Source organism: Hemibagrus wyckioides, linkage group LG07, assembly GCF_019097595.1.
Source record: "Hemibagrus wyckioides isolate EC202008001 linkage group LG07, SWU_Hwy_1.0, whole genome shotgun sequence".
In the NCBI taxonomy this organism is placed as follows: Eukaryota; Metazoa; Chordata; class Actinopteri; order Siluriformes; family Bagridae; genus Hemibagrus; species Hemibagrus wyckioides.
Window position 1 is genome coordinate 9,123,775 of NC_080716.1, and position 143,552 is coordinate 9,267,326.

The 143,552-nt window shown below is 40.9% G+C and overlaps 7 protein-coding genes across 26 annotated transcripts; all 7 read right to left on the minus strand.

Annotated features, from left to right (window-relative positions):
* Positions 1–682: 682 nt before the first annotated feature.
* On the minus strand, positions 683–12,468 carry ubtfl (upstream binding transcription factor, like). 8 transcript variants are annotated; one of them, XM_058394789.1, is made up of 20 exons: positions 12,287–12,468; positions 10,039–10,127; positions 9,469–9,650; positions 9,208–9,291; positions 8,881–9,036; positions 8,694–8,758; positions 8,492–8,612; positions 8,304–8,414; positions 8,103–8,230; positions 5,778–5,919; positions 5,590–5,631; positions 5,364–5,477; positions 5,093–5,248; positions 4,632–4,760; positions 4,183–4,268; positions 3,879–4,068; positions 3,720–3,767; positions 2,611–2,742; positions 2,232–2,354; positions 683–1,304 (listed from the first exon to the last, which is right to left on the minus strand). In XM_058394789.1, exons 2-20 carry the CDS (start codon positions 10,094–10,096, stop codon positions 1,215–1,217), a joined length of 2,157 nt encoding a protein of 718 aa, XP_058250772.1. In that variant the 5' UTR covers positions 10,097–10,127; positions 12,287–12,468; the 3' UTR covers positions 683–1,214. The 8 variants fall into 8 exon arrangements, with proteins under 8 accessions (XP_058250772.1, XP_058250774.1, XP_058250776.1 ...); XM_058394791.1 differs by having other exon boundaries at positions 4,650–4,760; positions 10,039–10,151; XM_058394793.1 differs by having other exon boundaries at positions 2,232–2,351; positions 2,677–2,742; positions 10,039–10,151.
* A 2,729-nt stretch (positions 12,469–15,197) lies between these two features.
* Positions 15,198–52,788, minus strand: slc4a2a (solute carrier family 4 member 2a). 5 transcript variants are annotated; one of them, XM_058394765.1, is made up of 24 exons: positions 52,631–52,776; positions 43,677–43,740; positions 40,346–40,495; positions 32,802–32,970; positions 32,273–32,532; positions 32,042–32,181; positions 30,709–30,929; positions 29,892–30,028; positions 28,063–28,243; positions 27,824–27,959; positions 26,812–27,013; positions 26,634–26,736; positions 25,886–26,070; positions 25,344–25,560; positions 24,840–25,043; positions 24,517–24,665; positions 23,629–23,823; positions 22,747–22,962; positions 21,108–21,197; positions 20,759–20,925; positions 19,783–20,036; positions 18,855–19,024; positions 18,557–18,730; positions 15,198–17,206 (listed from the first exon to the last, which is right to left on the minus strand). In XM_058394765.1, the coding sequence occupies exons 3-24, from the start codon at positions 40,403–40,405 to the stop codon at positions 17,126–17,128; spliced, it is 3,711 nt and encodes a 1,236-aa protein (XP_058250748.1). In that variant the 5' UTR covers positions 40,406–40,495; positions 43,677–43,740; positions 52,631–52,776; the 3' UTR covers positions 15,198–17,125. The 5 variants fall into 5 exon arrangements, with proteins under 5 accessions (XP_058250748.1, XP_058250750.1, XP_058250749.1 ...); XM_058394767.1 differs by lacking the exon at positions 52,631–52,776 and adding an exon at positions 51,023–51,478; XM_058394766.1 differs by lacking the exon at positions 43,677–43,740 and having other exon boundaries at positions 52,631–52,788.
* A 5,438-nt stretch (positions 52,789–58,226) lies between these two features.
* ttc19 (tetratricopeptide repeat domain 19) lies at positions 58,227–71,955 on the minus strand. Of its 2 annotated transcripts, none has more exons than XM_058395967.1 (10): positions 71,687–71,955; positions 70,042–70,127; positions 69,242–69,352; positions 69,086–69,124; positions 68,924–68,980; positions 67,343–67,404; positions 66,209–66,303; positions 64,118–64,275; positions 61,443–61,605; positions 58,227–60,231 (listed from the first exon to the last, which is right to left on the minus strand). In XM_058395967.1, the coding sequence occupies exons 1-10, from the start codon at positions 71,934–71,936 to the stop codon at positions 60,065–60,067; spliced, it is 1,188 nt and encodes a 395-aa protein (XP_058251950.1). In that variant the 5' UTR covers positions 71,937–71,955; the 3' UTR covers positions 58,227–60,064. The 2 variants fall into 2 exon arrangements, with proteins under 2 accessions (XP_058251950.1, XP_058251951.1); XM_058395968.1 differs by having other exon boundaries at positions 58,228–60,231; positions 64,118–64,272.
* Positions 71,956–76,911: 4,956 nt separating this feature from the next.
* abcf2a (ATP-binding cassette, sub-family F (GCN20), member 2a) lies at positions 76,912–83,787 on the minus strand. Of its 2 annotated transcripts, none has more exons than XM_058395767.1 (15): positions 83,659–83,787; positions 82,493–82,678; positions 81,513–81,725; positions 80,770–80,952; positions 80,349–80,520; positions 79,998–80,093; positions 79,642–79,744; positions 79,451–79,546; positions 79,234–79,353; positions 79,029–79,118; positions 78,508–78,618; positions 78,361–78,423; positions 78,096–78,224; positions 77,491–77,694; positions 76,912–77,378 (listed from the first exon to the last, which is right to left on the minus strand). In XM_058395767.1, the coding sequence occupies exons 2-15, from the start codon at positions 82,632–82,634 to the stop codon at positions 77,271–77,273; spliced, it is 1,830 nt and encodes a 609-aa protein (XP_058251750.1). In that variant the 5' UTR covers positions 82,635–82,678; positions 83,659–83,787; the 3' UTR covers positions 76,912–77,270. The 2 variants fall into 2 exon arrangements, with proteins under 2 accessions (XP_058251750.1, XP_058251751.1); XM_058395768.1 differs by lacking the exon at positions 83,659–83,787 and adding an exon at positions 83,215–83,353.
* Positions 83,788–84,741: 954 nt separating this feature from the next.
* Positions 84,742–112,379, minus strand: smarcd3a (SWI/SNF related, matrix associated, actin dependent regulator of chromatin, subfamily d, member 3a). Of its 4 annotated transcripts, none has more exons than XM_058393913.1 (14): positions 112,051–112,379; positions 101,483–101,670; positions 100,063–100,152; positions 97,877–97,919; positions 96,981–97,103; positions 95,840–95,962; positions 95,258–95,353; positions 92,242–92,343; positions 90,959–91,120; positions 89,126–89,223; positions 88,917–89,052; positions 88,342–88,464; positions 87,850–87,951; positions 84,742–86,618 (listed from the first exon to the last, which is right to left on the minus strand). In XM_058393913.1, exons 1-14 carry the CDS (start codon positions 112,060–112,062, stop codon positions 86,565–86,567), a joined length of 1,452 nt encoding a protein of 483 aa, XP_058249896.1. In that variant the 5' UTR covers positions 112,063–112,379; the 3' UTR covers positions 84,742–86,564. The 4 variants fall into 4 exon arrangements, with proteins under 4 accessions (XP_058249896.1, XP_058249894.1, XP_058249895.1 ...); XM_058393911.1 differs by lacking the exon at positions 112,051–112,379 and adding an exon at positions 107,860–108,122; XM_058393912.1 differs by lacking the exon at positions 112,051–112,379 and adding an exon at positions 102,141–102,846.
* Positions 112,380–113,916: 1,537 nt separating this feature from the next.
* Positions 113,917–118,654, minus strand: tmub1 (transmembrane and ubiquitin-like domain containing 1). Of its 2 annotated transcripts, none has more exons than XM_058393915.1 (3): positions 118,512–118,654; positions 116,124–116,680; positions 113,917–114,798 (listed from the first exon to the last, which is right to left on the minus strand). In XM_058393915.1, exons 2-3 carry the CDS (start codon positions 116,633–116,635, stop codon positions 114,447–114,449), a joined length of 864 nt encoding a protein of 287 aa, XP_058249898.1. In that variant the 5' UTR covers positions 116,636–116,680; positions 118,512–118,654; the 3' UTR covers positions 113,917–114,446. The 2 variants fall into 2 exon arrangements, with proteins under 2 accessions (XP_058249898.1, XP_058249899.1); XM_058393916.1 differs by lacking the exon at positions 118,512–118,654 and adding an exon at positions 118,323–118,426.
* A 3,610-nt stretch (positions 118,655–122,264) lies between these two features.
* fastk (Fas-activated serine/threonine kinase) lies at positions 122,265–135,026 on the minus strand. 3 transcript variants are annotated; one of them, XM_058393910.1, is made up of 11 exons: positions 134,401–135,026; positions 133,480–133,544; positions 132,249–133,080; positions 130,336–130,809; positions 129,925–130,073; positions 129,340–129,556; positions 128,195–128,354; positions 126,547–126,638; positions 125,780–126,425; positions 124,593–124,707; positions 122,265–124,517 (listed from the first exon to the last, which is right to left on the minus strand). In XM_058393910.1, exons 3-11 carry the CDS (start codon positions 133,036–133,038, stop codon positions 124,431–124,433), a joined length of 2,730 nt encoding a protein of 909 aa, XP_058249893.1. In that variant the 5' UTR covers positions 133,039–133,080; positions 133,480–133,544; positions 134,401–135,026; the 3' UTR covers positions 122,265–124,430. The 3 variants fall into 3 exon arrangements, with proteins under 3 accessions (XP_058249893.1, XP_058249892.1, XP_058249891.1); XM_058393909.1 differs by having other exon boundaries at positions 133,465–133,544; XM_058393908.1 differs by lacking the exon at positions 133,480–133,544.
* Positions 135,027–143,552: the final 8,526 nt, after the last annotated feature.

The following is a 143,552-nucleotide window of genomic DNA, read 5'->3' on the forward strand; positions in this document are numbered from 1 at the left end:
CATAACATTATGACAACCTGCCTAATATTGTATTGGTCCCCACCTTTTGCTGCCAAAACAGCCCTGACCTGTCGAGGCAGGGACTCCACTAAATCCCTGAAGGTGTGCTGTGGTATCTGGTACCAAGATGTTAGCAGCGGATCCTTTAAGTCCTCTGAGCTTACAGGACTTAAAGGATACTTTTAATAGATACTGACCACTGTAGACTTGGAACACCCCACAAGAGCTGCAGTTTTGGAGATGCTCTGATCCAGACGTCGAGCCATCACACACACACATACACACACAAATTCATACATAACGTGATTTAGAATAGCCAGTCAACCAACTGGAATGTTTTTGGAATATTGGCGTAAACCAGAGAACTTGGATTAAGTCTACGCAGACATGGACAGTAACTTTAGCTCTGGATCAAGCTGGGCACCTTCGAGCTTTGAAGTAGCAATGCTCCTGCTATGCCAGCTTCCTTGCTATGCTTAATGTCTTTGGATTCATTTGATTTAGCCTTGCCTCTGTGGTAAGGAATATAACACAATACATTATAACTATCCAATATAAAGTGTGGAACATTTACTACACAGGCACATGCAGGTTTTGCTGAAAGAGAGAGTAACATGAACATGTACACACCATTCATTACTGTTTGTTTGTTTTTACCATTTTAAGACAACACACTAGAGAGTAAAAGAGGAAAAAAGTGCAATTTATTTTGGAGAATTTGTCCAAAGACTGAACAAACAAGACCAGACTAGCTTAATATAGCTCTCTGAGCTTTAATGAACTGGTGGACGAAGGCGTACAAACCCAGACGGCTTGGGGTCCACTCTCTATAACCTCTGTTATAAAAGACCGTCTCTCCCACTGTCCACCTCAGACCACTGTTAACATTTCCAAAAAAATAAAATAAAAAAAGAACGAGCAACACAACTTTTAATAACACCTATATAAAGGCAATAAAAATTGCTTCAATAAACACACAAGTAACAGCTCGTTAATAAGAGGTTGTCCAGTTGACTTTAAGCCCATAAATTGGACATATAGAGAAAGAGAAGAGCGGTCACTCTTCTGAGTCCTGCGTCCCTCACTGAGGAGAGACAGACGCATTAGCGTGTGCTGTGTGCTCACAGCTACTCGGCCCCTCCCCTATGGTCAGGAAGGGATGTTGCTGGGGGGCGTGTCCTGCACAGCCCCCTCCCTTTGAGAGGGCGGGGTCATTAGTCTGAATCAGAATCACTGCTGTCCTCCGAGGAGCTGCTCGAGCCATCTGATTGGTCATCATCTTCTTCCTCATCATCCTCGTCATTCTGTAAAACGTGCAGGAAATTGTGTATGGCTAAGGCCAGGACAAGTACAGTGAATGTTTCAAGTAAAATTCAAGCATAATTGGCTTTTCTCCCAAGTATAAATATATATATACACATTTTAATATTTAAAAAAAAATACATTTTAATAATTTAAATATCAGTGACCCTGGAAAAAAAAATTGACATTGAAAGGAAAAGGAAATGAGCAAATTTCTGGAAAGACCTGAATAATATAACAGTTCCTCAAAACACCGCTAGCTAGATAGTCATGATGCTACTTGTCAGTTTGTAATTTATATTAATATCTATCTATAATATTATATTAATATCTATCTTTTAAGCTGCATTTGGCCATTACTCTCCTCACCTGTATATTTAATTTTGTAGTCTTTTTTTTACTGAACAGATAAACCTAAAACTGCTTTTTGGTTTTTACATTAGTCACTCCTATATCAAGCAGACTCGTTTTACACTGCATGCTCTAGGAGCTTACAATACATACAAGAATACATGCATAAATATTTATTAAAATATATATAACTATTTATATAACAGACATTTACACAAAGTTCAACCAAACCTCAAAACTTCACAAATCCAACATTTTAAAGCATTCCTGAGTCTGACCAAGCATTTTGATTTTTATCTACAGTTATCTAAACTAGTTATCAATAGTTTTTTTTCTTTAAAGTTGATTTAATATTAATCAACTGGGTCCTTAATCTTATCCGCAGGAGTCATTAATCTTATCTGCAACGGGCCCGTGTAGCTGCAGGCTTTCATTCCAACTAAGCAGGAGCCAGTCCTGATAATGACTGAAGGCAAAGAAAGATTAAACTCATGGAATCGGTTGTTTGCTCCTGACCGGTTGGAATGAAGACCCCTGAAGTTTTAATCCTCACTTCAAGTGTAGGACTATATCCCCACCTCATCATCTTCGTCATCTTCCTCATCTTCACTATCTGTGGAGGCGGATGACTCGTCATCTTCGTCCTCCGAGTCTGTTGAGTTTGTCTTATCGTCCTCTTCCTCTGAGTCTGAGGTGTCCTGCTGGAAACCACAGAGTCACACTTCTCTCTAATAAGCAGTTATTCTCCTCCTTCTGCATAACATCCATGTTTAAGGTTTTTTTTTTTTAAGGGCATACATTTTGCCATAGCCTTCACTATACTTTAAGAGCACTTGCTTTCTGTTAATGAAACTAATACATTTCTCAACACTATTTCCCTGACGCTGTGGCCTGAGTGGCCCATTGGATTTTTTTTTGACTGTGTTGGGCGAGTGGCCCTGAGAAAGCGGGCGTTACCTTGACCCGGTACGCCATGGAACGTTTGCCCCCCCCGGCCCCCAGCGCTGCAGCTCGGGCACCTACCGCCTTCCCCTTGGTGACACGCACTTTGGCTCCGGGACCTCGCGCCTTTGACGTGCTCCGCCGTTTCTGTGGACACACAGACAGGGGAGAGGAGGGGGGAGGGAGGGGAAGACGAGGAAAGAGAGCAACATGGGGGGAAAAAAAAAAACAAAAAACAAAAAAACACAAAAAAAAAAAACAAGAAAAAAAATAGTTCAAGCTCAAAGCAACAATTAGTAGCTCTGCAAAGCAGCCCATAGAACCATTACTGTCTCAAGTCAGGTTAGTTCCAGCTCACAAGTATACATAGTACTGATTTTAAAAAAAAGTTAATAGCTATTTATAAGATTACAATTCTACAAAACAGTCTATTCTTAGTCTTATACAACACTAAGCTGCTAGCAGCAAAAATAATTTGCCATGCATTGCACTGAAATCCATGCACATTTTTAAAACGTGTATAGCCAACACATTCAGTCCTCAGGGACCCCTGAGTAATCCGCATGTTTATTGTGTTTCAACTCCGAACACACCTGAGCTAGGAAACAGGGGCCGGGGAATGGTAATGGTGGCACAGGTGTGGCACTTTCATTCCTATTAATTCATTCATTTCTCAAATCTGAATCAATAGCGGAGCTGATTTTTTTTTAAAACTAACATATAACAAACAAACCAAACACAAAAATAAATGTCTGAGAGATGTGTAAGACCATGGAGGGAAAAAATTGGTCAGAAATATAGATAAGGAAAAAGGTGCATGAATCTTTTACAGATGTGCAAAGTCACAAAATTATCCAAGCATGTAGAACATCATTTTACAAGCCAAAATACATGTTATGTTTCCTGCAGTGGGTGTAATGAACCACACTGTTGCTGAGGGTTTGCAGATTAGATGCTGCATTTGTAAAAGACGGAGCTGAAGTGAGACGTGGACGGAATGGGGCTCCCTGAGGACTAAATCAGCATGGCTTCTAAAATGACCCACAACAAGTTGCACAATATGGAAGATGTTAATAAGCCAGAGTAAAATACTAATAATGAAATGGCTGAACTGAGACACTCACTGTAGAAGAGAACTCTTTGTACACGGCCCGCTCCTGAGGAGAGAGAGACTGAGAGAGAAAGCAAAAGAGAAAACAGGATCACTGACATCTGCACTTCACTGCTACAAACTGACTTCTGTCGCAGTGTGGGCAAAATGTAATGCGGCACTCGGTGTGTACCTTCACCCAGGCATCCAACTCTGCTTTGTACTCAAGTTGCTGCTCCTCCACCTGCTTCTTGTACTTGTCCTTCTGGCTCTGACTGAGCTTGTGCCAGCGCTTGCCGATCTCCACCATGCGCTCTTTGAGGCTGAAGTGATTGAGCTCGCCATTTGTGAGCAGCTCCTGGGAAAACATCTGATAGCCACTCCTGCATCAAAAGGAGAGAAGAAAGAAGGAGGAGAAGGTCAGATGACGAAGTGAACAGTTCCTCCATAATGGGAAGATCTCAGAGAAGGTATTGGCGTGCAGATTCGTCACTCACACAGGAGGTTTCTTGGGCTCTCCGTCAAACTTTGGCTTCCTCTGACCTTGGCCTGATGGCACCGTCCTCATCTCGACCAGCTCTCTCTGTAAATAAAGCAAAGCAGGATTTCAGGTTGCTTCAGGCATGTTAACTTAATAAAATAAAATTTAATACCAAAGACTACTTTGCAATATCACTGAATGAAAAAATGTCAGATATGTGGAAATCATGAATAGAGTTGACTGGGTATTGAAGGCAGCACAACAACCAAGTCACATTTATATCCAGCGCAATGCAAATACCACATGGGAATAAAGAAACAACAGCTAGAGTTGTGATAGCAGCACCCACTGTTTCACCTCTCCCCTGCTTTACTCTGCGGAAGATCAAGGTTAGGAGATGACCAACATTTTGACATTTCTTCAGTATGGATGAGAAGACAGTGGTCAAAACGTTTGGTCACTGACCACAGTCCGGTACTGAACCTCGTATCGCTTCTGGTCCTCGGCTGCTTTCTTGATCCAGGGGATCTTCTCCTTCTTCTCCATGCTCTTCCAAGTAGCCTCCATGGTGCTCTGAGCTTTCTTCCTGTCATTCTGCAAGGAAATACACTTTTGCATATAAAACAACTGGCTTGTCCATTTGGGCTTTTACATATAAAGGGCATTATCATGGGTAGAGGTATGCAAGTGTCCCGTGTTTAAAGCTACAGAAATAATAAAAAATGAAAAGGGAAATAGAAAAAAACTACAGATAAAGACAGGAGATGAACTGATGAAAATGGATGAATTTTAGTGAAAAACTAAGAGCTATTTCTTTTCAAAGAAAACTTTCACAAAACCGTCATGATAGTATGCATATTCTTTACTGACCGTCAGCACTTTTATCCTTTGTCTGAAACACTCTGAGTAAAGTGAGTTATTCTCACCCTGTATTTGGCCAGGTAGTCACCGATCACGCTCTGTTGCCACATCTCCTCTGCCGTTTTGGGCGTCTCAGGAAGTTGCGCCTTCTTCTTCCCGTCTTTCTTTTCCTTTGGCAGTCCATGGACCCACTGGTCTAACTCAGAGTCTCGACCCCGGTCCTATACCCCAGGGACGTCATCAGATTAAAGTGTCTAAGGCGATCGATGTGTCTAATATGCAATTCAGAAGAGCTACCCATGATGAATAAGTTTGGCAGAGTAGGGTTAACCCTACCTTGGCTGACGGGGATTTAGTGACAAAAGGGCTGCCTGCCCCCACATTGCTCAGCTTGGTGCCTCCCAGCTTCTCCTCCGTCAGGACTCGATCCCTTTCCTCTTCGGGTAGAGTCTGTAGTGAGATGAACCCCCCAAAGAATGCACACAGGCTGCTTAAGAATTAAACTGTTCAATATCTCTGAAGTGCATTGTTCTATCTGTAAAAACAACACTTGAATCCCTACCTCAAGAAACCTCTGGAGGTCAATCTCGTACTGCTTCTTTTTCTGTCGAGGCAAAAAAAGTAGGAGAATTGTGTGAAGTGGTTAGACCAGGACCGCTCAGTTCACGAGTACAGAAGACAGGCTATAACAGTCATCTTTATTATTAGTGGATCAATTTTTCACTGGCGGTCATTGCATGTACAGCTTACCTGTTCACATCGCTTCTGGTACATATCCTTCTCTTTCTGGGTCATCATTTTCCACTGCTTGCTGCACAGCACCATTCTCTCTGTGCTCGGGACGTCCTTCATGTTTACCATCAGCTCGGCGCAGTATAAAGAATATCCATTCCTGCAGAACAAAAGCTGATCACTGTCCCTGCAGGTCACGTTCCTTAGCAACCCGTTCTGCTTAATATGTTCAGATTTCACATTCCAAATGGATACGATTTCAAGTTCTTGTAGTTGCAAGTTCTATCTGATGTTATTTGCCATATTTAATGGATGAAAATGGATATACACTATATTGCCAAAAGTTTTTGGACATCTGCCTTTACATACACGAGTGCCATATGGATTTGTTCCGACATTTGTAGCTATAACAACTCTTCTGGGAAGGCTTTCCACAAGGTGTAGGAGTGTGTTTATGGGAATTTTTGACCATTCCTCTAGAAGCGCATTAGTGAGATCAGGCACTGATGTTGGACGAGAAGGTCTGGCTCACAGTCTCCACGCTAATTCTTCCCAAAGGTGTTCTATGAGGTTGAGCTCAGTTCCTCCACACCAAACTCACTCATCCATGTCTTTATGGAGCTTGCTTTGTGCACTGGTGTGCAGTCATGTTGGAACAGGAAGCGATCACCCCCAAACTGTTCCCACAAAGTCCCAAAATGTCTTGGTATGCTGAAGCATTAAGATTTCCTTTCACTGGAATTAATGGGCCAAACCTAACCACTGAAAAACAACAGCTCAAAGATTTGGAGGGATGTCCCAAAACTTTTGTCAATATAGTGTATGTGAATAAGCTTTTCATCAACAAAACAAATACAAAATATTAATAATATGAACGATAAAATGTCTATCTGCATTAGTTGTAGTGAGGCTCAAAATATTATACATCAAAAGATGAAGTTACAGAATTGCTAGGGAGATCCCTATAAATGATCACGTTTTATAGAAAAGTGGCTTCGTAAGATCAGGGAGATTTTATTACTGGGTGTCATCGCAATTTATTAATTGAAATATTCTTGCAAAAAAAGATTTATTGATGTATTCTGCCAATAGAACCAATAAAACATTTATTTAAAAAAATATAAATAACTATAGTTTTGATTGTAAATCATGGCTTGTGCTCCCTCTACAGGCTTAATATTTAGTTTGGAGAAACCTGTTGCTCCTCCAAGATCTGTAACAAAATGGGGATTTTGCCTCTTTTACATTTGATGGCTCTAAACATCAGTTTTTTACTGCTTCTAAACATAGTAGAGTTAAAAAAAACTTTATCATAATAAAGATTTATTACAGACAGCAGCGAGAACAGAGCAAAACTGAGCGTTACAGATAGCACTTTCAGTGTTTTCTGTCTAGTTTATATCTCAATGGACTACATGGAGTGGAGCTGTATCTCCAACCTATGAGAGGAAAATTGTCCAAAGGGACAATTTTATTATATTTCTTTAAAGGTGTTTTTGTATTGGGACAATACCACAGCATGATAAAAGCTTCAAAGACAGGACGTCTGTTGTTGTGAGTACACGATCACCTCCTTAGTCCAAATAATCAATGGAGGCTGGTTGAGACACGGCACAGAAGATATGCACAAACATATCTCATGCATAATCGCTTGCACCAGTGCTCAGCAACTCTATTATTAAAACCTTAGAAATAGTCAATCATTTAGTAAGAATATTGACTTTAAACACTAAAATCTGTTCAAGTCAATCCTGCCTAATACAGACGAGTGAAAATGTTTGGACATTGTGAGAACTGACTTGGTTTATAATCAGTCATGTATAGTTTTTCTCCTTATCCAAACAAAGATAAGCCTATATTTATTATTCCTGCAGTAAACCATGGAACTCTGCTTAATTTTCAGTTCAGATATAGTTTCTTTTTCTTTTGGCTTCTTGTTCCTTGTAAATTCTAGTTTGGTAGACACAACATTAACACCTAAACCTATATGCAAGTATAATATGAAGTAAAAACCTCTTTTCTCCATGTCTTAGTACAGTGTCAGTGTTTTTATAAATGTTTGTTTTTTCCACTGATGAGGGACAGCGTAATTCCATTCCACTTGGACTCCCTGCCTCGTGTCTGGATTGAAACTGTTGTGCCGCTCACGACTCACGTATATTTGTATTTAATGTCGACATTAATAGAAATCTGTCCCTCTACGCTAATCAGACACTGGTTCCCTCCTCTACACACGCACTTAAGGCCTTCCAAGCGAGTACACTTTTCAAATCTGCAGAAAATAGTGACATTAGCAGACATCAAGGTTGGGACATGTTCTTTAAGCTAGCAGACAACACCTACGGTGGTGGTTTAGTGGGCCGTCCATCAAATTTGTCCTTGAGCTGCCGCTCGGCTTTGGTCAGGACGGACTTGACGTGTTCTTCGGAGTTTGCGTCGGGGTGTGCTTCGTGGTACGCCCTCATGCTGTCCTGAAAGGCAAATACAGAAACATGCAAGCAGTTCTACTTCAATAACTTCGATCTTTATTGTGGTGTAAAGTACCTCGTAGTTCTTCTGCAGCTCCAGTGCTTTGCTGATCCATTTCAGTCGCTTTTTGTCCGAGAGCTGAGACCACTGACGCCGTAAAGCTTCTTTCAGTTCCTTTTGGCTTACCTAGGAATAAGAAACAACAGGGTTATATTCTGGTTATATAACTATTTCATAAAACGAGAACACTTAAACATACCCACCTCTGGGTGAAGCTTCATAAAGGTTTTCTTTTCATGGTTGTACCACAGCTGCTGAGGGGTTTTGGGCTTCTCTGGGAGGTCTGACTTCTTCCGTTCTTCTATCAGCTCGGGATGGTCTTCTCTAACAAAAAACACGTGTGTTGGTTTAAGAGAAGGCTTTTAAAACACTGTTATTTCAAAAGCGAGAGAAGGGGGCACTTACTTGAACCGTGCCATGTTTTTCTCAAAGGACTCCTTCTCCCTCTGGAATTCCTGAATGTATTTAAGCTAAACAGAGGAGCATATCTTTACAACACAATGCAAAACAAAAAGAAAAGCAACATTAACATACCAAGTGCTTTACAAAACTGAAAAACAAATCCAGTCATGTGTTCCTTCGGTGCACTCACCTTTTTCTTTTCGGGGAGCTCTTTGTATTTTTTGGAGAGGATCTTCGTTAGATCCAGGTTGCTCATCTCTGGATGGATTTTTGCATACTTGGCTCTTTTCTCCATAAAGAAACGAAAGTAGGGTGTGAGGGGCTTCTTCGGGAAGTCTGGATGTGTCTGTGGAGAAGGTCAAATAAACGAGTTGTACTAGGAAACAATTTGCATTCAATACACTGTAATGAGATTGTGAGGGAAGTCATCTTGACAACTCTTAGCATTTTGTTGGGAATCTTGGTGAAAAGCATCAAAACCTGTAATAACATACAGTATTTAGTACAATAACATTACCTTTAGTTTCTTTCCTTTATACGGGTTCTTCACATACTCTATTGCGTCGACAATGAGCTCCGTCATTGTCCTGTACTTCCGAACCTACGAGGAAAAAACGATTTTGTCACAACTCTGTGCTGAAGCTATCATATAAACATAGAAAAATGTTCTGTAAAACATTTGGGAACATTTATGCTGATTAAATATCTTTAAAAAACATTTCTTAACCAGTCTTTACCATTCTACACACACACACACTCGTCTGGTTAGTTGGCTCACCTCTGTGGAAACCTTCTGCCATTTCTGCTTACACATATCCCCGGTAAAGTTTCCAAAGCCCACTTTCTCCCAGTCAAAATGAGACTCTGTGGTCTTGTATTTCAAAGAGTCTGCATCAGGCAACAGACTCCTGATCCTCTCTAGCAGTGTCAGACAGTCCTCCTTACTCCACACATCACCATCTAACACAATCACACACAACAGAATATTAATATGTACTTGCTGTGTTCACAAGGAAGTTTTCCCCCCCAACAAAACAGTTTCCTCATAATGACTCTTATGTATTAAAGCTGGTTTGTGGGTAGACATAGCATACAGAGGCACACAGAGAGACTGTATCAAGAAGAAAACGATTTCTACGTAGCATAATTTGGGTCTCAGAAGTCTATAAATCACACAGATTTGCATGTATTTGTTTGGCAGTTGTGTTATTCAAACAGACTTAAAAACGGACAGAATGCGGTCTAGGTCAACAGTGTCAAAGTACCTCAAGACTACAAAATCTGACAAAAGGACATGGGCAAGGACAGGGTAGTTGCAGTAAAAGCACAGAGATTGCGGCATGCCTACCTGGTTCTAGTTTGATTCGCCCAGTCTGGGTGCCAGCCACGCTGCTGCTGCCATTCATGACTACACAGTCAAGGTGGCTCTGACCCGACCTGCAGGAATACAAACCCTCAAACCTGAGTGCAAAGAAACATAACAAATCATTATAAAACATGCAAGTGGTTAAAACTGCCACATTACACTAAAGACATGTTACACTTCACACCAAACTCCCATACCCTGTACCAGTTTCGTGTGGGTTTCCAAAAAAATGGCAGACTGGCCATGTTAAATTTATCCCTAGGTGGGTGTGTGTGTGTGCATGATGCCCTGTGACAGACTCCCAACCTTCCAAGAATACCTCTATGATCCTGAGTGCTTACTGAAGATGATGAATTCATAGAGATATTTTCTTTACACAGAAGCTGAATGAGCTCCAGCTGTTTGTTCCTGTGCCCTGTGTAAGTGTTATTAATTTGACCATTCGTGTTTTGTCCTTGTAAATGTCTACAATCATGCCAATTTCGTGAACTGGTGTGTTAAAACATGACATGGTTTAGATGATACACTGGGCACGGAGCATCAGAGGTCCAGCCTCCGGGTCAGATGATGTCCGATGGGAGTCTGCATGTATCTGGTGTAAAGAAAGTATCTGGTGCAGGAGGATGGAGCGCGCGCGCACACACACACACACACACACACACCACAACTTATGGACGAGTGGAAAAGCACCATCTTGGACGTATTTTAAAATCGTGCTTCTGGGAAACCTACATAAAAACATCTACAAAGCCTGGTGGAGAAAATGACTGAGGCGCAACGTCTCGGGTTGGATTCGTGGATTTTAACCCATAAACTCTAAGACTCTTTTTTAGCTGATTTTAAAAAGCCAACATTTTTGGAAACTATTTTTGGGCAAACAACGTCCATAGTTATACTGAGGAGCGAGGAATGACCCAGTCATGGTGGTGCGACTTCTCTACCTGGTGTCGGGAAGAGACAGCAGGCTACTTTAGCTATCTGTTTAACCCTAGTTTGGTTGCTAAAAATGCAGTAAATTATACTAAACATTCAAAAGTTTGGACATTTTGTCCGACATGTTGGCGTTTTTTGACGAAAAACTCAACAGCTTTTTATATTTTTTTTTTCCAATAATAAAGCAGGCTAGCTAGCACTAGCTAGCTCGGGCGAAGTTATGCCTGTTAAGTTGCACCTTATTTCCAAACAGTACAATTGCTAGTCAGGTTTCTGATGTTAATCCAGTTTATATGCATTACCAAAAAATGAGTACAGTTGCGAATATTTGTAGTTTAGTTCGGGTTGGTCAGGGCCCGTGTTCCCACCCGCCCTCCGCGAGCAGTGGCGCCGCGTTCCCCGGTGTCCTGGTGTCTCATTCCGCCTGCACAAGCTGAACCGAGCCAAAACACCTCAGATCCCAGGCGGAACCTTTTCATCCATTAACACCAACACTCTGATTATTATTAAGAATTATTCGCGTTTACGTTTCGAAAAACAGCCCAAACTATTCTCAGCAAGTCCGATAAAGTGAAATGTTAAAAATTGAAGTCACAACATCGCAAGCGGCCGTTTTAAAGGATTTTTTCTCATGTTCATCGTGTCCGAAGCCGCTTCTCCGCAGTGGAAGGATCCATATCAGGATCCATTTTATATATATATATATATATATATATATATGCTCTTCATTTCGTGCGGCGGTACCGACCATTGTCTGCACTCGAGCCCAGTAATGGCGCCGTGATTCCGGGAGGAGTCAGTACACAGCTTCCGCTGGCAACAACGCCTCGGGTAGCCCGCAGAAAACGCCACAAATATTTCTTTACACCAACAAGAATATCGAAAACAAATAATCCACGACTGTTCACACACCTTTATGTTTCCTTGCGCGTGCTGCATCTGCTGTAGTAGTATTAGGAGTAGCAACGCGCGCAACATTAAGAAAATAAACCGATTTTGTGGAGGGAAAAAACAACAACAAAAAAAAAACAAAAATGGATTTAATGATTTACAAATGTGGGTCAAATTAAAAACATATGTGAACATATGGTGTTTTTTTAGAATGACTCCTAAAGCCAGGCTTCGATAAATCCCAATATATAGTGTTATATTTATAATAAACCGAGTGCGAGCGGGCCCTTGAGCCTTTCTTCGCCCCGGAGTCTTCACTGCAGAGCCGCCATGAATGTTACAAAGACTCGGGGACGCGCCGTCTAAAAATGGGAGAAAACAGCACGAAAATCATCGAATGACTCACCTTTTTTTACAACACTTATTGCCAGATCCTCTTTGCAATCGATATGCCGTTCGACTTATGTGCAGTTAATGTTTATTAAGTATAATATGCGTCGATTTTTTTTAGCCGTAAACCCCGGGGAGTCAAGTCGAAACGGATCCGACAAAAGGAGCGTCTCGTTCGGTATGAAACTCCGCCCAGCGCCGCAGGGGGAGGAACTCTGGGGAAAAAACATACGAGGCAGAAAGGCGGACTTTGAGACTTTGAGAAAATATAAATTGTGCTTTGATTTTTACACAATTGGTTTTTTTTCCAAGCGCAGGTAGTAAATGTTTAATGTTTATTTACGTTTTTAGCTTCTTGCACATACACCAGACTTCCACTTTACTGCTAACTGTAGCTGCACCACACACACACAGCAGACTGTGTTTAATATTCTGAACTCTTTTCGAATGGGATTGATTTTATTGCACAAAACAAGTCGGTAATTATCCAAGCCTGACATCAGTATTACTCTTTTATTCGTCTTCAGGAACTAACCCGAGTCTCTGAGCCCAGTTCCATATAAACAGCGGATATAGTGAAGGTGAAGTGTTAGCTGAGCTCGTGCGCTGCGCGTGCTGATAGTGAAGGTAAAGTGAGTGTTCGCTGAGCTCGTGCGCTCAAAACAAGCATCCATTAACGTGTTAAATCCATGTCGGTGTGTAATTCCTTGGTTTTTAGAGGACATGCGTGTGGCTCGCAGAGTGTGTGTGCCGTTAATGTGGTGGTGTGAAGCGCTGAGGAAGAAGAGGATGTGGAGACGCCATGGACCAGCACCGGAGCCAAACATCCCCGAGCATGAAGCATCAGAGCTCCGTCCCAAAATACACTCTCTCTCTCCTGCTAAAGTCTTGTTCTGATGTGCTCGCTGCCACCATGATGACCACCGTCTCATCTCTGACTTCAATCACATCAGGCAAAAAAAAGAAAAAAAGTCACTTTAAGTGAAGAAGCTACTGAACTATCACTTCGAGCATCAGTGACTTCCAGCTCAGCCCTGACCCCCCACACACACCCCCTGTTCTGCACGCGCTCTAGCCGCTCTTCTCCTCACACACCTGACTCCCTTATCAGTTAACTAACTGACCACATGTCACGTGACCTTCCCGTCGACGTGGAAGGAGACCCTGCATAAGTTCTTACTACCAACACTTGGAACCACTAGCAAAAAAATAACTAGCAGTCTTTAAGTATTAAACCCAATATAACACATGAAATGCATCATCTGCAACTATAACTCTCATTAAGTGGGGCAATATTTATTATTCTTCACGTGAGCAACGGCCCATCGGACGTCCATCAAAATAAAAGTCTGTGTGTGTGTGTGAGACCCACTGAATCTCGCCAAGTGTGGATCATTGTAAGGGGAATTTAATTATGTAGTACAGATCGGTTTGTTCAGTTTAATCAAGTACAGTGAAGTATATTGAGTGTGTCCTAAATTTAGTGTTGCTTGTGTTTTGTTTTTAAATTGGGGCTTTTATTTTGTTGGGATTTCGATATTGTGGTCAAGCGATGCTAGAGTCACACTTCTCATCAACATTATAAACAGCTATAAAAGCTAGCTGTAGAAGAAACAAGAATGTTTGTGGTGTTTAATGAAGACTGTTTGTGTATTAAGGACCTTCACAAGACAATCTTTGCGAAGATTACTACTACCGCTTACAATAATAATAATAATAATAATAATAATAATAAAGCAGTGTGGTCACAGCTAAATATTAAAGCACGGTTCATAGTCATTCAATAAGGAGGTCAAATCTAAGCTGCTGTAACACAAGAAATTCCCTCATGGGATCAATAAAGTATATCTATTTCCACTAAATTGCCAAAAGTTTTGGGACGTCTACCTTTACATACGCAAATGTAATATGGAGTTGTTCCACCCTTTGCAGCTATAACAGCTTCAACTCTTCTGGGAAGGCTTTCCACAAGGTTTAGGAGTGTGTTTATGGGAATTTTTGACCATTCCTCTAGAAGCACATTTGTGAGGTCAGGCACTGATGCTGGACGAGAAGGCCTGGCTCTCAGTCTCCGCTCTAATTCATCCCAAAGGTGTTCTATCAGGTTGAGGTCAGGACTCTGTGCAGGACAGTGAAGTTCCTCCACACCAAACTCTCTCATCCATGTCTTTATGGACCTTGCTTTTTGCACTGGTATGCAGCCAGGCAAGTACCGTCCTCTTGGCAACTGCCAAACCCAGACTTGTCCATCGGCTTGCCAGACAGAGAAGCATGATTGGTCCCTCCAGACAACACCTCTCCAATGCTCTGGAGTCCAGTGGCAGCGTGCATTTCATCACTGCATCTGATGCTTTGCATTGATGTATGGCTTGGATGTATGTATGTATATGCTTGGCCATGAAAACCCATTCCATGAAGCTCTCTGCACACTGGTCTTGAGCTAATCTGAAGGCCACAGGAAGTTTGGAGTCTATTCTAGTCTGTAGCTATTGACTCTGCAGAAAGATGGATGGTGACTTCTGTGCACTGTGCTCCTCAGCATGCGCCGACCCCCCTCTGTGATTTTACGTGGCCTACCACGTCGTGGCCGAGTTGCTGTTGTTCCCAATTGCTTCCACTTTGTTATATTACAACTAACAGTTGACCGTGGAATATTTAGTACTGAGGAAATTTCATGAATAGGCTTATTGCACAGGTGGCAACCTATCACGGTACAACGCTTGAATTCGCTGAGCTCCTGAGAGAAACCCGGTCCTTCACAAAGGTTTGTAGAAGCAGTCTGCATGCCTAGATGCTGGATCCTATACACCTGTGGCCATGGAAGTGATTGGAACACCCAAAACTTTCAGCAATATAACCTATCTACCTATCTACCTATTTATCTATCTATCTATCAAAGAGTAAATGCAATACAATAACAGCACATATGGGTAGAAATGTTGAGTTGCTTTATTGAGTCTGCACTGTGCATAAACACAGAGGACTTTCTGCTTTCACACAGTCACATCATGGTCAAATCACACCTCTTCACCATCATTCACACTAACAAACACGGTCACTTCTGCTTTACGATTTCTCATCAAGCAAAAGCAACTACACAGTTTCATCCGGCCCGCTTTACAGCAATATCGTATTAAAAGGCACTACATCATAAGCTCAAGTGATTGTAACACAAGTGTTTTTGGCAAGAGCAAATGGAAAAGTACAGTTCCATACATAAGTACAATAGCATTTTGTTCAAGATTTTGAGAAGAAAAAAAAAAACAAAACAAAAAAAAAATCAGTTTGAGTGTTATAGTTGGAATGTAAGACAGATTGCACTTGTAACAATTAACCCATCTTTTTGTCCATTACATGTTTAAAAGAATTATGAACTCACTGACAGACAAAGTAGAAAAATATAATTAGGCCCCAAAAACAACAAAACATGCAGAAATGTTCAAGATTTCAGCTTTATACTGCATCTTTGGATATTAAACTATTTTTTTTTTTAATAATGAAATCAGACTAAAATAAACAGGCACAATGTTAAAAACTATTGTGTAGACACGAACGTTTGAATCAGACGCCTATCTTTAGATTAAAACCTGAAATAGTTTTAAGATGTGGCTCATCATTGCCAGCCTATACCACAGAACCCTTTAAAAATGTAATTCATTGACCTACCTGGCAATGCTGAGTACCATCATCCTTTATCACTTTCAGTTATAGTGCTAAACTACTACAGCTTTAATGTGAAACGATTAAAAATATATTCAGTAGCCACGTATTTCAGAATGAAGCAGATTTAGTCACACAATAACGGAAGATACACACTTAGCGTCGAATTTTTCCTATTTAGGGAACGGATAAACTCCCTACAGCAATAGCGCAGCTTTTTATACACTGGTCTCTTGATACTTATTTGGCTTTAAATATATAACGATATATAGAACGATAAACACTAGTTACATACATAACCGCAGTTCTGTCATCACCAGACAACCGCCAGGGACGGCAAACATCACCCGGATGTGCGTGTGTGTGCGTATACATGCTGAGAACTGACAATATGTGATATAGTATTTGCAATAAGGAATTTATTCGATTAGTGCTGGTTCCAAATGAACGGCAACCGTACTGAACTAGCGTGTTGTATCACTCTTGCTGAGTCTCACAAAAAGATATCCAGGTGATATTCAGCACCTCTGGTTGGTTAGTGCATGTGAGTCGGTGTATGTAACTAAAAAAAAAAAAAAGAAAAGAAAAGTTGCATATTTTTCGCAATAGATCTGAAATATACAGTCATTAAAGAACACTGAGTTTCGTGAAAACAACCGCTTTCTTTTCAGTGCTGGTCCGAAGGGAAAAAAAACAAAAAAACAAACCTTGCCAACAGTTCTACTACGTAAATATTTCCAGATGTTTGAAGTGTTTCAGCCTACATCAGATTTCACCCTGGTTTCAGTACGATGACAAATCAATAACAAAAACAAAAGCGTTATGATTGGTCATAAAGTGCTCCATGTGGGGGAGGAAGGTGAGGGGTTGTTTGTGTGTGTGTGTGGGAGGGGGATTGTCACGTTTCACACTTACTACACAAATATACACCTGGGTGTTAGTACACACTAAACCTTGTGGATAAACAACTATATACTGACAACCGTTAAATACTCAAATATAGTTTTACTAAATCAGTTAAAATTCCAGATGGTCACAAAGTGATAAAATGCTTCTATAGGCATGACGGTCATGGAACAGAACTACAGTGACTTTAAATAGTCACTGACTGGTGATAAAGGTGATGGGTTGAAAAGTCTATAGGATTGTGTGATTCCACTCATTCGTTCAGGTTCGGGTCAGTCGGGGGCGGCGGTCACACCGGCACGTGCATCTCTGTATACTCGTCTTGTCCTTCCCTCATGTTGAAGGTGGGCTCTGCGTCGTCCGCGTCAAGCTGTGAAACACGCACATGATGAGGACACAGGCACAGTGAAACGTACAACATTAAAGCCAGTAGACTAGTGTTCTAACAATGTTGTGAATGTGTGACTTTATACCAAGTAAAGCAAATAAATTGTCCCGTTGTTTAGACAGGTATCTTATTTGACTATTTTATAAACAATAACATTAATAATAACCAAAGTGACTGTATATACCACTCGTGCCATTGGGAGTCTTCTGTGACTATACTCTAAGGCATAATAAGAAACCAGTTCTTTACCGCAGCCTTATTTAGGTACAGTTGTGGGACGGGCGATTAAGGCTATGGGTTCTGGCCGTAGCACAACCAAGCTGCCACTGTTGGACCCTTAACCCTCTTTGCTCCAAGGTTGCTATATCACAGCTGACCCTGTGCTCTGACCCCAACTTCTTAACAAGCTAGGATATGTGAAGAAAACCGTTTCACTGTGCTGTAATGGGCATGTGACAAATAAAGGCTGCTTCTTTCTATTTACATTTATGGCATTTGGCAGATGCCCTTAGTGTTTTGAGGTGCGAGGGTATTGGTCCGGATTTGTCTTTGTAGGCAGGCATCAGGGTGTTAAATCTGATGTGGGAAGCTACAGGAAGCAGGGTGGTGTGGGAGAAGTTAGGAATGTTGAAAACAAGTCACGCAGCTGCATTTTAGATCATTTACAGAGGTTGAATGGCCCTCAGATGCAGACCTGCCAGGAGCGAGTTGTAGTCCAGTCTCGAATTGACAAGAGACTGTACAAACACCTGAGTGACGGGAGTGGATAGAAAGAGACAAATATTTCTGATACTGCACACTATTAACTAGGATGATGAACACATCCTGCTTGTCTTGTGCATTGAAAGAAACTCTGCTGGTGGAGGAAGGCAGAGTTAGAGCAGGACAATGTAGAGGAAGAGAAGGGAAAGAGGGTGTTGAAGTGTTTGGGTGTCTCCACAGCTGTGCTGTATGGCTTCCTGGCTCTTTTGAGTCCATTCTCCGTGCTTTATTATGTGGACACTTTTGTGTCTATTTACAAATAAACACAATTAGGAACCACAACTGGTGCTGCTGCAAATGTTCACTCTGTGTTCTCATTAATATTCAAATCCCTTCTAAAACAGTGTTAAAGTGTTAAAGACCACAACAATGCCACAAGTGCGCTACCAGGAGCACCTTCTATATCAGTGTAGAAGACAAAACGGCCAGTAAATGTAGGTGCTGGGACATTGTACTTAATAAATAGGCAAAGGTGTGTATACTATACATCAGAGCTGACTTCTAATGGATCCTTTTACAGAATAGCTCTGATCAACATGTCATAATGCAAATATTATGAGAAACACTCACACACTGCATCTCTCGCTGGGTGAAGATCCTCGGCAGCAGGAACCTCCTGATGGGCACGGTGAGGATAAGGACGAAGGGAAAAGCTAATGAAGCCTGGGTAGACATGACGGCCCAGAGTCCAGCCAAACATACCACCTGGATGCCTGTGTAAAGGTGCATGCGTAGAGTGCGTACCTGAAACAGACAGGTTAAAGGTTAAGGTGATGCTCGGGCATGACTTGTTTATAGAACAGCTGGGTTACAGCTTCCTGCGAGATACTTATTACATAGTGGCACTACATTAGAAGAGCTGACTGACCTTCCGCACATACATATGGTCCGGGTGATATTTGGGAGGCATCAGCAGCAGCATCATACGCTCGGTCAGCTGGATGCCGTTGAGGGACATAACCCCCATGTAGAGGAAAATACCGAACAGAACGGCGATGGGGATCTTCCTTAACACGTCCCCAATCACAATGGAAAGACCTGAGGAGAGACAGACAGTTAAGAGAAAGAGCAATTGCAAACAGAGATTGATGTGAAACAAAAATACAGTAAAATATATATTACGTAGTAAAACACAGGCTTGTGGTCACATGACCATAACACACACGTGCATGTTGAACATCCCGTTCCTTTACTGTTGTAATAAACTCCCCTCTTCTGGAAAGGCTTTCCACTAGATTTTGAAGGGTGGCTGTGAGGATGTGTGTTCATACAGCTGCAGGAGCAACAGGCAGAGAGATCAGACAGTGATGTTGGGCAAGGAGGCTTTGGCAAATCAGATCTTCATGGCTTGCACTGTGCACACCGTCATGCTGGAACAAGTTCGGGCCTCTTCGTTCCAGTGAAGAGAAACATCACACAAAGACATTCTGTACAACAGTTTGAGGAAGGTCCACATATGGGTGTGATTATCAGATGTCCACAAGCATTTAGCCATATTTGGTGTATTTAGTACATCTAAAAACCTTGTCATTTCTAAAACAGCTCTGTTTTCCATCTTCCCCACATGTTCCAGTATCACACAGAAGGCACCTCTATCCAGAGGTGTCCAATCTTATCCGAAAAGAGCTGAGGTGTGGGTTCAGGATTTAATTTCATCCAAGCACAAACCACACCTGAGTCTACTGAAATCAACTCAAGATCAGCTAATTAAACAGGTAGAATCAGGTATGGCTCCTGCTTGCCTGGAATGAAACGCAAAGTTATCTGTGGAGCTTGTGTCTGTGTGCAAAACTCACCAACGAGAACTGCTACCAGAAGTCCAGTCACCCTCTGCTCCTTTACTTCCTGGATGCGTGGTTTATCGCCAGGTGCCACAGCCTTACTCATGACAGTGAGGGCATTTGCGTGGGTCACGGAGCGTACGGTTGCAGCAGCCAGCCAGGGCAGACCAAACAGCGCCGAGATCCCACCCACGGCTACGATGATCAACAGGTCTAAATGAAAGCCAGACCCCTTCACCAGCATCCTCTCCTTCTTACTCACGATAAGACTGAAAAAAAAGGAGTAAAAATCTTTTAACAATTTTCTCACATACTTATGACACGACCATACAAATCAAACGCATGAACAAAAGATGGAGATCATGCGGAAAAGTACTGAGTATCATCAAGACCCTGGTGAAACTCACGCTGTAGACACGTGCATCATCACAATGCAGCGCAAACGCATCATGTAAACAGGCAAAAATGCAAAACATCAGCAAGTTCAAACAGAAAAAAAGTGCTAAAAGGTGCAGATTCAGGAGCAGGGAGTGAGAATGAGATCAAGGAAGAATTTCACCTTTAAGTCAATGTAAATTTAAAATTAATTTTTAACAAGTAAATACTTTTTAAAATAAAATATCTTAAATAAATAGCTAGAGATTCAAGTACTTTTACCATGTTCCATTCACCTTGTGCACATGGTCAAGACTTCATGCTCAATTGGATTGTTTACTGTACTGTAATAATCTCCACTGAAGGTCATTCAGGATGATCACTGACTAACCAAAGCAAGCCAAAAGCAACTTAAGTACCATTTTCTCTTAATTTAAATTCCAGCCTGCTAGCTGACATGCTCCTCCCATTGCAGAAAAGCCCTAACATGTAAGGGTTAGTGATTAGCGTCGCCCTGACTGATGGAAGAAATCGATTCGGCTGTTAAAATTCTAACTCCGTCCAAATTTCCTAAGCAAATGTGCATCAAGGAATGTGTCAGATCCTGTTGGCTCACGTGGTGATCTGTGTCTCCATGAAGATGAGGATGAAAACGAGCAGGGCAGGCAGAATGCTGGCAGCCATCATCCAGATCGGGAACTGACCGTCAGAGCCCAGTGGGTTGATCACCCAGCCCCGTTTCTTTGGACTGGTCACGCTGAAGCCGTCCGGAACGCTCAGCTTCTGTAGAGGACAAGGACGAGCGCTAAAAGTCAGAGCTGGTGGAGGTGAGTTTAGCTCACCTAATGTAGCTGTATCTACTAATATACTAACAAAACTTTAACCTTCTCTTAATCCGTTATGATATGAAGTGTATGTAAGATATAGGACAATAAAATGCTCTGCTATTCTTTTCAACAGCTCACCTGCGTGAAGGTGTCTTTGATGCTATAATCCACCAAAACCATGATGAAGATAGCGATGGGAACACCAAAATCTCCAATCACCCTGCGGAGCTGCACCACAACAGAACATGGATTTAGATGCACTTTCACACCATAATTGTAAACCAGCTCATTATAAAAATATAGCAAGGTGTAAAGCAGGACGGTCCAGAGTCCAGCACAGTTTGGTGGTTTTCCTGCTCAAACACACATGATAACTAACCCTGGAAACTGCTCAGCTGAATCATAGTGGTTAAGATGTTGGACTACTGATCTGAAGATTTTGAGTCTACCAAGCTGCCACTGCTGGGCCCTCAAGCATGGCCCTTAACCCTCAATTGCTCAGATGTATAAAACGAGATAGAATGCAAGGCTCTCTGGATAAGGGTGTCTGGCTAAAGCCATAAATGTAGGTGTCACCATTTTTCACAATTTGGTCCTTCTGACAAGTGCCACCCACTCTCCAGCTCTGCCCAGTCACATGGCAACTACCAAACAGGACGCTTGAAGGCTCCTCAGAGACGGGTGAAGCCACTGCATCACAGGGCACATTTTTGCCACATGAGCTCACAGACACACACAACTGCTTAGTTGTGCTCTGACAGGAGACAGAGTAAAGCCATTCCTTCACACCAGAACGCTCGGGCAGTTTTGCTTTCTGGGACCTAGTAAGACTTTTAAAAGGAGTGCCACATGGCAAACATCTATCAATTCAATTCAAATTTATTTGTATAGCGCTTTTAACAATGGACATTGTCTCAAAGCAGCTTTACAGACATATAAAAACATAGAAAAAATAATAAAGTTTAAAGTTACTGTTTTATCCCTAGTAAGCAAGGAAGAAACCTTGAGAGGAACCAGACTCAGAAGGGAACCTCATCCTCATTTGGGTGACACTGGACAGTAAATAATGCAAAGTTCTTTCTGCAACAACAACCAAAAGCTCTTGAGGAACTAGTAGGTCAGTCTAGAGTTCATTACAGACTTAGCACGAATTCCTTCCTGTCACAACCTATCCTATTCCCATCAGGACTGAACAGTACACGTGTTGTTTCAACCCAAACATTGCAGCAAGTAAAGGTGAAGAAGCAAAGCTCTGCAACTCACCCACTTTAATACCACTGAAGAGGCCTGGAAGTTTGTGAATAAAGAACTAAACTGTCTTCCTGAAGACATAATAAGCTTGTAATGCTTCCTCGACCTGGATTTTCCACAGCATATATATCAGTTCACTAAAACTGCACACATCTGCAGTTCGGTCATAAATATTCATCCTGTATTCATATCAGCCCTACTGCATCTTTATTCATATGCAAAATTTTGTATATATTTTTTCCTCCTTTCCTGCCATGAAATCTATTTTATAATCATTTCTATTTCATTTTATTTTCAGGACACATTTTTATTTTCTGTGATTGTGTGTGAGACTAATAAAATTTCAATTGGAATTTCTTAAAAACAGATGTCAGAGGCTGTAGAAGTCTGGGTCTTGCTTTCAACTATAACTACACAAGCACAATCTTTCTCTGTGAATCAGCTCTCTATCCCTTCCTCCTTCTTAAATGTCTCATTCCTACAAACACTAAAAGAAAAAAAAAAAAGTGTAGTATTAAATTCTTACACTGCCAGGGAAGAAGGCACTGTTCTTAAACTTGCGCAGGTAAAAGGCAATGAAGAAGGTTCCTGACATGAGCACCAGGGACAGAAGGGCTGTATTGGGCTGGTTCAGTACATTCACAGGCATGTCTCGAGTTGTGCTGGAGTTGCCCGATTTCTCTAGTGTAGTGTCATTTTCTGCTGTGCTGTTGCAAGGGGTGAGAGGATGGTCTCTGAAGATCTGAAAAACAGATTAGTGAGAAGGTTGTTGATAAGGGTGCTTCAATATCCATTCATGAACAAAACAAAACTGCGTTTATCTGTAGGACTTATCGAACACCAGTTAACCTTCACAAACATTTCCTCAACTCCTCTCGTTTATGGTTTACACAGGTACTGTGATGCCTGAAAAGATTAAGGCCCACTGGAAAGAGAGTCATGAATATATAGTCAAGATTATTGGGAAAAACTTGCCCCATGTCTGAGATCTCCTGAATTGTTGTTGTAAACTTCGATAGTGTTGATTAAGTGTGTACTGAATTTTTCTGGCTAAAAAAAGTACAATAAAAATGGCCTGTTGTCTTCTTAGGTACCATCTGTCAAAATGTGGATGAGTCAGACTGCTACTCATCTGACATTCTGTGGAATTTATCATCTGACATTTTCTGGCACATTTACTCTGTGGGACTTTTTTATTCTGTGCTCTGTTGTACCTTTAATTAAAAATTTGTTTAAAAAAATAAAAAATATATATAAATAAATAAATTAATTAATTAAATCTAGATGAATGGATTAAATGAATAAATAGATAGATAATTTAATAGATAGATAGATAGATAGATAGATAATTAAATAAATAATTCTGGATATAGTTTACTCTCACACACACAAAAAAAGAGAATTTTACCTTGGCAAGCTTTGAAAACGTCTCATAGATGAAGATGAGGGAGATGAGAAAGGAGAAGATCTCCTGCGTGAAACGGGAAACGAAACGCACCAGGAAGCTTCCCTCAAAGGCCACCATGACCACCACGATAATCACCAACCAAAACCCGATCCACACCCGTCCTGTCAGGTACTCCATTCCGTAGGACGTGCAAAACTGTCACAAGTATATATGGATTAAAAGGGAAACACTCCCCAGGATAGATTTCCCAGGTTTTCTGGATGTTTCACAGTAATTTATTAATGTGCTGCTCTGTAAATCTCTAACATTTAGTTAATTACTGTTAATAGTAACTTACATTAACTAACACTAGCTAACTAAATTCCCAACCTTTAACCAAGAAAAGCCAAAGAATTCAAGATTCTATACTGTAAATAAACTAAAATTTGAAAATAGGATGAATAGAAATAATAATAAAACGTAATAGAAGGTGATGTGCAATATGTTACATGTAGTAGCGTGAAGTGCGGTTATATTACATGTAGTAACAGTAGAGAATGTGCAAGCATTACAGAGTATAAAGTGATGGAGTGAAAGTGCGGGTGAGTTATAACATGTAGTAACTGTACAAGTGCAGTGTGCAGAATGATAGTGGAGGAAATGAGCCTTTATTGAATCCTAAGGGATCTCTAAGATGGATATGTCCATGTTGAGGAGCCTGACGGCCTGAAGGGATGAAGCTCCTCCTGACTCTGGAAATCTTTAGGTCACCCCCTCAACCTGAAATTCCTACTCATTTTAACTGTAATATTCAAAACTATGACTGCAAGGCAAAAACTTCATATACAATGCTGCTTTTAGTACGTTTGAGAATGACCTAGAAAGCTGATAGCAACAACAAATACTTACAGAATAGAACGCTTCTTCAAACACTAGCAAAGGTCCAGAAAAGCCAACCACTAGAAGCGGCTGAGCTCCAAGCAGACAAAACAAAATCCCCTGGACTGCAGTGGCAACGATTAACTCAGACACACCCATCAAGCCCTCAGTTTTATCACCTGCAGGGGGTTGTACGGAAAACAAGTTAACTCATTAAGCATAACACTTACTCATGGTGACACATTATTACAGTTTCAGCATTAAGGCTCAATCAGAAACAAAGATAATGGTGTCTATAACAAAGGCAATTCTTGAGCAAGTGAATGAAGGAATAATCCCAGGCATCAACTGACCCAACAATCCTCCGAAGGTAATAGCAGGAGAGAGGGCAGCAAAGTAAATGAATATGATAGCAGCCATGCACTGAGGGTTGAGGGCATCCTTAAAGTCACTGAGGTATTTGGGGTAACGGTTGCGTGCGTCTCGTATGGCCCCACCGAACGGGCGTCCCGTCCTCCTCAGGGGGTCATCTACGGGTTTATCCGGGGGCAAAAGAGCTGCAAAAAAAAAAAAAAAAGAAAAAAAAAAGACGACAAACTAATGAGGCATAAAGATGATTACACATGTATACAAGGTCAAATGAATAATATTAGACCAAAGAGAGATTGTTTCTGTCATTAAGTATAATCATTAAGCAGGTTTCTGTTATTAAATAAAATAAAATAAAAATTCTTTGCATGTGTGAGAGAGAGAGGGAGAGAGAAATTCTGACTGCCTGCTCAGTTCCCTGACTTCTATACTGAGGATCTGATTGAGACATAGCCTGTGTGGCTGGTTCTTGCATGTACATGTCATACCCTCATCCTCTGGCCTCTTGGGTTCCTTGGCCTGTAATTTGACCTCTTGCTCGTGTCTCTTGCGCAACATCTCTCGCTGGAACCGAGCCACGGAGTACAGCAGCTCGTCGCCTCCTACCTCAGACGGAGGAAGCACGATGCTGCAGTCCAGAAAGCTGTTAATGGCTGTGAGCAGATCACTGCGCTCATCTGCTGAATATGCAGCCTCGTGAAATTGCTGTCAACACACAAGTGTAGATGGGTTGCTTAAATATATTTAAATGATAAATATATTCAGGAAAAAAATATAAACTGCAACATGACCCATGTGTTTAGTGAAACCAATATAAACACACTGTGGAATGAGAACAGTGCATGTCCACCCTGGACGTATTTACACACATTTTAGAAATAATGTGAACCAAAATCCTGTCTTCTCAAAATGATTAAGACATAAATTTTTTGGTCTTGTTTTTAAACTGCACTTTCACCGTCTGAGCCAAATTCCAAAAGATTTGTTTCCGGGCAGATGAAGTCAGTCACCCGCATGCTCTTCAGCTTACTTTGTCAGACATCAGGGTGGATATGGAGCGGCCGATCTGATGGTAGTCCATGTTAGCGATGGGTGGGCCGAGGAGGACGAACAGGAAGCGCACCGGTATCGGCACCTCCAGCACAGACTCCAGCAGCACTGCCTCCTGCAGACGCACAAAAGCCATGGACGGCTGGTCCAGGAAGTCCACCCGACCTGTGGAGGGTCACATAACATTCAGCCCGTGTTAGATAAAATCATTTCAATTCAATACAACCTCCCTAATCCACCCCATTACAGATGTTTCATTCCCGGGGTTGCCACTTGGGCCACTCTTTATAGTGGTTATAATTTATATTGCTTATATTCTGTTTTTTAAACATCTTGATTTATTCTATTTTGCTGCACATTTGTTTAACAACACAGAAAAAGCCACAGGAAAGCCTTCAGGGTGGAGGACTTGTAGCTCCTCAGTAACGTAAAAGTGTTATTTGTATTCATAAACCTGAAGACAAATTTAAAAAGGAGGCTGGTTTTACTATGCTATGCTATAACCTAAGTGAGAACTGGTGTATGGATGTTCCTCAATGGTAAATGTAACTGTAAATGGAAAAAACCCTACGTGTATTTGTTTAATAAATGACAAACCATAAGAGAATCACTTCAGGATGTTATTGGAATATAAAGAGGTTCAGGTTGGTAACAGGAACTCTCTTCATGTCACCGCGTCATTGTATGTTAATGACACGTGTCATACATTTCTCATTAAAGTCACTCACCCACGAGTACGACGGTGGCCTCTGCGTTTTCTGGGATCTTCTCCAGGAGCTTGAGCTCATGCCTGGATTTGGATTTGTGCAAGCCTAGCACTAGAGTATCTTTCTGCAGAGGCAAAGAGGATCAGTTATAATGCAGAAACACACACACATACACACACACACAGAGACAGGACTATACCTCTCGCTGTAGATCGTTCTTGTCGATATCAGTACAGTGGTGGGAGTCTAATTCGGTGTTTCCTGCTATGAGCGGGTCAGCGGCGGTAGGTTCTGGAGGGGCGACGTGGTTGTTGCTATGGTGATGAGGCATCAGTGAGGTGAGGCTGGCTGCAGAGATGTTTCTGTGGAATGAACTATGCTCCTTCCCATCGCTCGGGTGACTGAAATGAGAGAAGAGTTTCGTTCGTGCCTTGTAGCAAACTCCTGAAACCTTCACATGGTCATCTAAAGGGTTCCTGGGTTCTACTATAAATATTCATAAAATCCTCAGACGAAAATGTGTGTCCAGTTTGAAAAATTGCAAGCTTTTCCGAATATTCATATTTCTGTGATTACAAAATTCTGACATCCTAGAGGGATGGTTTGCAGTGTATTACTTCTTGGATTTTAAACGTATCTGTTTTACTATTTAGACACAGGTCCATTATGCTACTGACCAGCCTAAATGACCAGCACTTTTCAGCCATCTTTAGTCTTGAGTTTTTCAAGTAATTAATCCTTGCATGTTGTCTAGGTGGTAAGTCTCAACTGACTCCTAGATTTATGTATTTATGAATACAGTAATGATTTGTAAAGCCTTACATAATGTCTAGAGACAAAGACACAAACTTTGTCTTATATAAAAAAAACTTTAATAATAATAATGATCATCATCATCACACTTTCAGTAGCTATGACTTGTCCACTATATGACTTCAATAATATGGCTATAATGAGACTAGTGATGTTTATCAAATACATTTAGCTATTTCTAATTAGAATTTTTTTTTTTAAATAACAGGCAGGTTGACTGAGAACTATGATCCATGGTTCTATTTCTCTTAATACCTCAGTGAACTACATAATCATTCCCTTCAAATGATGGTGACTTTCCAGTGGGATTTTTTTTTTTTACATCCTAGCTCAGAAAATCCAAAAAGGGAACTGTCCAGAGAACCATTTCTGGACCCTTTGTGTGTGTGTGTCCTGACCTGTGTTTCAGCAGCAGTGCTCGGAGCACGTTGGCTCTGTCTTCTGCTCGGATCTGGTCGGAGATGATCATCTGCTCCACCACCTGATGTGCGATGCCAGGCAGTGTCCTCTGGTCCAGGTCCAGCAGCACGACACCTGCCCGTATACACGACTCTCATGATCTCAGTTCAATCTATTTGATGCTCACTGTGACCAGTCCACAGCAAGCATGCAGAAAAGTGTGCGTGTGTATGTTCACCATGTGAGATGGTCCTACGCAGCTCCAGCAGGCTGCGGAATGACAGTGAGGCGACGTGTGGTTTTCCCCAGCGGTCCGTTTCCTCCTCCACGTCCTCCTCAAACTTGATCCAGCGAGCCGTCTCTCTCCACTGCATCTCCTGATTCTTATCCATCACCAGCTCGTTCAGCTCCACGAACACCTGAGAGCAAACACACACACAATTCACACTTAAATGCTGACCGAATTATTACACATATAAACATACGTATAAAAGTTGTTTGCTTAAGTGCCATTTGATCCCAAACACAACAGAACCAATAAACACACAGTACACACATGCACATACTGTAGAGAGTCAAGAACAGATCACAGCTTTGCTTTAACCAGTTAAGTCCTTATACCCGTCCTTTAGTACAGCGCAGCATCTCATTGTCAGACCTTAAGACCAAAGGTTTACGACAATTTAGAGATGACAATCGGCCTACAAGGCATGTCTTTGGACTAGGGGAGAAAATAAGAGTACCCAGGGGAAACCCCTAAAGCACAGGGAGAACATGCACGCACGTGCACACACACACACTTTGAGTGTGTATTTTCAAATCTTGAATAAAATCACACACCTAGCTCACATCTTAACTGAGAATCGAACCCACAACACTGGTGTTTTACACATTCATTCATTACCACGGTGTTATTCTACCATGCAAGTGTTAATTTTTCACGTTTTAATCGGCTGAACCTTAGTTATACTGTATTTCCCATCAGCATCCTCATGAGATTTCACATGGAACCGGTTTATTGTTATTTGTTGAGAAATCTAATATTTCTATTTAAACTCAACGTTGTTTAAAATCTGACTGACCACAAATCTCATCAGACCAGGCCACCTTCTTTCATTGCTCCGTGATCCAGTTCTGATGTTCACATGCCCATTGTTGCACAGAGGTCAGCATGGGCGCCCTGACTGGTCTGCAGCTATGCAGATCCATACGCAACAAACTGTGATGCACTGTGTTTTCTGGCACCTTTCTATCAGAACCAGTATTAACTTCTTCAGCAGTTTGAGCAACAGTAGCTCGTCTGTTGGATCGGATCACACGGTCCAGCCTTCACTCCCCACGTGCATCAATGAGCCTTGGCCGCCCATGACCCTGTTGCCGGTTCACCACTGTTCCTTCCTTGGACCACTTTTGATAGATACTGACCAATGCAGACAGGGAACACCCCACAAGAGCTGCAGTTTTGGAGATGCTCTGATCCAGTGGTCTAGCCATCACAATTTGGCCCTTGTCAAACTCGCTCAAATCCTTACACTTGTCCATTTTTCCTGCTTCTAACACATCAACTTTGAGGACAAAATGTTCACTTGCTGCCTGATATATCCCACCCACTAACAGGTGCCATGATGAGATCATCAGTGTTACTCACTTCACCTGTCAGTGTTCATAATGTTATGCCTGTGTATATACATATTTAAGAATTACAGTTGTTTTGGGGAATTGTATAGTCATAAACGTACTATGAGTGTCATCTTAAAACACACAAACACAGGTAACACAAGCTGTGATGTTAGAAGTGAGTTTGCAAAACTAAACATGCGCAAGCCGAAGCAAAACCATTTGCGTCCCAAACCTGATGCTGCTGGACTGCGTGAGCCTTTCTGTAGTCTGCAGCGTGACGCAACAACCTCCTCTGATTTAAAAGAAACAAACAGCAGGCCAAGTAAACTAAAGTCTCCACACCTCCAGCAGTGTGCTACCTCACTCTCACTACAGCACAAAGAGTTGAGGAAAAAGCCTGCCTCTTTGTTTTACTTCCTCAATGCTAATTACAGGAGCGAGACTCACCTCGTGCGGGGTTCTGTCCAGCTTGCGGCTGCGGCCGCACGGCTCTTTGTGATCCTTGCTGATGTGAACCACTTGCCCTTTGCTGCACTTCCTGACCAGGTGACGTCGCACGCCTGGGACATCTTCAAACCGGTGACCTGAAAGAGCCAGAGTGAGTAATAACAATACAACATGACTGTGCCTGTGAAAGGTTAAATGAATAATTTATACCAGTGGTTAGGTTATGGTGATGAGATTAGCTATAAAGCGATATGCCACAGCTCTGAAAGTGTTCATGCATCTTATCTAAACTCTTACATCATTCTTCTGACGTACAAAAAAAAGCTAAAACCACGCCTCAGACTATCTTCAGAGTCAAAGTGAACTATTGTTCATGTCCCTGGTCTGGAGCACTCTCATTCTCTCTCCCTCTCACACACACACACACACACACACACACACAGACACACACACACAGAGAGAAACAATACAAATGTGACAGAAGTGTGTACAATTGGCGTGGGTAGATTCGCATGCTTACAAATTACCCAGATTCCTGAATCGCTGCCAGAGATGGTCAGATAAATTGAAAACATTGTCATTTATTCACTGACCAAATTAAAAAAAATAAAAATACAAGGCCGCAGATCAAACAAGCTTTTGTGTTAATTACAAAGACAGGTCAGATGGCAACAAGAAAACAGCAGCTGTCTCTGAGAATGGCCGAGCTGTTTGTGATCATGTCCACGTGGCCTGCGCTCACACAGAAGAGTCTGTTCCTGTTGCATGTGTATTCACCTGGTGCTTTGATCTACCTCACACACACACACACACTTACTCTTCATGCCATCCAAGTCGGCGGTGGCTAACATCTGTGCCTCGCTCTCATCAGTTGGCATGCGTTGGTAGTGAGCCAGCTCGGTGGCGGTCACATCTCCTGTGCGCCGGCGCTCTTGCAGGTCGTAGCTGCGAGCCAACCTGGAGCTGGCATCAGGAGACATGAGCGGAGGAACAGACGTTGTCCTGCCGTTGGCCTGGACGTGCACTGCGTCGCTGAAGCTGCAGAGGACAACCATACAGAGGCTTACTATTTGGAAACACTACATGTAAAGGTGAATTTGAACGAGGCAGGAGGCCAGAGCCTGCAGATGGAGGCGAGTGCAGGACCTCGACCCCGCCCGCTTCTGCGGCTGTTTTTGTTTTTCCGCGCCCACAAAATTTTCTAATGAGCTTCACTGATCATAGAAATGTTTTGCATAAACAAATAAGCCATGTCAATACTATGCGTCTCTTTTTAATAAACCGGTTACAGACTAACTCGTGCTGGGGATCGAACCCGAGCGTGGAGAAAACAGGCCAAGTGAAAGCACTTTGGAGTGGGAAAAGCGAGATGTTGCCTTTCTTAAAAAATGAATAGCGGTCATTATTAAGGCATCTTTGAACGTTTTTTTGGTTTTCTGTGTGTTTAGTATATAACAGAGATATGTTGAGTGCATCAGGTCTGATCTGACCCTTCTTAATCATGGTTTCATATTCTGTCGATACTTTGAACTTATATAACATACATTTTCATAGAATTACAGAATATAGCATTGAGTCAGCTTTTGCACTCGATCTTCGTACATGGTAGCTTTATGCTAGCCTTGTAAATGATCTATATAATCTACATGTTTGTCTGTAAACATTTTTTGCATGTTTTTGCCAATATAAATCGATACCTGATGTACATATAATGTATAATGTATATATAACTGGGACATTTACACCAGCCTTTTCTGTTTTTGGTTACACAGGAATGAAAGGAAAGCTTTGGAATAGGAAATATAGTTTAAAAAAATAAAAATCCCAGTCAGCCATGTTGAATTGTTTATTTTTTTGAAATCATCCGGTAGAAGCTGTTTTTGTATATATTTCAATTCATTTGTGCCAAAAGCACAAATCTGGAGTCTGGTTTCACAGATGTTGGCACAACAAGCCTGAATTGTTTTTTGGGATATGTTAAGCCACACCCACTCACATGGGATTAAACACATCCCGTCCCCCCACAACCTTGCCATTGGATCGTGAGAGAGCTCAGTCCCAAAGCACACTTCTAGCAATGGAGATCAGCTTGAGTGTTTATCATGAATAATTGTGTGTGTGTGTGTGTGTGTGCGTGCGTGTTGACTCACTCAGTTGTAGTGGCGTCCTCAGGGCTAGTGCTGCTCTTGTGTAGGGCTGACTCGGGGACGATAGAGAGCAGGCGAGCTGAAGTACCCAGGTTATTTTTGACCACAGCAGTGCCATTGGAGTCTTCATCACACACAAAGAACTGTGAAGGAAACACAAGGAGAGAGTCACAGATAGTCAGGATTGTATCTATGAGTGTGTAAGTGTGTGTGTGTGTTTGTATGCGTGTGTACCTGCACCGGCTCTGCCTGAGAGTCCTGATCGTTCTCAGATGTAGGTGTGGTGATGTTTCCGTCTCCATCCTGTGGGCTACAGTGGTCCTCGTCTACTTCCTCCTCTTGCTCATCCTCCTCTATAGTGGGAGCTCCACCGCTGCTGGCTGAGCCCCGCCTCCTCCCGCTCTTCCTTTTGCGCCCGCTCTTCTTCCCCCGGCTCTCGGATGGCAGCCGTTTGGATAGTGGGTGGTGGATATGCAGGGGTAAGTGGCGATGGCCTGAAAATAAAAAACATAACGTTTTTCATGTGGCTCAAGTAAATAATAACGTTGAACAAAATGACACAGATAGGATTAACACAAAACAATATTTTACAACAAATATCTTGTTTCTAATGGCTTTATAGCTAAAAGGTTGGGTTTGAAATAAAAAAATAAATGCATGAGGTGAAGAGGGAGAGACTGATTTCATCCATGTCAGAAAACTGATGATATCATGAGGAGATGGAGGAGGAGGAGGAGGTGTTGGTTTGTGTCAGTGCTCTTACCTTCTAAATCCTCCTGGTTGAAGGTGCGGTGCTGCTCATCAGGTAGGCGCTGTGCTGGGGAAAGGATCTGTTGAAAGCGCTGCACTCCTAGAGTCTTGTTCAGGTCGCCGTCATCTTCGTCGTCGATGTCGTCACCGTGCCGTCGTGGAGAAAGAGGCACGGCAGCCGGCTGAGGAGAGAGTAGAGATGAGCAGAGCGACACTTCAGACTGAGCTTCCATCCAGATCACGCTGCTTTTTCCTGCACTTTCTATTCAAGACCCAGACGCATTCGGATGCATGAAACTAAAATACAACTGAAATACACAGGTGTAATAGCCAGAACCTGAGTCTAGAGGGAGACAAAATGTCCACTTGAATCAAAATTCCAACAATTCTTTAACAGCATGAAAGCATTTCAAGAAGAAAAACACATCTGTGCAACTGTATACATCCAGAAAAAATGTGCAAGTTCCTTCACATAGCTGTATTTCTCTGCACAGATGAAGCTCACTCTTAAAATGGCTCTCTGTGTGAAGATACTTCACACGTTATTTTAGGAACTCAGGAGCTCCTTAAAGCTGCCTTCTCTGACAGTCCAGACAGAGCGTGACTCAGCACACTGACTGAATATTTTAGGAATGCTTGCGCAGAGGACAGAGAGGCGGTCACGACGCTTGCATCGATTTACCTTGAAGCACAGAAAAGAGCAGAGTGTGGAGTAAAAGCTGTCTTTACTTTTAAGGCATTCGGGGTTTCGCTCTGGATGCACTTTCATTGATGATATCAATTCATTAGCTAGCTGTGAACGAATCCTTAAATGATGCTTTAAATGATGTAGGAAGTGCCTCCAATCACTCTTCTAGACCTTGATATTTGACGACGTGTGATAAAACATTCTGTTTCCTCTGTGACGGCTGCTCGTGATAAAAAGATGAGAGGGATAAAATTTAATACCAAGCAGTAACTTGACAAGAAAACTATTACAGCTGAGCAATGCTCACAAGGTCTCATCGTCTTAATAATAACAACAACGATGTAGGGCAAACTGTTTTACACACACACACACACACACACACACACACACACACACAGAGGCAGATAGACTGTTGCTTTCCTAATGCCCTGCTATGTTCACGCCATGTTCCCTACAAAAACACAAACATGATAAATCAGAAACCCTTTCTCAAACCAAAAGTCATCAGGCCTTTGTGTCATTTCTATTGTCTATCCTCGGATTGGACGTTGTGTGCTTAGTCTATCTACTTTTTAGTTTCTCCTCCAAAAGACATTCTGGGGGTGGGGACTAGTTCAAGTAATTGCTCTAATTCATTTTATCCACATGCACCTTTTCAATCACTGCTGACACAATGGGCTGAAAAATCTCAGAGCTTTTTACTGTCTCGGAGCGTTTTACTGGGGCGGTGGTAGCTCAAATGGTTTCATGTTGATCGGAAAATCGGTGTTCAAGCCCCAGCACCGTCAAGCTGCCACCGTTGGCCCCTGGAACAAGGCCCTCAACCCACCCTGCCCCTGGGGTGCTGTATCATGGCTGACCGTGCACTCCCTCCAAGGATGAGATATATGAAGACAGAATTTCACTGTGCAGTAATGTATACGTGACAAATAAAGTCTGCTTACCTTAACACTGTCATGAGATACAGCCATCGCTGGCAGACTCTACAGTCTGAGCTAGAAAGAGTTCAGCCCCAGCCTCATTTCTTCATACTATGTGTATTTTTATTAAAAGCAGTGGCAATGCTGTTCAGCTCACTTCCACCGAAATAATAATAATCCACTCTGAGACATCAACAGCTAAAATCCTGATGTGGATACTCAGAACTGTGTGTTTGTCTTTGACAGAATTGGGGGGCGTCTTGTCCATTTCTACCAGCCTCTCTGGTGTTTAATGGAGCCTGTTAGTAATGCATCATTATTACAGATCATTAACAAACACATCAGACAAAATGTCCAGTGGAGATTTGTCCAGGGAGTTCATTAATCTGGCAAAAGAAGGTATTGGAGGAGAAAAAAAAAAAACAAAAACACAAACCCTCTATAGCCCTGTAGCCATTCTCAGGTCTATAGCTATAAACGTGATTAGACGAAATCTAACTGAAGATCTGCTACAGAATCCGATTCAGGTTTCACTGAACTACTGGCACTGCTACAATACTTTTTTCCAAGAACACAGCTTTACAGGGTCTGCATCCGGACCACATTCCGGACCGGCTGATGACCCCTGGTTCTAAAGAAACAAACACTGACCTGGCACTGAGCAGCCATACAGTTCTCGCCGTTTCGGTGGTGTTTTTCAAAAGGTTCCCTCACCTTCGCACCTCAATCCAACAGCACAAAGATCCAGGATTGGGTTACTCTTTCCCACAGGAACTCTGCTGCTTCAGTGTTGTTTTGGACACTATTTTAATATCGGACACAAAGCTCACCCTAATCGAGGCGAGATCGTGTAGCTGAATTGCGTGATCGCGTTACTCTAGAGACAACAGCCTCGGTGAAAACGTGCTGCTGAAGCCTTTTCTTCCCGTGGCCTTTATTACAGCTACTGACCTTCAGAGTAATCTTTTGAGATCACGTGCTAGGAAGGTCTTTTAAAAACGAAATGGCGTCAGTCAGGAAGTCGTCCCGGTCAGGAGCGATTACAGCACAGGCTGTCTCCTCTGACACTGGTCACTCCTGTAACTTGACAGATAAGGAAAGAGTGATCTTATTCCTGATCCTTAGACCCTGATGTTAAAAGAAGCAAGAGACCCAAAAAAAAGCATGATGGGTACATCCTGTTATGTGGAAGATTTCAAATTGTTAAAGGATCTGGATAGCATGTATAAATGACCCAACGTCCTACATAAAAAAAAAAATTCATATTAGATGTGGTTGCATTTAATGTTCATTTCTTTTTTATGATGTCCTGGTTAAATCAAGGTGGTGCTGTGGTCCGTCCCACAAATTAGGGGCAATTTAGCCTAACCGGTCCAACAGGAGAACATGCAAAACTCCAAAGAGAGTAACCTGAGCTCAGGATCAAACCCTGGAACCGTGAGGTGTTGACGCTGCCCACTGCACTATTGTGCTTGACCTGTCCATCTCACAAATCTCTTAGGATTTACTTCACTGTTGTCTACATGTGATATAACTACACATCATGCTACTATATGTAAGTATAAGCACTTTTTAAACTGTTCTCAAATAAGTAAACAGGAAGTAGTCTTGATTATATTCTATTCTATCATACCAAAATTTGGGGTTAAATTACAGCTGATCTCTCTTTGAAACCGGTCATCGAGGGATGACATCATTTAAAGTTCGTGGGTTGAGTCTGTTGTTGACGTTTTGCAACATGCTCTAACTCTCACCTTGAAGCCGAGCGAGTTCATGACGTCATGCCGAACTGCTGGAAGTCAGGAACCTGACTAAATCCCTGATATCAGAGCACAGCTTATAAACACGCTAGACCATATTGTCCGCTGATGTTCTATATGATGGCCTTGATTATCGACTAGCCACATAAGCACGACTGCCCAGACGCGTCCTGTGGCTGCAAGACTTCGGTGCGGTAATCAGTGACAGGCTCTGGAAACACCCACATGGTTTCTGTACATAATTAACATGGAGAGTTTAACAGGCTGAAAGACAGTGAGGCATTTATATATTTATATATCGTGACCTGAGGATAATACGGTTCTCTTTTCTTGTTAACTCAAAGAGAACCGACTATAATACTACGATGATGATAATGATATTTATATAACTAGATAAATATCAAGACAGATAAGTTATAGCTGTGTTGCGTGAAAATCGTGAAAAGATTTTTCCAAAGAGCATGTCTTTTAAATCTCTCAGCAGCGTATTTGACGTATGATGTAATGATAAGTCCTTCAGCAGGAAATTAACGTCTGGGAAATTGACCGCGTGTGCACAAGTGCCCTTATCACCATGGTAACAAGCAAGCTTTTTTTGCTTTCAATCCTGGATGAAACTAAGGAACGGACGGCCAGTTGTTTCAGAGAGAGAGAAAGAGAGAAAAGATCAAAAAAAAATTTTTTGAGAGAAAGAGAGACACTTCTGTCAAGCATTCGAGACACAAATATGCACGACATACACCATACACACACTCCTGGTGCTACGCCCAGCGATTACACGAGCTAAACCAAAGCCGGTTTTAATAAGTAAAGCTGTGCTGGAATGCTGGGGTGTAGCAGTTGTACCACGGCTTGTCACCTAACCTAATGTTTGTCACTAGGGCAACTGATGTTTGTCAGTAGGGCAGCTTTGAGGAGCTTTTACATTCAGGCTGTCTTCATGTTACCAGGCTGAAGTGACGCAAATACTGTCTTTGTCTCTTTTACAAGTCTGGTTGGTCACAAAGGTCAGATGAGATGCTTATCTGACCTACAGTCTGCAACCATACAGCTGTATTAATAACAATACACAACACTCTAGCCTCTCAACCTGCTTGAGGCTATTCCAGTTAACTGTCCTATAGGATCCAGCATGCAGATTAGCAGCTTGTTATAAGTGACTGACCTTTCATTCAGCTTTGTTTAAGGTAATATTGACATCTAATATTTACAAGTTTCTCAAAAACACCACACAAGCTCTGAAACTTGCAACATGTTTCCTGTTTTTCACAGGAAACAAGCATATCACACATATTTCCAATATAAGGACATTATCCACCCCATAATCCACCCTTCACTCCCCTTTAATACATGAAACAAGAAAAACTGCCCTGTACATCTTACACACGCTCCCTGCACTCACACTTTGCGGAAATCTATTAGGATATCCTTTTTTGATGGTTTGCTTTACATATTGTTGGCGGCAGCAGAGTATTTTTAAACTCACCCAATCTGGCAACCCTACCATTAACTCTCCTCCTATGGGCCTATAAAAGCAGTGTGTTATAGTTTACCATTTTTAAACCTTAATTACTAAGCTATATAGAGAACAGTCACGCAAAAGAAGAAGTTATTATTTTGACCAAGTAGTGTCTGAAACATCTGTCTAAGAAATTGATGTGCGCATGCAGATGTGGCTTACATGAGAGGTTTTAAATGGCAGCTGTCAAGACAGATGGATATGAACTGAGCAAAAAAACAAAAAGCTAAATAGTACAGAGAAGCTTGTAATGTGAAGAACATAAGTGCAGAGAAATATCATTAGGACTCTTGTTTCCACTGTTTCGGGGTCCAGTTACATCCTTCCTTTACATCTGTCTGCTGTAATAATGTTCAAATGAAATTGAAATAATGCTGACCTGGCTCCCGGGTGGTGCAACACAACAACTTATGACCTACTGTTTAAATGCCAACACCACTACAGCACATCCACACTATCAGGGGTGAGGGATTTATACTCACACTCTCTCTCTCCTTTCTGCCCCACATCTGTCCCACTCTCTCTTTCTTTCTCTTTCTGCCCCAGTCTGTCCCCCATCTCTCTCTCCCTCTCTGCCCCCCTGCTCTATGTCCCTCTTTCTCTGTCCCCTGCTCTCTCTCCATGCTCTCTGTCTCTGTCCCCCTGCTCTCTCTCTCTCTCTCCCTCTCTCTCTGTCTGTCTGTCTTTCTGCTCTCTCCGTCTCTCTCTGTCTGTCTTTCTGCTCTCTCCGTCTCTCTGTGTCCCCATGCTCTCTCTCTGTCCCCATGTACTCTCTCTCTCTCTCTCTCCCCCTGCACGCTGTCTCTCTATCTCTCTCTCTCTGTCCCCCTGCTCTCTCTCTCTCTGTCTGTCTGTCTGTCCTTCTGCTCTCTCTGTCTCTCTCTCCTTCTCTCTGTGTCCCCATGCTCTCTCTGTCTCCATGCACTCTCTCTCTCTCCCCCTGTTCTCTCCATCCTTCTGCTCTCTCTATCTCTCTCTCTGTCCTTCTGCTCTCTCTCTCTGTCCTTCTGCTCTCTCTCTCTGTCCTTCTGCTCTCTCTCTCTGTCCCCCTGCTCTCTCTCCCTCTCTCTCCGTCGGTCTGTCTTTCTGCTCTCTCCGTCTCTCTCTGTCTGTCTGTCTTTCTGCTCTCTCCGTCTCTCTCTCTCCCCCCGTCTCTGTGTCCCCATGCTCTCCCTCTGTCCCCATGTACTCTCTCTCTCTCTCTCTCTCCCCCTGCACGCTGTCTCTCTCTCTCTCTCCCCCTGCTCTCTCCATCCTTCTGCTCTCTCTATCCTTCTGCTCTCTCTATCTCTCTCTCTGTCCTTCTGCTCTCTCTCTCTGTCTGTCCTTCTGCTCTCTCTCTCTCTGTCCCCCTGCTCTCTCTCTCTGTCCCCCTGCTCTCTCTCTCTGTCCCCCTGCTCTCTCTCTCCCTCTCTCTCCGTCGGTCTGTCTTTCTGCTCTCTCCGTCTCTCTCTGTCTGTCTGTCTTTCTGCTCTCTCCGTCTCTCTCTGTCTGTCTGTCTTTCTGCTCTCTCCGTCTCTCTCTGTCTGTCTGTCTTTCTGCTCTCTCCGTCTCTCTCTGTCTGTCTGTCTTTCTGCTCTCTCCGTCTCTCTCTCTCCCCGTCTCTGTGTCCCCATGCTCTCTCTCTGTCCCCATGTACTCTCTCTCTCTCTCTCTCTCTCTCCCCCTGCACGCTGTCTCTCTATCTCTCTCTGTCCCCCTGCTCTCTCTCTCTGTCCCCCTGCTCTCTCTCTCTGTCCCCCTGCTCTCTCTCTCTGTCCCCCTGCTCTCTCTCTCTGTCCCCCTGCTCTCTCTCTCTGTCCCCCTGCTCTCTCTCTCTGTCCCCCTGCTCTCTCTCTCTGTCCCCCTGCTCTCTCTCTCTGTCCTTCTACTCTCTCTCTCTGTCCTTCTGCTCTCTCTCTCTGTCCTTCTGCTCTCTCTCTCTGTCCTTCTGCTCTCTCTCTCTGTCCTTCTGCTCTCTCTCTCTGTCCTTCTGCTCTCTCTCTCTGTCCTTCTGCTCTCTCTGTCTCTCTCTCTGTGTTCGAGCTCTCTCTCTCTCCCCATGCTCTGTCTCTCTATCTCCATCTTTCCCCCTTCTCTCTGTGTCCCCATGATCTCTCTCTGTCCCCATGCACTCTCTCTCTCTGTCTCATCTGTGAGCTCTTGTATACAAAAGACAGCAGACAGCAGTTTCCTCGAGAGTGTTACACTGCCACGTGACAGAGCATAAACAGCGATGTGTACAGGTGTGCTAGGCTGGCTTGACGTGTCTCAGCATGTTCACCCTCCAAGTTTGGCATTGTTGTGTGATCAATGAGAATGGGCTGTGGGTGGGAAGTGGTGGATGACCAAATTGAGGGGCAAAATGTAGAAAAATCTAAAAGACTTTTCTGACATAACTTATAGAATTATTCCATCGATTATCCCTGATTTCTAAGAGATAATTCACATTACATAAATCTGTGCTTGAACCTTAAGGGATAATTAAAGAGGCAATTTCCTGTTTAAGTAGCTGGATCCGTGGTTAAACATCCCAAGGCCTTTGAACTGTTGCTATGCTACTATCAACACACTGTTTGAAATGACAGTGACCACAACAGATGGTCAGTATTTGTCCAAATATCTTTCTGTAAACTTAAAAGAGGGTAAATCGGCACAGGACGGTTGTGTAACTGCCTGAATGATACTTACAAAGTGTCCAGCTAGTCCTGCAGTGGCACTGGCATCTCCAATGTCCTGAGAGTCGCCCATGGCTTGGTGTGCTGTGTGCGTCTTTACGTTTGTGCGTTAGCCTTTTTCTCTTTTGCTCAGACTCAGCTGGGAGGTTTCGGACAGCATAACCTGAAAAGAACGTCAACAACACCTGATGAATTAAACGTTCGAAATAAGAGATTTGTTGGCTTTATTCAAAGAAAACCTGTGTTCCTATAACAGGGAACATGAGAATCTATATAGGGACATAAAAAATGTCTGTTCTTCCCCCAAAACAAAAAGAGCTCATCATTGCCTAAAACCTTGAAAAAGAAAGCACGATGAGGGCTTGGAGGTTAAATGTGTGATTTTTGCTTGCATTCTGGGTAACGGGGTGGTTTGAAATCTCATATTCAGTTCTCTCCATGTTACCTGTTTGGACAGGATACATGCCATCGGTCAAAGGTAGAAAAGGACACAGCTAATCTCAGAGAGATCAGACTGATTAAAAGGGCAAAAGGATTCCTAGACATTTTGCGGGAAAGAAAAACTATGACTGCAGGCTGCTGAATCAACCCACGCTCTACAAGTAGTTGCATCACATGGCTCAGCATTTCTTTGTCTTTGAAGCTGAGCAGCTATAAAACCTGCTCTGAGCTCAGAGCTAAGCAAACAGCACCAACAAAGAGAAAGCAGAAGAATGAAGACATGCAAAAAGCCTGGTGCGCTCTTACTGTAGCTTTCGAACACATCAAACATGCAGGTATTTAGGTACAAAGAGACTCAGGACACAAACAATAGAGGTCACCAGAGCAGGTAAACCTGGAAAGTGCAGTCAGACACACAGCTGATGTTTTACTGTAAGATCTAATCGACTACAAATCATCTTCCGTACCATGTTTGATGATGCTCTATCGTACAGGGTTAAATGGTGATAAACACACCAGCAGGTGGATCCTTTAAGGATATACGGTGATTTAAAGGAGATTGAAAAGTTTCAAGCTCATTATATAATCCCTGGAGACGTGTTCGGACGCAGACCGGCACCAAACTGCTTAATCATCAAACCGCTCAGCTTGGCGAAACGCGATTATTAGAAATTAACAGAAGCATTTCTAACTGAGAAAAATCTCGCTTTTCACCACTTCGGAAATCTCCGGCCTGTAACCCGAAGAGTGTCTACAGCGCAACACTTCCTAATCCACTTCCTCTAACTCTCGCCTGAGAGACCCTGCTTCGTGTCCTCAAGGCAGATGGCGCGCAACAATTACGCTACTGAAGAACACGGTTTCGTTTCCTCATTTAGTTTCTCTTGAACAGAGTCATTATGACCACGAATCTATAGAGATGACGACGTAGTGAAAGAGATTTTTTTCCTCTGATATGGAGGAGGAAACAGATTCAGTAAGTAAGTTGTCGTTGAGCCTTATTACTGAAATTGGTGTGCGCTTAAATGTAAGGAAAGTATGAATCTTCTGTGGAGATGGTATCCAGAAACCTGTGAGGAAAACCACTCCAAGAGGAATGTTAATGACGACAAAAATCCCCAGGAAAATCAGCATGTCAGTAGCACTCTGGTCAGCCAAGAAGTAGAATCTGAGGCTACAATGCACGCAGACTCACCCAAACTGAACAAAGATCATTTTTTCCATCTTCAAATGTCCAGTTTAGGTCATTCTGAGCCCACTGTATCCTGAGATACTTGGTCTTGGTGGAAGCTGATGTGGTTTCTGCTGCCTCAGTGTTCAGTGTGTTGTGCACGCTGAGATGCTTCTCTGCTCACCGTAGTTGAATATTTGAGTTACTCTAGCCTTCCTTTCAGCTCAATTCAATCTGATCATTCTCCTCTGTGTTTCGTCCTGCAGAACTGATACTGAAATCAAGCATTAAATCCTCCAGCTACAGCTCAAGAGCTTCAATTAAAGCTCACATCAAACATCAAAATGACACGGCACGGCTGTTGGTTCCAGACATGCTTTTCTGAGTCTTTCACGAACTGGGAGAAATTTCAGGCACAACTAGAGAATGAATGAAACAAAAAACAAACCAGGCAGTGAGCATCTGCACTCGGTTGATCAGACTGATGAGAAAGGACAGATGGAGAAGAATGATCAGACTGATTTGATCTACCAGGAAGGCTACAGTAACTCAAATAAGCACTCTTTACATTCGTGGTGAGCAGAAAAGCATAGAAACTTTTCATAAGTCAGGAAGATCTGTTAATATTTCTCAGTCCAACAGAAAACAGTATCTGATGGGAGCTGCCACCACATTGAATAAGTGCATGAATGTTCCTAATAAAGTGGCCTCTGTGGTTGTTAGGAACATTATTAACATTTATTATTAATAATTAATAAATAAATATCATTTATCTTTCATTAAAAAAACAAAACAAAAAAACATCCCCAGTTCAGTTAAATAGAAAGATTGTAACATATTTAAAAATAAAATAAAAATAAATTCATTTAAATAAATAAATAAATAAATAAATAAATAAATAAATAAGCACCACTTATAGAAGGCAGGAAGCACATTTAAATAGCCAAGTATTTACACATCTCTCTCTACTTCTGTTTTTTAACCCGTTATTATGCAACAAATTCTAAAGTAAATACGATTGCTGTAACTCTCATGTGCAGATCATACCAAAAAAAAAAAGCTGAATCATCCATAGCTCTCAGGACAAGCCAAAGTCACTGCTGGTTAGATTTCCTGTGTAACAGCAGAGTCTATTCTCGCTGCCAGTCTGGGACCTGCAATGCGATTGAGGACGAGAGAGTCACATTCCTCACACTCACAGCCCCGAATCAAAGCTGCTTTAACCTGGCAAAGAGGTCCGACCCGAGACGTGGCTGCAGCTGCTCGACTATTTTTGTCAGCGGCTTTCGCTGGCGAAAAGAAGCATAATTCATATCAAGAGGCGCAGGAAACATTCTGCGAGTCCGGAAGAGCTGTTAGTGTTTTAGAAAAGTTTGACAGGAATATTTAGCTTATTTCTGGTAAAGCTGAAAGAAGAAACGCACCCTGAGGCAACACATCACACCAGCCTGTGGAAATGTAATGAGAGACATGCTGATAGAGACAGAGACAGAGACAATGACAATGGCAGAGACAATGACAGAGACACTGACAAAGTCATTGACACTGACAGACAGAGGCACTTACACACAGAAACAGAGACAATGACACAGACACACTGACAGAGAGAAATAGAGGCAGACAGAGACACAGAGAGACAGAGACAGTCTGTCATAAAAATCACACCATCAGCACAGAAATCGACACTTTATCACTCCCAGACAGAGAAGAAAGAAAAACATGTCCCGCTCACCTTTAAGTGCTTACTGCAGGGAGCCTACAGCCACAGCGGTCATTGTAGTGCGACGGCAAGCCTACTGTAATCCCGTCCGGGCATGGAGCAAGAGAGAAAAAGCAAGAGGTGGGGCAGATGGAGAGGAAAAAAGAATGTGATTGGAGAGTAGTGGTGTTTTCCCCGTCTCGTGTCAAGCCCTACCCCTACACATTATCCCCACATTCCCACACTCAACCCCTATCATTCTGACACACATGCACATGCACACTGTTCACTCCTCCCACCCATGCAGACACACACTTAGGCTTCCTCATTCTGACAGACATGTGACTACATGACTCGGCTCTGGGCTTTAAACTCTTAAAATCTCTCCTTCTCTTTGTACGCCCGCCCACGCACCCTCACACAAAACACACACGATCCTGATGTCAGGTCTGATCCTTGAGGCTCCGTCCATGCATGTACACACACTTTCCCTGAACTGTGCACAAAAGACAGGGTGGTACAAAGTATAGCTGCCGGCACAAAGCACTGAACCTGATCCTTCCTGTGTTGATGTCGAATTAATTTAGGAGCATCTAGGAAGAGTACAAGTGGATCAGCATGAATTTGAACTCTCTCTCTCTTTCCAGTTGTCTTCATTTTATTACGTTCAGTGTACTACAATCCTAGATTATCCTATTTAACCCAGGCGTCTAGCGGAACATCACGTCTGATTATTCTCTAACGATTGTGCTGAAAGTTCCAAGGATGGTACTCGATGTTCACCATATTTAGAAGGATCAAGCTCTTATCTGCAGAACTTATCGAGAAACCCAGTGAAAGGACAGAAAGCAGCAGTGTCCTGAAGAAGATGGCTTTTTTAAAATTAAATAAACAAATAAAAAAAGACGTCATTTCAGTACTTGTTCTAACATTTCGATCTTGATAATTCAGTTTTTATACAATCTAGGGCTTGGTACAAAGTGATTCTTGATTAGAATAAATCAGGAATAACAACTATCAAACAGGGCATTATAAAAATGGGCATTACAATAAATTTATACACCAACCAGGCATAACATTATGATCACCTGCCTAATATTGTGTTGGTCCCCCTTTTGCTGCCAAAACAGCTCTGACCCATCATGCACTGTGTATTCTGACACCTTTCTATCAGAACCAGCATTAACTTCTTCAGCAATTTGAGCAACAGTAGCTCGTCTGTTGGATCGGATCACACGTACATCACTGAGCCTTGGCCGCCCATGATCCTGTCGCCGGTTCACCACTGTTCCTTCCTTGGACCACTTTTGATAGATACTGACCACTGCAGACCGGGAACACCCCACAAGAGCTGCAGTTTTGGAGATGCTCTGATCCAGTGGTCTAGCCATCACAATTTGGCCCTTGTCAAACTCGCTCAAATCCTTACACTTGTCCATTTTTCCTGCTTCTAATACATCAACTTTGAAGACAAAATGTTCACTTGCTGCCTAATATATCCCACCCACTAACAGGAGCCATGATGAGGAGATAATCAGTGATATTCACTTCACCTCTCAGTGTTCATAATGTTATCATAATGTGATCGGTGTATATTTATAATATATTTATGTTTTATTCCCTATACAATCCTCATCATTCATCAACTAGCTTGACTCTCGCTGAGGCTTGCAGTTGTGTCACTTCACTGTAGCTCTAGGTGGTTTTAATTCACAGAAACATAATTGTTCAACTTCTCTTTTAGTTACCACCCAATGGTCAATAACTAACTTTGCGGACTGCATGCACGAACGCTTTCTCACTCATGTGACCCAGTGGTGGAAGACTGGCAGATCTCAGCCCTGAACGCTGTTTAACCTTAGACAAAATTCTATGAAATTAAAAAGAGGGATGAATTAAGATCTTTATGTGATGGATAAAAACGTGTACTTAAATAGAGCAATATTCTTAAACATGGTGGACACCATTTTAAGGAACGACTTACATTTATCTCATTTATACAACTGAGCAGTTGAAGGTTAAGGGTCTTTGCTCAAGACCACAGCGGTGGCAGCTTAGTGGTCCTGGGATTTGAACCCACAACCTTCTGACAACTTAACCACTGAAGCTGGAACTGTTTTATCAAACGTTTGCTTCAGATTTTGAGACAGCACCTCCCATACACTTCCATTCGGCATGTTTCAGTTTTAGCAGCATCACACCTGCTCTTTATTGCTGTATCAGTAAAAAGTATTTTAACACAGCCGCCAAAAGCGTAGGAATATTATTCACACATGACACAGCGGTCGAGTTCTTATTTGCAACATCCCGAATTATAGCATCAAGTTCCGCATGCGGTTCTCTAATGTAAACAAACATGTCTGACAGCTGGGCACAAATGTTTTCTCATGAAGCTGAGCAGAGTACACAGAGGGTGTAGACACAGAATGAAGGCTCAGATCCAGATATAGAACATTCCAGCATCACCAATGAGGGGAACGGGTGGTGGTGGAGCCGTGCATCAGCTCGTACCTTCCCATCAAATACAATTGTTAGAAAAAAAAGAGCAGGAACTTTTAGTGCAGCTGAAGCGTTAAATGTTGATGAAAGGAGAACTAAATGAAATCGTCTTACCAGCAGCTCAAAAAAAAAAACCAGGCTGGTTTTTCTGGTCGAGTTAAAAGATAAGCGCAAAAGCGCAAGACAAACGTCTTGAACGTTCAGAGTGGGGAGTTTTTACGTCTCTGGAAATACGAGGGTGTCATTTTGGCTTTTTTTTAACCAGCTCCATATGTGCAACTGTATGTGTTCACCTGCAGGGGAAAGTGATGATGTGTTGAAATACATCACCATCCACAAACCCGAGGCTAGATCACTTAACAAAAAGCATTCTGTTGTTTATTAAGTCAACAAAGAGGCCAAGTGTTGCTAAATAGTACATCTCTACGTGGCAAAAAGCCAAGCCTGTGACAAAAACACATTGTGGTATTGCAGTACTGAAACACTCCTTTAACCATTAACATTTAAATTCCTCAAATCAACATTACAAGTCCAACACTTACTCTTAAAGGATATGGTAACCGTTCTGTAACCTTAAAATATTACATTTCTCTTATCCAGAGTACGGTTTATTTTAGCCTCAGGGGACTCACTGTCCTGCTCAGTTTCAAGTTCTTCCTCTTGACACAGCAACCAGCTCGTGAAGTGTCTGATAAGTTGGATCAGGTGTATACACACGAAGAAAAGCAAACCTTTGACCCAAGCAGGTCAATGGTGCAGAGAACCTCTGCTGTGGACTATGTAAACTTCTAAATCTCTCCCACCAAAATCAGAGTCCATGTGCCTAAACTCTATCTCTTGAACCTGAAGATGTCAGGGGTATTATTTCATGGTTTGGAGCTAAATTGGACTCCCTGGTTTATATTATTGTCTGGTTTAACAAACATTCCAGAGATTTAACCAGTCATAAAATGAAATACACAAGCAAATAAGGCTGTGCTGCAGGGGAAACCATCCAAAGACTCTTGACTACATCATCATTTGGCCATGATCTCTCACATAAGCAGCACAAACAGCCATGACTTGAGGCTGAGCTGCAAGAAGAGAATTCATTTAACTATATGGTGGACCAGGCTGAATAGTCAGGGCACACAAAGAACCTATTTTTAGCTGTAGGCACAAATCCAGTCCTGAAAAGGGTCAGAATCAAGGCCAGTGTTGTAATTTCCCTGCTCAAAGAGATCTACTAAACCTGGTGATTATCTAGTGAGTGTCTTTAAGCAGAGGGATCACTAAAGTGTACCTGAATCCAGCTCTAAGCTGCTCCAGAATCCAGCTCTAAGTTATATCAAAGCTTTCAGTGTGTGTGTGTGTGTGTGTGTGTGTGTGTGTGTGTGTGTGTGTGTATATATATATATATATATATATATATATACACACACACACTATATTGCCAAAAGTATTCGCTCACCTGCCTTGACTCGCATATGAACTTAAGTGACATCCCATTCCTAATCCATAGGGTTCAATATGACGTCGGTCCACCCTTTGCAGCTATAACAGCTTCAACTCTTCTGGGAAGGCTGTTCACAAGGTTTAGGAGTGTGTTTATGGGAATTTTTGACCATTCTTCCAGAAGCACATTTGTGAGGTCACACACTGATGTTGGACGAGAAGGCCTGGCTCTCAGTCTCCGCTCTAATTCATCCCAAAGGTGTTCTATCGGATTGAGGTCAGGACTCTGTGCAGGCCAGTCAAGTTCATCCACACCAGACTCTGTCATCCATGTCTTTATGGACCTTGCTTTGTGCACTGGTGCACAGTCATGTTGGAAGAGGAAGGGGCCAGCTCCAAACTGTTCCCACAAAGTTGGGAGCATGGAATTGTCCAAAATGTCTTGGTATGCTGAAGCATTCGGAGTTCCTTTCACTGGAACTAAGGGGCCAAGCCCAGCTCCTGAAAAACAACCCCACACCATAATCCCCCCTCCACCAAACTTTACACTTGGCACAATGCAGTCAGACAAGTACCGTTCTCCTGGCAACCGCCAAACCCAGACTCGTCCATCAGATTGCCAGATGGAGAAGCGCGATTGGTCACTCCAGAGAACGCGTCTCCACTGCTCTAGAGTCCAGTGGTGGCGTGCTTTACACCACTGCATCTGACACTTTGCATTGCACTTGGTGATGTATGGCTTGGATGCAGCTGCTCGGCCATGGAAACCCATTCCATGAAGCTCTCTGCGCACTGTTCTTGAGCTAATCCGAAGGCCACATGAAGTGTGGAGGTCTGTAGCGATTGACTCTGCAGAAAGTTGGCGACCTCTTCGCACTATGCGCCTCAGCATCCGCTGACCCCGCTCCGTCAGTTTACGTGGCCTACCACTTCGTGGCTGAGTTGCTGTCGTTCCCAAACACTTCCACGTTCTTATAATACAGCGGACAGTTGACTGTGGAATATTTAGGAGCGAGGAAATTTCATGACTGGATTTGTTGCACAGGTGGCATCCTATCACAGTTCCACGCTGGAATTCACTGAGCTCCTGAGAGCGACCCATTCTTTCACAAATGTTTGAAAAAACAGTCTGCATGCCTAGGTGCTTGATTTTATACACCTGTGGCCATGGAAGTGATTGGAACACCTGATTCTGATTATTTGGATGGGTGAGCGAATACTTTTGGCAATATAGTGTATGTGTGTGTGTAATATATATATATATATATATATATATACACACATACACTATATGACCAAAAGTATGTGGACACTCATATGTGCTCGTGCATCTCATTCCAGATTTAGTTCCTCTTTGCCATAGGAAATAAGCTCCACTCCTCAGGGAAGACTTTCCACTAGATGCTGGAGCATGGCTGTGGGGATTTGTGTTCATTTAGTCACAAGAGCATTAGTGAGATCAGAGTTCCAGTTTAACCTGAAGGTGTCCAGTGGGGCTGAGGTCAGAGCTTCATGGAGCTCGCTTTGTGCACAGGTGCACTGTCATGCTGAAACGTGTTTTGTTACTTTTATTTTTTAATAAAAAATAAAAGTAAACAGTGAAAGCAGCGTAGTGGCCATGGTAGAGTTTATAGTTCAATCCTGAGGTTTGGTTACTGTGCAGAGGTTTGTTTCCTCTTCTCTCCCAAAAACATGCCATTAGGTGGCGTGGCTGCATTTAATTGCATGTGTTGCCCTGTAATTCCCGCCTCAGGATGAGTGTTCCCGGGATAGGCTCTGAATTAACTGCAACAGCAGGATAAATCAGATAGACTAATCAGCCTTAACATTAAAACCACCTGCCTACTATTGTGTAGGTCCCCCTTGGGCTGCGAAAACTGCGCTGATTCATCATGACATGGACTCCACAAGATGTCTGAATGTGTGCTGTGGTATCTGGCACCAAGACATTAGCAGCAGATCCTTTAAATCCTGTTAACCTCCACAGATCAGACTTGGCGATCGGACCAGACGGTCCCGACTGCACATCACTGAGCCTTGGGTGTCCATGACCCTGTGACCGGTTCACCTTCCTTGAAGCACTATTGGTAGGTACTAACCACTGCAAGACCTGTTGTTTTGGAGATGCTCTAACTCTAGCCATCACAATTTGGCTCTTGTCAAAGTCACTCAGATCTTTACACTTGCCCATTTTTCCTGCTTTCATCACATCAACTTTATGATCTGACTGTTCATTTGCTGTCTAATATATCCCACCCTCTTCCTGACAGGTGCCACTGCAGCGAAATAAACAATGTTATTTATTTCAACCCTTAATGTTATTGCTAATCGATGTAGACAGATGTGACCTTAGGGATCACGTAAAACCTAATTAAAGCTACACCACACCACATGCACCTTCCCAGATCAAAGACATGTCCTACAAGTACAAACAAATGCTACCACCTCAGGAACAGGTTAATAAACTTAGCCCTTTATTTTCTGAGTGCTGAGCTCATGCTGAAGACCTGAAAGATGCTGTAGATAGATATTGCTCTATTACGCGCGCGCGCGCACACACACACACACACACACAGGTCAGACCAGATCAGATCTAAATTACATTAACCGTTGTTGATCTAGATCTTGAATCTGATTGGCTTACTGCAGGCCAATCAGATCGCACTGGACACTGGAGCAGGAAGTGACAGGAAGCAAAGCAGACGAAGAAGCTATTTGACCAATTAATGAAAGAAAGTTACTTTTTTGTATCATTCAACCTAGGAACACAAAACGAATAGCTATTATGTGTCACAATATATTTAATATTAACCAAGAGATTTTCTTCTGTTGTTTTTTTTAACACCAGTAGTCTACTCGCTAGCCATTCCTGTTGAATGACCTATTCTACTAACTTTAACTGTAGACCTGGCGCGCGCACACACACATGATATGTCTAACGATCAGGAACAGCTTTAGTTTTAAATTCCAATGGTCATCTGCAGAAGACTGACTCAAACTCCTGAGACCGAGGAATGAACTCAGGCTTTATTTCTGTCTATGATTCAGACGAGCTAATGACAAACATCCCCCTACCGCTGGGATTTTTTTTTTTTTTTGACGTGTAAATGGAAAAATAAATGCAACACATATCGTTACTTTCTTCCTAATACGACTGGAGACTAATCAGTGGACGTGAGCTGTAATTATAAGCACCATTAATTAACGGCGCGCGCGAGACTCTCTTATCACCGTGTGTCTATATCTCACACACACACCTCCTAAAACACAGGGCATCAGTAGTCGGTTATTACTATAGCTCGTGCTTTAATTTACAGCCCAAAATGCAACAATGAAACACCACCACTTCCCTCTCACACACTGGTATACAAACACACACAGAAAACCCGCAATCTTCGTGGCAAAATACGAGCGAAGCGAAAATAGCCGAAGCCGCACATACTGACCGTGAGAGCAGCTGTCTGGCACACAGCAGCCTTTTTGTGGCGTTTTAACTACAGCCTTTTCCCAAGGGATGCTTTTTATACAAAAAAAGCATTCAACGGAATCTCTCCGAGGAAATAAAAAAAAAAGGGCCGGGTTCATACGCACACATACAAAAGAAAAAACCCGAAATCGAGCCAAGAAAATGAACGACTCGGGGGGGGGGAAGTAAACGTGGCCGAGTAGGTCGGGCTTCGAGGCGACTGTGTGCTTTTACAGCCTGAATGAAACACGTGGGGATCTGAACCTCGCCGATTTAGGATGGGAGATAGATATGCCGCATCATTAGAAACCCGATCCGCCAGGCTGGCTTGAACAACTCCGAACAAATGGGTCCAAATGTTCCCCGAACCGCTGTAAAACAAAAAATCCACGCAGTCGTGATGAGGCGTGTTTTCCGTGTGTGTAGCTGCCCGAACTAGCTCACTGACACCGCACACAAAGTCTGAATGAAGCTTACAGCAATGCCCTCTCCTAGCCTGTTCACAACTTAAAACCATAAAATTGTCCACCCCCCCCCCTTTTTTTTTTTTACTTTGAGAAACAAATGAGAATAATAAAATTCAAGTCATTTGAACAAGTTTAATGTTTAGGAAAACAGCCGAAAAGTGCATCCTACAGCGCTGTCTTAAACTAGCTACATGACAAAAACCTAAGAAACAGTGATGAGAGCTATTCAGTGTGGAAAAAAATAGTGAAATAAAGAAAACAAAAAAATGTATTAAGATGTTGTGACTTAAGATCGATCATAATATTATTAATAATCATTTTACTTCAGAAATTTATTTATTTATTTATTTAGCAAGCACTGACTTTCACAAATTAGCAATGATGCTAAAATTCTAAAGGCTAGACATTTCTGGGGGAGGAAAAAAAGGCTTGAAATGGTCTTTATAAAAATGTGTTTTTAATTAAATTAGGACTCTTTTTAATTTAATAGAGTCCTAATTTCATTAAAACACATTTTTACAAAATCCCCCTTTTAAAAAGAGTCCTAATTTCATTAAACTTAATTGACGTTCTAAGCAGGCTGAAAGTTTGTTTTTCACAATGCTAAAAAAATATGTGAGAGTAATGTTATTTGTGAATTTGTTTTAATACACTTTTTTGTGCACTCTTTCAGACATAGCAGTGACTCTTTACTGAAAAACAAGATACTTCCTCACAGGGCAGGCCGGCGGTGCCAATAGATAAGACAAAAGTGGCAAAAAGTCTGAAACACTGTTGAAATTTTCTTTTCTTTTTTACCGAAGGGTTTCAGAGAAAAAAAATGGTACGAAGCTTCACTTTTTCCTCGGTGCTGTTGTCTTTTGTGTCTTAAGTATGAATCTGTCACTTAGGAAGATGTAGGCGATTTAACTTTGAGAATAAAAGCTATAAAGCTTCGTCACTGCTCCAATAATGTACCTTAAATTGCGTTAAAAGATCCATGTTACTAAGCGAAAGGTAAATAATGAAGATACAAAAGCTGTATCTGTGATGATACCACCTTAGCGAGAAGGAAAGAGTTTAGTACCTTTACTTCAGACTTACTTCAGTCTGTGTGACTGTCCTATTCCAATTAAACTTACCTGGCTTAGGACATCTTGGATGAATCCAGCATTTAAATATATAAGGCAGTGTGCTCCGTTGTGTTTCCTAGGATGTCCGTGGACAGGACCAGGCTTTGGTCTGACCTTCATACACTTCTGGTGCTCTTAGACGAGCTAGTGGAGCCTTGATCAGGGGACACTTTATAAAGAGAAGCATGGCTGTTGTGTGTGTGTGTGTGTGTGTACATGTTGTACTTGTGTATGTGTGTTAATTGGTTAGCTTTTAAATCCCCAGGGAAGGAGGAGAGAGGCTGAGAGAGCAGCAACAACAACGAAGTTGCATTGCAGAAGTAAGATTAGCTCTTAATTTCACAGTTTATTATGTCATTGTGGATATGTTTATGCCTGGTTACACACTAAGTAATACCCTGACGTGCGTGTGTGTTAGTCACATGATATTGTTGCAAAACCGCTTCTGGTTTCTTTTCTTTTCTTTTCTTTTCTTTTCTTTTCTTTTCTTTCTTTCTTTCTTTCTTTCTTTCTTTCTTTCTTTCTTTCTTTCTTTCTTTCTTTCTTTCTTTCTTTCTTTCTTTCTTTCTTTCTTTCTTTCTTTCTTTCTTTCTTTCTTTCTTTCTTTCTTTCTTTCTTTCGTCCTTGTTGATTCTTACAGCAAAAAAATAAAATAAAATAAAGCAAAAAAGACAGCATGAATCTGTAGAGGTCCTGCTTATGTAGCACAAACGTTCTGTTATTTCAACCCCAAAGTCTTTTCCTGCTATTGTGATCCTTTTGTTTCATTTTCTTGTATCTCTGCAGAGTGACTTTATATTCAGCTTCAGTTCAACAACAAAAAAGGACTAAAAATATCCCCTACTTCCCCCCCCCTCTGTTAAAAAACATTCTGTAAACTTACATTACGAGATCACTTATGCAAGACACTCACAAGTATTCATGGAAATTCAACACAAAGTTTGAAATGATTGTTAAAGAGTCTATCGATACCTGTCCAAAATTTCTGCTGTAACTGATCTACTTTAATGCATTGTAAGCAGTACAGCAAATTTTGACCTTGAATGTGTGGTGTGATGAAGACACATGCTCCTGTTGTGTAGTTTGTCACATGAGTGTGTCATTACAGCTATCTTTCCCATGAGCCTTAAACCTATGCTGAGAATATGAACAGTGTGAACACCTGTATTTTACTCTCGTTAATTAGTGTTGATAATAATTACCAACATAAAAAATAATACGCAAACAAAGCCGATAATTAACTCATGCTGGAGAAGCATATTGCTTGAATTGTCACTGTCACAATAAACAGTGGCTCAGTAGTGCTGTAGAGTGGGAAAATACGATATCAGGTGAGAAATGTTTATTGGATTACATTTCTAATGATACAGAAAGACTTATTTGTTAGGACATACAGGACATACGGCAATGTTTAAGCTGCTTGTCATCCACACGCTTAATCATATGTGGGAATGGGCTTTATGTCTTAAGTACACCACACAAATACTGTGAGCAAATATTAAGAGCTAAGGCGCAGCAACATTTTTAAGTAAACCCCCTGTGTTTTTAATATTCATTTTAATACGAAGTCCCGTCCACTTATTACAGCTTGCCTTTAGACTACAGCATAGGGATTTATATTTAATGCACTTACAATATTACTTCAAAGAATTTCATGAATAGTGTTTGTGTTTAATGGAGTACAGCTACAGTTTTCCAGGGAGCGCCTTTTAAACTGCTCAGAATTCAAGACCACAACATTTTTGTTACCGGTGGAGGCTCCTTAGACTTACAAGTAAGGCCGAATACAATCCTAGCTAAGAGCTTTTCTTAAACACTTAGTAGCTCACTGGCAGTACTTGGAAAGGACCTCTCCATCTTCCTGTCAGAGAACCTTTTAGACATGGTTCTCAAAGTGGGGTCCATATACTTGTGTATCCAGGGGGAATCTGACTATAGTGCAATTTTTTAAAAAAAAATCATATTTGGTAAAATCAGTGGCTCTAAACAAGTATCAGGTCTAGGAACAAACTTTAAAAACTTAAGTCAAGGTATAGCTAATGAGTTTGACAAAATATGACTTGATTAACAGAGAAGTAACCGACGAGAAGTGAAAATAAAACATTAATTGTGAACCGAATACTTCAAAACTGAAATGGGAATAAAATAGAATTAAATTTTATCAGTTGTATGAGAGAAAAAGAGAAATTTTCTAAAGAGAATTTTGAGTACAATTGTTCGATTTCAAGAATACTCAAGTATAAACAAACCACAATGCTATTAACGTATAGCAATGAAATTTAGTATCAAGGGTGTATCATAAGCCTAATCGACTGCTGACTTGAAGTAAATGGTATACTCAAAAAATAACTATTCAGCAGTTAATTCTAGTCCACTAATCTGATTGGATAAGCAACATTGTGAAGAGAGCTGATATTTAGTATAACATCACTTTTACATAACTTTAATATTTGTATCACTTCGCTCATTCACATTCTCTACATAAAATTCAGTCGTAGCTTTTTCACAGGATGTCAGTACTACAGGAGTACTTCTGTTGCATAGCAACACAGAGTGCCGTTGTGGCTTTTTTTGGTTGTTGGTTCAAAAAGAACCTAAATATTTGTCCATTATTATGACTATTAGTTCATTGAACTGTTGTATAAAAGCAGCAGCACACTCACAGTCATGTGATTGTACTGAATGAGTTCCTACACCACAAGCCCAAATCACAGCCATGCTGATGTTCAGTACAATCACATGACTGTGAGTGTGATATTGCTATTATACAACAGTCTCCATAATGATCATGCCACGTTATCGTACACGTAATATGCAAATGTATATCTGAATGAATGGAACAATCAGGACTAAAAATCTCTAATGAATTATAACATATAATACTATACACTGATCAGGCATAACATTATGAGCAGTGACAGGTGAAGTGAGTAACACTGATGATCTCCTCATCATGTCACCTGTTAGTGGGTGGGATATATTAGGCAGCAAGTGAACATTTTGTCCTCAAAGTTGATGTGTTAGAAGCAGGAAAAATGGGCAAGCGTAAGGATTTCAACGAGTTTGACAAGGGCCAAATTGTGGTGGCTAGACGACTGGATCAGAGCATCTCCAAAACTGCAGCTCTTGTGGGGTGTTCCCGGTCTGCAGTGGTCAGTATCTATCAAAAGTGTTCCAAGGAAGGAACAGTGGTGAACCGGCGACAGGATCATGGGCGGCCAAGGCTCACTGATGAACGTGGGGAGCGAAGGCTGGCCGTGTGATTCGATCCAACAGACGAGCTACTGTTGCTCAAACTGCTGAAGAAGTTAATACTGGTTCTAATAGAAAGGTTTCGGAATACACAGTGCATCACAGTTTGTTGCGTATGGATCTGCATAGCTGCAGACCAGTCAGGGTGCCCATGCTGACCTCTGTGCCCCGCCGAAAGCACCAACAATAAGCATGTGAGTGTCAGAACTGGACCAAGGAGCAATGGAAGAAGGTGGCCTGGTCTGATGAATCACGTTTTCTTTTACATCACATGGATGGCCGGGTGCATGTGCGTCGCTTACCTGGGGAACACATGGCACCATGTGCACTATGGAAAGAAGGCAAGTCGGCGGAGGCAGTGTCATGCTTTGGGCAACGTTCTGGGAAACCTTGGATCATGCCATCCATGTGGACGTTACTTTGTTGCAGACCATGTACACCCTTTCATGGAAATGGTGAATACTTATGAAAGGCACATGCAGCTAGTATCTTGATATTCATGGTGCAGTTTTCATGGTTCATTCATTTATGGAAATCAGCTTGGTCTTAAATGTTGGTGAGTTTAAGGGATATTAGTTGCATGCAAAGAGTAGCGCCTAGAAAAAGCATTTCAATATTTGCATTTACAACTAGCTCAAGAAAAACTGGCGCTATGTATCATCTGACATCATTCGTGCACTTCTGTACACAACACCCCTGCGATATATACGGCTCGGATGTGGAGTTTGTCTGAGGCAGCATTACCATTTCCACAAGATTCCTTGTAAAGAGGGCTAAAATGTTACATGCAGTCCGGGTGCAAACTCCATTCCTCTCTGTTCCCATGTTGAAAATTAAACAAAGGTCTAAGGTGGTACACATAAATTCTCGCTGACGTTTCTGTAAGAACTTGCACAATACTTGCAGAGAGCAATGCGGAAAGGAAAGGGTTGGGCGGCTGTGCATTCTTGGACATCTACAAAAGACACTGTTTTAAGGAATGAAGAGCGTGAGTTCGCTGAACTATTATAAAAACCACAGCAGAGGAGGAAATTAACAAAGGTTTTGGCAAGTGCCTATGAATCTTCATTTCCTTACGTCCACACAACAGTTTAACTGGTAATTACATCCATCTTGAATGTCTGCTCCAGAAAAGAACAAGCCTGTGGAAGTTATTTCAGGGGCTAAAGCCAAACAACAACCTTGAAGTAAACCGAATTGAAGACTCGGAATTGAAACAAATCAACCCTCATTGGCACTGTGGTAGACAAAAGAGTGAGACATTTAAGCCCATAATTATTGCTCTGCAGATGTTAATATGATACGCTGAGAAAGGTGAGCGGCAGGGCTTGATTCGGCGCTCGATGCACTCAGTGTGGTCTTGTTATGTCCTTGTGAGGTAAAGAGGGTGATGGGAACCTGTGCTGCAGATCAACAGAGCTCAAGCCCTGATTAAGGATCTCATAAAGAGAGGCTTATAGCTCGTATCTGGATACAAACGCAGCGTCACAGCACGTTTCTCAAGGGAATGAGGAAGGATAAAGTGGCCGCATCGTCGCAGAATTAAATTGATCTATTGTGCACAGTCTAGAGGCTTCACGTATGTAGAGATCGTACATGAGACCAAACACAGAGGTGGTTCACAGGGATGTGAAAGAAAATGAGAAAAACAACCATTCATGCTTGATATGATGAATAGCTTGGCCTTCTTTGGTTGGCAGCTAGGGATCACTTAACTGTACAAGAAATGACATGGACCCATTAAAAAAAATTATATATATATACACACACACATAGGCAAGCTTTTGGAACAACATCATAAAGTTAGGTCTGAGTTAATATCATCATTATTATTATTATTATTATTATTGTTTCAGCATGAATGCCTGGATTGGAGGTTTAGATAGATATAAAAACGAGTGTGTAAAGGTTTATAAATGTACACAAAAAAAGTATAGCTACATGTAAAATCAGACTCCTTGGCTATGCTTCATTGACCCCCTGGAAGTCTTCTTCCCCCACACTGAGAAGTGCTGATCTAGACCATGTTCTCAGAGATAGAGAGTTCACATCACTTCCCTAACACTTAACACTTAATATGCTTCGAGGATTCCTGTTCACTGAAAAATGCTTAAATACTGAAAATGTGTTTCACAGCAATTAGTGAAAGATCATGACCTCTACAAACCGTGCTGGCAATGACGAAGAAAGGAGCTAACGGTTAACCCGAGCCTACTGATTGTTAACTCTTTATCTGGAAGCAGAGCCCAGTGTTTTCTGATGATCATGTAATTAATAGTTTAAGAAAAAAAACCACACAACTAAAACTCTTTAAAAGAAATGAATTCATGTATTTACATTTTTCCCCTTCTCTACTCCTCCATGCTTACCCAAGTCATTAAAAGAAAATTTCACTTTGACATGCAACTAATGATCTCCAGTGGCGTTTATACACATGGTCATCTGGTTTCATTCAAGCCTACATTACTCACAACTGCAGTCTGCTGACACGTTGACAGTGGAGTCATTAGGACTTCAGCTCATCCTTAGTGATGCAGCAGTGCTTTAATCCTCACAATCTGACCAAATTGTCTCGCCTCTTTACATTTACAGCCTATGGCAGAAGCCCTAACCTAGAGCAAAATATATTTTTATTTCCCTTAAGCAGTTAAGTTTTAAGACAATACTAAGATCTGAAATCAGTAGTCTGGCATCTTCACCACGGAGCTACCACTGCCCTTAACAAGAAAAGGAGACCTCTCTATCTATTCACAGCTCAAACAGATAAGCTCCCCAGGCTGCACATTTCATATACATAACTCAAGATTGTCATCTCGTACAATCATCAAGCAGCGGTTTCTGTTGCAACTAAACACAACGGTGTCACATAGCTACAACATCCAGCTCTTTTCGCTTCTCATTAACATGACATTGAACATCATTGGAAAATGGTGAATAGGAAAGTCAACTCTGAAAATATTCTCCTGTTAAATGCCATCGTGACTTCACTAGTAATGTTTGTGATGTCAGAGCGGCTCATATGTAGAACAAATATACAGCAACAGCCAAAAAAACAGGCAGAATCACTACACACAAACATTTATTCATTCATTTTCTGGAGCGCTTATCCTTTACAGGGTCACAGAGAGCCTGGAGTCTATCGGTGGAACAAGGTGCTGGACACCCTGGACACAATATAGACAATTTATAGATGCCAATCAGCCTGCATCACATGTCTGTGTTGAGTGAGGGAGGAAACTGAAGAACCTGGAGAAAACCCATGAAGAACAGGGAGAAGAAGATGTGAACTCAGGGTGAAGGCAGGAATCGAATCCCGAAACCGGAAAAATATTTTACGTTACATGCTGGAAATTACCTTTAAATGACCCATGCTGCAATAATAACAACTGGATGTCTAGATACAGTGAAAGCTGTCTGTGCGACAAAAACACAAGGAGAGATGGTCTACTTTGTTACTAATGAAAAGAGTAGGTGTTAAACATTTATCTTTGTTACTACAACTCTGCAACAGTTAATCAGGTCACAGAAGGCCAATCAGCCCGACATGGCTTTGAGCTTAAATGTTTCATAAACATGTGATGAGAAAAACTAAACTGTGGTTAAAGGGTAAAAGGAGAAACCAATAGTTAACAGTTGCATAACAACCACAAAGTCAGAATAGATTTAAAGGCTTGCATCCGCCATCAGTTACATCTTACTTGAGGGATCTTCGGTCTGTACAACACTCACTAAATACCGCAAGATTAGATCGTTTAATTGACACAAAATACACACACGCCGTATCGTATGTCACTGTCGTTTGCCACGTCAAAGATAGAAGAACTCGATAGAGGAGTAAGCGGGGTTGCTTTAGGAACACCACCTACAAATAATGCAGGACACGAGTGAGGCATTTTCCAGATCTGACATGTTATCACGTTGTCTCCATCAGCACTTCCTGAGTCACCGTCTTTCCCGTTTTAGATTTTCCAGAGGAACTGTAAACAAACAACACCTACATACATCTTCATTCTTAAATTAACACCACAGAGCTTAGATTAATCACTAATAAGAATCCAGTGTGCTATGCGCTTGGAGGAACAGGAAGATGATCATGATGAAGGATCACACACACAATCAAGTCTCTCCTCCATGTTCAATAATTCCATTTAAGGAGTTCATACTTCCAGAGTATGAGTGTTTAGTGTGTGGTCACTGCTTGTGTGATGGCTCTTTGTTTGAACTCTGTTTTTTCCCCTCTCTCCTCCTGCTCAACTCCTTCAGTCCCTCTTGAAACTGCTCAACAGCCTCAACGTCACCAGCCTCCTGCGCCAGGGCCAAAGCCTCCTCGTACATCTTAACAGACTCCTCGAACTCACCTGAGAGGACACAACAAAAAAAAAAATTAATCGATGAGCTAGACCAGGAGTGAGACAATGTAGGGGCAGTGTTTCATTCCAACCAAGCAGAAGCAGTCTACTAAAAAGCAAAAAAACAGCTCCTGCTTGACTGGGATAAAAACCTGAACCCACACCAGCCCTTTGTGGATAAGACTGCACATGCCTGTGCTAGACCAGTCTATTAACACAACACACTCAAGACTACACAGGAAAAAAAATACATGGTCAATAAATAGCAAACACCAAACCATGTCATAATCAAGAACACTTCACTTTACTGCTTCTCTGTGAACTCAGTTGAAGACTATGACTACTACAATTCCATTCTAAATAAATACATATGTTTTAGCTTATCGGTGTACCCGATTGGGCGATCACATACACACCTAATCTGAATCAGATCATCATTGTATCTGATCAAATGAAGTGCAAAATACGGTTAATAATCAGCTGAATTAATTTGGTTAACACAACCTACCTAGTAAGAGGCTTTAAAAGATTATCCTATTAACCAATAACAATGTCCATAGCAGAAATCTGAGACTCCAGGTTACTATCATTAATATAAATCGAATTTCAAGACATTTTCTGTATTGACTTGGATGCCTCTCAGACTCAGCGTTTGTACTTGGACTTGGTTCAGTCACTAAATATGGTCTTGGTCTTAATCAAGAGTTTGTAAAAAAAAATAATAATAATAATAATAATAATGTTTTTTTTCCTTTTTATATGCACAAATTCGACAAATAATTCCTTTTGTCCAAAAACATATTCTAATGATTGGAACAATGCAGTAATGAAGCCAGCTGGCTGAAGTAAAAACCTGGCCTCAAAAAGCATTTGATGGTTTTCAGTCTTGAAGTTGTCTTGCTTTCACTTGGCCTCAACCCCCTAAGACCTGGTCTTAACTCAATCTTGGCTAGTCCTGGTCTTGAAACTGATAATGCTGGCCTGACTACAGCCCTTCTTGTTGTTGTTATTATTATTACTATACAGCAATAGTAGCTGTAATAAATAATAAGCAGTAATAAATTCCGACTGTGAATATATCAATACGTCTGCATCGTATTTATCATAGGCATATCAGTGGACAGTTCGTTTCCAAATGCTATGTTTCGCTAGTCGTCAGTGGTATCCCATCTTCTTGATGGTATCATGAGGAGTCACATAAAGGAGAAACCGTCTCTTACCTTTGTGCATTAAAATGCCTGCCATGTTTCCCAGCAGTATGTGTTGGTCAGGGTGGCCGGCTGTCTGGCCCAGCTCTACAGCTTTCCTGACCTGAGCCAGTGCCTCATCGTGCTTCCCCTGTAGGTCCAACACTGTGGCCAAGTCACTCATCAAGACCAGCGTCTGGGACAGACACACATTTAGGAGATCACCATAAAGCTGAGCTGATCCTCAGAGCACAGATGTGTTTGTGGTGTTTGCCTAGCTACTGAATAAGATCAGTTTTGAATATAATTTGTGTGTGACATCAGTGACTCGCACCATGAACTAATCGTCAGTCTGGATGATATACCCAGATCTCTCATCTATAAATAAAGGCTGAACAACATCCAAATGTAACTGACTCCAATTATCTCCTCTAGAAATATTCAGTTTAGAAATCAAAAAACAAACAAATCAGCCGAGTGTTCTGTAAGACTCCAATAGATCCCTGAAGGTGTGCTGTGGTATCTGGCACCAAGATGTTAGCAGCAGATCCTTTAAGTCCTCTAAGTTGAAGAATACTTACAGGACTTAAAGAACTTACAGGATTTAAATGACACTTTTGATAGATACTGACCACTGCAGACCGGGAACACCCCACAAGAGCTGCAGTTTTGGAGATGCTCTGATCCAGTCGTCTAGCCATCACAATTTGGCCCTTTGTCAAATTCACAAATACGCTTGCCCATTTTTCCTGCTTCTAACACATCAACTTTGAGGACAAAATGTTCACTTGCTGTCTAATATATCCCACCCACTAACAGGTGCCATGATGAGGAGATCATCAGTCTTATTCACTTCACCTCTCACTGCTCATAATGTAATGCTTGATCGGTGTATATACCATATATACCTATAGCCTCAGTTCTGCATGTTGGCTGATAAATAAGCACAAAGATATTAATTAAGGTGTAAACACTGTGGACTCATTGGGCCTCTTTATCAAGCTGGTTTTGTACAGATTTTGTATGCAAGGAGTGTTTATATGAAAACATCTGGTAAATTAGGAAAAATAACTCTTTCTCCTGTGAGTGTGTAAATGTACACATAAGAAAAATAACTAAACATACTGCTCGAGTGATCAGCTTTGAACAGCATTTTGATATAGGGATTATACTGTCAAGTATAAATTAACCATCTAAATTAACCAACTAAAGATTTCAAAAACATTCCACAAATAAAATATTGTTTAGAGCTGTGCTTTCATATAGACATAAATAGCATTAAAAATATTCTACATATACAAAAGGAATACTAATTTGTATTTGTCTTTTAAGACAAATAAGGCTAGTTGTTGTTGGTTGGTTGGTTCACCACCAAATAATAAAAACTGGCTTATAAATTCCATTTTCTATGGCGGCTAGTCATGGTTTGGCCTCCACTGGTAGTAGAAAATCTCAGCTGATTATCAGTATAACTATTTTAAACACAACTTTATTCTAAGATTGACAAATGAGGCCCTCTGATGGCAGAAATCATGGCAGTGAACATTCAATTTATTGGTATTTCTTTTTGAATGACTTACAACAAGTGATGTTACTTTCAATTTTTTCTTACGGTGCTTTCACGCTGAGGTCCAGGTTCACTAGCATGTAGAGTATGTATAATGTAGCTGTGCTTAGGTACATTCGTCCATGTTCCTTGAAAGATTTGGCTGCTTTTCCCACACAGCTTTAGTTAAATTCAGGTAGGGGGTCGAGTTAATTCTGTAAATGCCCACTAAGGCTTCGACTCCAAGCAAAGTCTTAATCGCATTTGCAGTGTTTTTTGGCCATTAGTGTAATGAAAGTAAGGTTTTTTATCTTACTCTGCATGTTCTTTTAACACTAGGGCAAACAACTGTGCCAGATGTTGATCAAGTCTTTGACTTCTTTCGAAATAAGATGCTTTTCGGACTCTTCCACTGTTAGTTCTGCTTTCATTACGTTACAGTACACTTAACATTACTGCTTGAAAATCTAATACATTAATACATTTAAGGCAATTTATGTCTTCGAAACGTAGACAAATTGAACCAATCTCATAAGTAATAACATGACGCTACAGTAATCATGTTTCACAGACAAAAGAAAAGTCAGAGTGTCCAGTCAGGGTGTCGACACTGAACAGAGTTCAGAGAAATGAAACGATATGAGATGATCTGATCTACTGGTGATTTTTCCAGTTTCTCTAACTAAGTATCTTGTTTTTAAGCCACTGAGATATTTTAGTGGTCTATAGGATTTCCAAAGAAACAACAACCGGCATCTGGCTGTTAAAGATGTATAAGCCAGAGTATCTAATTGCTTTGCCAAATCCAACCACACCCCAAAAATGTGCCTATGGGAAACCACAATTTTAAGAACTTCAGAGAAAATAGTCACTGAGCTTGGATGCATCCAGTCTATTAAACCCTCCCAGCATTGTTTTGTAAACTAGACGTGAGGTAACCAGATGATCCAGGAAACCAGATCCACGTTCCTGATTCGGGAAAACTAAAAGCTATTTCCATTGAAGACATGTCTGTCAGGGTATTTTTTTGAAATCTTGTCACGGCTTAGTAGATCATGCATGCTGTGCTCAGAGTTGCAGTTTTTAGGCCTTTTCCCCAATTTAATTTCAGAAAACTGTGTGCAAACATGACCCAGTCCATGTTATATTCAGGCTGCTGTACCTGAGGATGGGCTTCTCCTTGCTCTTCCTGGCAGATCTGCAGAGCGTGACGGTAGTCTCTGCACGCTCCTGTGAAGTGCCGAAAGGATGCCAGGTATCGCGCTCGGGCATCCAGACTGAGGCCAAGCAGCAGCCGTGTGTCCTTCCTTTCCTCTTCTGCTAGGACCAGAGAGAAAGACTGATGAGTGAGGGAGCTTTCTGACATTCGTCACATAACCTGCTGAAAAACACACACAGAGGACACAGCTGCAACTTTACACAGATCCAGCAATGATGAACTGTTTCCTTATACTGGAGGATTCATTCAACTACACATATGTGGACAATCAAACATATTTTTTTTTGCTGTCTGAATTTTACTTTTGCATTGAAACTACTAGTCAGATGTAAATGTACAATGAAGTGCAGCTCACAACTGGCTATTTATCTGAGTTTGATAATTCTACAGGGTCAAATTATATTCACAGCAGCAACTATTAGGCATTTAGCTCTCTATACTACTCTGTATCACGTAAGCAAGTATAGCTGAGGCTCGGCACACAGCTTTAAAAGGTAGTGTGTCTAGAAAGCGTCAAGAATATATTACTGACACAAAACACAAAACTCAAGCAACCCACATGGAAATGTACACACTCAGGAGTGAGAAAGAGGTGTAAAGGAAGTGGTTTCCAACTGATTTCTGTTAAACCCAACGCATCATCACTGCACCGTGACATCCTCGTCATTACTGCTGCGGTTTTCACGTCAAACAACCACATCAGACATCATTAAGACTGAAAGCTGTGAATCACAAGGACGTGTAAGTGACAGGAAAATTTCCCTCCATTCTCTACTAATATTCTCTACTAACACTTTTTGGCAGTTGATTGATGTCACAAAGGTCAGAGTTCAGAGAAATGAGCTGAAATAAACATGAGCATGGAGGAGTGTGACAACACAGTGAACCTTCCCACAAAACCCAGACACAGAACAGATATCAGCACAGCACAGAGAGAGAGAGAGAGAGAGAGAGAGAATGAATGATTGAGAGAGAGAGAAAGAATGAATAAACAAACAGACGGATGGATAAATGTACAAGAAAGAAACAGAAAGAAAGAAAGAAAGAAAGAAAGAAAGAAAGAAAGAAAGAAAGAAAGAAAGAAAGAAAGAAAGAAAGAAAGAAAGAAAGAAAGAAAGAGAGAGAGAGAATGAATGAATGAATGAATGAATGAATGAATGAATGAATGAATGAGAGAGAGTGAGAGAGGGAGAGAGGGAGAGGGAGTATGAATGAATGAATGAAAGAGAGAAAGAGAGAGAGAGAGAATGAATGATTGAGAGAGAGAAAGAATGAATAAACAAACAGACGGATGGATAAATGTACAAGAAAGAAACAAAGAAAGAAAGAAAGAAAGAAAGAAAGAAAGAAAGAAAGAAAGAAAGAAAGAAAGAAAGAAAGAAAGAAAGAAAGAAAGAAAGAAAGAAAGAAAGAAAGAAAGAAAGAAAGAAAGAAAGAAAGAGAGAGAATGAATGAATGAATGAATGAATGAGAGAGAGAGAGAGCGAGAGAGAGCGAGAGAGAGAGGAGTATGAATGAATCAGTGAATGAGAAAAAAATTAATGAATGGGAGAGGGAGAGAGAGAGAGGGAGTATGAATGAATGAATGAAAGAGAGAGAGAGAGAGAGAGAGAATGAATGAATAAAAGAATGAATGAGAGAGAGAGAGAGACAGAGAGAGACAAAGACAGAGACAGAGACAGACAGACAGAAAAGAAAATCACTGAAAAGAGAAAGTAAAACGAGAATAAAGAATCTGTTGGAGTTGTCTGTCTCCTGATTCCCAGCCCAGGAAAATGACAGATTTGGCATTTGGATGTGATTGGTGTTTATAATAAAGAAGACACTGGGCAGTTAAGTGGTCAGCTGTAAGGTCATGCCACAGACCAGTCATGAAATTATTCTGTAGAAATCATTTACAAGAAAACGCCTCATGATGAGTTTCAACACATGAAATGAGCTCTAACATGAATATGAGATATGAGAATCATTGACCATGACAGTAGATGTTGTCCATATGGCCCAGCACTAGAAGGACACACACATACACAATACCTGATATGGTATCTGGTGGAAGATCCTTCTGCTTCTCCAGCTTGGCCTCCAGGGACTCGGTGCAGAACTGGAAGCCATGCTCTGCCAGCTCATTCCTGAGAAAAACACCGGGGAAGTGAACTGTTACAGCACAGATACCAAGTCAAGTAAATAAAAATCTGCGTTGACTTCAGCATGTATATAAGGAATAATCCATGACTGGCTGAGGAATGATTCATTTTCTTAATAATTGAATTCAATTAGTCCACTTTTACCATAATTACCACACCTTAAGACATTGTTCAGAGGAAAAAAGAGAGAGAATGTGTGATTGTAGCAATGAGAAAGAAAACAACTACTGATATTTATTTGTTTGTTTGTTTATCAATTCTATTTGATCTATTATCTGTAACAATAAATAAATCAGAAAAGCCTGTTAAGCATGAATATTTTATTTATTTATTTATTTATTTGCTGCTGTGATGACTACTATACAAGTGCAGGATTATCAATGTTTGTTTGTTTGTTTGTTTGACAAACAGGAAGGAAGCTGTTGAAGATTTCAGACACCTGTCCGTCAAACCTGCGACATCGATCCAAATCCAAAACCTAACTCGGTTTGTCTATTCGTTATAACAATTATTCCATACAAAATGTTCTCAAACAGACATGTCTCTAATGTTCAACGTCAGAGGCACTGCAAATGAAAAGAAACAGCGTTTGGATCTCACAACCAGATTAAATGACTATAATTATAGTCAGTATGAATCCCAGCTTTATTTCTGTAACTTTCGTAAATAAATTCCTGATCCTCCAAACGCAGTCATATGCATGTGTTACGCAAACATCCAGATTTAAAGAAAAAATAACTGATTAATAACCGTCCGGATGCAAGAGGTGACGCGCAAGTATTTCCTTCTAGACGTCATCGTGAGATACTAATCCATTCAAATCAGTCTCTGGGGGTTAAAGTAATCCGCTGTATTGTGTGTGTGTGTGTGTTTTTCCCCGGTAGCACAAAGCACTAAAAACAGTTTAAAATCCCTTCTTTATTTGCAGTAAATGGAATAGATGATGCTAGCCATTAACCCCGCAGCTTTAATAACAAGTACGCAGATTTACACTACATTCTGAGACAGAAAGAAAAATACTCACTTGTTTTGAGCGGCGTAGATGCTGGCCAGCTTCAGGGACATTTCGATGACTGCGTTGTCGTCCTGTTTAAAATAAGCCGTATAAGTTTTAGTTATGCCGTCATAGCTAATCTTGCCGGAGTCCCTGCCTGCACTTTACACATAACCTACATTGTCTTTAAACATCACATGATCACATACATACTTAATATCTTTCTCTGTCGAGCTATACATCCCATTCCTGAGCTCCCAGTGTTGTGAATTTCCAAAGTGACCACTGCCTCTACCCCTGGTCGGAGTCTCGTCGCTTGGTGGTGCTGTGGATGGATCTGTATGGACAGCCTGTGACCAGGAGATAGCCGTGGACAGAGCCACTTGGGGACTATAACACAGTCTGCCATTACATTTGTCAGCAAGAAATCAGTGTCTATAATGAACTCAGAAACTAAACTGGCCTAATAGCTCCTCATGGGCCCTTGGTTGCTGTTGTAGATAGGACATTTAGTTACATTTACATTATTTACTGTCCAGTGTCACTCAAATGAGGATGGGTTCCCTTCTAGGTTTCTTCCTCATATCATCACAGGGAGTTTTTCCTTGCAACCGTCGCCACAGGCTTGCTCATTAGGGATCAAATAGGGATAAAATAGTTTAATAATATTTTTCCCCTTTCTCTGTTTCTCTACGTTTGTAAAGCTGCTTTGAGACAATGTCCATTGTAAAAGGCGCTATACAAATAAATAAAACTGAATTGAAAATATAAGGATTAAAAATATTCATTTCCTGCATCTGCTCAAAACATATAAGGAACACAGTAGACAAAATACTCTTACATCCTGCAGAGTAAACATCCACATGGACTGATGTACACCGATCAGCCATATAACATTACAACCACCTGCCTAATATTGTGTAGGTTCCCTCTTGTGACAACAAAACAGCTCCGAGCCATCGAGGCATGGACTACACAAGATCTCTGAAGGTCTGCTGTGGTATCTGGCTCCAAATCTTTAGCAGCAGGTCCACAGATGCTTGATCGGATTAGGTAAGGTAACACACACACACACAGCTATTCACATGATATTAAAGAAATCATGATTCATCAGACCAGGTTACTCCATGCTCTAGTTCTGATGTTCACATGCGCATCGTAGTCACTTTCTGTGGTGTACATGGGGTCAGCATGGGCTCTTTGACCAGTCTGCAGCTACGCAGCCCAATATACAACAAACTGCGATGCACTGTGTGTTCCGACACCTTTCTATCACAATCAGCATTAACTCTTACAGCAACTGGTGCTGCAGTAGCTCTTCTGCTGGACCAGAGCGGAAAAGCTAGCTTTCACTTCCATTGCATACCAGGAAACATCCCCAAGACCTGCTGTTATGGAGATGCTCTGAACCAGTCATCTATCAAAGTCACACCATTCAGATCCTTACACTTGACCATGTTTACATGCTGCCTAATATATCCCACCTGATGGCAGGTGCCATTAGAATGAGATAGTCAACGTTATTCCTGTCTCATGTCAGAGGCTGTAACGTTATGGCTGATCAGTGCACATATTAAACAGACTGACTAGCACATGTGCAGTATGTCTCACCTGTGCTGTTCCTCCAGACAGCATGAAACTCAATGCAGCTTTGAAGAGTTTCTCAGCCTACAGAGAACAAGAGCACAAGGGTCACAGACCTACTCCCTCCTGCAGGTCAACAGTGTACATCAGGGTGTAGGGAAGGGACAAGTCCCTATTTATCTTACTCACATTGTCCAGCTCACCTTGAATAAAGGCCAAGTTGGCCATCTGTAGAGGGGGGGAGAGAGAATAATGTTACTCTAACATCTGCCACAGTTTGACTGTAGGTTAGATGAACCACATGATGTCAGAGTGAAGCCAGTCGAGCAGGAGACCCTGACCTACCAGGCTGTAGGTGTAGATGATGGCGTCGTTGTTGTGACTCTGATGCGCGAGTCGAACTGCTTTATGTAAGAAGCCGTTCGCCGCTTCCAGCTCCCCGAGCATCATGCTGTACTGTGAAAAACACAAATGTATTTTCTTTAAATACTAGATAGATAGATAGATAGATAGATAGATAGATAGATAGATAGATAGATAGAGAGATAGATAGATAGAGAGATAGAGAGATAGATAGATAGATAGATAGATAGATAGATAGATAGATAGATAGATAGATAGATAGATAGATAGATAGATAGATAGATAGATTTTATCCACAGTGACTCTAGCCAGACTAAAGATTAATGAATAATTGTGCTAAGCATGTTGCAGAGGGACATTTCATTATCCTACAAGCTTCATATCTGACCAACAGCACGAATGTTACAGCGGTCCATTCCTGCAACCCTGATGCACACCTCTCATATACTAATGAGTAATCAAAAACACTACTCAAGTAAGTGAGATGTAGCTAAACACACAAAATCTGTAGCCCTGTGTAAGAGATAGGATCTAGAAAGCGGACACTACAAGTGTATGTATCTCATTGGTAGCAGATGATCTGGCTGGAGTATTTCAATATGTTTCTGGGATTTTCACACACTTACACTTACATACATACCTTCAGCTAATATATATAAAATGAAAGGAAGAAATTGTACAAAAGACAAATATGACAAATTAGTCAAAATGCCAGAAATCAAGTGTTGTACTTTAATATGTGATTTTAATCATATTCATCTACCATGTTGTTGTAAGTCTACCTTTGCTTTCTTTAACAGGAGAATAATCTCATCCTCCATCTTCTGGGCCTCCGTTCTTTCATCTTTGCTGCCAAACAGGGAGAAAGCTGCAGACAGAGCAAACAGGGAGACAGGAGAATCTGTGTTAATATATAAAGTTGAATTAAATTGAGCCTACAAACATCACAATAATCGGCATAAAGCTCATGAGTGATAAGAGAGCAGCTGCTTGTGTGAGTTGAGAGGCTTGAAGAGAGACTCAAAGCAGCAATCAAACTGAAACGATTTATATGCATAATTATATTTAAATCAATATTATGCTGCTTCTGTTGAGCCATGGACCAAGTGGCTGTGTTGTAAACACATAACTCTGCATATTAGTAAGGTTTAGGATGCAGAAAGTGAAAGAGCTCCAGGTTTAAGACTGTGGTTGTTTTTTAGTCTTCAGAAAAACTGGATGTACAAAATGGATGTAAAAAAGTGACTTTCGCACTTCCTCCCATCTAGAGGCTGCACACATTACTGACTGAGCACATTAAACCTGCTTGTGGCAGGAGGATGCCTTCTACAGCAAGACCATGTTGGACATGCGGTGGGTGTGTGAGGTGATGCAGAAGCAGGATTACATAGTGTTTATAATCAGTCCTTGGAAATCACCCAGAACAAAAAAATTAAATGAAAAATCAGAATTTAGATTTCTGAATGTGGAATTCAGAAATTAGAATGGGAATATAGAATGTACTATTTGGAATTTTGAAATTTAAAATTCGAAATTTAGAATTCAGAATATAGAGAATTTAGAATTAAGAATATAGAGAATTTAGAATTCATAATTTAGAATTTGGAATGGGAATATAGAATGTGGAATTAAGAATATAGAGAATTTAGAATTCAGAATTTAGAATTTGGAATGGGAATATAGAATGTGGAATTAAGAATATAGAGAATTTAGAATTCAGAATTTGGAGAATTTAGAATTTAAAATATAGAGAACTTAGAATTCATAATATAGAGAATTTAGAATTCAGAATATAGAAAATTTAGAATTCATAATTTAGAATGTGGAATGGGAATATAGAAAGTGGAATTTAGTAAATAGTGAATTTAGAATTCGGAATATAGAGAATTTAGAATATAGAATTCTGAATATGGTAGCACGGTGGCTTAGTGGTTAGCACTGTTGCCTCACAGCAAGAAGGTCCTGGGTTCGAATCCCAGGGTCCAACAGGCTGGGACCTTTCCGTGTGGAGTTTTCATGTTCTCTCCGTGCCTGTGTGGGTTTACTCTGGTTTCCTCCCACAGTCCAAAAACATGTACATTAGGTCGATTGGTAATTCTAAATTGCCCATGTGAGAGAGTGTGTGTGTGTGTGTGTGGTTGTTTCTCTATGTGTGGCCCTGCGATGGACTGGCGACCTGTCCAGGGTGTACCCCTGCCTTTCGCCCTATGTGGATAGGCTCCAGCAGACCCCTAGGAGTCCTAGGAATAAGCGGGTATATTCAATGAATGAATGAATTCTGAATATAGAGAATTTGGGATGAGAATATAGAATGTGAAATTCAGAATTATTTCAGATTACTGAAATGCCTAGACACCACCTTCTCTTATGACATCATTAGATACCTGTGCCATAATTCTTTAGTTAGTGTAGATGACCCACTCTTACCCACAGCACTCAGCACTGCAAACCTGCAGCCGGTCCGGTCACTCACACCTTCATCATCCACGTACGGCGCAGTTCTGCCTAAAGTAAAACACCTCCGTCTCCTAAACTCGTGCCCCGGCGCTGTGACCGATAACTGCGGGTTACACCCAGATAAACCTGCCGTGCAGAGAGACCTCACTCCATCACTTAACACCCGCTTTATACAAAGTCCTTGCGACACGAAAAGACGACAGCTGAAGGGAAGCGCCATGTTTCCTCTTTGAATACGTCATGACGTACGTTGTTACGTGATACGGAGGACGCGGAAGTCATGCCCTGCGTCCCAATTCACGTACTTCTCCGCCCTAAATAGTTTTCGAGCTCAGACTTAGTGCGTCCCAAATCAGAGCGTTGAAATGAGACGAAGTCTCACAGGTACCCGGATGATCTGCTACTTCCGGAAGATCGTCGAAGAGTGAATCCGTGCACACTTTTTCAGCTAATATTGCCCACAAAGTGACCATTTTCTTCACTGAGCTTCCTATTACCATTCTGTGGTACGGTTTTAATGAGGCCACTGGTACAGCAGAATTGGTTGATTTACTGATTCAGTAAAGTTGTAAATAAAGGGGGGGGGGAGCAAGGGGTTGTTAAAATTGCCACAGTGAATTATTTACATACATCTATATATGGTCAAATAGTGCCCATTGTTTAGTCCAGAAACAGAGAGAGAGAGAGAGAGAGAGAGTGGGAGAGAGAGAGAAGAGTCTCCTGGTCCTGACCCTCAGCTCACTAACACTTCTACACCAGGAGCAGCTGCACACAAGAACAATCAGACCTCACCAAATTATAACAACAAAACTTCATCACACACTGGAAAACTCAAGCACAAAGTAAAATGCAGTGCTATCTGGCCCTAAATCGACAGTACACTGTAGCTGAATACCTGAGCACAATGACTGACCACCAGCACAGAACCACACTGACAAAGTACAGCCTCAGTGCACACACACTGGCTATCGAGACGGGCCACTATAAGAAATCGTTGCTCCCTACAGAGCCGAGAGTGTGTAACACAGTGCGACAGCAACACAGTGGAGACAGAGCTGCACTTCCTAACAGAATGTAAAGAATTCCAACATCTACCTGAAATATATTTAAAAAAAAATTCAGATAACCCATCTTCAGTTCTCCCTCCTGACCAACACTGACAAACCGACCATCCTGTTTGGAGGAGAGGAAGGAGAGCAGCGTTCTAGCAGGACAGTACGTGCCACCAGCTGAGGGACAGTGAGTGACACACACACCCCTGTTTGTCTTACAATCTTACTAATTATATTTATTTATGGTCTCTTTATAGTCTCGCTCCCGCTCACTGTGTGTGTGGAGTTTGCATGTTCTCCCTGTGCTTGGTGGGTTTTCTCCAGGTGCTCCAGTTTCCTCCCACAGTCCAAAGACATGCTTCTAGGCTGATTGGAGTCTCTAAATTGCCCGTAGTGTGTGATTATGTGAGTGAATGAGTGTGTGTGTGCCCTGCGATGAGTTGGCACTCCGTCCAGGGTGTATCCTGCCTTGATGCCCGATGATGTCTGAGATAGGCGCAGGCTCCCCGTGACACGAGGATAGATCGGATAAACGGTACAGACAATGGAATAGAATGTTTTATCATATTTATGTCCCTTTGTTTCTGTGTTCCTGGAAACTCAATGTTCTCAGTAATGTGTTTGCTAATAAGAGATGTTCTTCTCTTTACATTTGTCTCTTAACAAACAGCGTTTCTTGCCTTTTTTTTTAATCATTACTGAAGTAAAAAATAAAGAAAACTCTACAGATTCTTCTTGGAGACTGTAGATGAGAAGGCTTTTTTTTTTACAGTCTCCAAGAAGAGTTTTCTTTAGTTTTTACTTCAGTAATGATAAAAAAAATAGGCAAGAAACGCTATTTGTATTATTTCCACTGTTTATAAAATATTCTTATATACGTGGGTGATATTTAATGGGATCTGTCAGTTACTGTATTTGTAATCAAATATTTGCATGTTATTATGTTATTAAAAATCACACTGAATTATTATTTAACTGTCATCAGGTTAAGAGGCAGTTTAATCGGTCATCAGAATAGCCTTCTTTTAATTTACTTTACTCTCTTTATTTTTTACGACTGGCTCACTGTGCAAACTGGAGTATTGGAGATAGAATAGCATCTAATGAAAACATCCATTATGTCTTGATTGTCAATCAACTGCTATTTCTTTTTCATCTCTTATTGGTTATGTCATAGATATCAATATAACTATAGTGTTTAAAAGGCACGAGAATTAAAGGCCTCAGATATTCAAACATTCTACAGAGTAAGGACCTGTCCAGGGTGTATGACCAATGTGCCCTGGAATAGGCTCTAGCAGACCCCATGACCCTAATTAGGAATATATAGAGGGGTATAGACAATGGATGGATGGATGGATACAGAGTAAGGAAGACACCTAGTGGAGGCTTGGTGTTAGTGAGGATGTTGTCAACATGAAAGTCTGAAGACATGCTCCTCAGCTCCTCAGGGCTCAGTGAGTAGCGCCCTTCACCCATCAACAGCTGTGTGTCAAAAACCAAAGACAAAGAAGAAGACAAAAAAAACCCCCCACAAAACTGAGATCACACCTGGAAGTCTGCAAACGTTCAGATCTGCTGCCAGATGTTCAGGTGGAGCGAGTGAACTAACCAGAGTGAAAACTAGAGCACTCAATCCTGCAAAAGCAGTCTGCAGACAGTCTGTGAACCAGGGCAAAATGAATAATGTCATATGATACAGAAATTACAAACTTGGTTTGGATTGGAAAGATAAGCCTGTATCCTAAAAGTCTTTGGTATATCACAGACTCTGGTTATACTTTTACATTTTAAGTGAAAATGAACTTATATCAGGAATAAAACACAACAAGGTGTGAGGTTATAGGAGACTAATAAATGAATTGTTGAACATCACTGAACACTGAGTTCATCATTCCCTCACCAACTGCTCCCTCTCTCTCTCTCTCTCTCTCATTCATTCATTCTCTCTTGCTCTCTCTCTCTCTCATTCATTCAAAACTTGGAAACCTCACACTCCTTCCATACCACTATATCTCCAGCTATTCGAATCATCACAAATTGTATACTCTGTACAAGAGAAAAACATGCCTTTAACCAATCATTTGTGTTACAGCAACTTTCTGAGCTGTGCTGTTAGTCAAAAATAATGCTCACCATGCTGCGGATCCTATAACAGCACACCCTGAAGTGTTTTTTCTCCTCCAATACGCCTGTATTGCTGAATTATAGGATGAATATATTAACAAACTGGTTTCTGAATTTTGAAAGAAAGAAAAAAAAAGGTATCTTATCCAGCTGAGGCAGACCTGATTATTCTCTAGGCTATGGCATACTCTGCCATTATCAGAACACTCATTCCTGATGACACTCATGAGCTTGTAACTTTACATCCATGAAATATAAGGACAAGCAGCGCCATACCTTTCTAATGACAATGAGCTGGATGTTCTTGTCCTCCCAATTGCTTCCACTGAGGCCATCAAAACTACCATTGGTGCTTGGATCAGAGAAGGATAAGGATGTATATGAGGTGTATAGATTTGCATTACCCTGGATCTAAAACAAGGAGACATAAAACCATTAACCAGTTTTGGCCAGTGGTGGATACTGGTGCTGTGTTAGCTTGGTTATTAAACTTTCATCCAGTGTACAAGATTGCCACCTATAAAAGCATTAGTGTAGAGCAGTAGTGTGAGTAAGAAGAGAAAAAAGTAATGGCACCAATAATCTCTCTAACAGTTCGCATTTTATATCAAGTGGGAATTTAATGCAATTAAATGGATGAACACAAGATTAGTACAAGTTTCAGAGACATAAAAATATTAACATGTTTTCCCAGAATATCTCCATAGTTGTGCTGTCCATAACACTAAAGGGATAAGAAAGCGTGGACAAATCTATTTTTGCATTCAGGGTCACTTACATTACAAAGAACACCATTTTAGGATGCAATTCTTTTCTTGTTATAAAGAATTTGCTGTACATTATAAATATGCACATACACTACGGCTCAAAAGTTTGGGATCCCGCAGAAATTGTATTGTTTTCCAAGGAAACACACACAAAATTAGTCTGAATAGAAAATATAGCAAAAGAACAGGACAGATCAGAGTGAGAAATAATGATTTTGATGGAAATGATGAATGTTTTCTTCACACTTTGCCTTCATCAAAAAAAAAAGCCACCTTTTGCAGCAGTTACAGCCTGGACATTCTAGTGGTCAATTTTTCAAGATAATCTGATGAGATTTCACCCCATGCTTCATGGAGCATCTCCCATAAGATGGACTGGCTGATGGCGTCTTCCTCCGTAACTGAAATATGCAAGCGATGCCAAACTTTTGAGCAGTAGTGTATATGTGAATAAATGGTGGTTATCGTTACACGTTACTTTGCCTAAAATGTGTATAATCTGTTATGTTTAATAGGATATAGAATTTTAACCATATTGAGTCGAGATGTTTTATTAGTCACTTCAGACATGCCATACTTCTTTATCTTGAGATATATTAATCATTATATTTTAATAGTCTTTAAGGAAAAACCTTATTATAATGCAAAAAAAGTAAAACTGCCAAAAGTAGTTGTCATCAAATATACTGTATAAACACACGGAAATGCCTTGTTAGCTAGTTACACCACCACCATCAGGTGGTAACTAGGTAACGTGGCTGCTTTTTTCCCCAACCACATTTCAAACAACCCCGCCCTCTGACACAGGATTGGATAAAAATACATTAGCAGAAGTAGTTGTGGTATGCCGCAATGTGGGTAGGATTAAAAAAAAATGAAAAGATAGAAAGTGCCACCCACAATAGCTCAGTTCAATAGGGTTTACATTTTTCACAGGTCATTAATTCACTTTTGTTACTTCTACTATTTTCTTACCTCAAATTAATAGATGTAATAATGGAAGATGAACTGAGGAAAACGAATAGCTGTGTCCTAAACAGCATACTAGACTACTGAGGTGTGTTCAGTATAGCAGATAAACTACTCTTTTTGTAGTAATTTGAGTGAATTCTGTCGTATCAAGCAACTCAGACCAAATGAGACGCAAGTTACTGTAGTAATTTTACTGTAAAAATTGGCGAACATAAATTTAATACATGCTTGACTTACATTCTGATAACTGCTGACAAAACAATACCATAATAACATCTGTAAGTACTGACAAAGGTACTTTTATTTAGTTTATGCTTAGACATGTCTATTATTGCAGGTACAGCATTAAATACTTGAAATATAAAAGCTCTTTAAGAGCCCGTGTAGATCAGTGATGCATCGGCATTTGTGCTGTTGACACACCATTTATTTAAAAAAAAAAAAAGAGAGAGAGAAAATGTGAAATGTCCTGAAAATGTGTAAGCCTGCCTCGAGTTATTTACTTTAGACAAAAGTAAGACAACAAAAACTGTAGACGTCTTTGCAACAGATGGTACTTCAGCTGCATGCATGTTTTGCCAAAAAGAGCAATAGTAAGGATGTTGACTGCCTTGGATGGCCGAGGCAAGGCATGCATTATACACTTTTATCGATTTTGGCTTTCAGATGTTCTTTGTAGGCCAAGATGTCCCGACTCCACTTGGTGATGGTCTGCTTTTCACAAACCCAGATCTCCTGAGCTACCTATTAATGTGGATTAAAAAAAAAAAAAAAAAAGAACGTCATTGTTAACTTCCAAAAGTTAACAGAAAGTAGAAAAAAAAACAAAACAAGTGTTTTAAACATTTAACATTACCTGCTGAATGAGTCTGAAGTCGTGGCTGACCAGCATCATTCCCCCTTCAAAGTCATTGATAGCATCAGCAAGTGCGTCGATGGTCTCGATGTCCAGGTGATTGGTAGGCTCGTCCAAGAAGAGCATGTGGGGGTTCTGCCAGGCCAGCCACGCAAAGCACACACGGCACTTCTGACCATCTGACAGATTCCTGATGGGGCTCACCTGACATCAAAAGTGCACAGTAACAGCACATTGCATTAGGATTAAACACATTGAAGGATTTCTGTACTAGTCAGCTCTTGCTCTTTACTTTGCTGTAGAGATTACCTCTTAAATCATTAAGAAGAAAATCAAACATATCTGCATTTAGACTAACAAAATTAACCTGCCGTCTTGTCACCAACTTTGCACTTAAGGCAACACAAAACTGCAATTCGGAAGTCTGGGCTGATGAAGTTGAACATATGAACATGAAGGCATTTCAAATAGAAGTTTACAAACCAAAAAAAATCTATGCTGACTCCCTGGAAGCAGTACAATAATTAGAAGCCAAGCAGAAGCTGGGAGAATATCCATACCTAGAGTAAACCTACACCATTCCTGCCCCAAGATGTAAAACTAACCTGCTGTTTGCCAGTGAGTCCGTAGCGGCCGATGATCTTCCTCATCTCCTCTTTCTCCTTGATCTCTGGGTAGCACTTCATCATGTACTCCAGAGGGGACAGGTCCAGGTCCAGCTGCTCTGTCAGATGCTAAAAGCAACAAAAGAGAAAATCAAAATCAATATTCACAAGCCTGTGCAACATCAGATTTGAGGAAAAACTTGCTTTAAAAAGAAAAAAGCTGGTTTAATCAGAACATGCATAAAAACAAGCAAATAATCTATACCTGGTGATATCTGCCGATCTTGACGTGGGAGTGCTTTCTGATCATACCGTCAGTGGGGAGAAGCTAAGAAAAGGTAATAAACCATGAGTCTAAAAGTCAGCCTACAACATTAAAACCCTACACACATGCATTTACATGTACACATACCTCCCCGGTGAGCAGCTTCAGTAGTGTGGATTTACCAGCTCCATTGGGCCCCACAAGGGCCACTCTGGTATCCAGGTCAATTCCAAACTCCAGATTCTTATAAATGATTGGCTGGAGGAAAAAAAAACCCAAAAAAAAACACAAATGTGTACAACAGAATATGAGCACAGTAGTCTCAAGAGGGCACTGTAGAATTTTGCGACCGGGAACACGTATGTGGAATCTGTAACAAATCTGCCATGGAAACACAACATGGGTGTATAAAGCCTGTTGTAGTAGTCAGGTCACATACCTGCTCACATCATATTTAAGTCCCTAACGCCTAATCATGTCTTAGGAGCATAAGAGTTTTACTCTGCCATGGTTTTGAGAATCAAGTAATAAACTGATCTGTATGAGAAGTGCTGCATCCTTCTACGGTCAATTAGAAAGTACGGCCTTAACCGCAAAGCTCAGACATAACCGGGTTGTGAAATGTGTGGATGTGGTGAAGCTGCCGCTGCTCTCTAGCCTTGACCTACCGTATTATCTGAATATCTGAAGCTGACGTTTTGAACCATGATGACTGGAGGGGGGATCTTCCCACAGGAAGGAAAGTAAAACGACAGTGTCTGAAAGGCAAGAGAGAGAGAGCAGTGTTCAGTCTTGAATCACAGGATGAGTTACTTACCATTTCCCATCATTAAGGTGAGCGAGTTAAGACATACAGCACACAAAATGACTCACCTTGTCATTCACTACACGTTCGGTCAGCCCTGAGGCGACCATTTTCTGCAGCGTTTTCTCTTTGCTCTGTGCCTGTCGGGCCAGCTTGGCCGAGCCATGACCAAACCGTGCTATGTAATTCTGAGAAAGGATGAAAAGCGTGTTATTTTATTGCCTTAAAAAAAAAGAAAAAAAAAAAAAAAGTGAAAAATCAAAAAAGCTGGGAGTGCAATTTCACCTTCATATGTGCGATCTGGTCCTGCTCCCAGTTAAAGCGTTTCATCTGGTTCTCCTCCAGTTCTTCTCTGGTTTTCACATACTGGTCATAATTACCCTACAGAGGGAGAACAATACACAATGTCACCGTAATAACATTGTCAAGATGTCCTTTGCACTAAAATCAACATGCTAGAAAGAGTTGGCTCTTACTGTGTAGTATTTCAGCTTGCGCTGGTGGAGGTGGATGATGTTGGTGCACACGCCGTTGAGGAAGTCTTGGGAATGGGATATCAAAACTAGAATGCGTTTGAATCTAGAACACAAATGAAAGTGTGATTTTTAGAAGTGAGACAGAACACACACTCGGCTAACCTGCTGCTCGGGTTGCACAGTCAGATCAGTTCAACGCTTCGGTCTAGTTTTTGTCAAAGCCCCAGCCGCACTGAGAAACATACTGCATGACGGCGAAGCTACAATTCGGCCTTTTGTTTACATCATGTCAGCAGACAACCACTGTAGAATTCAAACTGGTGATATTTGATTGAATATAAGGAACGTTAACGTACTCCTTTAGCTCTTCCTCAAGCCACACACACGCGTCCAGGTCCAAGTGGTTGGTGGGCTCGTCCAGCAGCAGCATGAAGGGTTTGAGGAACAGAGCTCTGAAACGAGAAGGACAAACAAGTGAGCCGAATCGCTTTTGGTTCACAAAAACAGACGGCACAAAGAGCTGCAGAAATCAGAAATACGCTTCAGACAGTTTTTGTCACTACACAGCTGCATTGCAAGTCACTGCTTGGCATCTGTGCTATCATTCGGCCTTTTGTTGCATCATCTTTCGGCAGCTAGCTTCACTTCAGCATCAGTTACTCCACAGAGAAACCAAACAAGAATAAGAGCGAAAAGTTAGCATTTACCTGGCGAGAGCAACACGCATCCTCCAGCCACCACTGAAGTCTTTGAGCTTTTTCTGCTGCATTGTAGTGGTGAAGCCGAGGCCGTGCAGGATACGGGATGCTCGCATCTCTGCCTTGTCTGCATCCAGCTCCTCCAGTCGTTCATACAGCTCCATCAGCTTCTCACACTCGGCTAACAAGCAGGTGAGAGACATGAACGTTAATGAACTTAACTGCCTACAGGCATGAATACCAAAAGACACTCCAAGTACTTGTTTCTTAACTGAGGTCTGCATCCTTAAAAACAAAAGCCGTTAAGGAGCTTGTTCAGAAAGACTGTACTGTACCACGCCTAGGAAAGGAAGCTATAACAGAAATAGCCCCTATGAAAACGTGGGGAAGAGAGCTGATTTAGTCGTACGGAGTTAAACTTTAAACTCACAGTCTTCGTGAGCGAGCCTCTCTGCCTCTTTCTCCAGCTTGATCCTCTCCTCGTCCACCTCCATCACACACTGAAGTGCTGTCTTCTCGCTGGGAGCCATTTCACGAGTCAAGTGGTAAATGTCAATGTGCTCTGGAATGGGCACCTCTCTGTGTCCGATAGCTGACAGCAACATAGATTTACCTGGACAAAAGGTTTTATTTTGAGGTTAAACGGCCTCTTCTGACCTTAATTTAGTGTTTTGATTTGAAGTTCAGACTGAAATTTCAGCAGCTAGCACGTGATTTTTAGACAATACCCCATTATAATAAATACATTCTGCAAATAGCAAACTAGGTGAAAGACAGAATATGATTAATGTCCTTATTATTAAAACATTCGTACTGTATATAGCAAGTTTAGATCTTTCTACATGAGTAACAATGATCCTGGCCTGACTGCACAATTTCTCAGCTACAGAAGGTATGCACTGTGTTTACAGTGGCTTCTCAAAACGACCCACAGTAACCCCACTGCATCATTGCAAATGTCCAAATTTCTTCTCCCTTGAGCCTTTCTGCCCAATAGTTAGAGTACTAAGTAATGTGTACAAGTTTTGGATCCTTCAGCTCATTCCTAGCTTCATAACTAGCTTTTAACTGCATAATCACATGCACCTTTTTTCATAGTTTCAATCTCACGTCACAATAACGTGGGATTCTCCTCCTACAGCTCCTGTGTCCATCTGAAAGAATAAAGCATACCTGTTCCATTGAGTCCGATGAGGCCGTAGCGCCGCCCGGAGTTGAGCTCCAGACAGGTGTCGCTCAGCAGTTCTTGCCCGTGGAAGGTTAGCGAGAGACTGCTGATGTGCACGTCTGTGCTGTTTGGATGAGATGCCAGCACCCCTGTAACAGCACGTGCCTCTGTCTTCTTCAGCTCAAACTCATCCAGCTCCTTTGTAAGACTGGCTACTCCTGTGGAAGAGAGGTGGAATTCTCAATAACAGTGATGTATATTACTGTATGAAAGAATGCATTATGTAGTGCATCAGTGAACTCATTCACATTCATAAAGACAATATGTAAATACATGAGAACACCAGTAAAAGAACAAATACATGTTTATGTACATTACGGAGTTATTGAATTGGTAGAATAGCTTTAGAGGCTTTTTTCCCCCCTTTTAAATTGGAGAGAAAGAAGAAGTGATTGAAGGTGTTCAGTTAGCTGCTTTCCACACACATGTTGACAAGTGACCAAGTGATATTTGGACCAATCACAGACAAGGAGAATATCAGAAGATGTAGGTTGCACCTCAATCAGCTCCTTAGTTCAGTAGTCAGGACACTAATCAGGGAGTCAGTCAGTCTAAGGGGGCTTTTGCTCTCACAAAAAACTTCCAGTGCACAAAAACATTTAATCCTTTAATAAAGAGGCTACAGTGCACTGCAAAAACCATGAAGCACTAATGCTCATGACGCATTTTCTGACGCCTCACAGCCAACTTGTTGTAACTCAATTTTTAAACTATGACACTTTGTTCAAATCTAACATGTTTTGAGCTTTTCATTTCATGTCCAAATGCTGGACTTGGGCTGCCTTCCATTCAGAGATGATGGCAACATTTTCAGGTGTGCACAATAAGAGTACAAATACTGGCCATGTTGATTATTGCAAGAGGTCATACACTGTACAACATCGGCATGTTATGTACGGGACGAGGTTTAATTCTTCCGACTCACCATTGAGCTCAGAAACACCATTTTCTTGGCTCTCTGGTTTCTCCCCCTCGCCGTTCACTTCTTCTGCTTTTTTGGGCCGCTGACGGGCCTTGGCTGCCTCCTTTTTCTTTGCTGCCTTCTTCTTGGCCAAATCGGACGGCATTGTGGCTGGGGAACAGGAATAAGCTGCCCTGGGGACACAGCAAACTGTAGGACAGAGACAGAAGTTACATACACATCTTAAATGTATTTATAGCACAGGTGTCCCAGCATAAGTGTTCAGTTTTACTTGGATGTTAAACCCTTTCACTGAAACCGGTTGGGTTTTTATCACACTGAATATATATTTTAACCTGACACTAGTCAGTATTTGCTACTTAGTGAAGTCTAAAGGCATGAAGTGTAATTTGAGACCACACTCCCCACCATTTTCCCCACCATATTAATGGTTTCCTCTATGGCTTAAAAGAAAGTAGGCAGGTAATCAGTGTTTTATTTCGCCGGTTGACCCTTTAAAAATGTTTATATACAGTCCAAAGCTGAATTTACACAGACACTTTTATAAAAGACAATATAGCGCCTGAGTTACACAGTGAAGAAAATAAAGAAAGCTAAACTAGAGAAATGCCGGCCGGCTCACAGGAGGCCCAACCACCATGCTACTCTTCCCATGCTAGCTAAAGCTAACCATGCTACATGACTGATCACTAAATATCTGTCTCGGATTTAAAATACGCCCTTACCGTCAATTATACGATTTCTGAAACCCCGTACTATCAATATCAATTTAAGAAACCACAGAAGATACTCTAGATGAACCCGAGACAAGGCTGTGAGCGATTTCAGCTCTGCTCACCGCATTGTGTCCTCACTATACCGGCAAAAAGTCGGGCTGCATCCCAAATAGCTCCCTACTGCTCAACACGTGCACTACGTAGGCTGCAAAAATGTATTACTTTCTCGGTAATGTAGGGCCCCTCTGTAGGAAATAAAGAGCCATTTGGAATTCAGCCCCGGCCTAGGGCGCCAATCCGAAAAGCAGTCAAGCTAACTTAATAAACCTCGTTATACTGTGCTCATTACACGAAGAAATTATTTAGATATCACACACTAAGCCAGTAAACATTCATACCTAACACGTGCCCTGAGAACTGGAATCAAAACGACAAGCAACACAAGATTATTACCTTTACTTCTTCCACTTGAGCGGTCCCAGCGCGCTAACAGGAAATCGCCGGCCTCATGGCTTTTTCGATACACAGCGTCGTAACAACGCGCGTGCTCAAGACCGGCTTGCCAGCCAATGAGATTTTAAGATTCGCTGACGCCCCGCCCCCTGGAGGCTGGCGCTAGAAGGTCTGGGTTTTTTCCATGTGCTCCGCTTATCAACAGTATGATGAGTAATATGTTCGTGACACTATATTATGATTCATTTAGACAAGAAAAGTAAATTATAACCTAACTATAATCCTTTAATCACAAGCCATATCTACTCAGTGAGGGTGAGGAGTGAAAAGAAATTATTGGAAAAATCTTTTTTAAGACTGACAGGGGTTTCTTCTTGCCCAGGTGTGTCCTGATTACTTAAACCATTTATAACCCTTAATGTCTACTCTTGCTTTGAGCCATGGGGGTTCACCTGTGAAGACTAGAGAGCTTTATATTCAGCATTTTAATTAGTACTTTAATTAGTGTTAATTAAAGACAGAGCTAATGAACCAAATAAACCTTTTCCCCAAAAACAGCCTCTTTTGCTCACCACACTAACCTGTTTATTTGCCTGATAATTTTATTTACTTATTTTAACTTTTAATTACCCCCTGGTGTCTTCATTATTTCATGCTGTGTCCTGGACAGAGCCGTGATGAATCCAGAGCTTATCCCGGGAGCACTGAGTGTGAGGTGGGAATGCCAATCCATCATAGGTCATCACGTGTCCTCACATGCTGACACAGGGATAATTTACCATAGGCAGTCCAACAACCAGCATGTTTTTCAGAGGTGTGGAAAAAAAAAAACAAACCCAGGCCACGTGGAAGAAACACATATAGACACAGCCAGAACATGGAAAATGCACAATAACACAATAAGACTCATTAGAATAAAATGAATCATTACTATATTATGGACAACGAAACATATAGCTGAACTAATGCAGATATATATATTTTTTTAAAATCTTTAAGAATAAGAATATTTGACAAATTTAAAACGTGCCCATATGATAGGAGACAGCAAAGTAGTCCAGTAAATCATTTCACATACAGTGATGAAACAAATGCATTTATTCATTTACAAATGTTTGCAACATGAGAACACAGTTTTTATTACTATAAATAAAGAACATTCTTAGAAAAATCACAGGACCTGGTGTCCCAGAATGAATAGGATTGACATTCAATTTTGTAGCTGTTTTAATGCCACAACACACCAATATACCTTATACTGTACACAGATCAGGCATAACATTATGATCACTGACAGGTGAAGTGAGTAACACTGATGATCTCCTCATCATGGCACCTGTTAGTGGGATATATTAGGCAGCAAGTGAACATTTTGACCTCAAAGTTGATGTGTTAGAAGCAGGAAAAATGGGCAAGCGTAAGGATTTGCACCATTTTGACAAGGACCACATTGTGATGGCTAGATGACTGGATCAGGGCATCTCCAAAACTGCAGCTCTTGTGGGGTGTTCCCGGTCTGCAGTGGTCAGTATCTATCAAAAGTATCCTTTAAGTCCTGTAAGTTGCGAGATGGGGCCTTCAGGACTTAAAGGATCTGCTGCTAACATCTTGGTGCCAGATACCACAGCACACCTTCAGGGATCTAGTGGAGTCCCTGCCTCGATGAGTCAGGACTGTTTTGGCAGCAAAAGGGGGACCAACACAATATTAGGCAGGTGGTCATAATGCTATGCCTGATCGGTGACTATTTTAGACCACATTAAGCTGTGACTGATCCAACTCACAGGTAATAAGGTAATGCCATCATTATCAGCACTCTCTTGAACTCAGGTGTATGCATATGACCTTATCTACCCAAAATAAACATATAATAATGATAAAAAATAAAATTGTCCTACACTTTGGTAAATGCTTTTTTTTTTTTTTTTTTAAATCTGCATCCTCAGTAAGCTTTTAAGGCAACAGAGTTACAACGCTGACTGATTCATGCTGAGCTGTTTTCTAAAAACAGGCCTGTATGTTCTCATGCAACATGCACCGGTGTGAGTAGAACAAATGTCTGACAATAAGGCCGTATTCTAGAGCCATTGACAAAAATGATATGTAAAATCGCCGATCATGACAGTACAGGGAAATTAAAAATAGCAAACCTCACATGTGCTCACGTCACCGGAGTGATTGTGAAAGAAATGTGAAAGCATGACATCTATATTCTAGTGAAATCCAAATCTGCTTCTTTCTAGCCTGGTGATCTAAGCCTCAGTCGTAGTAAACGTTCTGTTATGCCCTATAGAGAAATGGTTACACAGTGCTTTCAGTTCATGGACACACAGTCGATTGTAATAGAAAGATAAAGCAGGATGTAAAGTGATACGCAACACGTCCAGTACCGTTGACACATACACACATACACTAATATCAAACACTGTGACAAACATAAAAAGTGGAACTTCACAGTACACATTTCTTGCTCTCTTATCCAAAGATTAAACTTATTTTTAGACAAAAGAGGCAATATTTTGCAGTACAAAACATTCAGTCTCATTCTCTCTCTCTCTCTCTCTCTCTCTCACACACACACACACACACAAAGAGACGTTTCTCAAATTTTTGTGCAGCCATTAAAATGTTTGGCTTTGTTTTACTCTGGTTTGTGGCTTAAGAATTTTCCACAAAAGTCTTTTTTTCCCCAAGATAATACTTACAAACTCAACACTGAACTGTAATGCCATGTACAAACTGTCCAATAAATAACAAATAGTGCCAGTTGCCAGTAGTGTTTTCTATTCTTCAAGGATACTGGGAAAATTGTCCGGTATGCTGGAGATTGTTCACTAAATTAAAATTCCCAACGTTATTCTGAAAATAAATGTGCTGGTAGGTTTTGCTCCAAATTGGTGAAGGATTTAAGTGGTGCGCATTGCCAAGGCTTGTTCGAGTTCTTGTCTCCGTTGTTGGATCTGGTTTTGAAAAAGAAAAGAAAAATAATAAAAAATAAAAAAAATATTTCAGAACACTGTAATAAGAATTAAGTTGATAATTATGGCAAATAAATAAATAAATAAATAAATAAACAAACAAACAAACAAACAAATCAATAAATTCACAAACAAAACATAATAGTGAAAGAAAAAAAAAAAATAATCATACAAAAAACAAATAATTATACACATACACACAAACAAACAAATAAACGAAATGAACTGTGATTAAAGGAGAATACATTTTTGGATTGATGTAACATAGCAGCACTGAATGCTTCTTCCTCATGTTGTCTCAGGGAGTTTTTCCTTAACACTGTTGTCTCTCAGGTTTGCTATTATGAATCTACATCTAGATCTACTGTTAAAACGGCTGTAAAAATAAGACTGAACCGAACTGAATTAAATCAAATTGAATTTCCACTGTTTTGGCTATGCAGTGGAACTAGAAATGTAAAGTAGTGCTATTCAATTCGATTATATTTACACAGAGCTGTTGACAATGGACATTGTCACAAAGCAGCTTTAAAGAAATATTATATTATTATATTACATTTATACCTTTTGAGCAAGCCAAAGGAGACTGTTACAAGGGAAAAACTCCCTGAGACGATATTAGAAAGAATCTTCAGAGGAAAGGAAACCATCCTAAGTGACACCAGACAGTGTGATTAGAAATAATTCCCCTCTATATCTGTGTAGTGTATGGTGAAAAAAGCGCATGAAAGCATGAAGTCGGTTTACATTTAACGCTTCACTGATGGAGACTTGAGTGCAAAACTGTTGGTGTAAATTGCAATCTAAAGCTATTTTCATGTTTTCTAAGTGATACCATGCACAGCAATCTGGGGAAGTGGTGGTAGCCAAGCTGCTAATTTTGGGCAATTGAGCAAGGCCCTTAACCCTCTCTGGTCCAGGGGCATTGCATCATAGCTGACCCTGTGCTCTGACCCCAACTTCCTCAGCTGGGATATGGGAAGAAAAGAATTCCACTGTGCTGTAATAAAGGATTCTTGCCCTCAGTTCTTCTTCAGTTTCATGTATGATAATGTACTGTACATTCCAGGATATTAGTCTTGGGAATTGTGTTATATGAAAATGATTGTTTCTATAAAAACAGAACGTTATGCATAAAAAATATAACATTCATGACACGTCGCTCACATGTCAGTGTGTAGCACCTTTACCTTGAGTGCAAGTATTCACTCACCTTGCAGTAAAAGTATCGACTCACAGCTTCTTGAGACCAGGGCTGGTTATAAAACTCTGCTCTTCTTTCCTCCTCTGGGTTTCCCACCACATCAGTCATTAGCTATACACAATTACAGTTTTATTAGCGATTATTACAATTTGACAGTTGATCACATTCAGAAGGTTTATATGAATTATAACAAGCCTAAAATGAATGAAAAGGAAAATAAGAGTAGGCTAAATGAACAAAAGTATATTTTTGAATGTTTTTGCAAATGAGAAAAAAAAAGCATTTTTATGCTAGTTCACTTGTCAACCCACATCAGTTTATTTTAAAACCTCAACAGAAACAGATTAGTGTGAACCTTTACTTTCCCACAATAATCCCTATTTAAGACATTATCATTAAAAACATTTCTTAAAATTACATTTCATTCAAATTCGGAACTTTATAACGAAAGACAATGTGTGTATATGGTCCCATAGGCTGTAATCAGAACAGCGTTCTTACCTTCAGGTCTCGGTTTTGTGAACAGATCCAGTCCTGAATGTAGCCCTTGGGATCTCTGGAGAAGCTGAGCATGAAATCTCTCTGGATCTTCAGCTGGTTGATGGATTCGATCGTCTCATGGATCTGAGCAGACCACGGAAACGTGTGTCAAAATGTTGAATAGTTCAAGAGTAAATCACGTCCGTGGACACCGTTAGTGACATTGAGAGGTCTTATAGAAAATCCGAGAACAGTTATTAAACCACATACAGTTATAATGCGACACATTCTTGTTTCTGATCGGTCAGAGGATGATGTTGAGCAGTTCTGACAGAATTGTTGGTGGTACTTACTGATCTCATTTTAATATACTATCAACAACATGGACATTTAACTGTAGATAACATACAAAACATTGTTCTATTATAAATAAAATGGTTAGTGTTACTAAATACCTGTGGTATTAAGAGATTAAGATTTTAGGACATGGGTTAGGGTTAGGTTTAGTTTATTTGAAAATCATCATCATGTCCCAGTGTTTTATTCCTCACCAATCAGCACCATTTGATATTACAGCTCTTGCTAGGTTTTCCGACCTTGTTGTCTAGTGATGCAATCTCCTGCTGATTCGCCGTGGAGAGCAGAAAACCATTCATTTGGGTCTTTAAAGGATCGTCCACCTCGACATCTATGTCATAACAGGCTGTCTTCTTGTGGTCATTGGGGTCCACACTGTTAAAGAAATATATAATATCTTAACTGTAAAAAATATGCAATGAAAACTCTGCAGGTTTCAGTTTAGTACCTGATGACATGGTTGATCACAATGGGGTCAGGGGGCAGCAGCAGGTTAGTGAGCCGTTGAGGAATCTCACTGAACTTCAGACGCGGGCAGTCGAAGATCTGCAACATGAACAGAAGCACTTCAAAATCAGGCCATGTTTAGAAATGGTAACATCAGTTTTATCGTCAGTTCAAGCACATGTCAATGATGCATGTGGCCACAGCTCATTTGTAGCATAAATTCTAATGTGCTCCAGCAGCCAGATTTTATTTATTTTTTCAAGTGCAGTTGGGCCTAATGTTTCTTAAAAGGTAATGAAGCAGTAGTGGAAGCAAAATAATGACTTGAGTATGAACCGAAAAGTATTACATAGAATATTAACTACTGAAATAGCAGTATAATGCAGAAATGTGCATTCAAATCCCTGAGGGCTCCAATATCATGAATTTAATTTTATAGTAAGTGTAGCAGCATTAGTTAGACACAAGTAAGACACAAGATGACATCCATACATTTGTTAATTTGTGCTTCCTTACTGGACAAATGACACAACGAGTTTATATAAGCACTCTTTCAACGGTTCATGAAATGTCTTCCATATAAAGTCACTGTGGCAGACACTAATAGTTCTGTGCCATGTTTGCTCGGAGGAAAAGTTGCTTCTGAATAAATGTCACATACATACCGATCAGGCATAACATTATGAACAGTGACAGGTGAAGTGAGTAACACTGATCATCTCCTCATCATGGCACCTGTTAGTGGGTGGGATATGTGTAAGGATTTGACAAGGGCCAAATTGTGATGGCTAGACGACTGGATCAGATCATCTCCAAAACTGCAGCTCTTGTGGGGTGTTCCCCGTCTGCAGTGGTCAGTATCTATCAAAAGTGGTCCAAGAAAGGAACAGTGGTGAACCAGTGACAGGGTCATGGGCGGCCAAGGCTCATTGATGCATGTGAAGGCTGGCCCGTGTGATCCGATCCAACAGACAAGCTACTGTTGCACAAAAAGTTAATGCTGGTTCTGATAGAAAGGTGTCAGAATACACAGTGCATCGCAGTTTGTTGCGTATGGGGCTATCCCTAGTCAGGGGTGCCCAGGTGGTCATAATGTTATGCCTGGTCGGTGTACATTACAGCACAGTGAAATTCTTTCTTCTCATCTTCCATCGCGAAATGCTTTGAACCTGACCTTCCGATCAACAACCCAAAGCCTTAACTGTCTGAGCCACCACTGCACAGTCTGGACTCCAGCTTCCAGCTGTTTCAGATTTTCTGTCCCCTCACCCTCTGAATATTCTGCAATGGCCATAATAGTTTCATAATAATTCTCATGAGATTAAATAACCACAACTGTCTTTTGACATACATTGTGCACATGTTTGCTGTTGCTCTCGATGAAAAAGTATTCATGGTTCCAGCACTTTTGAAATCGTCTCTTCATACTGTGAACTTTGCTCCTTTTTTATGCAGCCATGAGATACTATCATTCAGGAAATTCATTCGGGGGAGAGAAAAAAAAAGGATGGTGTTTTATCTGCTGCCTCAGAGAAACTACAGGCCAAGTAACATCTGTCCACATCTGCCCACGGTCTGCTTTTGATCTAGATTTTGGAGACCCTTTGGTATAATGCTATAGTTCTCCAGACAGAACATTAGTGGGGGTCAAAGTGCACATTGGGATAAATCATAAAGCTACGAACTGCATTACAGTGTACTCAAGAGAAGCATAAGAATGTATCAAAGCAAAAGATGGCTTAACAGACACAATATATGCTGTAATACATTTAAGAACACGGATAATTATGCTGTCATTTTTTCAAGACACTAAGTGTTAAAGGTGCTGAAGTACCTGCTGGAAATACTTGTCACAGCTAATATATTCCTTTTCGTGGGAGTCCTGCAGCTTGTTAGTCTTGACATACTGCCACAGGGCCTGGATGATGCAGGAGCGCGTCTGTGTGTGGATGCCCAGCAGGCGAGCAAGCCGAGGGTCCAGCTTAAACTGAGGCGGCTTGAGGAAGGAGAAAACACAGTCACCGAACAAGACCAGCACTAAATCATGCAGCAGTATAGCACGTGGTTTTCATTTCAACACAACTTTATTCCTACTTCACAAAGTGAATTTTTCTTCTTAGACTTTGCGACTGTGAATTTGACTGCAAAGAAAAAAAAAACGTTACTGGGACTGGGAGCAAACTTGAGGCCAGAAACTGACAGACTTGCTATCAGAGCAGCAGTCAGCCATTAAAAACTGCACATTCACTGCACATTAAAAACCATCAACACTTAAGTTAATGATGTGCCCATTACAATTCAGTTCCGTTCTTGCATAAGTCGAGATTTCCAAGTATTACAAGCCTTTAGCTTGAAAATTACTTTTGTGAAAAACTTTGCAGCAACCCAAGATTTCAAGCACCTCATTCATACGTTTGATTTTTCGAGATTAACCTTTAAATTCTTTAAATTTCCTATCCGCCATAAGCTCTGAATGTCTTAAATCATATACCCTGATACTGAAAGTATGTTCTGATAATGGATACCTGGGGCATTACTTAGAAGTCAGTTCTCTTAATGCTCCACATTTTTGGGTAGATGGTACATACACACTGTAGCATGAAGTCAGCCATCTTCTAAAGTACAGTATAAAGGTGAGGTTTTGAAGGCAGGGTCACCTGTCAGTATAGCAAGGGCCAGTATTTTACTACACAATTGTAGCCTCACTGATGAACCTCAAATTTATTTACTGCATTCTGTGAGCATTTAGAAATACCTGACTTTCCTCTGAGAAATCGTGACAATCCAAAATGAACTGCTAATTGGCCAGATTAATATTTAAGTATAACAAATCACAGGTTCACCAGATTCATTTAATTTTAATCTAATTTATATGTTGGAGTATGTTTATATATTTCTCGGTATCTGTGGCAAGATCATGTGATGTGCAGGGCCCGATGGGTTGTGTAGTCTTGCACCATTCAGCACTACACTAACACAGCCCTGGAAGTGATTTATGATAATGCTGACTGTCTGTTCCTACAAAACTATTAGTATCAATCTGTATTAGCAAACCTAGATGATACTGAATGGTGAGTAATGTATACTATCATCCAGTAGTAGATTACTGGCTCACACCTGGTAATCGAGCATGAGGAGTAACGTGCACCGCACGTTCACGTCTCCAGGCCTCTTCACCTGGAAGCCATCCGTCTCCTGGGTTGTGGGAGTGCGATGCCACTGTTGGAGCAAAGAGAGTACAAGACACAAAGAATTATACACACAACCCCGTCAAAAGTATTGGAACGCCCAACGCCATTCTTTTTCGTTTGGGATCAATCAGAATTTAAATTTTCGTTGTGCTGATATTTACATCTTGCTGTATGAAACAACTCAGAGCATGGCACCTTCAGTGGCAGATTTTTTTAATTTGAGGTGAGCAAAAGTATTGTTGAAGTATATTACAATAAACTTAATATTTGGCTGCATTTGCTTGCGATAACTGCATCAAGCATCATATAAATTGACATCATGCGGAATGATGCTTTTCCAGGTTTTTCAAAGCCTCTTTTTGTTGTTGTTTATAGGGGGAGAAATGCTTCTCATTTGGGTTAAGCTCTGTTGATTGATTTATCCAGTCTAAAACCTTTGTTGTGTTGGCAGCGTGTTTTTCGGTCATTGTCTTGCTGCATGATGAAGTTCCCTACAAATTAGACTGAATGTATTTCTCTGGAAATAAGCAGACAGAATGTTTCTGTAGACTTCTGAATTCATTCTGCAGTTACCATCATGTTACATCATCAATAACGATTAGTGATCCCCTTCCAGAAGCAGCCAAGCAAACCCAAGCCACGACACTACCACCACCATGCAGGAGCTTACATGTTCTGGATCATGAGCAGATCCTTTCTTTCTCCACACTTTAGCCTTTCCATCACTTTGGTAGAGGTTAATCTTGGTTCCAGATCTTCTCTTTGTATTTCTTTGCAAATTCTAATCTCTCTTATGATTCTAACTGCTGATGAGGGTTTACATCTAGTGATATGATCTCTATATTCCTGCTCTCAAGGTCCTCTTCATACTGTGGATTGTGATATTTCCTGTCTTGGGGAAGTTTGTTTTGGTGTCTCTGACTATTCTTTTGAGTTATTCTTCACAGCTCTCACAATGTTTCTGTCATCAACCTCGATTGCTTTCCTTGGACAACATGTTATAATTCAAATACTGTGAATGTCTGTGGATCTAGTTAACAGATACCATGATTAATATAATGGCTTTTGATGATATGCTGTTTGTCCAGCGTTCAAGTGAAACTCTTTAATACCAAGGACATGTTTTTGCCGAATCTATGACTACCTGTGGCATGATGTATAGTGGTCCCACAATTATAATGCCAGTGACTCATAGCTAAACTCACTTAGCGTTGTTGGACGCAGGATGATCTTTCAAGGCCTCTCTAGGCAGGTAAATCACTGTTTTATTACTCACCTCAGTCTGGTATGTGGTTTGATAAAAACCTGCAGGCACCAAGGACAGTTTGAAGTGCCGTGAATACACACACACACACACATACACACACACACACAGAAAAAAAACAAACTTTTTTCCCCCACAAAACCGTGGCATCGTCTAAGTAAAGAAATGGGTTTAAAAGCATTGTAACAGGGAAATGAAGACTTCTTCCAGGGAAGCATATTGTCCAGACTATAAACTATCAGCTATCTGTAAATATTAAAACATCCATAAATATAAAGTAAAAGTGCATTAACAGCACCAGTGACACAGGGTTTCTCCTTCTTAAGTCATTAAATACTGCACTGACTCATGCCACAATGCTATAAACCTCACACAATGAGCAAAACATCTGAAGGAATATGAATATGTATATCATTTATACAAGATTTCAAAACAGTGCAAAAAAGAACATCCAATACATCACATTTTCCTGAGAGACTAAAAAGCCACATTACTAATGTCTAGCCGACTTGTTTGTTCTTCTGCCTGTGTGTCTCTGACTTTTCAGCCGCCTGTCTGCAGATCTATGTATCTCACTTATGTTCCAAATATACACATGTAATTGATTCACCATTGCTACTTACATATTTTGTATAGTGTTTTTATTTTTTTTTGCATATTATTATTTTCTTTATCTGGTGACTGGAGGTTATCCGGGACGTGTATAAGTAAGTTAGGAGTGGAAGTGGAATGTAACACACATTATCTGTAATATGTGACATATTATAAGAAAAATATTACATGTTACATAAAACTGCAATTCAATAGGCTTGAGATTATTAAAAAAAAAAAGAGGAAAGAAATGAAAAAGAGAGAGAAACTGAGTTTCTCCACTGCTCCAAAGTGTCATGGGCAATGGTTTATGTAATGGTTTATTGCTATGGAAACACTCTAACAACTTTTCAAGACGCAATGCCGTGAATGTTTCTCGATCCAGTGACTTTATCTTGCTCCAAAAAGCTCATTGTGCCCGTGTTCAAAAGTCTGTTTTCTTGCTGAAACCCGAGTGCAGAGCTGCGTGTATAAAGATTTGTAGAGAGCAAGACTTGCAACCTACAAGATCCTAAAGTGTACAAATCATCTACTATAGAGGCAGATACTGGGTTGAGATTATTAATGAACCCAGAAGAAGATTCTCTCCCCATTATAGTACTGCTGCTAAGCTAAGAAGGGGGAATGTTAATACAGGAAGTCAGAAATCCTCTTCATGAGCTCACAGATGCACACATGCCAAGAAATGGCATAAGAGCTGTGAGTTTTGCTGTTTTCTATTGAGTTTTTGGAAATACCAAAAAGGAGCTTGGTTAAGATTGAGTCTCTCGGGTCTAACTACATTAAACTACATTTAATCTAGTCCTTTGTGCTACAACACAGTCTTACAAATGGGGTAACTCTTAGAGGCATCAACTGTCTGATCTCAGAGCATCTATTTACTCAGGAAAGGCAACATTACCAAGCATCATCTGCCTCTTTATTGATTTTTGTCGAGGGTGAAATTGCTCCTAGTATGATTAGTAATGATTTGCGAAACATTAAACATGCATTTCTTATATATTTATTTATTTATTTATTTTTATAAATGCCAGCATCAAGGCCATAGCCATAGTTATGCAGGAATGAAGAAAAGATGGATTCTAACCTCAACTAAGTGGTTATCAGGTCCATATAGGTCTTTATCCAGCTCAATAACCAAGCTCTTGAAGAACGAAGAAAACTTCCTCTTTTGCTTTCCAGGCTAATAATGAGGGGAAAAAAATATAGTATGCATTTCAGCATATATATTTATACACACACTTATACACACGCTCTTAAAAAATCAGCAGATTGCTCATCATGCACATCAGTAATGCACAATGCAGAAATAGGGAAAAAAATGTCCTTTACAGAGACCATGCAAACGAATAAAAGAAAAAAATAAAAAATAAAAAAACAGATAAAAAAAAAAACCATACTGCTTGTTCTCTTTCAAATTTCTCCAAGGCTAAAAAACACTGAAGCAGTCTCAATGGTGTTTTCAATACCCAATGTCATATCAGCCCTTTCACATCAGCCACATAAAAAAAAAAAAGCCTGAATAATTCATCCGTACAGAACAACATGCAAATAAATGACTGTATAAATGAGTGTAGCAAACATAACTGAAACATCCAGTATAAACACCAAAGTATGGTGTAAAAATCAAAAATGCGGAGGTTTTATGTGAGGTTTGGTTTCCACTCACATCATCCAGCAGCTTGCCTTCTACTCTTAGCTCCCAAGATGCAATGCTGCCCTCGGAGTCCTCGGAGTCAGGTTTAGCCGGGTTAAACGTGTTGGAGATGTACAGTCGGAGCTTCCTCTTTTGCTGTAGGAAGTTGAGAGTGCTTATAAAGGGAATATTAATCCAGGTTCCTCGATTGAGTGATAATGAAAAGTAATATTGTGTAACATTTACATTTCTACAGCATTTGGTAGTCGATCTTATCCAGAGTGAATTACATTAACTCATTTTTCTTTATACAGCTGATCAGCCTTGAGCCTTGCACAAGAGCCCAGCGGTAGCAGCAGCTCGGCCATGCTGAGATTTAACCTCACGACTTTCCAATCAGAAATCTAATGTCTTATCCTCACTGCAAACACAATTAATTCATCCGCATACAATCTAAAACAAATCAAATCTGACAAAGTAGACCTGGTTACACAACTGCACTTTTTTAGACCATAAAGTACACAGTTACAGAAATCTATTATTTTATAAACACTCTATCCAGTGTCACCCAGACGAGTCTGGATCCTCTCTGGGTTTCTTCCTCATATTGTCCCAGGGAGTTTTTTTCTTTCCACCATCACCTCTGACTTGATCATTAGGGATAAACTTACATTTAAAATGTATATCAGGAATGTAGATTTTTCTGTAAAGCTACTTCGTGACCATTGTTAAAAGCTCTACAGAAATAAAACTAAATAAAAATCATAATTAATGTGTTTCTAATTACTACACCAACAACCGGGTAAATGTCAACTATATGTACACTCCTAATTCTAGCTCTCAGAACTCATCAGATCAGTGCAGTCCTCACTGTTACCTAATAACGACTTAAAGTGCAGAGGTAATTGTCCATCAAAAGTGTCTGACACACGCTGCATCTACTTCAGTTAACAATTTTAACATTTTACTTACAGAACTAGTAGCAGCTGTATTGGTAAAAAAAAATCTCTAAGATATTTCAGCACTTGCTTTGCTTAGGGAAAAATATAAAATGTATAGTTTATATCCTGAATTGAAGCTGCTTTGTTGTTAAAAGTGTTATACAAATAAAATAAAAGTGAATCGAATTGGAATCTTTAAAATCTCAAGCATGTCAGTGATAATCATCACGCACCTTCATTGGTCGCTTGAGGGCCTCCTGAATATCCACCCGCTTCCTCATAATCGTTTGGTCCAGTTTGCGCTCAAAAGCCAAAAGGTCCATGTACGCCTGTGACTCGGGCACCAGCTCACGGATCTAATGGCATGAAGTGACAAATGAATGAGTGATGGAGATGATGACAGAGGCCATTAATATCTCATTGCCCTAACTGCAGCATGTTATGAATATATCCTTTTATTATCCCTCTCGAATGACTCTAACTGCTTTCGAAAACAGATCGGGTGAAGTTCTCTGGAGGTGACATTTCTTATTACTCTCCCCGTAATTAACTAATCAACTAAGTGCTGTTAGCGGAACCTACCAGACACTGAAACCGAGCCAAAAAAAAAAAAAAAAATAATAATGCCCTTTCCTTACACAGAGGAACAATCCTTGTTATTCAACACGTTCAAGATTTTTCATTGTGTTGCATCATTCAGAAGCACAATAAACCCACAGCGTCTAGTGCTCTTGGTAAAGATAAAAATAAAGTGTAAAGAAGACAGAATATGCATTCTAAATAACCACGGGACCAAAATCATCCTGTCATTCATTTTTCAGTAATAGTACTATGCCAGAGATGCACATTTCCCAGCTTTCGGTGTGGCATTTTATTTACTGTGCCACCTCTACCTGAGCTCTCAGCGCACCATTTACACACCCCAAAAACTCAAAACCTCACAGACTGCTGAAGGCAGGAGAGCTGCTTTTGTTACAGCACACATTCCTGCATTGGACCCCAAATTCCCTCCCTTCCAGCGGATTTACCTGCTCCGTTGACTTGGCGCATATTAAAAAAACAAACAAACAAAAACAATTCAAGACACAGACAAAAAAAGAGAAAGAATAACCACAGTGATGCACCTCACCCTCTGAGGGAGAATCTTGTCTGCCATTTTCCTTCTCTTGGCACTACGGATGGGGGAAAAAAGGGACAGAAAGAAAGAGGGAGAGAGAGAAAGAGAAAGAGAGAGAGAGAGAGAGAGAAAAAAGCATGTTACTATGGTGACTGATAGCAGAGTCCACAGGCCATCTGCTGAATAACTGGGACCCGTCCAGAATTGTTCCAGCTGTGCATGTGTGTGTGTGTTTGTGAAAGAGAGAGAGAGAGAGAGAGAGAGAGAGTACGAGTGTGTTTTTGTGAAAGAGAGAGAGAGAGAGAAACAGAGAGAGAGATTGGAAGGATGAAAAGTAGAAAGGTGTAAGGAAGTGAGATATTGAGAGCAATTCTGGAGATTTGAGAGGTGTTCGTTCATATCCTTGCAAATGTGTGCATCCACTGAAACTCATGCAGATACAATATGATGCTGAATTCGCAAGGAGCGACTGAAGCAAAGCCAATTTGTCCTCTCTTTATACTCTCTCCTGCAGGAAGCTTTTTCTTAATTTATTTTTCACACTTTTGATCCAGAGCAAAAGCCGTGGATCTCTGTTGGGTTTTTTTTTTTTTTTATACAATACACATTACAGGAAGCTGTTCAATTAATTTAAGGCTTTCTGTATGCATAACAAAAAAGCTGCACACTGAAACATGCTAATATTACTGGATTGACATCTCATTGGGAGCTTAATTCAAAGGTTATATTGCAAGAAAAAGTGGCAAACTGGGTCTTTCACTTGGTCTTTTCAGAGCTAACAGGCTTTTAGTAATCTGGCAGAACAGATAACCAACATCATGTCCCAGTGTGGTCGTTATCTCCTGACCTTTAACCATATAGAGCACCTATGTCATGTGTCTTGTCCTGGTTCACATTAGGAAATGATGATGAACCCCCTGATTACCAACTCTCAGCATTTTTATTAGACTATGCATCAAACAGTGGTTCGGTGACTCACTGAAACACTGAAGCAGTGTTATTATCCCACTCTTATTGATATATTTTTTCTCCATACATTTATTATTCTCTACACCAGAGGTCCACTGCTATTTCAACAGTTCACAAAAACATGAATTTATGTCAGTTATTTACCTGAAGTCATCTCGGAGAGAAAGGAAAGAGGTTTTTTACAGACATTTAGACACATTTTCTCTAGTCTGATCAAAGAACACAACAAGTGATGGTGAAGGAAGAGTGTTTAAAGAAGACAGGACACATGATTGGAAACATGATGAAATAAAACACAACTACTTTAAACTGAGTAGGGTTGTGGTGCCACAAAAACAGCCTTGGTGTGATGGCATTATATAGAAATATCATATTTTTGTGAGAAAAGGAGAAACAGGAAGAAAAACCTATAAGGACAATGATCCAGAGAGTAACTCAAGCTCAGGATCAAACCTCCCGGGACCCTGGGAGGTCGCTACCCACAGCACATCCTTCATTTGGACCAGTATGTGGCTTACTGGTCCAGTTTACCACTTCTTTCTTCACGCCACAGCATAACACACAACCCCCATAAACAACAAGCCCCACTTTTACAACCCTAAACTCCTACAGTATCAGTGGGAAACATACTGGTCCCCTGATGGCGGAAATGTGTGTCTACAATCATTTACCCCTGGGTATAGATAAACTTTCCCATAGCCCTTCACTCCCACCCCAGACCACAGAGCTCCTCTGGGACAGGCTGAATGGGCTGCAGAGGTTGGGAACCATAAAGAAAAGGGATGTGGAATTAGTGTGGATGGATGATAGCTCCATAAGAAAACCAGGCAGCTAAAATTCTAGGTAAAGACTGTATGTGAGATGAAGAAGAATAAAGGAACCTTTTAGGGAAGTAGGAACCTCCAGCAGATGCAGTCAATCGGCTATGTTTGTGCACTAAAGAAGACCATGCAACTGGCATCCATGGCTAAGTCAAGGGCAGGTGTATATTATATCTAACATGCATACTAGGAGATTGTGTTCATTCTCTTAAAAACAATTGTTTGTGACTGAGAGCATTTTTGGGGAGTGGAAGAAGAATAGTAGAGTATCAACCTCACTCCATATGGTACTATCAGGAGTGCATACATGCATGGGGACCATATAATGCTAGTAATGCTATCATCTACTAAGCAAAGTGAAAATCAACCACAAACTCAGTCTAACATGCAGCATAGTCAACCGCCTACTTGGATCCAATTGCTGGCTCAGACTGGACCTCTCGTAAGTCCAGTGGTCTTGCAGAAACCTCATTGGCTCCTTGGAATCCCAGTGGTTTCCTATAGGTTGAAATTTAGTGACTCTAATTAAATATATTAAATAGTAAAACTCTTTCTTTATATATAAGTTCCAAGTCCAAAACTGCAAAGTAATTTACACAGACAGGAGAAGGTGTTTATGGTACGACAAAGGATTATTTCAAATCCTAAAAAGTATATTCAACAATGTAAGTATGCTTTTAATCAGGACCTATGTAGAGTTCCTCATGCTCTACGGAACACTATGCTCTATGAATGTTTAAGCAAACATCTTGCTATCCTTCAGGCTAACAGCAGGACTGAGCTGAGTGAGCTACATGTGATGGGATATACTGCTTCAGGAGATCAGCAAGATATACCCCAGCCAAACCACTGAAAGCTTTAAACTTCATAAAGAGGACATTGTAGTCAGTGTGGGACTTGTATAATAACAGAATATTGAGCCAGTGCAGCTAGGAAAAAAATGTGATTATGTTCCTGACTTCAGTATTCTGAACTAATGTATTTAAAGAGGTTAGAAAAAATATTTTTCTCATATACTCATAGACTTTACATTTGAATGCAATGATAAACCAGCTTCTACCAGTGTTTTAAACGTCAGCATTTGGTTTTACAGAAAAGCTATAGGACAAGCAGTCACTGAAAGAGCAGGTAATGACTAGATATAACCTTGGACATGAATGTATAAGGTTCAGGGTATAATATGTGCTACACAGTGAAGGCATGTCTTCATTGGAGAGTCTCAGGCTTACACCACTTGCTCTCAAAAGGACTTTGACTGGTCTGGGTGTTAATTCTGTTGAGTTTTTCTCCTTGACTACTGTAATCAAAAATAAAATACTAGAGTTAAAACAGGATTTGTGGGAAAAAAAAAGAGGTGTAATGTTTTAACACACAAACGTTAGCAGTACAAAAACTTGGTAGACAGACATGCTGAGCATGACAAATACTGAAGAACACAGAAATTAGTCACAAACAGATGATGGTGGAATTTAAAGGCAAATTTTAGCCTTAATATTTAATGTACTATAATTAAATGGCACCCACAATACTAGATCCACTTGCTGTTTCCATTAAAGCACTAATGCTCATTCTGGTCACTAGATGGTGCAGGAATAGAAGAGGACACATGGAGGTTAATAACAAATAAGGCTACAGATCATCATAAAATTGTGAAAGCTGCCATCATACTACCAGACCTCTTGCTCTTTTCATGTCAGGATAAAAGCTGATGATAACTAACCCTCTTCTGAACCTCAGATTCAAAAAAAGACAAGACACTTTTCTTCATTCTGAGCATGGAGTCTACTCATGTTGTGTTGTGTAGATTCAGGAAGTGAATGGTACTCACTTTCTAGGCCGGTTCTGAACAGACGGGGCTTGCACTGGTGGAGTGGTGGTGGGCCGTTTGCGATTTGGGTCCAGGGTGGGGTTGGGCATTCCCGGACGAATTGGGGGTGTTCCTCCATACGGGGGGCCGGGTGGACCCATAGGGGCACCTTGATGGGGCATCCGTGCCCCTGAGGTCATACCTGGACGCTGTGGGGACAGAAACAACAAGTCATTAAGAGAGAGAGAGAGAGCGCTATCTATGAACTACCAATGCATGTACATATGTTATTTGAATATGAAATTGCTGAACAGTGTAAGAAATATAAAACAAGGAGGGCGTCGAAGATCTTAATATAGAAGAAGTTTATTGCAGTGTAGCAGTGACAAAATACATGAAGTACTTTGGGTTCATCGCAGCCAAAAAGAACACAGGACAAATCCTGCTCAAACATTTTATACAGTGTTTCCTGTTTGAAATTTAAGTGAGTTTCACCATTTGTTATAAAACCAAATGGTCGGGTGATACGATCATCTAGACGGATGTTTTTAAATGGCAATCACGTTCACGTACACATTGGCTTGGTATATTTAATAATGCTGCTTTAAGCCAATGTGAAAATACTATACAGAAAAAAAATTAAACATGCACTACGGCGCAAAAGTTTGGGACCACTTGCATATTTCAGCTTGATTTCAGCTACGGAGGAAGACTCCATCAGCCATTCCATCTTGTGGGAGATGCTCCAGGAAGCATGGGGTGAAATCTCATCAGATTATCTTGAAAAATTGACCGCTAGAATGCCCAGGCTGTAAAGGTGGTTTTTTTGATTGAAGAAAACATTCATCATTTCCATCAAAATCATTATTTCTAACTCTGACATGTCAGCATGTCCTGTTCTTTTGCTATATTTTCTATTCAGACTAATTTCATTTGTGTTTCCTTGGAAAACAATACAATTTTTGAGTGATCCCAAACTTTTGAGCGGTAGTGTATTTCTGTATGATATGTAAGCCTTTTTGGGAATCAGCTCTTTCTGATGAGCACGGTGGTGTGGGTTGAGGCACTCTGTAATTTCTTACAGCATTCAATCATGTATGCTTGCTACAATGGAATATACGTGCACATATACACAGCACACTGTAGAGCTCTACAGTTTCAGTGTAGTTTCACTGGTGTCCTGTGAGAGCTGTGGAGTGCAGACATGTATTGCCCTTCCGCTGTGGAGCACTGATCTAGGCCATGGCCTCACACACCTGTGCTTGTCATTTCAGAAACAACAGCTGCAGCAAGACTGAAGCAGGATCACACTACAGCTTAAGCAAAGTCAGACTGGTGACACCAACCAACCGTACAGCGACGCTACTGTTTCATAGTCTGATTAGCTCAGTAAATGTTTTGAGTATATTTACAGTCATACATATTTTTACAGCAAGGGAAGCTGTAACCATACAAGAAACTCTGTGAGACACTTTTCCCCTAGTGTTTATGATACGTTACTCCATATATTTGATTCACACGTCCAAAGAAACAATAATAAATACATAAAGAATCTTGGATTGATGCTAATCTGATCAAATTATAATACAGTGTAATAAATTTACTACCAATACATTCAATACAACATATTGTGTGTTCATTTTGTTTTGTTATAAGAACAAGGAATAAGTATTGTAGGCCAAAACCTAAAATCTGTGTAACATTTGGATGTGATGGAGGATACAAGTGCACAAACTTGATATAATCTTTATTACAGCTAATGTAGCTAGAATATGATGCAAGGGTTGAGACACAGGCAGCTTGATCACATAGGAAAACATGAACATGAGTCAATGCAGACAAACAGACTAACACAGAACAGGTGAACGCACACAGTCAGGGAACAGACCATTGAAAGGATGCGGGTGGAGATGGAAACTAAACAGAATTAGGAATTAAAAACACTCGTACATTTGTGTAGTTTTCTAATCAGCCAGTCATGTGGCAACACAAAAATCATGCAAATACAGATCAAGAGCTTCGGTTAATGTTCAGATCAATCCTGAGACTGGATGTCAGTACCAGGTGGGCTGGTTTGTGTTTTTCAGAAACTGCTGATCTCCTGGAAATTTCACACACCACAGTTTCTAGAGTTTACACAGCATGGTGCGAAAAACCAGACCAGTCTGGTCATTCTCCTCTGACGTCTCTCATCACCAAGGTGTTTCACACACAGGATGATTTTTGTTTTTCGCACCATTTTCAATACAACCCCTCTGGTACTAACAACCACAGCTAAAATCACTCTCTGATTGATTGGCATCTACATGATTCATGCATTGCACTCGCTGATTATATAATTGTATGAATAAGCAGGTCTATCTATCTACCTATTTATCTATACAACCATATACATAGATAGACAGACAGACAGACAGACAGACAGACAGACAGACAGACAGACAGACAGACAGACAGATAGATAGATAGATAGATAGATAGATAGATAGATAGATAGATAGATAGATAGATAGAGATTTCGCCCTAATCCCTAAACTACTCATAGATATATACCTGGATTAGGGTGATATCTTTAGATAGATAGACAGACAGACAGATATTTCTCCCTAATCTACTCATAGATATATACCTGTATTGGGGTGATTTCTTTAGATAGATAGATAGATAGATAGATAGATAGATAGATAGATAGATAGATAGATAGATAGATAGATAGATAGATAGATAGATAGATAGATAGATAGATAGATAGATAGATAGATAGATAGATAGATAGATAGATAGATAGATAGAGATTTCTCCCTAATCCCTTCATTCATATTTTGAATGAGCTTTATCCTGGTCAGGGTCTCATTCATGTCTGTCATTTTGCAGCAGATTCTTTCATCAAATTCACTGTCACCAAATCTACAAATCCTCAACATTCCTGTGCTTTAAAGTTAATCTTTACTCATCCTGAAAGATGGCTTTGGTTTGGAAAGACTACATTCTTCCTTCAGCCAAAAAGCTAGCAGAGTTTTATTGTTTTTTTTACAGTGAATTATAGAAGAGCCATTACTGGTCCCATTTCTTCCTGATTTCTGAAAAGTCACCTACACAAAAACTGAATACAAAATACTGAATGGCTAAATTAGTCACGTATGACTCATACAGCATCTCAAAGTCACTGCAACTCACAGGATGTCAAGAGAAGCTGTGAAAACGTTAGGAACCGGAGCCAAAGCTCACAGCTCCTGTGCTCTCCATAGTGCACCTCTGCCAGACCTGGTGGAGTGACCCTCCCGTCCTGACCCGTTCACCCTTCCCAAAGTAGGCTGAACCCCAGGCATTCCTGGGTCAATCCAATCCCACTGCCTGCGGGAGGGCAAGGAGCAATGGGACATGAACATGTGGACACAGCATGAAGTGGCAACAACTCTCAAGGTCGCAGCAGAAGTTTGAGGCACCGAGGGAGGTTTGGGGCGGGCATCAGGAACAGCACCGGGCTACCACTGAAGGCTCATTACAGAAATAGAACTAATGATGAAGCACCACTAACACATACCACGCTTTTCTGCTTTTCAGTAAACAGGAACCAACTCGAACAGGAAAGTCAATAATTGCTGCAAGTTTAGATTTCTAACAAGTAGAGTATGTATATCCTATGCTGTTGTAGTGATCTAGGTTATTTTATTTCTAATCATTCATCTTGAACCCAATACATTATCATTAATATACAAAAAGCATACAAAAATCTATGTGGATAAATCTTAACATCACTTCACTAAACAGACCTTTTAGAGTTATTTCCAATCTATGGCACCGTGACATACCAAAACATTAAACCGCATTATCTATTATACGATATAGGGTTTTTTTCTGGCAGCATAACACTGACGAAAAAAGGGCGTGTCCCAATCAGAGCTCTAGCTCCCTAGGTCATATGAATCAGTATATCGTGCACGCTGGTTAGGGCACTGCTAAGGACCCTGACTCACTACATGTTGGGACACTGACGCAATTTCTGGTGACATTCTCATTTCCTCATCGGTCACTAAAAACCCAAACATTAAATATTTAAGTTTTATCTCTCATATAAATGTGTTAGCTTAATCACATATGTCTCTCTCATGGCACTTCAAGCAGGACAATAGGCAAGCTAGTGGGCTTTTTAAACCAAACACTTAAACAAAGCGTATAAAGATAAAGTTAAAAATCAAGTCATTATTTGAGAACTACAACAATAACAAGCTGCTTATATTTGTAGATAAAGTTGGCTGGGAGGTTTTTTTAAAAACTATGACATTATTTCCAGTTAGAAAATATAATAAGGCTTGATGCTCCCTGGTTTTTGTGGTGCATTGTGGGAGCGAACATTCCAGTGCACTTGAAGGATTTTGCAATTAAGAGCCGGGGGAGAGGGAGAGAGAGAGAGAGGGAGAGAGAGAGAGAGAGAGGGAGAGAGAGAGAGAGAGAGGGAGAGAGAGAGAGAGAGAGAGAGAGAGAGAGAGAGAGAGAACACTTAAAATGTCCAACTCCCTGATCAGTGCCCTGACTCCGGAACTAGGGGCTGATTGAGACACTGCCTGAGTATGATTTTAATATGCTCAAGAAGATATTTCTTAACACTGAATAGGAGGAAAACCATAAACTAAAAAACAGATAATTAATGATAATTTTATGATTTCAATTCAGTGTTATAAAACCACTTCACAACACCCTGGATATCCCAGAAAACTGCACTGACGTATAATTGATCATGATATAAATTTTATTTCTTCGCGTTTCCCACATCTCAGCATACACCCAGACAAAATGAAACAGAAAGACTTCATCTTAAAGCAAACCAGCGTCATGACTGATTTTACGCGGTAAAAGAAAGCTGGAAGTCTAAAGCACTCGTCCGATCAAATAGTTATAAGAAAAAGCCAGTCCTAGTCGTGTTTGCATTTGTGGCTCTCACAGGACGGCACATCATTTGAGAATGGATATTTGCACTCACATTTTCACACACACGGCCTCTTACCAAACTAAATCAAGGTCTTAAGAAGTACGAACCTGGCACAGCAGTGAGAGTGACAGCAAGGCACTCACAAAGACGTGAAGATCTCCCTGTCGTCAAGCCGCGGCTATGCTTATACTGAAAAGCTTTTGTAATCTTCGGAATTTCTTTTTGTCGACAAGGTACGCGTGTGTGAGCGTCATATACTGATGTATCTTTTGGATGGAAGGGCGAAAAGTATGAAAGAATACATAACTTTATCTACTGTGAAGAAACTGGCTGTTTAGCGGTTTAATATGGTTCTGGGATGGTGGAATATAATGGTGCTTCTGACAGTCACAGATATATCTAGCTGGTCATGTATGAAACAAAAGGAAAGGATGTTTCAGCAAAATTAATGATTAATGATGGCAGAGAACAAAATTCCAACACATTACAAACAGCATTACAACAGAATCTGCACAAGCATGAAAATGCTAACGCGACTGACTTCCACGCTCACGTACAGACGACTGCAAATCCACAATTAAATCAGCATTTCCTAAATAGCACTGAAATCTGACTACACTTTTTTTTTTATTATGCTGCCACAAAAGTAGTCAGATTGCCCAATGATTCATCGAACGCTGGTGCGGGCAGCATGATTGTAAGCCGGGCGAGAACTCTCAGTGGAAAAGTTTATGCTCGGAGCAGACTAAACAGAGGAGGTGCAGTCTGCCGGGCGAAACCAGAAACCTCTCTGTGCAGCAGCGCTGAGGCCTGGCTCACTCGCTACTAATATCTAGTCCTGGCTGAACTTTCCCCATGCAATTTATTCACTTTTCAGATCCTACGCTTTCTCCGACGGCTGGTGCAGAGAAATGATTCCAATGAAATTAGAGATTCATTTAGGGGGAAAAAAGTGAAGGGAAAAAAAAAACCCCCAAACAAACCCACAAACCAAAGATAATGTGTAATGCTGGAATTTTACAGCTGGCTTCAGTTCACTGTAATAAGGTTGGTACTGCAGGAGAGTTTTTGAGACCCAGCACAAAAAATACGACACAAATCGCTAAGATTTAACAATCAGTTTTTGATTGAAATGATAGAAAACAACATGCTGATGAACTACACAGACTTTAGTGTCAGTGCCGGACAATACAACATTAATTAGCATAATACTGGCTTCTGTAACTGAATCAGTTTCTGCGCACTTCTCCACCACTTCATCACAGTGACCTGCACCAGCAGCTGTCCCTCACTACCCCGTCTCCTCCTCCTCCTCCTCATCATCATCATCATCTCTCAATAAAATTAGCAATGAAACCTCTGCATTGCAATGCTGCCAGTACTGTGCCTGTCTCCAGAATGCATTCACATGCAGCATGCTCACACACACACACACACACACACACACGGTCTAAGCTGGCTGGCTCACCACTCCATGGACGAGAAACTCGAACAGTTTACTCTTGGTGGCTTTGCGAGCGCCACCAGCAGAATCCTCCGTGGCCATTGTGCAGAAGCCCCCCTTGTTCTTCACCCCCCCACGATTGTTCTTTTGTTGTCTGTATTACTAGCTTCTTCTCCCCGTCCGCCTCCCCTTCTATCCGCTCCACATTCGCTCTCCTCCAAAAGAGAGCGCTCCCGCCCTCCTTCACTCTCCCGCTCTGTCTCTCTTCTCCTCTCTTCTCCCAAATGTTCCCCCTCTCTCTCTCTCTCTCTCTCTCTCTCTCACTCTCAAAGCATGTTAGCGTGTGGCCAAAGTCCAGCCTACTGTTCCACTCTCTCTCTTTCCCTCCCTCTTACCCTGCCTACTTTCCTCATTTTTATCATAGCTCCTTCTCACATTCTCAGTGGATAGAGAAGGAGAGAGAAAGAGAGAGATAGAGAGAGAGAGAGAAAGAGAAAGAGACAGAAAGAGACTGGGGGACTGACAAGTGGGCTGTTGCTGGCCGAAAACATGAGACTACTACAGCCTCGTGTATCTGTCTTCATTATGGAGTGAATGATTCAGTACTGTCATGATTGCAGATTTTTATTAGTCATTAATCCTCTGTGTTCTCTATGAAATGAGTTTTAGTGTCCAGCAGCTCTATAATGATATCAACGCTAGCGTGCGGTGTTTAAATAAAAACCTTAACGCTTTGTCTTCAAAATCCAGACAAAAATTTCCGTACTTTTTCGTCCCTACTTCTTCAGTTTGTTTTACAGTATATATAAATGCTGGCAAATGAAAAGCGAATCCAACCCGAAGTGTCTAATGGTGTTGAAATTTGTCTTCTCAGCTGCCTGCTGAGCTATTCCTCCAAAACCTTTCCTTAACAGTTCAACCAGGATGAAATCTGATGAACGCCATAGCCTATGATTTGATTTTCATTCTCATCAACCCAATTCAGTTAGCCCTTGTACCTTGGGCCAAAATTAAAACGCTTCCTCACACCATCTTTCTGTATATGGCACGGATAATATTACTAACTATAACACATAATACTGAAATGGCAGGATGCTAAAATAAAATGCAACATATACACTGTGCTGCTTTTGCCAGGCTAACCCTAACCCATGTATTAAACTACCAGAAAATCCAAATGTGGTGTGGGGCTGGATGCAAGCAATTGCATGAGATGAGATCAAGGTACATGTGTGTTTAAGGGAGAGAGAGAGAGAGAGAGAGAGAGAGAGAAACAGGATGGTAGTTTTCTACTGATATACCAATCATTACATATTTAGCTACAAAAAAAATGACCAGCTATAGTGTATCTGCGGGTAATAACATTCCCGGCATGAAATACAATAAGTGTTAGGAGAGCTGCAAACAGGGAATATCTCATTACTCCTTTTCTATTTCTGAGAAACCAGAAGCACAGCACAAAGATGAGTCAATAAATCAATAGAGGCAGAAAAATCAAATGTTGCAAAGAGGAACATGAGTGTGCCAGGAGTATGAGTGTGCCAGAGACCCCCTTACAGGGCCCCCATAAACCCATACACTAGAGTGGCGATGTCCCATTCATTCAGAGCACAGAGGGGTGCTGGAGGGGGGAACCCAGCTTTCACAAAGACCTCGACCGTGTCTGAGGCCTGCCGAGAGCTGACACGCTGCATTTCACTGCATTAATGCATCTTTTCAGATTGAACTGTTTCAGACGCAGGTGATGTGACGTCAGCTTCTCTTTACTGTTTCTCCTAAACCTGATGATAATAAGTGGTAGCTACAGGGGTCTACTGACAGACAGCAAACAGCGCTCATGAATGAAAATTCACAGTTTACTACTACCTGTTCAACAGCACCACCATGTGGAAAAGCTTTGAAAAGGCTATTTTTCATACAAAAAAATAAAGAATCTTCAACACAACGTCTTCAATTTACACACTCAAGTTGTCGTTTCATTTAAAGGCGCATTTATCAGAATCCGTTTCAGCATAATTGTATTAGTAATCAATCAGCTTGATGGGTTTTACACTACCCTTTAGTCAGTGTGTACACCTGAGATGAGGAATACATTCAGGCATCATTTATTTTTGTTTGAGTGTTCAGAAACAGGGCAGCACAGTGGCTTAGTGGTTAGCGCTGTTGCCTCACAGTAAGGAGGTCCTGGGTCTGAATCCCAGGTTTGAACAGGCAGGGGGCTTTCTGTGTGGTGTGCATGTTCTCCCTGTGTAGGTTGCTTCCCACAGTCCAAAACCATGTACATTAGGTTGATTGGTAATTCTAAATTGCCAATAGGTGTGGTTGTCTGTGATGGACTGGTGACCTGTCCAGGGTGTACCTCTGCCTTTTGCCCAATGTGCTGGGATAGGCTCCAGCAGACCCCCGTGACCCTAATTAGGAATAAAGCAGGAATGGACGGATGGATAATCAGACTCAGTCCAGTGCTCTTATCACTGTTTATTTTCCTACTGTATAAAAGCATATGCGGAAGAAATTATTCCTCTTAACCAATCACACTTTGACAAATCATTTCCTACATTTGTTTATTCATGAATGACCATTTATAGTTATATTTAATATTGTGGAAACTCCACCAGATGAGTTATTTCCTGTTATTACTCACATCGCTCATTCACCAGCCCTCCTCTCATCTCTCTCTCTCTCTCTCTCTCTCTCTCTCTTTCAATGAGCTTGTCATGTTATCAAGATACCGCAAAGCCTTTTTAAATGGACTGTTACGAAGTGCTGACACTAGAGTCATCTTATAAATGTTAAATATATGGATATAGAACTCTGTGCCATATTTAATACAGACATTTTTAAAAAAAATTATATTTATTAACAACACATATCCACCCCTATTTTAGAAGGCTTAACTTAGTGGAACGTCCACATTCCGGCCAAGTCGCAGTAAAGTAGCTGTTACTATAGAAATGATAAGGTATTGGATAAGGAGCGCTGTGATGTAAGCCTGAGATTTGCTCTGAAGCTGGAACTACTGTCAGAGATGCAGTTATGGAAAACTAATCAACATCTTCTGACCTTGTGTAAGATTTAAACAGCGCTGAAGTATAAGCCTGTGCTGTGAAATTGGTTACTGATCCTAATTATTACTCTCTCTAGCAGCGCATTTGTCTGAAACGTCCTGCAGAAGCCTGAATACAGGAAGAAACATTTCCACTGCATTTTATATTCACAGAAAATGATTTAGTATTATAACAAACATCGTCGTAGATCATCTAAATTTTAGGAAAAGTTATTTATTCTTAATTTATCCATTCTGGCTGTTAGAGTGGATTTCCTTTATTACACAATTTTGACTGTATAGTACACAGTTATAGAAGGGAAATGATTTATAATCACATTACCTAGTGTCACCCAGATGAGGATGGTTCCTCTCAAGATATCTTCTAAGAAAGGTTGGAGCATCTTCTAATATCATTTAAGCTGGATTTTCTTTGTGACCCTCACCTCTGATTTTGCTCATTATAGGAATAAACTTAAGTGTAATAATTTATGTCTTGGGTTTACGTCCATTGGTAAAAGCTATAGAAATAAAATTGAACAAAATTTCTGTTATGGTACACCAGGTAAACAGAAACAGAGAAATAGCAAGTTTATTTCAGGTTAAATGAACGCTGATAAAAAGTGAATGTTGTAAACATGATCATGTTAAAGTCCAATGAATCTACGACGTGATTTCCATCAGGACCTGAATCCTCAGCCACAAGTTTTGGCGCACAGTGAATTTCTGCCATGCAAACTTACACTTACAAAACACATAGCTCCTGTTTTCATTTTTATAATAAACTTGCTTTCTGTAAATTCAGTACAAAGTGGACCATCCTGAGAGTCGGGCTGCTTCTCTACATCATAAACAATAACATGCTGTGTGATTAATAATGATAGGAGGTGTGTGAGGAAAAAAAACAATCAGCGTTATACAGATGTGTTGTCGGTGTCTCAGGTAACACCTGGATGAAGATGAAGACGTGCAGCAGTTCTGAGGATACAGAAACGTTTTCTACATCGCAGCAGAGGCCTATAGGAGTGAGTGTGTGTGTGTGTGTGTGTGTGTGTGTGTGTGTATGCCGTCGTGACTATATTTCAGCAAAGCTCGGATAGAGAGAAAGCGCAGGGTTTTGGAAAGGGAGGGTGATGGTTAGAATGGATGCAGATGTTTTGTGCTCCTACCTTTCTTTCCATCGTGGTAAGTTTGAGATGCACTCTCTAGTCTGGTGTCCGTCTCCGGCAACTTCTTTCTTGCCTGCTTTCAGACGGATTGTCGGCGGCTCCCTCCTTCTTCTCCTCCTCCTCCTCCTCCTCCTGCTGCTCCTCAGGGAGGTAAAGCTGTGTGGATGGTGGGATGGGATGCTGATGAGGAAGGCCCTGTGTGGAGGAGAGCGGCGTGCGGTGCGGCAGAATAGATGCGCATGCGCAAATGAGCGCACGGTTTAAGGGACCGTCGTCAAACTACCGTCATGTATGGTGACGAAGGTGCGGGCTACTGCTTATCTTTTGCTCTGCTGCCCATTATTGAAGCCCGGAAAGTAGGAATGACTCTTATATTGACCTGAGTTAAAGCCTAAGTGGGTCACAGGGGGGCAAAAACTATCAAGCAGAACGAAAATTATCCCAATATGGACCTAAATATGTGATGTTTCTGAATATCAAACTGTATGTTACTGGCATGTTTTAGTAATGTGGAAGAATAACCAATGCAGACACAGGAAGAACATGCTTAGAAACTTCACACAGACTGTAAATCCAGATCATAATTAAAGCAGAACACTTAAGAAAACCACTAGGCTCCTGGTGGTCCAGCAGCAGGATCCTGCACCCTCATCGGCCCGGGGTTCGATTCCTAGACAGGGCGCTAACCCAGCCACTGCATAGTTAATTCCCAGTGCCGGTCCAAAGCCTGGATAAAATGAGAGGGTTGTAACAGGAAGGGCATCCAGCGTAAAACCTGTGCCAAACTGAAACATGCAGCCCGAATGATCCGCTGTTGCGACCCCAAATAGGGAGCACCTGAAAGAAGAACTGAAGAAAACCACTGAATCATTCTGTGCCTCCTAATTCAAGTCTATTTAAATTTAGAAAAGCATACTGAAGGTGTGAAGTTCGTGTTATTGCAACATAAACCTTAAGAGCCAGTCAAGTTCCAGTATTCAAATACAGGCCACAGAACATCAGTTTACCAGGTATACATTAGTGTAGGTTTAGGGCATGTGTTGTAAACTCATAAAAAAAATAAATAAATAAAATAAATAAACAATTTCAGAAAATTCTAAATAATAGCAGGTTGTACTCAGGATCAGCTGCATTAGAGGTAAGATGGGTTTGGGGCTGAGGAAGAGAAAGGTGTGCTCTGGAACAAACTGATGACCACTGGCTGAACACAGTGATGATGCAAGAAATTCAGATGTGTAATTTGAACACTGGGTGATGCATCTCCATTTGCATGTATTTTTCATAATACAATATAAAGCCAAACATTTGTGGACACCTGATCACACCCATGTGTCATTCATTCCCAGACTGATGTCACAACGTTGGACACACAAAAATGTCTAGAAACATTGTTCCAGCTTGTCCCTGCCTCTGTGCACAAAGCAGAAATGGAGGAACCCGGGTGTCCTGCAAAGGACCCTGACCTCAACTCCACTGTGATTTAGGATGAATCCGAACGCTGACTACATGCCAGGTCTCCTTGTCCAACATCAAGGCCTAATCTCACTAATGCTGTTGTGGTTAAACGGGCAAATCCCTTCAGCCACCTTCCAAACTCCTTCTCAGAAAAGTGGAATAATTCCAACAGCCACAGGAGGAATAAATCTGGAAAGAGATGTTCAAAAAGCACATGGATATGATGGCCATGTTTCCACAAACTTTTTACACCACATGCTGCATCCTGATGAAGGTTAATTTAAATGGTATTTAAACAAACCAACCATGACATGATTGACAAATAATACAAAATTAGCCCATATTTCCAGCATTAATTTAAATCAAGTTAAGAGACAGAACATCTACAGCACAAATGACATTGAACACCAGTAAATAAAAGAATGATTTAATAGATTATGTCTTTGTTTCAAAATCCATTTTACACACAAAGTACTTCAATAGTCCTGACATACATCAGCAGCGCTGTCTGCTCTACTTCATAACATTGAGAGACAGACAGACAGACAGAGACAGATAAACCTGCCTGAAAGTATGAACAGTCATGTGACTACCAAACCCTCCCATAGGCAAGCGCCAGCTACGTACCAGCAGCCTGCAAAGCCAAAAATGAGAAGGAAAAATAAAATAAAATAATCAGGATAGGCACAATGAGCATTTCTAAATATTAAAAAAACTAAAAATTAAATATAGAGCATGTTACTGTGTGACACAAGCATAAAACTTGCAGATGTAACTGACTACGGTAAAGAAAATAAGACATTTCTGAAATCATGGCCTCCAAAACAAACCCGAGAGACTCCAAAGATCCCAGAAGCAATGTGCAGTGGTGCTGGGGTGTGTGTGTGTGTGTGTGTATATGTGTAAGATAAGTGTATGCACGTTAGGTGAAGCTCTCATAATTAACGACGGTACACCCCAAACGCGACAAAACTAAAGAAAATGGTAATGCCCACGAGAGAGGCGGTGGCAGGAGCAGTGAAAAACTGGCGGTACTGAAACTGGAAGTACCAGAGCACAGAGAGCATGAGAACGAACAGAGGCACCATCAGGCTCCCGACGTTTAGCGCCACATGCACCTGGTCGGCGGCACGAGCGCCTGCAGGCATTGCCCGCGTAGCATGCTGCGAGATGTGGCAGTGCAGGACGCAGTTATCAGCGAGGTTAAGAGAGGCCAGAGTCTGGGCATCGTCCTGGAGGAGCTGGCCCTGGTAGATCAGACGCACCTGGTGCTCCTGGCCAGCGAAGTAGGTCCTGCACATAAAATTACATTCACATGCAGAGTCAAAATAGCTTGCAAATTCAATGGTAAATGTTTTTATTTAAATGAAAATGATCATTTTGAACATCTGTCAGTCTACCACAATCCAGCATAGGACCATAACTGACAAGAAAATGATAGATTGTGTGGTGCTTGTATGAGTGTATCATCAGGCACATCAGTTTTTCAGTTTTGTTTTGTTAAATACGGCCCACTTTATTTGAAAACACTTTTAGTCTACATTGCTTGTGCTCTTTTCCCCATGGACAATCTGTGTTAACAGCGCTCTACTCTTTTATGAGTGGTCAGTTTCTAATCACAGGAAGCTCTTGGCTGGAATTCTTTGGCTGAAGGACTTCCAGCAGAGACACTTCTGGCAGCCTACTCACAGTCATACTCCCGTGGAGGTCCTTTCTCATGGATGAAGGAGGTAAAGAGGGCTGACAAGTCGCACAACAACAGATCAGTAGGTGTCCATGTACCCATATGGTTTACACGGTGAATGCAGATATTCTAAATTCAACATGTATATCCGAGTGGCCAAGAAGTGCGTTATTCTATGGGCAGTCAGAATTATTTGGTATTCTGTAATAGCTGAATATAATAAGAAATTTTTTACATAAATGACAGTGTCAAATAGCTTATCATTATATAGCTGACCAGTGATAAAGGACAAGTGTGTGATCAACACAAATTGTCCATGGAAAATTTGAATTAATTGGAAGGTCCTCATGAAAATAGTAAAGACAATTGTGTGTGTGTGTGTGTGTGTGTGTGTGTGTGTGTGTGTGTGTGTGTGTAAAGGGGTTCTAAAAGGACGACTGGACCAATGTGCTTCAAGTGTCTCCAATCTGAGCGTCCCTCTTTAGGTGTCTCCAGTCGTGTTAGATTGTTCCTGAAGACACTCAGTGCTGTCATTCTGTCCGATTTCAAGAGTGGAAATAAAGTTGGAACTCAAAGTGTTGTAGGAAATACTTACACAACGCTCACATAATGTAACTGTATGTCTCAACTCCAAATATTGAGCGTCATTATTAGCATCCCCCTCCACATTCTGGTCACCTGCCAGTTCCCACCCACTGACCAGCTCTCCCCATCATAGGAAAGCTACCAACTGTGGAAACATTGCTATTATACGCTTTCTCAGAGTCACATGAAGGCAGCCAGTATCTTTTCTAACAGCTGTTCATGCTGCATCACAGGGCAGCGTGACACTCTTCTGTTTAAAAACAATGTTGCTAGACTCTTAGACCTTCCTACTGAGGTAAATTTCACTGTTTGACGGCATAAAAAATGAAAAAAATCTTAGCAGATATACCTTTTAATGTAGCCGATGGTGTCCTCAGGGTTGACCTGTGCTATTCTCTCTGTGTCATTCAGAAACTTCAGCCTCAGTACCATGTTTCTCTCTGTGTTATTGGGCACATCTTCAGAAGTGGACGCCTGTGTGGCGCTTGAGGCACTAGCTGGTGGCTGCGTGCTGAGTGAAGGTCCCGGTACGTCTCTGTGTCTTAGACCGTCTGCCCCCAACAGGCTTTCTTCACCTGCAGCCTCTGCATTGTCTCCATGTCCCTCAGCTCCTCTCTCAGGTCCTGCCTCAGTCTTGTCATCCTCCCTTGAGCTTCGAGGTGGAGAGGTGATTTCACCAGGGGGGTGGGGTTCTTGGCTCTCTGGCTCTGCCGAGGGGACTGAGCCTGGGCTGGATGAGACGAGGTGGTCAGGTGGCTCAGCCGTGTGTGTAGAGGCCCAGGCCAGGACCAGGATGAGCAAAAGGAACACAACTCCAAAGAGCAGAGTGACCTCATCGCCCACGCCCTCGATCAGAGCCATCCTGGGCGACTGTGTCCTGGACTAAGGCAGCTTTGTATTAGGCACCTGCAGCACAAAGAAAGAGGTTGCTTTGCAGTATGTCCATCATAACTAACAATACCTTAAGTGATTTTTACAATTTTAACCAATCTAAGCTTACATTCTAATATCCAACAACAAGAGGTGTCCTTAAATCCATCTATTAGTACCCAGAAATGACTGAAAACAGTTCTGCAAAGAGGAGGTCCTCTCTGCCATTTACACTGATGTTAGATAAAACAAAAAAAGTCTTATTCCAGCATTTAACAACCTAACTGCAAGCACACCGATGTCTGCGTTCACACTAACAGAGATTGGGAGTGGACAAAGTAACAAATGATTAGCTTGTGCACTAGTCTTATGTTTAAAAACCTACTTATCTAGTCTACAAAAAATAGTAGCTAACAATCTAATCACCCAGTATGAAAACCTAATTATTTAGACAAATGCATCAATACCAACTTATGAAGAATGTTCAAATTCCTAGGGAAAGAAGGATATGATTACAGACAAAAGCCAGTAACCACATTCTAAAAGCCTGGTAAATGAATATTCATTACACCTCCTGAATTAAAGCGGAGACTGCAAGCCAAACCTTCGGGGCATTGGTGGCTCAGTGGTAGGCTACCATGCGGAAGGCCCAGGTTCGATTCCCAGCCAATACCCAAACCCCAGCCACTGGATGCAGTGCCGGTCCCAAGCCCGGATAAAAAAGGGAGGGTTGCGTCCGGAAGGGCATCCGGCATAAAACCTGTGCCAAATTGTTGTGCGGACCAGTTGATCCGCTGTGGCGACCCCTCACGCACAAGCCGAAAGATCAACAACAACAACAACAACAACAAAGCCAGGCCCTTGAGGTCAGGACTCTGTGAAGTTCCTCCACACCAAACTCACTCATCCATGTGTTTATGGACCTTGCTCTGTGCACTGGTCTGCAGCCATGTTGGAACAGGAAGCGAACATCCCTAAACTCTTCCCACAAAGATGGGAGCATGAAATTGTCCAAAATGTCTTGGTATGCTGAAGAGTTCTTTTCACTGGAACAAAGCACCTGAATCCAATGATTTGGAGGGGAGTCCCAAAACCTTCAGCAATAAGTGCAGGGGTGTGAATACTTTAGGAAGCCACTGCACCCGCTGTCTCTTCAGCCACGTTAGTTGTTTATCCGGACCTTCACACGCAAAAGCATGTACATAACTAGACTTTAGATAGGTCTAGATAGGTGATAGGTGGTTTATGTGTTGATGCTAAATGAGGAGAGGGGAAACTCGCCACACTCATTTCCGCTCCTGACTCGGTGGCGGTGCTGCTGTCAGGTGCGACTTCATATCGTTTCTCTTCAGGATAAATGACTAGATTAAAAAATATATATATAAAAGGAGTTTAATGATCACATCTTGTCCACAACCCAAAAATAACGACGGTGATGTCCGTATATAATCCTAACTAACCCTCTCTCCGTGTCGCCACGTTAACAAGCAGAGACACGTGCTTTAATATTTATGCCTCAATAACGAGAAGGAGACAGGTGAAGAAGTTTCAGCCATAAGGAAGCTAACAGAACATGAGAACTGTCATGTCGGTGTCCGGCTGCTTTGATGGTCAAAATAAAACCTTAAAACAACACTTCAGTGGGAAATAAGACCAAAAACACAGCGCTAGATATTACCTGAGATCCTTTCTAATAGCAGCTCCATGACACGCTACAGCTCCTCAACTAGCAAGTGCACAATTCCACAACAGCTGTTGATTAGCTAGCTAGTGTTAAGGGGGGGGGTGGAACAAAACAGTACTAAAAGCCTAAAATGATATATAAACATAGAGTAAAATTGTGACATAGTACTGGAAAACCACTTACTGTTGACATATCACTCCTCATGACAGTAAAGCTTTTAACTCTCGTTTTTTACTTTTTATGTTTCCTGATATTTTGCGGGTGGCTTGACCACATTAGCATGAACCATCACTTCCGTTTAAAAGCACTTTGAACGTCAAAATAAAAGTCCTTTAGCGCGTGATCGGTCGCATGAACTCCCGTACTGCTATACAGCTCTGGAAAGAAAAATTAGAGACCAATCTCCAGATTTGAACCCTATTGAAAACCTCTGGAATGTCATCAAGAGGAAGATGGATGGTCACAAACCATCAAGCAAATCTGAGCTGTTTGCTTTTTTTTGTAAAAAGAGTGGTATAAAGTTCCCCAACAGCACTGTGAAAAATCGGGGTTATTCCACCAAATACTGATTTCTTAATGTTATTTAGCCAAAGCATTAACACAAATTATTTGCATTTTGTTTTATTTGAGTTATTAAAGCTCTGCAAATACTGCATGATCTTGGGTTATTTTGATGTGTTGTCATTTCCTTTAAATATACACTCTAAATAACAATAGTTATATTTTGACTTTCACAAAAAAATGAAAAAAAAAAAAACTGTTCATCTCACCAATACATGAACCTGTAAGAAAAAAAAAACATAAGAAACAGGGGTCTCTTATTTTATTTTTTTTCCAGAGCCGTACGAAGTTCTGATAACTGCAGGCTTTCTGAACTGAAATACTATCTGTTTTGGGACATCCCTCCAAATCATTGAGGTGTTGTAATGTTTTCAGGGGTTATCTCGGCCCCTTAGTTCCAGTGAAAGGAACTCTTAATGCTTCAGGCGTAACAAGACATTTTGGACAATTTCATGCTCCCAACTTTGTGGTAACAGTTTGGGGATGACCCCTTCTGTTCCAACATTACCAGTGCACAAAGCAAGGTCCATAAAGACATGGATGAGAGAGTTTACCCACTCATGAGCTCATGTACAACAACACTTTCATTGTTAAATGTGATCTAGCAATTGCAAATATGGTGTTTGGGACTGAGATGAAGACAGATGTGTAAAGGAATTTTATGTATTTGATTTATTTTTGTAGTTCTTTTAAAACCCCAATGATGTCTTTCACCTTCACCATGATTACTTTACAATCTTACTAACCAATGGAAACTATATCTATATCTATATATCTATATATATATATATATATATATATCTATATCTATATATATATATATATATATATATATAGATATAGATATAGATATATATATATATATATATATATAAATATATATATATATATATATATATATATATATATATATACACATATATACACACACATATACACACACACACACATATATATATATATACATACATACATACATGTACATACATACACATACATATATATATATATACATACATACATACATGTACATACATACACATACATATATATATATATACATATACGTATATGTATATGTATATATATATATATATATATAACATAAAAATGTTTTTTTTTGCTCATATCGAGGACTTGGAATTTGAATGAAACCTTAACATATACAATTAATAGATTCTTTTCAGTACACCATTTAAACATTTAATCTCTAGCACAGTGATAGAAAGGTTAGGAAGTGTGGAAAAGATAAGGAATAAGGATCAGATCAGGATCACATACAAGCATATAGTTCCAGCATGGTGGAGTAAGTGTCATGGCTGCTGCTGGTTATGAACTGTTTAGGAATTATAATCAAATGTAATCAGGTGAGTCTCTGTGGCCTGTTTACTCATTATTTTATGACAGATTAAGGGGATAAAAGGTGTGGAGTTGAATCCAAGTATTTAATTTGCATCTAGTATGCATATGTGTGAACTCTCAGCTCATGCAACAATAGTCCTTGTTGCTGCAAATGAGGACAGCCACCATTAGGCCAAAAAAACAAAACATACCTAGCACAGAGAGAGAGAGAGCGCGAGAGAGAGAGAGAGAGAGAGAGAAACTTATGGAAATTGTGTTCAAATATATATGGAACAGTTTCATCTTGTCTAAATGTTTAGAATCATTGTTCTCAAACTTTGTGAACTGTAAGAAGAAATAGTACAGATTTATTTTACGCAATCAGTCCAGCTATTCCAATATTAGGCTTGTTAGTTAAATGTCTGCAATATTGTGGTTATTTATTGGAGCTATAGAATTTGGCCGAATTGTTACCGGTATTATGACTCATTAGTGACAGGTCTATTTGTTCTGGGGGTTAATGAGGTTTAATTAAAATAAATGAGCAGACAAACAGGCTGATATAGCATGTATAGGTAATGCAATCATTGTGATAATGATGAGTTGTAAAGATTATAGTAAAACTGAGATCAAGCCACACACACACAAATAAAATCAGACGTTTGTTTCCTGCTTTTTACTTTTTTTTTTAATAATCATTTTATATAGACATTTTTAATATGTATTTATAAACAAAGATTTCCAGTTTCCCCACCTAATACCCAACACACAGACATCCACTCACAGAGTCTTCTTACATTCAGAGGAACACTTGCCTTAATAAATAATCTCTCTTCCGAAACAAAAAAAACAAAACAAAAACAAACAAACAAACAAAAAAAACCCAGAGCAAAGCCAACGCACACAGCGACATTGTCACGATGAGAACTAGATTACACGAAACACTTTCTTTCGTTTAATTTATTTCAACAAAACACGCACTAAACTGTAACAATGTCCAACAGAAACATATGTCACCCCTTCATTATGTGTTTACAGCTCAACCTAAAGATTAGTGTGTGATCTGGAGGTGAATGATCAGCTTTTTCACCACTGAGGAATCAGCTGGGAGGGGAAAAAGGCTCACATGCTTCTCTTTCAAAATACAGATCTGAAATATGGGGCACGTTGATGCTAATGGGCGAAACAACACAAAGGGACACGTCACTACTTTTTTTAAAAATCATCATACGAATCCGGCAGTCCACTGCATGCGTTGCTTTGCGTCGCATTGCATTCCTTTAAACGACAAAATAGACCATTTGTTCTGAGAAAATAAAATTTTTTTGATATAATCCATCTCCTTTATACATTCATCATGATCTTACTGTAAGTCTGTTCCTTGTGTCCATAATTCACAGGTTCACAAGACGCACTGTGCTGCTTGGTTCATGATGTCACGCGCACGCTCAGTCAGATCTGGTGACGGGAGCAGACACTCTTTTGAAGGCTGCATCTGAAATTCAGAAACATCTCTACTTGTCTTCACACTCTAGGTCACGCTCTATATCTGGAGGTCCTTCTTCCTTAAAAGTCTTTCGTGGATTTTGAATGGCTCCCCATACCTGTCTCTTGTCCAGATGGTTTAAAACACTAATGAGAGACAGATTATCGACAATGGAGATAAAAACACTAGCAGAGAGCTTAGCGGTGGGATGATATAATAAACGAGTAATAGAGTGCCTAAACCCTGTTAGCAAAAAAAATCATATACCAAAAAAAAAAAAGTACCGACAAAGACACTCAATCTGGACAAAATATAAAACCAATCTTCATTCACAGAAGCAAGAGGTTGTGTCATCATTTAACATGCATATCCTGGACATAAAGCAGCTTCCTTCAGGCTTCAGGGGTAAAGGGGTTAAGTCCTAAATGCACCAGGGTGAGCTGAGATCAGAATTACAGCGTCTGTGAAACCTAAGGGTTGAAACACAGCCAGGAATCAACAATAATCCACTGAGAACTACTGCTGTGCTTAATACATACGCCAATATATCACTATTACGTTCCTTACCCGATCTACACTATCGATCGTTTATTTATTTATTTATTTATATATATTTATTCGTCGAGACATTCTCTTCTCCCTGTATTTCAGCACCCCTGAAATCTGCTGTTATGGCAAACTATAAAAATAGGCATCTTTTATTAATAAATTTCTGATTCCTGGGTGCGTCCAATTTTACCCGTTATATCAATTCATTTAGTTTTACATCAGAGCCAGGAGGCTAACATAATTATCACCCGAATTGAAGGTAATAGTGCTATCTGAAATCTTGAGATTTGAGGATGTGGATTAGTGAATTAGCTGGACTGGATCATGAGCCTGGATTTCTACAAGACGAGGTTGTCGGGCTCAAACCTGCTCCCGCGCAGGATTCTTGTGCAGAAACAAGATTATACAGTTAAATACATGTACATTTATATATATTGTGAGTATATATCAGTCAGTAAAATCCTCAAATCAATTGAGACTGGCCAGGTTTTGGTTAATTTCTGTTTTCAGCTCAAGAAAATGTCAAGTGAGAGTTGGATACAATGGATTATTATTAAGTCTCATTGGTGCTTCACTATCTATACAGCCGAGTGTTATCATAGTGAAATATTGCCGTTGTCATCCTGTTCTTTTGCATTATTGTACAGACTGTTTTCTTTAGACGAGAGCACAAAAGAAACCATTCGAGAAACTGAAAGTACCAAAACCGACCACAAATAAAGCAGCATGAACATTGCAAATTTCCTGACTTTAAGTGTATTACATATCTCTTAACTGTTTTGCCTCTTCCGTCTTCTCACGTACCATTCTCATTCACAACACTGACTTTCTGCACGTGTTCAGATCTTGTTACGTCCACCCTTCACGTCATAACCGTCTTATTTGTATCTCTGTAGGAGCACACGGTCGTCTCGGACAGCTACAGCAATACAGCTCTGAGGTGCATTTCAAGCTCATTTAGAATAACCATCATTATTAAATCTAACATTTTTCTCTTACATAAGCCATGTACAAAGAATCTGGCCCTGGATAGTACTGTAAAGTAATCTAATTCATACATCAACCAGCTATTCCATTAAACCACAGAACACAGTTACTTATTTAAACATTTCTAATCGAATTCTGCTTTCAAAAGAACTTCTAATACACTTTCCAGCTACGATGAAGTCCAAAAGTCTGAGACCACATTGAAAATCTGGCACATGAAAATAAACGGAAGGTTTTCTGAATAATAAAATATCTAAAACAAAGAAAGTAAATCTTCAACGTTCTGCATTGTTTCTAAACAAGTGTTCACGCTCATGGATTTGATCTAAAATGAATCATAAGGTTTTGCACAAGCGTGTGGAAATGCCATGCCAGCTCTGGTACACTCTGGAGACAAACCAAATACTGAGAAATTCAGAAACTCATGTACCGTTTAAAAAGATTCTACCTTTCACTCAAGTTGTTCCCAGTTATATAATCCGTAATGAAAACTTGTATTAAACTATAAAAACGCAAAACAGAGCATTTTCCCAAGTGCGCTCAGACTTTTGTACCCCACTTTATGCGAAATCATTGCGCTCATCCAAAAACGTATACATATATATGATTAAGTTTGCATGATGCTGAGCAGTCGTTATTTGTTAGTTAGCTTTGTAGCTCCAGTGCAAAACTAATGCCTCAAAATGTGACACTGACTCACTGTATTCAAATTTGGCAGTAAATCTGACTTCATCCCAAATCATTCGTTTTAAAAGCAGCACTGCGTACTAATAAGCACCAGAAAAATTAGCAAGCTCTGGCTATGTGATTGTGTTGTGCAGGTTGTGGGTGTTCTGGGAGGTTGGAGGAAGTTCATGGGTGTCACAGTTGTTTCCACTGTTTTTACATTTTGCCCAGAAAGGTATCATCAACCCTTCCCTAAGTCAAGAACTAAATACACCCACCCACCGGCTTAGTGTCACCACAAGTTGTCCTAAAAGACAGGATTGTTCACATCCTGTAAACACACACACACACACACACACACACAAACTTCCTCAAAACACCAATGTTTTTTTAAACAGAACGTTGCACATGCTTGCAGACATGCTCTCTCTCTCACACACACAGACACACAGACACACACACACACACACACACGCTCATGGTCACATACACACTCCTCGGCTTTTCCACCGTCATAAAGGGACCTCCAGGAGCTTTTTGTGCAGGTACTGCTTCACTTCCTCGATTCCATTCAGCTTCTCCAACTCCAGATAGGGCAACTGATGAAGACAAGCAGACTCATGAGGGGTGAAGCTATGAGTAAGCGTCTTCTAAACACACACAACTGGACTTACCTGTAATATGACGTAGCCTAGCAGCTGCAGGTGACGGTCTCTCATGGCACGGGAACCCACGAGCACATCCGAGTTGTGGCAGTAGTGCCATTTATCGTTTACAGACATTATCACCCTGCGTGTAGAGAAGCACACAGATGCAGGTGAACACACGATTAAGGGCTAAGAAATATACAAAACTGAAACAGCACTCTTATAAGCTATTTTTAGTGTGTGTCTCTGTCTTCAATAATAGGGGTAAAAACCGTTTTCTTCAACACAAGGATGTAAATTAATTGACAAAGTATTCAAGTTACTTGCCACTGTTTTAAACAAACAGTCCAGTCACTATATCTTGCTCTGAAAAGCTCAGTGACATACATATGGATGTATAAGACAGTCAGTAAGTTTGCAGGGACTGAGATTCTGAGTAAGGTATAGTACGTATATGGCCTGTGGGTAGAGCATCTGAGGCTGAGACTAAAAGGAGAGCAATATATTGCGAGGAATATTAAACTAGCCAAATACATTAAGCATTATACAAATAGTGCAACACATTGTTCAAGTTAAGGCAATAAAGACAGTTTAAAATACTACCAGCAATACAAAAAAAGTCATGAGGTCAGGAAATATGAGCTCAGGACACTGGACTGGGTGTAAACCCTGTCATTCATGTGGTGGGCAATGGAACGATATGTAGAAGCAATGTCACATGATCTTAGCTGGGATCTCTTTTTGTTTTTATTATCAACATTGGAGTAGTGATAGAACGACACAACACAATAACCTCAACCTTTGTGTATTTCATTTTATTTCATTCACGATTGAGGATTGTGAACAAACAGGTGCAAATTAGGAACACACACTAAATGGGACACCAGTAACAAATTAGTGGAGGGCACAATGCACACAATCTTATACTTATTCAAAAATATAGAGCAGCCAATCTGCCTAAGGGGATGCCTTTGAGAATTGGGAAGACCCAGATGAAACCCACATGGATTAATGGATCAAACAGGGAACCCTGGAGCTGTGAGGTGGCAATAATATGCTTCCGTAATCTCATTTGTGCTCTGTGCAATTGTATTTACGATGTTTAATGGCAAAGCCTAAAGCATGTATTTTTCAATGGCGGCGTATGAGCAATTTCGCGATAATAATACATTTAATTAGAGATCAGTTTTTGAGGAATGTGAAGTTAGACTGACCTTTTAATGGGCTCCCCAGTTGTCCTCTCCATCTCAGAGGCTTTTGCTGAATGCAACTGGAGTGGAGCAGCAGTAACTGCATTGCTATCTCCTGCCTCATAGGTCACACCTTCATAGAAAGGTGTGATACTGCAGTCTGGTCCTGAATTGGCCCCTACTTGAATGGATGCACCACTCTCGTCATCCAGTATCTTTCCAATGGAGAACTGGAAGAGGGAGTCCTGTGGTGCAGTGGCCCCGGGGACAGCTGGCCCAGCTTGAGCCAGACATTCTGAAGGACTGCTCAATGTTGAGCTGTCCTGGCTCTCAAGAGAGTGCTCCTTGGCCAGGCTGGTGTAGTAATCTGAAGCTGGGTAATAGGTGTTGTAGTCCAGTGGCACTGCTCCATTGGTGCCCACTCTCTGCATGTGGGGCGGCAGGAAGGTGGAATCGTTTTCGGGCTGTTTGTCGACGCCCTCCTCTATCGGCGGTGAGAAGGGAGAGAACTTTTGGAAGTCAGAGGTGAGAGCAGCAACAGAAGAGGAACCGTCTGGTGATTTGGGGTTCACAACCGTGCACATTGAAGAGTCTGCTGTTAATGAGACCGCTGCAGAGCCTGCTCTGATGGGAAGAACACGGCCCGCATGGTCTATCCACAGCAAGAAATCTGTGCAGGAGGTGGATAGAAGGAGAAATCAGAAGAATGAGACCGACTAGATAAGTCTCACATCTGTCTATGTGAATACGTAGATATTTCAACATCGGGATGTCAAAATGTTTTTTAATACCTGTGTAATATCCAGGAGGTAGAACTTCATCTTGCTTGTAACCGTGCTCTCCAACCAACTGCCTGAGGGCTTCGGCAACAAGACCTTTGTAACTGTAACAATAACGACAAACTGACGATCACTACTGTCCAAGCAGCTCTTTGCGAGTAGTGTACAAATTTTAGAAATATACTGCCATCTACTGGGAGAGTGATCTGTAATCGCAATTAAAGAACACAATTTTGCTTTGGCATTATGAAGAAGGTGTACAATACACAGGTCTGCTTCACCATTGTGTGCTGAGGACAATAAAATACAAGACACAAATTCATCAAGTATATTAAATGTAGTCCTCTGATAACTCGTGACTAAATTTTAGCCAACCGATATATATAGAGAAACCAAAATAAATCATGTCAGAACTTTTTCCATCCTCAATGTGAAATTACAGTGTATAAAACAATCAGAATCTGTTTAGTGATAAAAGAAGTACAATAACTTAATTACATAAGTGTGCACACCCCTAAACCAACAAGGCTTTCTGGGTGAGAGTGTATCAGCATAGCACATCTTTACTTGGAAATATTTTCCCAGTCTTTTTTTTTTTTTTTTGCAAAAACATTCTTGGTCCATCAAATTGTAAGTGCCTCCCCTGTGCACAGACTGCTTCGGGCCACAACACGTTTTTAGTTGGATTCAGGTCCGGGTTCTGGCTAGGTCATTCAAAAATAATCTCTTTTTGGTTAAGGCATTGCTGTGTTGATATGGGTCCTTTTCACCTTCAGTGTAATAATAGACACCTGAAGTTTCTGCACTAAAATCAACTGGAAATTGTATTCAACAGAAGAATAGCAGCCCTAAAGCATGATGCTGCCACCACATTGCTCGACTGTTTGGTGATGTGATTTTTTGTATTTGCATTAAACCTTTTGGAATTACAGAATTATTATTACTTTTATAATTGGTCTCATCAAACCATAACATATTTTGTCACATGGTATTGTGTTTCATTTGCTTTTAACCTGGTTCAATCTGAACAGTCAAACCCCTAGTTATAAAAGGATGCACACACAAGCAAGCAGTTTACTGTAACTTTGTTTTCTCTATTTTTCCCCAAAATTCTGATTGTTTTTCCAGATAATATTTATTCTTAGTAATTTCACACTGAGGGTGGAAAAATGTTCTGATGTGATTTATATCTTGGTTTAATTTTTTCTTTGTCAAAATCACAAAATCCTGCCATTTTAACAGGGATGTGTAGACAGTTTTAATACTTCCACTGTATATTTAACAAATGATTTTATTATTTCAAGATTAATTTCAATTCAATAAACCGGGGCAAATCTGAAAAAGTGAAGTATTCAAACAACATAACAGGATTTATTTTACAAAAACATTCCTGCTTTTAAAGAAAAAGGAATTTCAATATACAATTTTTAGCACTGGTCGATGAGACATGGTTTTAAGGAAAAAAAAAAAAAAAGAAATACACTAGGAGAAATTTATTTCCTGGCTTTCCCCTCTAATCAACATTGGTATTTTGCATCTCTTATCATATATTTATCGTTATGTATGTATGTTATGGTACCCAGTCTGGGTCATCTCTGGTTTGCTCACAAATGTGATATTTTTTTCTGTCCAACTGACAGTAAAAGAGCTGTGCACTGACCTGTACTTGCGGTTGACCTCGTCAGCAGTGAGTGCGTGATCAAACATGAGCACTTTGTGTGAGTCCTGCAGACGAGGCCCTGTGTACTCTCTGTGCTCGAGTTCCACCGCAGCGTCCAGCAGGGACAAATAGCGGCGTACAATCAGAGCATACGGACTGTCTGCAGAGCAGCACACAGCAAACAATTCAGCTTAGTGCCACAGGCTGAAATAGGTGTGCATTGTAAAGACGTGTCTGGCTGGCTGGCGTCATTAATGATGCCAAGTCTGTTCTTTTTATTATTATTACTATTATTATTATCATTATTCACCACATTAGAGAAATCAGTTGTAGTTCATTCAGTTTAGACTCTGGTGCATTAAACAACAAACCCCCTATTTATATTCGTTTGACTAATCCCAGTGCTTGGACCATTTTCCAGTCTCTGCTTCCCAATAACCTCAACAATAAAGACCAAAGCAGTTTCTTTAGGCTACACCAGCTAATCAAGTGCAACAGAACTCTTTGGCTCCTGAATAATTGTGATTTCAATATTTATCATATTATCATGCAGTTATAACAACACAATCACGCCATTAGACGCTATACACACATACACACACATTATATACATATATACACACACACATATACATATATACACACACATATATACACACTATGGCTCAAAAAACTTGGGATCACTCAAAAATTGTATTGTTTTCCAAGGAAACACACAAAATTAGTCTGAATAGAATTTTTAAATTAAAATGAAAGAAAATGATTAAAGTTTTCTTCAAACTTTGCCTTAAAAAAAAAAAAAAACACCTTTTGCAGCAGTTACAGCCTGCACATTCTAGTGGTCAATTTTTCAAGAAAATCTGATGAGATTTCACCCCAAAAGATGGATTGGCTGATGGAGTCTTCCTCCGTAGCTGAAATCAAGCTGAAATATGCAAGTGATCCCAAACGTTTAAGCCGTATATATATATATACATATAAGCTTAACACTAAACCACACACCGACATGACAGGCATCTGTTTATATATGTGAGACGTTCAGATAGAACATTCAAACGCATCAATAATCTAAAACTGATTAAAGTGGTACAGCACTAATTCAATGTAGCAGACTAACACAGAGATTTGAAAGGCCATGGACTCACTGGTGACGTTGCTGATAAAGGAGGGTGAGAAGACCCTGTGCAGCACCAGGCTGGGAAAGTGTCCAAGCTGGAAGAGGGACATGAGGATGTTGACGGTAGCCAGCGGTGAGCTCAGAGCTTTCAGCTCCAGCACCATTTCCAGCTTAGAGAAGAACTGAGCCTCATTAGCTGGCCGATAACTCATGCGGCTGAAAGGGAACACGAGCTTCTGGATCACCTGGCAGCATCAAAACAGCAGCGTCAACACCAAAGAGACGCTTCATCACAATACAAATATGATGGATTTCTCAGTACATCAAATAATTTCATACTAAATGTTACACTGCACAAAAAAAGATTCAAAATGCTAAAAAAATAGCAAGGACACAGAAATACAAAGGAATGACACTTAAAAACACTCAAAGCATTATAATATTTCTTTAAAAATCACTTTTGAATCAAATACAAAAACTGAGAATCAAATCCATTCAAATGATTCTTATCCCTATTAGACATCTTAATATTAATATTTTATATTACATTTATTCATTTAGCAGACACTTTTACCCAAAACGAGTTAAAATGAGGAATATCTTCCCTTCTCACCTTGCTGTCTAAGTACTCGCACTTCTTGACCAGGAACTCTGCAATAGTGTCTAGTAGTTGTGTTTCTCTGAGGCGATGGCGTGCGATATACTTGGCGATAAGAGCCATGGTGTAAGGGGTGATGCTGTCGACCTTTTTAGGCAGTTCATCTAGTAAAATGAGAGAAAAGGCCATTCACTTAAGTGACAGTGGACAGTTTTTACATTCAGATTCACGAATGTTAACTGCAAGCATCTTTGTTATAGTAAAACACCATGACTAGAAGTTAATCTAAACAACTGCTGCAAAAAACATGTCCATAACCACAAGCTTGGAGTCTCACTGACTCATCGAAATCTAACAAAAAGCTGAGAAAAGACAAATCAGTTCGCTCCTGTTAGCTATATTTGTTTTAAAAGTGGCCAAACGCACCAGCTAGGCTGCTCACGAACTTCTCCTGCCTGTTCTGGTAGAAGAGGTGAGAGCTGAAGATGAGCTCAAGGCTCTTGTTGCTGGCCTCCCGGGCGCATGCCGCAAGCATCTCGTCCAGTAAGGTCATCTCGTGGTCACGTACGCAGCTGACGCTGGCCAGCGTGTGTTTGACCAGGCGCAGGATCTTGCGGTCGACCACGAGCTGTTCCGCTGAGGTGGTGTCAGCCGCCTGCAGTGCGCGCCACTTGGTGCGGTAGTAAGAGAGCAGTAGGAAGAGCGTCTGTGGGTGACGCTCGCGCTCGATATTCTTCTCTAAGCCTGCCAGACACGACTCGATGAGTTGGTGCTGGCTGGATGGGTGCAGCTTCATGCAGCTGCTGAACACCATGGAGATGTCCTTCTGATTGAACTGTGACAGGCGGCCCTGCGACTCCTCCTCCAGCACCTGCACTATCCGAGAGTCACTGGGCAGCCCTGCAGGAACACAAAGCTTTAGTCAGACAGAAATAGTCGCATCACCTTAAACAGTGCTGAACCTGCATAGTTAAAGATCATGTCAAGTTAAACACTGAATTATTGCTAGAATTGTGTTCATTTTGACCTGAAGACAGTGTGACTGAACAAAACTAAAACTTCCTTATCTAACTCTGAGTGCTACTGCTTTAACCTAAAGCTTTCAATGTGAACATAACTGTACAATCTACTGGGGTGTTGTAGACTTACATAACGGATTTTAAATGATTTGTCTGGTGCTGCAGAAACAGCAAGAGATACACACTCAAAATAGTCGGCATCAGGTTTGTTAGCTGAATATATTTGAAAGCTGAACATATGATGCACTAAAGTACTAGCATGTAAGACCTGTGCATGTAGGATTTAGTTTCCCCTAACAAGCACCCTGTGTTATTATTATGTGATTAGCTGGCATGCAACTAATCACATATTTTTAAAAAAGTGATGCCAAGTGTTGCAGTTATGTGCTTATAGTGATCGAGAAAAACATTGACACAAAACATGTTTACAGAAATCCAGATTCCTAATGAGTAAGCCAGAGGCAACAGTGGCTAGAAAAATCTCCCAAAGACGACATAAGGAATCCTTAAGAGAAACCAGACTCATCTTCGTGACATCCAGAGAGTGAATTATAAATTTTCTCTCTAAAACCTCTCTACATTCCCACAGCACTGTGTGTTGAAAGCATGTTCAGTATGATCATATGGTGAAATAGAGTCCTAGAATAAGATTGCAGCAGCCGATCTACAGGTCAGGTATTCAGGTGACATTAGTCACTGAAGCACGAGTAATTCAGTTATTCTACCCACAGTGGATAATTCTAATCTAAAAAAGCCATTGTAGTTTCAAAAGCAGGCCTGTCACAACAATTCTGTTATCGACTTATCGTACTGACATGACATCGAGCTTTTTTGCTGACCTTGATTTTGCCCATTGACCTGCTTAGGCCGTGTGAGTGAATTCAGCTCCTGCTAAACTGAACAGCTTTACTAACAGGTTAATTAACTGACCCAAACTCATCCTATACGCATATGATATTAATCAGACATATACACAACAAAAAAAAAACTAATATTGCAATGTTAACGTCAAACGTACTTAATGTAGCTTTAGCAGAATATGATGAACAATGAATGAAAAATGATGAAAAATATCGCTTATTGCAGTTGTTTCTGGGAAAACATAGCACCCAACAAAAATAGTTAACATGACAGGAGTATTCAATGGCGCCGTAAAGAAAGCGGCTTTGTGTGTTGTGCGGCTCGACCGGTGCAGCCAATCATACCGGTATCTTATGCAATGCTCACACACTATTTAATATGTCTACTAACATCTCATTACTAAAAGTGTAGATACTTGAACTAAAATCAGTAAAAGTTCTCTCAAATCCTCTGGCTTACCAAGTGCAGCCACGGCGTAAAGGCAGTTGACGATGCTAAAGTTGTCAAACTTGGAGCAGTCATTAACAATGGCGTCACAGAGGGTCTGGAAATCCGGGTGATCCAGAATCTGTCGAGTCGCGCCGTCTGCCGAACCTACAGCAGGGGGTGAAGACAGTGCTCCCTCTGCAGTCACCCCACTGCTCCCTAGGCTTCCTCCTCCACCTCCAATTGCTCCAGCCTGCTGGAGTGCCAGGAGCTGGCCGATTTTCTGTAAGGCGATAGGGTAGTGGTTGTGCGAGATCTTCCCCGGGTTCTGAGTGACCCAGCGGAGCACCTCGTCCACGCTGCGTGACCGGTCGATCAGACGCTTCATGGTAAAGAAGGTGTCGTAGCTCATCTTCTCGTGGATGAAGTTCCAGGTCTTCTTTTTGTTGTGGTGCATGTGGGCATGGGGTTGGTAGTGTGGAGGGGGGAGGTGAGGGATCTGAGGCGGGGTGTGGTAGTGCTGATGGGGCTGGTAGTAGGTTCGGTGGGCATCTACACGGCCCTGGTAGAGCGGAGGAGGGAAACTCTGGGGAGGCGGGATGTGCGGATGATGAGGGGCGAGGGGGTGGTGATGATTCTCCAGCATGGTTTGGCCTCCCCCCATCAGGCCAATGCGGCGACCAGGCTTGCCCCCTGCACCACTGTACAGGCGTGTGGCATACATGCTGGCAAGAGCACCTGGAGCCAGAAGGCGGGAAGACTGTGCAGGCAAGGAAAATCTCCCGCAGCTTAAGAGGCCAAGGCGAAAGGACAGAGCCAGCATGGTATATGGGGCGATTCAAGACTAAGTTTCAATGCTGTATACCTAAAACCAGAAAGAGCCAGTATTAATGTATTAGTTCTCAAAACACTGATGTTACAAATTACCCTAGACCACATTACTCACTCAGTTTTTTTTCCTAAACAGAATGAAATATTTGAGTTAAACAGTGTGTAACATCCTCAACCTCAAGAGAGAACATCAAGTCATATGTTGCTATATAAAACACACTGAATCGTGAATATCTACAACAACAAAGATGCCATACAAACATTCTCACTGTGTTATGTGTTCTGGTAGAAAACACCGTAAAACTACACATTGTCCCAAAAGTCTCTATAACACTGGATAGCCTTTAAGAATAACGAGTGAAAGAACAAAAGAAGAATCTATTGATCTACAGTAGAAAGATCATTTGAAGGAACACACTCAAAGTGAAGTTACATGCATAACAGCAGATGTTCATCAGGAGCGGGAGAGATGCCTCTGTGTGATTTACAAAGAAATGCCTTTTGCAAAAAAAAAAGAAGAAAAAAGAGATTATCTCCTGTATACAGATAAATGTTTGGGACACTGTATAAACACACAACAGTGTAACACTGCAGAAAATTAAATAATCTTAATACAGCGAAAGCCAAGAAGCAAGAATCTACAGAAAAAAAAGGCTATTTAAGGAGACAGATCTTGCGTGAACATTATAGAAGCAGGCATCGGACATTTTTTGGGTCAGGTGGTATGACATCATAATGATTATTTATTACGAGCTTCTCTGTGATCCTGTAAATATATCATCATTACTGTATGCACTGTAGCGTGCAGCAACAAGTAGCTATAAATCCTGGACGTTAAAATCCTCCTCCTGCTTGCGAAATAAATCGCAAAAGCATAACAAACTCTTTATAAGGTCATCACCATATAACGCATCTTAGAAATGTCTTCAAGTATCTAGATATGACATCGCAGGGTTTGGATACATCTACTCTTTAGTGAACCTGCTATAACTCGGCCTCCTTTATGTTTGCATCACGGCAGAGAATAAAACAAATATCAAACGACACGAAGTGCTTTTTAGATAAATAAAACAAAACACTCTGCTACGTTACCTCCATGCACCCTGCCAGAAACATGAGCATGTAGTCAAGGTTGGACATTTTCCTATACTGTTTTTCTGCAACCAGTAACTTTAGCTTATTACAATGTGGATATCTATTTTTTTTCTTCTTTTAATCCATAGTAACGTTATACAACCGAGACACAGGATCTAAGTGAACAGCTGAAGTTTTACTCATTGACCCAGCAGTGGCAGCCTGGAGATGCTGGGATGTGAACTCATCACCCTTCTGATCAGAATCTTACATTACTCACATGTTTAGTTTAAAGCAAGGCGCAAGGGTGCAGATGGAGCCTGGAGCCATCCGGGACACAAGAAGACATGGGTGAAAAGATGACAATGCGGCCGCGGAGAGTCCCTCGTTGTCAACAAAACGGAAAGTAAAAGTTTAAGACGCGAAAATCACTCTCATGTCATTTCGACAAAGCATTACTACCAGCGAGTGGGAAGGTGCTAGCAATATCTGTTGGCTAACTGAAGAGCAGCTAAACATTCGGAGTAAAAGAGCGCATGATAAAAAGCTGTAAAAGGAGGTCTGTGCGGTGATTAGAGAGAGATTAGGAGGAGAGATGACAGGGTGAGAGGTATGCTGTCCGCGTCAGGAGCTCCACTATAACACGGCCTGGCAGAATGCTGCTGCTGCTAACACACACACAGGGGCTGGAGCTGTGTGTGTGTGTGTGTGCGCGCGCGCTCCGCTCCGCTCCGTGGACCAAACGTCAAAACTCCGACTCCAACACCACTACACACGTGTCCACTGTCCACCGGAGACACGGCTAACATGTGTCCTGTAGTGTCACACCCAGGCCCTTTACATCCAGACTCTCCTTGCACTTCGGCAACTGCAATCCGCCGCCCCGGTCTCCGCCATGTTCCCGGAAGTCAACACTGGCAAAGCGGAAACGTGTCAGGGTCACGGGAACTGAAGGGTCGCGCCGAAGTGTAGGTTGTAGATGTCATGGCAGGGTTTTCCCGTATCGTTTATTTGTTTATTTATTTATTTGTTTGTTTGTTTGTTTTTACATATGTATATATATTTCAACGTAAGCAGACCTTCTGTGCCCTCTTTTTTTTCAGAAGTCGAGGATATAAAGTGTATAAATGACAACGTACTATTCAGTAGTCAATTTTCTGATGACATCATTTTTAATGAATGTTGTTTTTTTTGTAATTATCTTAGAACGACAATTTACAGTTAATTAAAATGTAAAAAAAGAAGAAGAAGCAAATTTCATATGTATATACAGTGTATTGCCAAAAGTTTTGGGACGCCCCTCCAAATGAATGAATTCAGGGGTTGTTTTTAGGGGTTGGACTTGGCCCCTTAGTTCCAGTGAAAGGAACTCTTAATGCTTCAGCATACCAAGACATTTTGGACAATTTCATGCTCCCAATTTTGTGGGAACAGTTTGGGGATGACCCCTTCCTGTTCCAAAATGACTGTGCACCAGTGCACAAAGCAAGGTCCATAAAGACATGGATGAGCAAGTTTGGTGTGGAGGAACTTGACTGACCTGCACAGAGTCCTGACCTCAACCTGATAGAACACCTTTGGGATGAATTAGAGCGGAGACTGTGAGTCAGGCCTTCTCATCCAACATCAGTGCCTGATCTCACAAATGCATTTCTATGCATGAGGAATGGTCAAAAATTCCCATAAACACTCTCCTAAACCTTGTAGAAAGTCTTCCCAGAAGAGTTGAAGCTGTTGTAGCTGCAAAGGGTGGAACAACTCCATATTACATTCATGTGCATGTAAAAGCAGATGTCCCAGTTTTGTGCAGGCTCGCAGTCTCTAAGTCCCCTGAAAAACAACACCTGAATTCAATCTTTTGGAAGGGTGTTCCAAAACTTTCGGCAATATAATGTATGTGAACTGATTTTAGTAAGATAGTTGATTTGTAGCTATATTTTAAGTAACTCGCAGCAGTAATAACAATAGTCCAGTCCCACAGATTACTATGCTCAGGCTGAAGGTTTGGCATATTGTTTGCTCTAAGATACTTTTCTGCTCACCACGGTTGTAAAGATCTGTTATTGAAGTGACCATAGCCTTTCTTTCTGCTCAAACCAGCCTGGCCATCCTCTGGCCTCTCTCAACAAAGATGCATTTCTGCTCAATTGTTTTTTTTAATGTTGTTCCACCCGTGTCAACTCTAAAACAGTTACCCATGAAAATCCAAAATGCTCAAACCAGCCTAACAAGCATGCCACAGAGGTACTGAGATCACCCAACAACACCCCAATAATGGTACAATGTTTTACTTACATAAACATACAGCGGTATCATGTGACATCATGAACATGGACATGGACATCTTAGATACTTCTTCTTCTAATAATAAGTTCCCATACTATTGAAATTGTCCATTCGTTTTTTGAAAAACAAAATACAAAAATGCACCCAAACACTTAACTATTCATTAAAAAACTAATTATTCTATAGACTAAATAGAAATTATTCATAACACTGAAAGGTTTGTTCAAAAACTTTGAGCAGAATGGCTCTGGCACGTGTTACCAGCAGGTGGCAGTAAGAGGTCTAGCAGCTTGTCCGTTTCATTGTTATTGAGGATGATCTGGCAGCAAAGAGAATGTGTCAAAGTCCATTATAACCCAATTAAAGAAAAAATGCTACCAGTGCATCTTGAGGTGAATATCATTATAATATTCACTGATGTTTCATCACTTTGCATATTTGCGTGGAACTACGCATGGTACAATGATCAGGCATAACATTATGACCACCTGCCTAATATTTTGTTGGTCCCCCTTTTGCTGCCAAAACAGCCCTGACACGTCATGCACTGTGTATTCTGACACCTTTCTATCAGAACCAGCATCGGCTCACACGGGCCAGCCTTCACTCCCCACGTACATCAATGAGCCTTGGCCGCCCATGACCCTGTCGCCGGTTCACCACTGTTCCTTCCTTGGACCACTTTTGATAAATACTGACCACTGCAGACTGGGAACACCCCACAAGAGCTGCAGTTTTGGAGATGATCTGATCCAGTGGTCTAGCCATCACAATTAGGCCCTTGTCAAACTCGCTCAAATCCTTACACTTGCCCATTTTTCCTGTTTCTAACCCATCAACTTTGAGGAAAAAATGTTCACTTGCTGCCTAATATATCCCACCCACTAACAGGTGCCATGATGAGGAGATCATCAGTGTTACTCACTTCACCTGTCACTGTTCATAATGTTATGGCTGATTGGTGTATATAAGGACAATGAAGGCTCCTTATAGTGATAATGAGGTAGGTCAGTGAATTCATGTGTTACAATCAGTGTAAAAAAAAAAAAAAACAACTATTGTCATCATTACAGGTTGGAATGGCTGCTATGCGTGCTTCCCTATGAATTGCACTCCAGACTTCATTTATATTTATGGTATTTGACGCATGCCCTTATTCAGAGTGACTTACATTTGGACAGATAGTTTAACTATTCATTGTGTATTTTATAGCTTATATATATCTTATAGAAAGCCTTCTCTGATACTCCTTTATGTATTTTGTAAACTGTAAAAATCTTAATAAACACTTTACTTCTGTGCTGAGAAGACTTGTTAAACAATACTTTACAAGTCAGGGTGGTGATCAAGAATGTGAAATAGATACCCAAAGTAAAAGAGCTGTTTTTGTCCTGTATCACACACATGGGGGATAACAATTACACTTTAACCTTTTTTTTTGTTGTTGTTAAATTATTTTAATACAAATAACTGCCTTTCTCTGAAGGCCAAATTTCCACCACATATACTCTGACATGAGCAAAAAGAAAGCCTGAAAAGACATGTAAGGGCATCATCTTTGGATAAATGAATGCAGACTGATTTGGCAGCTGCTAATGTTCTGATAGTGCCATTAGTTTCAAACAATTTAATTAAACATTTTATTATTTTTTTCCTGAAATATAAATTTGTTTTAGAAAAAACAAACAAACAAAATATAGGTCTTAAAGTGTCTAAAGATTTATATGGTATGTAAAAATGCAATATGTTTGTAATTAAACATTATCCTTTGGCCTTTATATTTATATTTATAACATTTATATTTATATATTTATATTTATAATTATAACAAGACCATGCATGCCTCGCTGAGCACTAACACCTGGTCTGTATTTCCCTTAATCAGCACCCCTATTTAAGTTCTCCAGTGTGTGTTAACATTGTGTGTGTTGTTTTTGTGTTGCCTTGCTGTCTGTCTACAGTCTGTCTGTTTCGCTGTTTTCTACTACCTGTTTTATTTCTCTTGCAGCTTATAAAATAAAAGTCTGCACTCGCATCCACTGCCTTTAAGAATGCCTGGCACTCTGCTGTCCTGTTGTGGAAGAGCTCCAGCAGATTTTTTTTCCAAATTCATAAAAGCATAATCATTTTATTATCCACCCTCTTGTTTGTAGGTCTGATGATATTTGAGACTGATAGAAATTGTCTTTATTTTGCTCTCCTTCTTGAAACATCAACACTGATCAAAGCCCATTGTCTGAAGATGGTTGCATACAGTACATTGTCTATAAATGTGGATAGACAAGGTAAGTAATGATATTATTTATGTTACTAACTACTAAAATTTCACTGAGCAGTATATCAGTATATAGTGTAAGTGTAACTTTACTCTTAGCAGGTAAAATGGAATGAAATCAGAATAGGCAGAACCTGAGATTGAATTAGTGTAATGAATGCTTAAATAATAATAAAAATAAATAAAAGCAATGTCAGCCATGCTTTAGTATATAACTAGACTGATGCCAGCCATGAAGAAGAACGTATATTTCTTCACATGTCAGTTCAGTTAAATCCACAATATAAATTTAATTTAGACTGAACATGTATTGAACATGTATAAACTTTATCATCCAGTTCCACCCTGTGGGCCTGACACTGCTGTAACTTTTAACTAAACCTGACGAGCAGCGGTTATTCTGGCAAGCCTGTGTGGATACAATAAAACCTTGTATATATGTGCAGGGAAGTTATGGCAGTCATATGCTAAAGCATGACATTATTTTATATTATATAATCGGACAGGATTGAATTGATTAGAACCTGGTGTTTTCCAGTGGGGAATCCTGTTGTGCGAGTTGGAATATTGTTGTGATCCTTAAACTAAAAGAAACAATATCCTGCTGTGTGTATATATAAATATATTGTAGATATTCTTTTAGTTTTTTTCCATTATCATTCTTGGATGTTTGTCTTTGTAATAATTTTGTTTTGCACACTTTTGCGGACAATTTGTATCTCACAGATACTGTAAATAAACATCCTTGCACTGTCATGTTATTGCAGCTGATAAAATATTTTTGTGCACAGAGTTTCATTAACACTCCTCATCATAAATTTTTATAAACATGGATGTAATCCTGCCTGCTTGGGTAATTGACCCACGCCTAGGCAATGACTTCAATAAAATACATACCGATCTCACACAATTGCATCCTGTTTCTTCACCTCGCTTCACACCTCTTCTGCATCAAGGGCTCTGTCAGTGAGCAAAACAGTGCTGTAAAAATGCCAGTTCTTCACAGATTTTTTGCACAAAACACATCATTTCGTCACACCAAACACATTTAGTATTATCAGAAGATTGTCTCAACAGATTTGGTTAATATCTGTTCAACCCACCATGGTAGATGAGACGAGATGAGTCAGTACTAATATGTTTGTTTACACTGCACAAGCATCTAGAGAAAATAATATATTCATGGGGAAAACCAAAAACATACATTGTTTTCTTCCAAACAAATGTTTATATCTTTAAAGTAAATGGTGATATCAAACTCATTTCTGCTCTCTGAGATGCTCCAAAACATCTCGATCTGAAAGCCAACAGTGTCCTATTTATTAATTCTTTATCAGATTTGTAGTGATAAAATAATTAGATTGTTTATACTGACTGAAAATGTCCCACAGAGCACAAGACTTTCAAATAATATATTTGGAATTTTAAAAAAAATTATTCCAAGTTTCCCATTAAATGATGTCCAGCAGGGAGTACACAGTAAATCATTTGGATTTGAGTGATTAAAAAAACATGTTTGTGTGTCTGACTGCTTGACCTAAAAATACAATAAAATCAAATCTCTTAATCAAAATTTAGACTGGTGCACCAAAGTGCAGACTTGTATAAAGAATTACATGACTTAGAGCAATAATAAAAAGGAAGGTTTTTGTGTTACTGGTATAAAATTATTTTATTTCTCTCTTACACTAATGATACATTTTTTCACAGCACATTTTATTTTTCCAGAGCAAATTCATCCATTGTTCTATAACCATTTTTAAACAGAGATACTTTCACAGTAAAAAAGAAGGTTTATAAAATAAGTCATGTTAAAAAAACATGTTTACATTCAGTATTTACTGTGAAGGTGCAGTTAAGAGTCCTTTTGTGCAGTGGCTATGTGTGCAGGTGATAGAAATGTGATCAGATTGGTGTGAGTGTTCAGAATGAAGGTGACTGTGAGTGTGGAAGTATGTGAGTGTTCATGGTGTTGGAGTCTGGGGTCACGGTGCATGTTGGGGTATGCTGAGTTCATGAAGTTGCCCTACTTCAGCATCTCAGTGTCCGCCAGCAGAGACAGTGACAATAATCAGGGCCCCCTTTTGAAAGAATTGCGATGGACCTCAGCCATTAGATCGAACAACACAACATTGATACCTGGAAGCAATGCCTCTCCACAACATATCCACATGTAAGGATGCTTCCAGGTTATCTCCCTTTTGGGATCCCGACTGATCAAGGCATGTCTTTCATGTCATGAACACTGAGCAAGCTTTACAAATTGCTGGGGTTTAACAAAATGTGAACAAAATAATGTCCTCAGAGTCTGTCCTAAGCTCTGCACTCCTCTTCCCAGTCCTTGGAGATTTCAACCTCCCATCTAACAAGCTTCAGTCTACTTGCCTTCTGACTCCTTGTCATTCAACAGCTGCCCTCCCACACACAAGGGAGGAAAAGTCCTGGATCTGATGTTCTCTCGTCCTTCCCCAGCTACAGACATGACTGCTACCCCACTTCACATCATCACTTGGTATCCTTCACTATCACTCTACCGATTCTACCTAAATGTAACTCACAGCATCTCTCTCTTACCTGTTGAAAACTTCACTTTATCTCCCCTTCCTCTGTAGCTTCCTGAACTCTTTCATATCTTCCTGACCATGACCCTTTTTCCTCCCTACCCCTGGACTCCAGATAATTTGCTCTTTCCTCAACCATGGACCTTCTCTGCCCTCTGTCCACTAAACCCAGGAAGACTTGGCTGTCACATATGCTGAGCAACAATCTGAGAGAACTATGATCAGCAGTGAGGAATTGGAAGGAATCTTAACTCATCGCAGATCTCATCTTTTACCATGCGCTCCTGCACAAGATCTTATCTTCACTACTCAACCTTCAGACTCCTCCTGCTCCATCCTCCTTGACCGCAGTGAGAAGATTGAGTAGGTCTACCAGACCTTCGCTTCTGCCCCAACTTTGACTACAGTACACAGCATGGACCTCCATACTCCTTCATTGTGACATCCTGGTCCTCTTATATGGACATGCTGGTGTGTATTCCTCCATCACGTGTCCTATTCAAGCCAATGAATTGGCGTGTGTACACACGGAGCTTCAGACACACTTCCTCAACAAAGTGTTCCCATAGCATCAGTCATGATGCAGCATCTCATTCCCTTCTCAGGGAACCAGGTTACACACATAACCTGGTGTAGTTATAACTGATCATAAAAACTTGCAGTACCTCAGAGAAGCGGAACGCTTAAACCCCAGACAAGCTTATTGGGTGTTATTCTTTACCCATTTCAACTTCACCGTCACCTACCGTCCCAGACATAAAAATAATAAAGCTGATGCTCTTTCCAGAATCCACTCACCAGACCCTATGCTGGAAGAACTTGAACCCATACTCCCTCCAGAACTTTTTGTATGTCCCATCACCTGGTCTCTTGACGACATTTGTGTTGCCACTGAAGAGGAAACCGTTCCGCCAGGAGGTCCGGAAGGTAGAACATATGTGCCAACATCCTTACATATTTCCCTTCTGGACTCTGTACATGCGACTCCAGGATCCGGCCACCCAGGCAGGCAGCGAACCCTCTCACTCCTCGAGGGAAGGTATTGGTGGTGCAACATTTCCCAGGATATTGCCCGATTCATGAGGGGATGCTCAGTCTGAGTCCATGATCTCCACACCACATCATCTGCCTGAGGGCAAACTCTCCCTATTCCGTGCCGACCCTGGTCCCACCTAGGTATTGACTTTGCCACTGACTTACCAGCTTCTAACGGCTTCACCACCATCCTCATCACAGTAGACCGATTCTCCAAGGCCTGTAAACTGTAAACTGTTGGTGAGTCTATCCTCTGGATACCACTTGCAGATGAACGGCCAGACCGAGCGAAAAATCCAAGAGAACCACCAGCACAACTGCAGCCAATACCTTCCTTGGGCCAAGTATGCACAAAACTCTCTGTGTCAAGAATCTACCGGACTCACCACTTCCAGTGCATACTCGGTTACCAACCACGACTGTTCCTGTGGTGTTCCCAAGGTACCATCCATAGATTATTGGTTCCGAGAGAGTGAGAGGGTATGGGGATCAGCTCATGTCCATCTGCAGTGGGCAGTCCGATGCCGTCATTGAGATACTCCTCCTTACCATCCGGGCAACCGAGTTTGGCTCTCCACTCGAGACATCTGATCTATGAACTTCAGCTTCCCAGTCAATACCGCATTTCACCAACCTTCCATTTTTCCTTGCTTAAACCGTTCACTGATCCTGTTCTTCCTCCTTCCACAGAACCAGAGATACCTCCTCCGCCTGAGGTCAACACTGACGACATCATCTACCAGATCTGGGAAATCGTAAACTCCAGGTGATGAGGCAACTGTTTTCAATACCTTGTCAACTGGGAAGGGTACGGCCCTGAAGAAAGATCTTGGGTGGACTATGACGACATTCTCGACCCTTCGTTAAATCAAGGAATACCACCAGCTCCATCCAGACCGCCCCACTCCCAGAGGCAGGTCATTCCCGGACGTCTGGAGATACCCATCAGGAAGGGGTACTGTCACGGATGCACCGACCACAGCCACAGTACCGACCACTCAACCACGCCCCCAGTCATCAAAGTACTAAGCACCTGCACCCAATCACCAGAGCACTATATAAGCACACTCACTTCACTGAGTCATCAGCTGGTATTATGGTTACGTACTCTGTGACTTCTCTTCCTACCCCATATTTACCTTTGATACTCCTGCCTAGCTCATCTCCCGTGGGAGAATGGACTGTGTTCTGGCATCGGGAGTTTCAGATAAGTTTTAGTTTATTCACTGAGTGCATTATTTCAGTTACCGTTTCGTTTACCTCACCATCTCATCA

Excerpts from the sequence above, each read along its gene's own strand:
- tmub1 (XM_058393915.1), bottom strand. The coding sequence starts at position 116,635 with ATGGCTCTGATCGAGGGCGTGGGCGATGAGGTCACTCTGCTCTTTGGA. Across the intron at positions 114,799-116,123 it reads ACCATCGGCTACATTAAAAG|GACCTACTTCGCTGGCCAGG; the intron begins GTATATCTGCTA and ends TTTTATGTGCAG.
- smarcd3a (XM_058393911.1), bottom strand. The coding sequence starts at position 107,937 with ATGGCCACGGAGGATTCTGCTGGTGGCGCTCGCAAAGCCACCAAGAGT. Across the intron at positions 95,963-96,980 it reads CCCTCAAGCGACCAATGAAG|CAAAAGAGGAAGCTCCGACT; the intron begins GTGCGTGATGAT and ends AACTTCCTACAG. Across the intron at positions 89,224-90,958 it reads GTGACAAGTATTTCCAGCAG|ATCTTCGACTGCCCGCGTCT; the intron begins GTACTTCAGCAC and ends TTCATGTTGCAG.
- fastk (XM_058393908.1), bottom strand. The coding sequence starts at position 133,038 with ATGCTGGCTCTGTCCTTTCGCCTTGGCCTCTTAAGCTGCGGGAGATTT. Across the intron at positions 126,639-128,194 it reads GAGGTCAACCGCAAGTACAG|TTACAAAGGTCTTGTTGCCG; the intron begins GTCAGTGCACAG and ends TTATTGTTACAG. Across the intron at positions 124,708-125,779 it reads ACTGGGGAGCCCATTAAAAG|GGTGATAATGTCTGTAAACG; the intron begins GTCAGTCTAACT and ends CTCTACACGCAG.
- abcf2a (XM_058395767.1), bottom strand. The coding sequence starts at position 82,634 with ATGCCGTCCGATTTGGCCAAGAAGAAGGCAGCAAAGAAAAAGGAGGCA. Across the intron at positions 79,354-79,450 it reads ACCAGATCGCACATATGAAG|AATTACATAGCACGGTTTGG; the intron begins GTGAAATTGCAC and ends ATCCTTTCTCAG. Across the intron at positions 79,119-79,233 it reads AACGTGTAGTGAATGACAAG|ACACTGTCGTTTTACTTTCC; the intron begins GTGAGTCATTTT and ends CTTGCCTTTCAG.
- slc4a2a (XM_058394766.1), bottom strand. The coding sequence starts at position 40,405 with ATGGGCGACTCTCAGGACATTGGAGATGCCAGTGCCACTGCAGGACTA. Across the intron at positions 26,071-26,633 it reads GGCCACCGTCGTACTCGTGG|GTCGGGTGGACTTCCTGGAC; the intron begins GTGAGTGACTTT and ends GACCCTCCACAG. Across the intron at positions 25,561-25,885 it reads CCACCCTGATGTCTGACAAA|CAATTTCACGAGGCTGCATA; the intron begins GTAAGCTGAAGA and ends GTGTGTTGACAG.
- ttc19 (XM_058395967.1), bottom strand. The coding sequence starts at position 71,936 with ATGGCGCTTCCCTTCAGCTGTCGTCTTTTCGTGTCGCAAGGACTTTGT. Across the intron at positions 69,353-70,041 it reads TCCTGTTAAAGAAAGCAAAG|TACAGCATGATGCTCGGGGA; the intron begins GTAGACTTACAA and ends TGTTTTTCACAG. Across the intron at positions 69,125-69,241 it reads TCATCTACACCTACAGCCTG|ATGGCCAACTTGGCCTTTAT; the intron begins GTAGGTCAGGGT and ends CCCCCTCTACAG.
- ubtfl (XM_058394789.1), bottom strand. The coding sequence starts at position 10,096 with ATGAATGGCAGCAGCAGCGTGGCTGGCACCCAGACTGGGCGAATCAAA. Across the intron at positions 8,613-8,693 it reads AAAAACATGGCACGGTTCAA|AGAAGACCATCCCGAGCTGA; the intron begins GTAAGTGCCCCC and ends GTTTTTTGTTAG. Across the intron at positions 5,920-8,102 it reads CGGCCCACTAAACCACCACC|GAATGGATATTCTTTATACT; the intron begins GTAGGTGTTGTC and ends TTTGTTCTGCAG.